The sequence below is a fragment of the Liolophura sinensis genome, chromosome 1, assembly GCF_032854445.1.
Source record: "Liolophura sinensis isolate JHLJ2023 chromosome 1, CUHK_Ljap_v2, whole genome shotgun sequence".
Classification (NCBI taxonomy): Eukaryota; Metazoa; Mollusca; class Polyplacophora; order Chitonida; family Chitonidae; genus Liolophura; species Liolophura sinensis.
The window spans coordinates 55,617,083-55,761,261 of NC_088295.1; the positions used below are offsets into that span (position 1 = coordinate 55,617,083).

General features: G+C 39.2%; 3 protein-coding genes and 1 long non-coding RNA gene across 4 annotated transcripts in view; 3 read left to right on the top strand and 1 right to left on the bottom strand.

Moving 5' to 3' along the window:
* The first annotated feature begins 4,408 nt into the window (after nucleotides 1-4,408).
* Nucleotides 4,409-6,817, top strand: LOC135466948 (uncharacterized). Its single transcript, XR_010444159.1, has 3 exons — nucleotides 4,409-4,470; nucleotides 5,712-5,784; nucleotides 6,624-6,817. It is a non-coding gene; the product is annotated as an uncharacterized LOC135466948 (long non-coding RNA).
* Nucleotides 6,818-9,330: 2,513 nt separating this feature from the next.
* LOC135482347 (chromatin assembly factor 1 subunit B-like) lies at nucleotides 9,331-21,025 on the bottom strand. Its single transcript, XM_064762281.1, has 13 exons — nucleotides 20,954-21,025; nucleotides 19,469-19,591; nucleotides 18,654-18,759; nucleotides 18,385-18,411; nucleotides 17,723-17,834; nucleotides 17,045-17,148; nucleotides 16,109-16,205; nucleotides 14,536-14,808; nucleotides 13,908-14,008; nucleotides 13,451-13,502; nucleotides 12,458-12,583; nucleotides 10,614-10,887; nucleotides 9,331-10,153 (listed from the first exon to the last, which is right to left on the bottom strand). The coding sequence occupies exons 2-13, from the start codon at nucleotides 19,589-19,591 to the stop codon at nucleotides 9,812-9,814; spliced, it is 1,737 nt and encodes a 578-aa protein (XP_064618351.1). The 5' UTR covers nucleotides 20,954-21,025; the 3' UTR covers nucleotides 9,331-9,811.
* Nucleotides 21,026-21,279: 254 nt separating this feature from the next.
* LOC135462189 (DNA polymerase theta-like) lies at nucleotides 21,280-67,213 on the top strand. Its single transcript, XM_064739588.1, has 29 exons — nucleotides 21,280-21,411; nucleotides 22,703-22,924; nucleotides 23,284-23,326; nucleotides 24,086-24,776; nucleotides 25,201-25,368; nucleotides 25,812-25,966; nucleotides 26,286-26,442; nucleotides 26,949-27,075; nucleotides 29,220-29,605; nucleotides 30,238-30,390; nucleotides 31,394-31,606; nucleotides 32,908-33,050; nucleotides 34,347-34,524; nucleotides 35,388-35,542; nucleotides 36,532-36,856; nucleotides 37,450-37,693; nucleotides 39,548-43,731; nucleotides 45,135-45,380; nucleotides 45,427-45,483; nucleotides 46,251-46,553; nucleotides 47,378-47,590; nucleotides 48,357-48,484; nucleotides 54,844-55,225; nucleotides 56,316-56,486; nucleotides 57,180-57,364; nucleotides 59,745-59,856; nucleotides 60,349-60,473; nucleotides 62,631-62,766; nucleotides 66,283-67,213. Exons 2-29 carry the CDS (start codon nucleotides 22,740-22,742, stop codon nucleotides 66,510-66,512), a joined length of 9,795 nt encoding a protein of 3,264 aa, XP_064595658.1. The 5' UTR covers nucleotides 21,280-21,411; nucleotides 22,703-22,739; the 3' UTR covers nucleotides 66,513-67,213.
* A 74,270-nt stretch (nucleotides 67,214-141,483) lies between these two features.
* LOC135482306 (uncharacterized) overlaps nucleotides 141,484-144,179 on the top strand; it is a 13,917-nt gene continuing 11,221 nt past the window's right edge. Inside the window, exon 1 of the mRNA XM_064762222.1 lies at nucleotides 141,484-141,631. Coding sequence (XP_064618292.1) covers nucleotides 141,626-141,631 — 6 coding nt within the window. The 5' untranslated portion in view covers nucleotides 141,484-141,625. The remainder of the gene's footprint in view (nucleotides 141,632-144,179) is intronic.

The following is a 144,179-nucleotide window of genomic DNA, read 5'->3' on the forward strand; positions in this document are numbered from 1 at the left end:
TTTGTTCGCCATCATGACCGAGTCTGTTCGACAATACTGTGATACTCATTTAGATGAGAGGTATTTTAAAACTATATTTGTATTTCATGTCAACAAAAATAATATCTAAAATATAACAAAACGACAGGCCGAGCATGTGGATAAGTACTTCCGTACTTCACGACTAAAATTTTCGAGTATACCCTATTTCACTTTCATTATCCCTTAACAACGGCTGTGAAGTGACATTTAAAACGTTCTCTTAATGGTTTGTCACACCTAAGACTTTAAAAGAGGAACTTGCAGCTTCCTCGCTTGGCGTTCAGCATGAAGGGGATAGTGGAACGACTGGTTGACCTGTATCAGTATAATAGAGCGGTGGAAATCTGTCCTGCAACAAGGAGGCACATTACATGCATTCTAAGAATTCTTTCGTCGTCATATGACTGAAAAATTGTTAAGTACGACGTTAAACCCCAAGCACTCAATCTCTCACTCTTAATGGCTTGATGAATGAATGAATGATCCGGACTGAACAGTGGAACTCATGTGGTCATACGGTGCTTGCATCGAAATACATGCAACCAGTCGCAAATATTACTTTCTGGCAACTTCGAACATCCAAAAATTTGATCTTACTAAAATGACATTTAATCCTCCGGAAAATTCCTTATAAGCAAAAAGTGTGTTGAAATTATACTATGTGTGAACATCGTAACATCCTGATGCTATGGTGGCTTGTGGTGGGCTCTTCATCTACATGTATATACCAAGGCAATTAACTCGCTAATTTTAAGAAAAGACAACAAATGATACGACCTAAGTTATTTCGGAAGAGGGGGCCTCCGTGGTGGTTAGCGTGCCAGCGCGGCGCAATGACTCAGGAGCCTCTCACCATTGCGGTCGCTGTGAGATTAAGTCCAGCTCAGGCCGGTTTCCTTTCCGGCCATACGTGGGGAGGTCTTCCAGCAAAATGCGGATGGTCATGCGTTTCCCCCGGGTTCAGCCCGATTTCCTCCAGCCATAATGCTTACTTTCCACTGTTGTGCAACATCACAAGAATAAAAGGTTATTAGCCCCACCTCCCTTGGCGTTCAGCACTGAAGGGTTAGAGCAAGGAAACAGAAAACTTGTTAAGCACGACGTAAAAACCCAAGAATTCAGTGATTCATTCTTTTTTAGCCTCCGACAGCATACAATGTAGTGTTGTCTTTTCATTTAAAATGGTAAATGTTAATTAATCTTTACTAATTTCAAACAGATGCGTACACACCATCCTGTGGTAAGACGGAAGCAAATTACCCACACCGTACGTGACAAAAGCATCCTGCTTTGTAGACGAGTCGGCTGGTTGCATGGTTAACAGCTAGAAGATCTTAATCCCTGAAGCGACAGTTAGCGCTCATCACAGCCTTGTATATATACGTAATGATGAATATTGCTTAATATGTAAACAATCGATACCTTATTAGACAAATCAGCTTATGCTGGATCCCTCAAGTCGTACGTGAGATGTTCAGCCAGCAACCTGGGACGGTCGTAGATTTCCTCCGAGTTCTTCCCGATTTCCTACCACAATGCTGACCGCCGTCGTAAAAGTGAAATGTTGTTGAGTATGGCCTAAAACAACAATCAAATAAATAAATAAATAAGTAAATACATGTATTAGACCAAGCCTTGTTTACTTGAACACCGGACAGCCCACGGACTCTCTTCCCTCCCAAACCTCAAGTAGTAAAATATATATCATTATAAACTTAATTCCAAATACATACAACACGCATTAAACCCGATTAAAACACCCTATACACTCTATCCGTGGACACATGGTGTCCCGCAAAATCTTCCCGGAAAGTGCGGTGTAGACAGGAATAATGACTTGATTTCTGGTGGAACAAGTGTTTAAGTGTTGTGATGAGTAAGGGGTGGGGGGGTGGAGTTGGTGGGGATGGTGGGGGGGGGAGAGGTTGAGGAGGTGTATAATTACTCATATAAACCAAGGCAGTTTTATTTATTATTTATTTTACAAGCCATTTGAGTCACTCAAACATCGGCGTATTACGTTTATACTGATGAAAATGATGATAATTCAGTGGCGGCACCAATTTGGCGGCATGAGCTTGCCCTGCCACAAGGTGACACAGTATAAGTACACACACCCAATGACTTCTCGTCGTCAAATGACTGAAAAATTGTTAAGTACGACGTTAAACCAGAAGCATTCATTCATTCATTCATTCAAATATATGACATTCTCAAAAGAATAAATGGCTAAAATAAAGTAAATGAACAGTACAGGCTTATGCCTCTACGTTGTTTTGCCTATATGTCAGCCTGTTGTCAGTGTAGTGACTACATGACTGGGTGTCATGTCTGGTGTCTCCTGCATCATGTATTACTGAAACTGCACTTTAAAAGAAACGGCAACACGAGACTAAATGTATATATACATCTATAAAGTATCCCACACGATTTTATATATATAACCAGAGAACGCAGATGTTTCTGCTTAGGTCACCGAGATCTGTTTAGCCTTTTAGCGTGGGGTATGTACATATGTACGTGGGGTACAAGTGACGCAACATCGTGTCTCTGTTTGCTTCAACGTGGCACAGTCTTGTAAGAATTCCAGATTAAAATTGTTACCAAGCACGTCTGAAAAAAAAAGATTGGTTGTGGGCGTTTAGTTCTGAATTATATTATTTGTTGTCTTTTGTTTATCTTTCTTCTTTGTCTTGACAGAGGGTACGCGGTCATCTATACATGAGGTTCCTGACGACGCCAAACTAAGCAAAAACAAACAAGTGGCATTCACCAATAATCCTGACGGTGCTACCACTTTGAGGAGTACGGAAGGGTGGTCGAAACTTGCAAGTGTTGAAACCTGCACTGTGAGCAGTATGAAAGTGTGATAGGAATTTGCAGTTGGTGAAACTTGTAATGTGAGCAGTATGGAAGTGTTGTCGAACCTTGCTGTTGGTGAAACCTGCACTGTGAGCAGTATGGAAGTGTGGTCGAAACTTGTGATTATTGAAACATGCACTGTGAGCAGTATGGACGTGTGGTCGAAACGTTTGATTGGTGAAACCTGCACTGTGAGCAGTATGGAAGTGTGGTCGAAACTTGTGGTTGTTGAAACCTGTACTGTGAACAATATGGAAGTGTGGTCGAAACATGTCATTGTTGAAACCTGCACTGTGAGCAGTATGGAAGTGTGGTCGAAACTTGCGATTGGTGCAACCTGCAATGTAAGCAGTATGGAAGTGTGGTCGAAACTTGCGGTTGGTGAGACCTGTACTGTAAGCAGTATGGAAGTGTAGTCGAAACTTGTGGTTGGTGAAACCTGTACTGTGAGCAGTATGGAAGTCTTGTCGAATTTGTGGTCGGTGAAACCTGTAATGTGAGCAGTATGGAAGTGTGGTCGAAACTTGTGGGTGATGAAACCTGCACTGTGAGCAGTGTGGAAGTGTGGTCGAAGCTTATGATTGGTGAAACCTGTACTGTGAGCAGTATGAAAGTGTGGTCGAAACTTGTGATTGGTGAAACCTGTACTGTGAGCAGTATGGAAGTGTGGTCGAAACTTGAGATTGGTGAAACCTGTACTGTAAGCAGTATGGAAGTGTTATCGAAACTTGTGGTTGGTGAAACCTGTACTGTGAGCAGTATGGAAGTCTTGTCAAAATTTGTGGTAGGTGAAACCTGTAATGTGAGCACTATGGAAGCGTGGTCGAAACTTGTGATTGTTGAAACCTGCATTGTGAGCAGTATGGAAGTGTGGTCGAAACTTGCGGTTGGTGAAACCTGTACTGTGAACAGTATGGAAGTTTGGTCGAAACTTGCGGTTGGTGAAACCTGTACTGTGAGCAGTATGGAAGTTTTGTCGAAACTTGCAGTTGGTGAAACCTGTACTTTGAGCAGTATGGAAGAGTGGTCGAAACTTATGATTGGTGAAACGTTTACTGTGAGCAGTATGGAAATATGGTCGAAACTTGTGGTTGGTGAAACCTGTACCGTACTGTGAGAGGTATGAAAGTGTGGTCGAAACTTGCAGTTCTTACAGGAAGGAAGGACAAATAAGTCGATACTTATCCACCCGCAAATGTCATAAACAGGTAAGTGTGTTAATTCTCACACCTCACCCTCACCCCAAGGTTCCAAAATTCTTTACAACACTCTCCTACAATGGATAAGAAGCTCGCAATTTGTCGGATTTATAAAGATTATAATTTAGCAGGAGGACATTATGTGATCAGACTGAGATTTCCAGGTATTTAATAATTAGAGGACCAATATCAGTGTATATATATACAGTGCGTTATGACTGAAATAGATCAAATATATCATGACACGTTGTATGACGGAGAAACGCCAGGTGCTTATCGTAGACAAATCATTCCAAGGACAGGACGTATAAGTACACGTATACATGTGCCGAGGTTTTGAGTCCGAGAGACAGACCCCCTGGACACTTTGTATACAGTTGTGACACAGGTAAGACACGCTTTTATCTCCGCCCTCAAGCGCGTTGTCCCGCGTGTATTCTATATGCGTATTTATTTATATATTTATATATATATATATATTTATAACTTTATGTTTACCTGTCTAAAATGCATATTCGTATACGCCATTCGGAATAAAATAGGGGATATTCGATATAAACAAGCCACAACTGTTATTATTCAGTATCTTTAAAACGATAAACTGTTTATCGATAACAACGAGACATCTGACGAAGGAATGAATGAATATGGTTTAACGCCACATCGGCAATATTTCAACCATAGTTTTATTTTTAATCAATGAAATTTATTGCAACTGATGTTTGAATGGAAATTTAGAAATACAACCCAACCAAATTCAAGTTTGTTATCAAGTAAATCGGTTACGGTATGGTCTGTGTTATTTATTTATTTATTTAGTTGATCGTTATATAATCAAGAATGTTTTTCTTACACGATGGTAATTACATGCATGGTGGGGGAAACCGGAGTGCCCGGGCCAAACCATTGACATTTGCCAAGTTACTGACAAAGTTTCACACATCTGAATTACAGATATGCACAACACATTGGTGTAAGACAAGGGGTCTTCAAAGAACGTTTGACTGCGTAAACGGCTACATGAGCACCATAGACCTCTATTGTAACCAAGGCCCCACTGACTTCAAATGCCATGTAACAGTTTTGTAGTTTGTTTCTCGAAAAGTGTTTGACAGACAAACAAGATTAAAACTGGCCTCTCATTTTTTTGTACTTGAGGAGTTTTTGAGTGAGTAAGTGAATGAGTTCTTGGGGTTTAACGTTTACAATCTTTCAGTCATATGACGACGAAGGAGTCCTCAGAGTGCATGTAATGTACCTCGTTGTTACAGGACGGATTTCTACCGCTCTATCATCGAGTGCTACTTCACTGTCATTGGACATGTTTATATGATCGGAAAACCTTGAAAAAAAAACCCCCACCAATAACAACAACAACAAAAATCAGGGAAATCAATAATAATAAAAAAAAATATATAAAAAAAAGATTGGGGAAAACAAAAGGGTTGACTGTCACTTTGATTTTTTCCATTTTGGACTTCTAAAAGACGGTTCGCCCGTAAGACACAAAATAAAATTGGTGTCGAATAAGTATAAAAAGGAAAATAATCACTTTCAACCTATATTGTCATCGAAAGCAACCTTCTTTTAAAGGTTTTTATACAGTGTTATGTTATTTGTTAATTTCAGACACTCAAGATGAAGCTCGCTGCCGTGTTTCTTGTCAGTGCTCTAATTCTGGCAACACTGGGTGGTTCAAACGGTACGTATGACATGACTGCTATTTGTACGAAGTTCATGCTAAATGTAATGGTGTTTATATGTACTTGCATGTATGCTTGGTATCTTATAACTTCGTTAACAGTTTTTCAGTTATATGACGACGAGGAGTCATTAGGTGTGTGTCTTCTTGTGGCAGGGCGAGTCCATGCCGCCAAAGTGCTGCTAGCACTGAAGTATCATGCTGAAAAAACCGGAGTCACATTATACTGACATCGGAGCAGCCCGTCCCGTTCGCTTGCTCTCTCACCTCGCAATGCTGAACCTGGAGCGATGCACCAACAAGTACCATACTGAAAGTCTTTCGTACCATTTGTCCTGGTTTGATCCCGGGTCTTCCGACTTTGAGACCACCGAAACGGTCTGTAAATCAGCTTTAAGTTTAAATGCGGCCATGTAGCAGCTAAATCCATCCTTCTGACTTCCGGCTCCTCATAATCACACCGAGCTCACGTTTGAGTTATATCTTTATGTCCCCGGGTACGTTATATAAGCACCTGAATCGTGCTTGAAGTCAAGCACTAGTAAGCCCAATTTGGTAAATCAACTGTATTGGCCAACAGCTTACATGGTTTTGTACGGCTATACGGACTGGGATAAAATTCATGTAAGGCGAAATCCAAATTTAGCACCAGATCGGGAGACTGGTGTGTTCCCGTGGTTATTGACATAATTTCGAAAAAAATTCATCATTGAGAAGAGATATTTTAGATTACAAGAACTGTATCCTATGTATAACTCCACACTGTTGGCTCTTGTAATACCTTGCAGCTAATTAATTAATAAAATGTACTATTTTGATTTTATCTTTTTCCCACGCAGCCTTCTGCCAGGAGCAGTGTTACGACAGCCAACATGGCAGCTCTCAATGCCGGGGTGAACACACGTGTATGTGTCATAACGGTATAGCTATGTGTGACGGTGTCATGGCCAGTCCCATCCCGCCCCATCACTGAGACCACCACACCTTATGGGGCAAGTTGTCACGCGAATCATCATGGCTGCATGTAAACCGAGACAGGTTCAAAGTTTTTACGGATTACGAATAAAACTGCTCATATCTGCACTTCATTGTTAATTTTTTTTAATCTATGGGTGTGGGGACACAATAAGTTGACAAGAATTCACAAAATTTGCAGTGCTGACTGACTTGTTTACCACCAAACTCAAGAATTTAATTGTAAAACCACAACGCAAACCAAGCTATGAGTGGAGTCGACCACTCGCCAATCAAGGCCCATTTAAACACGAAGACAACCCCGCAAACCACCCTATGAATGAAACCGACCACTCACCAATCAAGGCCCATTTAAACTGGAAGACCACCCCGCACTCACCAATCAAGGCCCATTTAAACAGGAAGACCACCCCGCAAACCACCCTATGAGCCAAAAGTTGCAACAGCTCAACCGAACCACCTTTCTCAAACTTTGTCATTTCGGGAAAAAAAGGAAGTCAGGGAAATATTGCTTTCCCAAGTAGCATTTCCACTATTGTTTGAAAACTGAACAAGTAAGAAAGCAACAAACATAATTCTTTGAAATAAGATTTTACTTGAGTGATTGATGACATTTGAATTTATTCCAAAAAAATGCTCTATACCACTTGATGAGGGTATATAAACCAGATTCAAGCACAATAACCAAGGTTCAGAGAAACGGGGAGGGAACTTAAAGGTTATGGTATAAAATGACCCAAAATTTCGCCCACGATTAACTCAAGTATTAGCATCTAAGTTATCCTTTGAGAGCATTTTTGTATTTCCGAACACGCCTTTTTATGTAGCAAACTTAAGGTGAAATGCAGTAATCAGCTTTCGGAACTGAATGTTATCTCTTTCCATGCACTTATCTCGCTTAAACTTGATCAGTCTGACTTTTTAATACTCCTAGCCTCTTCTATACGTCTCACAGGTTGACTAACTTGTCCTTGGCTTAACTCACACATCTGTTCACGCTGATAAGACCAGTCATTTCTTTAGCCCGGCTTTCCCAAGCTATTTAACATGATAAATCAACAGGGATAAGAAAATAAGGTGGTATATAAACAGAAAGAGGAAATGGAAAAAAAAGACTTTGTGGTGCATAATCTTATTAAAAAGTGTTAAAATGGTAAAAAAAAAACCCATTAAAACCCAGCCTAATTGTATGTCACATACATGACTTAAAATATTATCACTTATATCACTTAAAAAAATTACACTTCTGGGGTCAATCAAACAGTTTTTATCTCCATATATATACAATTTGTTAAGGCAATTATAAATTACGGGTACACTTTTAAACAACTGGCCCCTGATTTACAGTTCACGAAGGTTACAGAACATACTTAATGTACATTAAGAAATTAAAAAAATCCAGGAAGGCAGCCATGATTTTGCAGGAAGAAAGCTGGAAAAGATAACGATACACATTAAGCATAATCATTCAGCAATATATTGGACACGATCAGCATATGACATACAGAGTACTGAGAGGCCTGTAGTGGTTTACTGTCTCTGTATCACCTCAAACATGTCCAAATGCAACTATATGCTGCACCAGGTGTTTAGTAAAATTATATCCCACTCTTTTCTCCTCTAAACCCCCTTTTTAATTGCGGGGAAATATCGTAAATTACAAGCACACATATATGGGTAGTTCAGTCGTTGAGCTCACAGTATAACGCTCAAACTGAAGGAAAACTGCCTAAAAGTCCAAAATTTATAAAATTGGAAAACTTAAAATTATGTTTTTTCCAAATTAATGACATGATGACGACAGGGTTAAGAGAGTGTTTGCCAGATCTGAACCGTGTTAATTGTATAATTAGTCTGTCATGCCCACAAAATTATGCGGCACACAACACACTGGCACACGAACCCATGGACAGATGCAAATCGAGATGCTCCTGTGTAAGCCCGACTTGCAAATGTAATGCATAACTACAATGGAACAATGTGCATGTAACCGTTGTTGAGTGATTTCTGTAACGAGCAACATTGTAACAAGGATGGTTTCTATCTGTTTGCCCTCACTGTTTCAGGCCATTACTGAATAATCCTGTTGGTTTAAAGAAGAAAATTTAAATATCAACCAAATACCATTGAAAAGAGTATGCTTTTCCTTACAGGATGCCTGCCATAAAAAATTCTAATATGTACCTCAAGTTGATAAATTTTAAATAAAGTCAGCGACAAATTCTGCTGTCGGCGACTCCATTTTGCCTAAGTACTAGTCCTGAAGTCTTCTGTGTTACGAAGAGAATTGCCGTCGGAAACCGCCGAAGAACAGTTCATATATTGCCAGTGGAACTCTTCTTCCCAGAAGGTAGCGAACAGTACAGTTCGTTTTCCGCTTGATGATCAAAAAACCAGAATGTTGGACGTAGGTTCTGAGTTTACACGAACAAGCCGGCAGTTTTAACGACTCTCACTGGCTGAGGTGTTAAAGATGGACTCGGCGGTTTATGCCAGCTTTGCCGTTTTCAGGCTTTACGTGTATGACAAGGAAAAATCGCAAAATTATGCAGCAGGCACCACCAGATAGAAAAAAATGTGCTCTTTTCAGCCTATGGTGTGATGTTTTCAAGTTTTCTTCTCCTTTAATGGGTGTTCCTGAGCAGAACACTGCAATCTGCTTACTCCGTATAGAGGGGATGTTTTTTAAAACATTTAGAACTTATGGCTGCTGTATGCAATGAAATGATTCTCCTTTGTCATCCGTGAGGGGTCCCTGTGCTGCGAGGTACCACACGTTCTTCACGTCTATAATACAAGTCCACATTACATTGTATACGACTTTTGAAACCATCCTTAATTTTCTTGAAATTTTCCCTCAAGTTGTGAGATGGGAACCTGGTGTGTTGGACACAAGTCCAGACCTCAGCACTTCAGCAGGATGTAGGATCCTGCACTATTTTATAAATGACTGAACTCAAACTGGTTCACTGAGAAATTCAGTCAGTGAGTGGTCCTACTGGCCTCTCTTTTCAAGTCTTCATGAATATTCACACACTCAACAAACAACACATTATTTCGGTTTGAGCAATGACAGTGTTGTAAGCTGCACCCGTCTTGCACCCCCACTGTTATCAGTGGACCTAACCGTCATCATAGGCTTTACAGGCGGCGGTGGTGCCATAGCCTTAGCATCTGCATTATGCTGGGCAGCGCTCAAGTCAAACACAGGCTTTGCTGGAAACTTTTCAGAGTCTTTGTTGTCTGCCTCGGTATCTCCCAGACACGATTGCACCCTCTCGTCTGTGGGAGTTTTGGTTGGAGCAGAGTCACAGGACATTTCCAGAACAAGGTGCAAGTCTGAGCAGGAAGGATCAACCTCCATCTTTTCTTCTGCTTTGTCCCCTTCACTCACCTGCAAAGTAGATTTTTCAAATGTTAAAGAGTGTTTCAAATGTTAAAAATGTTTCAGAATTATACAAGAGTAGACACATTTCACCATATCTATCTATTTGATTACTGTTAAACGCCAGATTCCAAAATTCCTCGTTAACATTTACATGACGGTGGTCTGTTTAATGGGCAGAGAAAACCAGTATGCCTGGGCACAAACCACCAAACTTTGTCAACCTAATAAACTGAGCCCAGTGTGAAAAATTGTAACCTGTGGCTGGGCTCATTGTTAAAATTTTTCAAATCCCCATGCATGGTTTTCAAAACAGGTACAAGTGCTGTGATTTCTTCCAGCCTCTGCCTGTTGCCTGTTTTGGGTTTTTTCCCCACTCATAACACAGACACTGATATGGCCGATACATGGGTGAAATACTGTTGAGTACAGTGTAAACACTGTAATAAATAAACAAATTTTAACTCACACTGGGGCTTCTTTCTGGGGTGCGTAGCAATTTTTCAGTTTTTATTGGCTGTGAAGTACCGGGTGATGCGGTTGGCTGTGGTGTTGTCTCAGACACTGTCATTTGCTCAGGTGAAATGGAGGATTCGTTTGGTTGATCTGTTGAGGGGTAGAAGAGTTTAGTAGTGGGGACCACCTGACGGCTGTAGGGCACTCCTATTTCCCCCTCCTCAAACCTGACGATGGTGCAGTACCCGTCGGTAGAGGACACTATTAAACAATTGCCGTCTGAGGTCCTAAGGGAAAGAATTAATGTTTATTAATTTATTTGATTGGTGTCTTACGTCATACTCAAGAATATTTTACTTATACGATGGCTGCCAGCATTATGGCCAGAGGAAACCAAGGCAGAGCCCAGAGGAACCCAGGCAGAGCCCTGAGGAAGGTCACAACCCTCCGCAGGCAGGCAGACCTTCCAACATCAGCTTGTATTAGATTTACTTGAACTCACAGCGACCACAATAGTGAAACGCTAACCACCTATCAATGATAACATATATAAAACTACCCGTACGCATCGTTATAAGCTCCTGTTGTTTGTTCACAAAAAGAGTAGACATTTTGGTCTACTTCTATATTATGTCCAGTGACAAAGACAAAAACTTTTGTGCAAAGTAATGTCATGAGTATCAAGAGCTTCCTTGCAACAGGCTTCTTTCTTTGTCCGTGAAAGTATCAGCTGAACAATAATATGTCACAAGGGAGATAACCACCTGGCTGGAGAGAGTAACTAAACAGAAAACAGAAATAACATGACTCATCAGTATTTTTTATGTCCATTTTTTTAAGCAACACCCTTTGTTTTAAGTTGTACATTCCTAACTTTTTCCTAAATGACTTCCTCAATTATCTTCTGTCAAAAATTACCAATGACAGTCTGCAGAAGATCAGAATTAAAATAGAAAAGGATAAATTAATCAAGACTCAGCATTCAGTTCATTAGAAATTGGGGTGGAAGAGCAATGTTTTCTGACTTGCTCCCTAACTCTACCAATCAACTTTTGATCAGGAATTCTTACGAGGCCATGGGATGTACCATGTTAGAGTACCCAGACACACAATATTATGTCGCTTGTACCCCACCCACATATGGTTAAAAGGCAAGTCAGGGTTCAAGTGACATAGGCAGAAACAGATGCGTCCCTAAATCACTGAATTGACTTGCGCCTAATGGGTTAAAACTGATAACATGCCGGCATTTTCGATTGTTTCAACATGCATCATTTTTTTACATTTGAACATATCTTGGTCATGCAACATCTTAAAAATAAAAGTTTGTTTTTAACTTCCTTTTGGATAGGTTATCAATGAATAGATACATTTGGTCTAGTGTTGTCTTTTCTTTTAAATTAATTCATAGCTATTGGGTGACCCCCTGGTGGAGGTGAAGACATATTTATTTATTTGATTGGTGTTTACACCGTACTCAAGAATATTTATGGGGGGGGGGGGGAAACTGGGCAGAGCCCAGGGAAAACCCACAACCATCGGCAGACTGCTGGCAGACCTTCCCACGCATGGCCTGAGAAAAAGCCAGCAAGAGTGAAGACATAGACATATTGTGAATCTTCAACCATTTCAAAAGACATGAAGCAATTTTTTTCGGTGGAATTTATGCATACAATTATTATGAAAATGACAACAAAAAAATGATTTGTTTGTGTTACGAAAAAACAAAAGATACAAGGTTCATAAAACTGTGCAGATTATCTCTCTACAGGCCATATTTCTCGCAGAAGGTTTAAAAATATTGGTCGTAGTTTTGGTTGAAAAGATCAAAAACCTAGGGTGACAAAACTCAATTACCATGACAAGTCACTGAGTTGATGATAGTGAATGTTTCCCACAAAAGCAAACGGGTAAGACTGCTGTGTGTCATACAGCAACACGGAATCTTCTGTCCCCACGGCAAACACCATTCTGTACGGAAAACTGAGAACAAACATGCAGAAGAAACACCAGAATTAGTCACTGAGAATCCAGGAATGGCATTAAAGGGAATCATAAAATAAAGCAAAAATGTATGAAACATCAAATGTGAAACAGCATGAAATTAAGTTATTGGGTGTACTACATGTTGCTCAAGTATTTTGTCTATAGAATGCATGAACCTTTAAAAAATGACTTTTGAGAAAAAAAAATATCTTTTGAGAATAGATAAGATGGAGTGGCTTTAAGAAAACGTTGCAAGCAGTTAAGCAATTCATATCCTTACATCACTGAGAGATTTGCTTCATGAAGAATCGCATGTAAAGAAAACAAACTGTGGAGCAAAGTGATGGTCTCACAAAATTAAAAAATTCCCCAAAATGTCAAAAACATTAGCAAAAGGAATATTTCATCTTTACCACAATGTATGTATGTATGTATGTATGTATGTTTGAGGATTAATGTCTTAAATTGTACAATGTTCGGACGAGCAGTCATGATGTAATGTGTACACACATTGTGTCTTCTTGTGGCAATGTGAGTCAGGGTGAGTCCAAGCGGCCAATGTGCTGCCGCCCCTGAAGTATCTTGCAAAAGACACCAGACATGAAACCTCACCCAGTTGAATTATACTGACACAGGGCGAACTAGTCCTGTTTCCTTACTCTAACTTCTAGTGCTGAGTGCCAAGCGAGGCAGCAACATGTACCGTTTTTAACGTCTTTGGTATGACCCTACCCGCGTTTGATCCCGCTTTCTCCCAACTTCAAGGCCGACTCTCTAACCATTAGGCCAAGAGGAGAGGACACCTTCATCATAATGAACATTTTTATGAACAAGTTGACATGCATGTTGTCACTTCATACACACCTGAATAAGGTTTCATATTTCTCCCATTCCTTCAGGTTGTTGTTTTCCTTGTCTGTAAATGCAATCATTAGGATAAATTAATGACAAAGACCTAAATGTCTAACGAATGAAAGACATAACAGATCCTCTTTTTTTCATTAAATTTAACTAAAAATATTGAAACTGATGACCAAATTTTAAGTTTCAGTTTTGAAAGAGCCAGGAAAAATGAAAAAAGAAACGACACAAAACAAAACAAGAAAGAACCAATTATCAAACCAAAAGGCACAGTTTATTTGGTAATAATCAAATCATCATTAACTCGCTGATTGAACTGCGCACCTATACCAGGTATTCATTCACATGGTTTACATTGCAATAATGTCGGAAAATAAGTCACTGTAAAAAAAACTCTCTGGCGTCACATTCAAACATCTGCCACAAAATGGATATTTCTATGTGTGAGTTTGTAACATACCTTGTGAGTTAACCTTTGGGACTTTTCTCAGCTCATACAGTACAGGTGAAAATTTTACCACAATGGTCACCTTCTGTTGGCTGGGCAGGTGTAACACCGGTCTGTACAAAGGTAAAATAACACTTTACCAGACTAGAAGAAAGGGTTCATAAAGATTAAAAGCGTCAAGGTACCAGACATTAATACAGGCCTCTCCAGGACATTTTCATTTTTTCATTTTATTTCTTCACTTGATTGGTGTTAAAGACTGCATTCAAGAATTTTTCACTTATACAATGGCAGTAAAAATTTGAATGCCTGAGGTAAATCACTGCCCTTCGCACGCACCACGAGCTGGAATTAAGCATTTGTTTTGCTGAGCCTGAAAAGGCCTATAAGGACAATAATGAAACCTTACAAGATCATACAGTTGTTTATATGACCAATAATTCCATTCCGCACAAAATAATGGAGCGGGGGAGATGGACCAAAATTTGAGCATATTCTCTCCACCAAAAAAAGAACAAAATATTCTTCATGTTCAATAACATTATTTTCTTGATTGTACTGTGCTTAACTGTTACAAATCTTGTTAAAAATTCTGCTAATTTGATTATGAAGCAGTGCTCTCTAAAACTCTTTCACCTACTTTGAGAACCCCTGTCTTGTGAACACGTATGTGCAGTTCAAGAGTTTCTCCCCTTGTTCAAAACAGCCAGCAGGTGTCACTAGTAGTTCCCCGTCTGGTGAAAAATTAAGCCTTCTGAAGAATGATCTCATTGTGTCGTCATGGTAGATTCTGAAGGATTTGGGTTTACTGTCAGTGTTCGTATCTGATGCTGGGGCCAGATGTGCAGGCAGAGTCATCTTGGATATGTTGTTCACACAATTTTTACTGGCAATACTAAAAACGCGACAGGACCTGCAAAGCAAGTGCAAACTGTCATCTCAAATACAGAAAAATCACAATGAGTATCTAATGTCAAAAATTTCCTGTGCTAATTCACAACAGCTTTCCGTGATAATTTCTAATCCAATCTAGCGAGATACAAATATTGTAAGGTCATTCTATTTCGAATTTTGACATCTACAAGCCTTCTAAACAATTCTTAATGAATTTGATATTTTTATTTATATTTCGCCTTGTGTAATTCCCTGAAATGTCTTTGTCTTTCATAACACAAAGGAACACTTTACAGTTTTTGTTTCCAGGAGAAATTCATTTTGTTGCAATTTGTTATCTCAAGAGATGTTTTAAATTCACAGTCTTAAAAGGGTTTTTTAGCCAAAAGTTTTTTATCCAGTCTTTCCCACTGTGCGATTACAGGACTGTGTCTTCCCCAAAAGTTCCTTTCTTCAAAGCAAAAAAAGAAAAAAAAGAGACCAAAAACAAAAAAAAGTTCAGGTGAACACAATATACAACAAATGCACAATAAGAATACCAGCAGCATTGTGGGGGCATAACCCCTGAAAGAATCTTGATGGGTGCTGATGACAGGTATGTGGTTACCATGACAACAGTGCCAGTGGACAATTGTGTCCACCACAAATGAAAACTTTATGCGGAACACAGTTGAAGTTGTAGTCCCTACACAAAATCATTGCTATTTATATAGTATATGTAAGGGAAACAGCTACCAGGTTACCATGACATCTACAAAAACAGACAAATGTAAGTTGTGACACATCGTCCTCTATGTATCTATGTATCCACCAAAAATTGAAACTCTGCGTGGAAGATAGTTGGAGTTGTAGCCTGGACACGACATCCTATCTATTTATATAGTATATATCGAGGAAAATGTCTATCTGGTCGTCATGACAACCACGAGAATGGACAAATGAGAGTTGCGACACATCGTCATCTGTGTATCTACATGTATGCATTCACCAAAAATTAAAACCCTATATGGAAAACTGTTGGAGTTGTAGCCCGGACATGAAATCATATCTGTTTATATAGCATACATAGGCAAAATGGCAACCTGGTAGCCATGAAAACTGGGAAAATGGACAAATGTGAGTACCGACACATCATCTCTTTATGTATGCATTCACCAAAAATTAAAACTGTATGTAACAGACTGTTGGAGTTATAGCCCAGACATGAATATGGATGAATGGACAGATGGACAAAATCTGTATAACATAATACACACCACCAATAGGTAGAGGCGTATAAAAATGAAGTATGAGACATTTCAGGAAAATGGACAACCTACCTGTCTGAACTGAGAGAAGCTGCAAATTCCCCCAGGGGATCAATGGTAACACCTTGTACAAAGCTTTTGTGGTCATGAAACTTGGCTAGTTTTGTGTCTGAAAGGAAAATTACACGTATGCTACAGACTCAGGCTTCATATAATTTAGCTATGCAAAAGACACTTAACCATTATCTTACCTACTATATAGTGTCAAAAATTAATCAAGACTAAATTGTGCCCACAAAATCAAACATTTATGATCAATGATTTTATTACAATTTTTTTTGTCAAAGAACATATATTCCCCCCCAAAAATTTAAGAAAAACCATAATGTATTTACAGTTACCCTAATTCTTCAACCTTCTTCGCACATGAAAGAGCAACTTTCAGAGCAATATATGCACTTATAATTTAATTTTGGAGACAAAACTACATTTGTTGAATTCCCCAGATTCAGGGCTTCACAAAAAGCAAGAATAACAACTTCAGAATAAACACCTTACAAATATGCGAAAAGTCTGAAGAATTACAGCACCTATACACAGGCCATAGCCTATGGCAGAGGCTGGATAAAAACCTGCTACCATCAGGGGATAGCGGTGTGAACTAAGGCAGTCTAATCTACTTGACCAAGGGCCCTTCTCACAAACTGTGTTGAGTTTTAGTCCGACCCTGTAATCCAAATTAAACTCTCAAATGTCTAAACCACATCAACCAAATTTTGACTGCTGATTCAATGTTATAATAGTACAATTTCAGCCATCTCTGAGTATCCAGTTTTAAATATTTGTTTAGGGGTTATAGTTTGGAGTCCCAAATTGCTTCGATAAACACGCCCAGCAAGGTCTAAAGCAGAACAAATCTGGCTACAGCTACACCTTCCACAATTATCCAACTTACGATTTTATGATTCATTTGTTTGTCCTCAAATGACCTTAGTCTTGACCTCTCACCTTTTATTGTGTCCCACAGAATAGCGCTATTGTCCACAGAGCCAGAGATCAGGGATTTGCCGTCAGCTGACCAGCACAAGTCATACACCTCTTCAGGATGACCCCTGGCAGGAAAACACAAACACCCAATCATATGTCTGAATTAAGTCGCCATGCCAACACCCAATCACATGTCTGAATTAACTTGTCATGGCAATGCTATTAAAATGGAGGCTTTCCTTGAAAGATATTCATATCTGTTGTCTGGGTTTCTGTATAGGAAAATGACCATTACAACAAAAGAACAATACAATACTGCATTTGATCTAGAATGTCGTCCAAGACTGTTTTACTCTCTTCCCTGATTCTAGGAGTTCTGCTAATCTTACAAAGCTTTTTGGAAAATAAGGTGACATTTTCTTAAAAAAAACCTCTTTCAGCACGAATAATATTAAAGACTTTTATTTGCCTCTACAAATGCACTTTCCTGTGCAAATTTTTAGGTGAAATACAGCAAGTCATGTAATTGAAGTAATTTTTTTTTTTTTCACCTTGTGAGGCAAAAGCCGTCAGAATCTGAATCTGAGCACAGGAAAACAGTGTTTTTTACATTCAAAGAATCCAATTCATCCTAACTTCCATGCTTTTAAACACCACCAGGAGGCACGATAATTCCTACCCCCCTTCCCCAATTCTCACCTGAGGATCTTGACAGTTGACCATGTCTCCTTGTTATCCTCTTCATCCTCCTGGAAAATGTTACCTGCTGGGGGTGTTGAGTCGTTGAGCTTCCACAGGATGATCACCGAGTCTGCCAACAATAGTACAATCATTCACCATATTAACTTCTGCAGTCTCTCTGCTTTTACAGCAAGAGTAATTTCAGTGCTAAAAAAAAACTTTGAACGTGGAAATAATCATTCATCTGAAAATGTCTTCTCCACAAATTCAGAAGACCTCAATAAATAAATGAACATTTCAGCAACATTATCATTAATTTCCCAGCATCCACAGCGGATTCATCCCCCATTTATGACTTGTAATTATTAACACTATTAAACATACACAAACTGTCTAAAATAGAACTAATTACATTTCCCATGAAAACTGCAGTATTTCTATTAAAGTTTTTCATTTCCGTTCTGGTAAATAGTAAGTTTTACTACTTTCTCAACAAACTGTGCCTGTTTTTTGGCATATTACAGGAATGTCATTGGATGTGAGCATTGTTAATTTACGATTTCTGTAAAGTTCGCCTGTAAACCTGTCTCAACAATACAATTTATTGTCTTCTGCATTATGCTCTCATGAACACCTAAACTTATATGTTACTAATCAAATTTGTTCAGGATTAAACTCACCATCTCCAGCGGATGCCAATATATCTCCTGTGGGAGGCAAAAAGAAAAAATTTAAAGCTCAAGGCTATGCTTCAACTATTTCATTACAGAATTGAAATAATTTCTATTTCATGTCAGTGATTTTAGATTTCGTCTGTCACCAAAACTGAATGGAGATTTGAGATAGGCTTGAATGTTTTTGAAAAGTGTACAACTTTAACGGTACAAATCAAACTGCTTGCTGTTAATCGACAAACAAAACAATGTCACTCTGCTCCGTGAATACTGACCTGAAGGAGAAAATCTGACAACATTTACAGATCGAGAATGACGAGTGAGACTTGACAAGAATTCCACGTTTCCTTTGCCATCTTTGTCTGTTACCAAACTCCACATCTGTCAATTAAATGATTGAAAGTGAAAAATTTATGTTTTCAATGCAGGTGAAACGATAGCCCACAGTCCTTATTTTTCTACACTTGTCAGCTGAAGGTGGCTATGTGATGACTGCCACAAGGAGCACAAGGTTTGGGGTTTAATACTGTAAGCAGGGCAGGAAATTTGTACATTTCCTCATTTTTGTTGTTCATTTCGTTTGCATAGTTTACGTTCGTCTCAAACCAGTTGACTTGTCTTCCACATGTTACATGAATGCACGTCAAAGAAAATTCCATTCTTCATTCTGTATGTGTACACAAAATTCTTAAAGATCTCTAAATGTTTGCATGTACTGATATATAATTATTAAAATAAATAATAAACAAGGATAAATAATAAACAACATGAAAATCCAATATAAGCTGACACGCTTCCCTGTAATCATAACTCACAAAACCCTGTGACTCTCTCAACATTTCCACAGAACTTGAATAGGGCATATTACATTTATTTATTTATTTACTTGATTGATGTTTTATGCCGTACTCAAGAATATTTCATTTATATGACGGTGGCCATCATTAGGGTGGGAGGACACCGGGCAGAGCCTGCGGGAAACCCACGACCATCCGCAGGTTGCTGGCAGACCTTCCCAAGCACGTCCGGAGAGGAAGCCAACATGAGGGCATATTATATGCAGTGTGTAACATCTCCATATGAATCTTACCCGGACAGTTTTGTCCACTCCAGCCGAGGCCAAACGTTGGATACTTCTCTTCCCTGGCTGGAAGTCCAAGCTGTACACAGGCTCCCTGCCATGCCAGAAAATCTCAGGGGTGTTCACTTTCATCTGTAATTAAGATTAACATCATCAGTCTGACTGTATTAACATCTCATTAAAGTGAGGTCTAACAACTTTACAGAATCACTCGACCTCAGGCAGAAAGGAAATAAGAGGACTGATACACTGTTATTATTGTCTACTGTCGCGGTATCTGTGGTTAATCCTATATGACAACCTATAATCTAAACAGAAAAGAATCTGATCTGATGTGCGATCTGGAAAAAATATGGAGAAATAGCAGTCTCAAATCATCTGCCTTTCAGCATGATGGCAGAACTGAGTGATGTGAATCAGTAGTTCGGACACTGTCAAATTTCAGGCACAAAACGAGTTCGCTTACATACCTTTGCCTATAAAGCGCTTGTTCCACATTGTGCGTAACTGTTCAAGACAGCGGCAGTTGCTGAGGAGTGTGTGGCATGAAAGCTATATGAAAGCTACAATAAATCTATTCTAAAGCAAGTACGGACAAATGGTGGCAGTGCGGAAAGCAAGTGGAAAGCAGGTCTTTAGACTGGTGTCTTTTATTTGCACGAGACTTGTTTGATAACTAAGACAATCTGCCTTTTCTTCCTGGATATTCTTTGAGTACGAAATAAACATTGTTAGCATCGGGACTCTAATGATGCTAGCCAGTGTAAGAAAAGGAGTTGGAGTCCTTCGGGGCTACTCGTACAGTAGTTTATTTTTCTGAAGTTCTCAAGACACGATCGATGTTGTTGGTCAGAAGTAAAAATCTGTAACGGTTTTAAAACCTGGGCCAAAAAAAAATGGGTTCACGAGCAATGTCAAATTCGTTATTGGGCACAAAATCTGTCATGGAGCATGTGCACGACTATACGCTTTAGCACTTTATCCATTTACTACGCGAGTTGTACAAAATTCCGTTTGGACTCCAGACTGATTTTCGGGCAACGCGTGAACATAGTTTTACTTATGCATCAAATTTATGGTGGTCTGGGAGATGCAGTTGTTGTTCGGTACCATTACATAATTTTCGCCAAGTTGTCTAACTACTGTGTCAAGTCAAAAATTGTCAAAACACTGGCAGTCACAAGCTAGGTCAATATCAGAATAATACAAACCAACATATATGTTCATAGAAAGCAACGAATACCTATAGCTCCGTTCCATGAACTATATTTGAGCGCATACAATGCTACAAGTAAACAAAGCCCTGTAGTCACTGCTCTCTGTCATTTATAGATCATTATTAACAGGGCTTCGTCAAAACAGCAGCATTATTTCAACTTCAAGGCAGACAAAGATGACGTCGGAAAGACCTGCTTCACCTTACCTCGCAAAAAGTCACCCAGTCCTGCGTACATATTCATTGCTAACGACTGAACATTTTTGTAACATACAAACCTTTTTTTCTTAATGATTTGCCGATTTTCTACTACAACTTGAGTGTATAGAAAACAAAGTTGGCGCGAAATGTTTGGTCGGTAAGATGAAAAAGCCGAACACTAGTAACAGATGGAAGGCCAAACATTTCTATTTATAATATCTGTGATCATATCAATGTTCATACCACCTCATCTTTTTATAAAGATAAAATTTACATAAAAGCCGCAAAAATTGATCTTATTATCTTAGATGAAGCAGCTGTCTTACATTTCTTCTCAAAGTTTTCGCTTTCATGGCATGATTTTAGATTTCATGAAATTGTTTGTCCTTGACCTTTCCGCGATCATGACGGCGCTAATTTCGAATACAAAATGAAGCTTTCCATCGGCTGCTATTTTAAATTAATAGCACACGAGACGCAAAGGCCTTACCGTGAATGCCTGAAATGAACTATGTCACGCAAATTACCTGGAAATGTGCGTATGTGTTGTTTACTCTGTAGTTATGTTCAAGTTTTAGTCTAAACAACAACAACAACAACATCTACAACGACAACAATATCTTCTGCTGCTCATTCCTCTACCACTCTCAGGAACATGATGTGGGGAGTTGTAAAGCTATATACATCACCTCGCAGGGTTAGTTCATTAGTTCATTAAAGAATCTGCTCTTTACAACGACCATCAGAAAAGGGGGTTAGCGGCAAAGAAAGCTTATATGGACAACAATCTCGTGTACAACTCCCCAGGAGGCGTAGTCCCTGATACTGCATACGTGTGCGTAGGCCTACTTGGGAATCAGAATATTGTTAAAGCTATTAGAGTTACAGAGAAATTGCAAAACTGAATTGCCTCACAATTACATGCAGCAATTACAATTACTTGCAGCACCTCCGTGTTGTCCAGGTACACCGACTGGTGGTTGAGGAATATTTGGATACGCCATATTCATGGCTGCCCAACCCACAGTCAGAGACAAGTGTCCTAAACTAAATTGTGCGGAACAGATGGCGGCCCAAATAAGCACCTCACTAATACCTGGCTGGTCAAATTTACATTGTAAAATCTCCCCATCTAAATCGCCTCACATATGTGGCTGATTGATGATCTGGCTTTCACTTGTGGTGCAGTTATCTTCTAGTCACATATCCACAATATGACTGAAAACTTTCCGGTGTGGTGTTCAGTTATATATAATCATCCATGTAGTCTTCTAGTCTCACCAGTCAAATTTAACTTACTATGGACCTTTTTATTGACATAAAAGAACCATAAAGGGAAATACAACTTATCAATGAAATGAATCACCAGTTTATACAAAGGATGCAAAGGAAAACAGTAATGGGAAATATATTTCAGTTTATTTATGAGTAGGACTTTAGTTTTTATCCAGAAAAATAGCCGCAAAAAAAAAAACATAATGAATAAAAAGAAAAAGGTTGTGAAAGTAAAAGCAGTGTAAATGAGTGATGCATTGGTTGTATATTGAAACTCGGAGAAGTCAACCTGCAAGTTAACACTCTACATTTGAGGAAGCAATATTGTGGTTGTTTCTTAAATTTCCATATATTTTTATAAAAAAAGTGAAGGCATCTCCAAGCAATATTAACTCTTTAAAATCATGTGGATATCTTTATACTTTTGAGTTCTGATTACTGAACCCTTGTATACTCTGACCCTAGAACGTATGGTATAACCATTAAAATGTCAGTATATCATTATCATGAAATATAATTGTCACATTTCTGTATAATATATAATATTTCAGAGCGTTGTTTGGTCTGTGATGTGTCTGTGGTAAAAGGATGAAAAAGCTGACTGAGACATGGAAGCAAAAAAAGGCAACCAGTTCTCAGAGGTCTGGAAAGGTTGCTGGACCATCCCAGCATACAGCCACAACAACAAGCAGTGTTACTTCATCAGGTTGCCGATTCCTAGGGAGACTTCCTGTCACAAAAATTCAGCAGAAGACATCACTGGGAAATGTCACGTATGTCATGTGATTGTCCTTCACAGACGCTACTAAGGTTCTCTTAGATTAAGTGATGAGACAAACTGATAAGCAGAGGCAGTGTTTATTTTTCTGGTCTGAATATCTCAGCTCATAAGTACCAGCATGTGAAAGCATTTTGGCTTTTGTAAACCTTAGGGATTACATGCAGGTAATGTTTTATTCTCATTGTAGGTACCCAAATTATATTAAAATTTAAAGTCCAAGAAGCCCAAATTGTAGATTAAAATTTGAAAAATAATTTCTTTTTATTATTAGCTTTATGAAGAAAATGTTTGATATATATAGATGAGCCAAGTTTGTCTTGCTATGAACACCCTGGTTGAAATATTTTACAGGTCAGTACAGCATTCTGCAGGAGGAAAAGGAAATCAGGGAACTGTAAGTTTATGTCCAAAGTTTTCTTTACATTTCTTTACCAGCCTTTTGGATAAGTAAACATATGAGTACGTTGTTCATTATATGATCTAACCAATTGAGAGGAAAAAAAGAAATTCAATATTCCTGCCAGAATTACATATATATTGGCTAAAAAGAGCAGGCCAGGTGTCCCAAAATTTAGAAGAAGTAGGGTACATATACAATGACGAAATGTATGACTTTGTTAAATTTCTTGTTAGGTAGTGTAAGTAGATAGATGTAATGCTTTCATTATATCAGTGAGTAGAAAGCTGTCCTGGAAAAGCAGCCAGATATGAGGTTAAATAGAAGGTTTTGTCAAAGTATAGGGCGTGATTTTTTTTGCTGCATGTAGATGGTACAATAATAGCTGCCTTATGTTGAACCCACTGACATGAGTCTAATGTGAAAAATTTGTGCTTTATTTGAAATACTGTACAGGGATCAGACATGGCTGCAGGCCTACTTGAATATTTGCTGTAAGATGAGCTTAATGAACTAAGAAAAAGATTTTCAAAGAAAAGAATACTATAAAGTCTTTAGTTGGTTGTTTTTCGGTCCTAGCTGACTTAAATCGTTCAAATTGCAAGAATACAACTATTGCTAATTCAACAGGGTTTGTCAGGGTACCTCATGAATGTTGTTTGTTTACTCCAAATATACTGGTTTGCTCCTCCCATAAAATTGACAGCTGTCATATAAGTTAAAAATTTATATCAATTATAATTCTCTGTTTTTCAGCCTACATCTCCAGACTTGATGTCAGTTCCAGAGATGAATATGTCGCTAGGATCATCCTTCGGAGACATGGACGTGGATATGATGTCAGCTATTGATAGGATGGAGCAGGACCATGTGGCTAAAGCCAGTCAGCTGTTCAGAAATGTCCTCAGGTCACCTGTGTCTGCTTGCTCACCGGGCGTGAGGCAGAGCCCACGGTTACGCGCTCAGAGAGCAAACCGTGCCTCCAAAGAGAACAGATTTCCAGGAGTCAATGTCTGTCATCAGTCCAAGAGAGCCACACCTAGACGAAGATCTAAAGACACAGCTAAGACAGCTGCTCCTGTTACCCCGGTGTTAGCAGTGCCTGTTGAGAGCCCTCAGTATAAGTCTACACCACAGCAGCCTTCTCCTGCCTGCGGGTCTCAGCATCAGGACGCAGAATCTGAGCAGCAACTGGTCAGGACCCTCTTCAGACTTGACACGTCCTCACAGGCCCACTCCCCAGATGCAGACAAGGCTGGCAGTCCAAAGCTCCTGTGTTCTGACTCTGTCAGTACTGAGGCCTCTGTCGTAGACACGATTAACCTGGAAACAAACGTGCAGGAAGATCACAACAAAGCCAAAGATCAGACGAGTAGAGAAAAGTCTACAGACAAAACTGCTGATGGAGAACTTGCCACAGTCCAAACTATTGTGATATCTACCACAGGTAAGTTTTTTTTTTGTTGTACTCCAAGGACATCATAGATATAACATCCAATTACTGAATTCACAAAATGGTCAAAATTAGTAATTATTGTTATAACTTTAAAATCCTGCAACCATTTTCATATGAACTATGCTAATTTCTACACCTTTCTGTTTAATGAAGGCGACTTCAGATGTGATATTATTATTCATGTGAAATAATTCTGGTGCACACATAAAAAAACGTTTTGCATCAGCTTTTAAACACACCCTATTTAAAAACGTTTTTGCGCACTAAAAGTCAACTTTTAGAGGCAATTTTTGTGTGAGTTATTAATATAAAAATAAGAGGTTTTACTTCTTGTTACATGTGTAATTATACTATAGCATCAAAAGAATATCAAAAAACAAGTGTAGCTATGACTGTGATAATTTTGTTGTTGTAGGTGATTCTCCTTCCCCAGCCAGCAATATCCAGGTCACCCCTGGTGAAGACAGCCTGAGCCTCTCCTCCTGGGGCCTCCCTGAGGTTGTCCTACAGAGGTACACGGAGGCTGGTATCACTCGCATGTTTGATTGGCAGGCCAAATGCCTTATGACAGGAAATGTTCTGAGTATGCTTTCTCTGCTGTTATTCCACAACAGTATAAGATGCAGTTTCCATTTTTTTTTTCAGTTTGATTGATTATAGCGAAGCACATGTATTTTCATATGATTTTTAACGAGGTAATTAGCCTGATGTAGTAATTTAGTAAAACAATCGCTTGAAGTACTTGCGGTAAGCTATTACTGTTTGTACATCAGGACAGTTAGTTGTTGAAAATTTCAAGAAAATAAAACACTTTTTATTTGTTTAGCCCCTGGAATGTTGTATCTATTTGGAGAAAACATTTTATCAAGAATAAAAAATTGCTTAAATGTTGTAAAATTCAGAGTGAGTCACTGAAAATTAAGAAAAAAAAAATCAAGTATTTAACTGGATTTAAAGTTTAATCTGATAAATAATGTTAACATTAACACAGCTAATTGAGTAATTTTGTTCTATCTCTTTTCCCAGCTGGTGGTAACTTGGTTTATTCTGCTCCTACGAGTGCTGGTAAAACAATTGTGGCGGAGCTGCTGATTTTGAAGAGAGTTTTGGAGACAAAGAAGAAAGCTATTGTTATTCTACCATTTGTTTCTGTGTCCAGAGAGAAAATGTTCTATCTTCAGGTACTGGCAAAGAAATATTTCCAAATTCATGCATGTAACTGTTTTGGAGGCAAATTTCCAAAAGAATTAAAGCAAATGTATATGTAATATTTTTTGTAGCATATTTACCTGTAACCATTACTTTGAAAACTGTAAAATTTTGTGAATTTACTTATATGTTGCTCTTTTCTTCCTAACCTAACCTCAGGGGTCAAGTGTTAACATAAGACAAATCTTGTTTTTGTTTTGGCCTCAGAAGTATTAGAGATACATTTTTCTCTACCCATTTTCTTTTTGGATTGTTCGAAGGATTTATATTGTCATCTTTTTTCTGTGGCAGTATCTGTTCCAAGACGCAGGAATCAAAGTCGGTGGGTTTATGGGAAGTCATAGCCCTACTGGTGGCCTTCATGGTGTTGATATAGCTGTCTGTACTATAGAGAAAGCCAACAGTCTGGTGAACAGACTTCTCCAGGAAAATGCTCTTGATATTCTAGGTTAGAACATGGATAAGATTTCGTTAGAGGCTGATTCATTGTAGTTGAAAGAGCTGAAATTTGCTCAAAGGTTATGCTTGGTGTGACAAAATGCTTTTTTGCATATTATCAACTGCTTTTGTCCAATTCTCCTGATATGCAGCCAAGTATTTACAAGGGAGATAATTTGAGCCCCATCCAAGGGTAACAACACTTTGATCCATAACAATTTACTGGTACACGAAAGCTGTATTGATGTATTTTTTAACTGCAAGTTGGGCAGGCTGCTCTTTTATTTAGTTAGTTAAGATTTTTTTATTAGTTTAGATTATAATGGAGGTATAGTTATCTGAATTATACAGGAACAAACTTTTTACATCAATATTAAAGCCTGCTGTTTTCTTTTATTTATTTCAGTGTTTGATACTTGTTGATAAAAGAAACTTTTGAAGGTTTGATGATTATTGAGTTTATATTGCTGACTGGTATTTCCTGGTTTACGTTGTTAACTTGTATTTTCTGCTCAGGAATTGTGGTTGTGGATGAATTACACATGATCGGAGATTCTCATAGAGGCTACCTTCTGGAACTGCTGCTCACCAAAATCAACTTTGTCTCCAAGAAATTTACTGACAGCGGGACCAAACCACAGACGTAAAGCTATATTCAGATATTTTCATGTGAAGTGTGTTTTCTATGTTTTTAAAATGTCACTTTCATTTCAAATTTTTTTTCAAAATTAAAGGGTACACTTTTTCAATTAGGTGGTTGAGAGATATATCAAACCTAAATACATGTCCTTTTAACAGTTAAGATTCATGTGGAGATGTCAAAATACAGCCAGTAAATTTATCACAATCCACAAGAGCCAATTTCACAAACTGTATAAATTAAACTTCCATCGATTCTTTTGTAAATAGTGTCTTAAAGGAATACTGTCAAGAAAATAAATTATTTGTGCCTCCAAACTGTTTAAAAAGATCATATTGATAGTATTTGGGCCCCTGTAACCACAAACGGCCTGCTTGTAGTCGTTCTGATGCAACCGGCGACGAATACCGCTCGGCTGAATATGCATATTGTGAATTTCAAAGCGAGGCTGCTGAGCCCGTGACGTCACGGTAAGAAGACTCTGGCTCCATGCGTGCAGAAGTTCTATAATAGAAGGCTATAAACACGCGACCAAAAGGCATTTATTTCGACCCAAATTTGCTGTTGTTTGAGAAATTTTTGAAAGGTAGTTATGCCTGTGATCTGTGCAGCTTACGGATGCAACAGTCAGCTTGTCAAGGGAGGTGGAATTTCTTTCGTCAGTCATTTCTATTATCCTTGGCACTTCCTGACAGCAAAGGCATTCTACGTTAGTTGGCATAATATCACAGTTCTCACAATCACACCTGAAAATAAACAGATTTGATATTCAGAGAAGATCATACATATGTTGGTACAGATTCCTTGATACGATGAGAAGCGGATTCAAAGCTTCAGCTGTCGGCGTAACATATTTGCTGTTGTACAAATATGCACCTCGATAAATTTTTACTTACATATTCGGACATTTAGACCAAGTTTACGTGAATCTCAAAAGACTGATTTAATCGTAATATTTGACATGTGGGTTAACACAGACCTCTGAATCAAGGCATTACCTCAAAGCCGAGGATATTAGGGCACTAACCTGCTTGAGGCACCGGCAGGGACAAAGTGATAAATAACACAGGAAGGGAAAGAAAAGTGACAAACACCGGGCCATAATTTGAGAGCTACGGCTTATAGGCCTAGTAACCAGAAATTACAGTATGCTTATCGTTTTCTGTTTGTGAACTTCAACAAAACCTAGTTTTGCACTTAAAATGCTGTGATTTAAAGGTCTGTATTAACTCCCGTGATATTTTGAAAATGCCAGGATACCTGCGACCAATTTATTTGATAGGCTGTTGAAGCCGTACTCAAGAATATTTCATTTCTGCCACGGCGGCCAGCATAAGGCCATATAGTGCCAGCAAATCGGAAAATAGCAAGGAATTAACTGAGATAAAATGTAATCACCAGGTCAAATTGTCGGTCCGAAAATCTTCTGGTTTCTGACAGCTGTCGACGTGGTCAGACTCGCTGTCGGATGAGTGAGGGGAACGGTTTACTGGGCTGAATTCATGGGTTCCACGCGCTGAATCCGTTCGTATAGGATCATACATGTACGGGTCTATAGGTGGTATACACATTGGAATTTCTAGTATGTCCGTTTCACAGTCTGACATTATTTTATTTTGGTATTTTCGCGCCTAAGATCGTATGTGGTATGTGAAACAGTGTTGTTCAGTATGGGCCCGTTCTTACGGTGACGTCACTGGGATCACGTGACGGGCACCTCATTAACTCCACTCTGGCTGACGGCTCCCTAGCGTGAGAGCCGACTATCGCCGTGGGAAGCGAGTCCAGGGGTAAACAAACATCCAGGTTCGTTATAATGAGGGATTATGAGGTAATTATTAAATAAATACCGATGATCATAAGACCTTGACAGTATTCCTTTAAGTTTATGTAGACATTCACTGACGTGATTAATGCAGAAAGTTATGAAGAATTGACATGCTAAATTTTGTGATAATATTGCCAGATAGTTAAAATGTTTCTCATAGCTGGGATGTAGATGAAAGAAATGGATGATTTATGTTATTTTTCAGTATTTTTAAGAGATAAAAATTAAACTATTTTTGATTAATTTCTTCATTTCATGTTGAATCCACACAGCCTTCAACATATACATTTGTGTTATTTGTTTTTTGTTTTGTTTTCAGTTCCAACAGCTCTGCCAATGACCCTCAGAAAAATGCTGTTCAGATTATAGGGATGAGTGCCACACTGCCTAACCTAGACATGCTGGCAAACTGGCTGAAGGCAGACCTTTACAAGACTGATTTTAGGCCCGTCCCACTTACAGAATGTGTGAAGATAGGCTCCACGCTATACGACTCACAACTGAAGAAGCTACATGACATCAACCCTACCCTCAAGTTTAGGGGTGATGATGAAAACATTATACCCCTGTGTTTAGAAACAGTCCTGGATAAATGCTCTGTTCTGATTTTCTGTCCATCCAAAAACTGGTGTGAGAAATTGGCCGAATCTATTGCTCGGGAGTTCTATGAGCTTTTGAGAAATCCACAGCTTTTACAACAACAAGGTAGGTACAAAAACAGCTTTTACAACAACAAGGTAGGTACAAAAACAGGTATGTTCAGAATCCAAGTGCAGTTAATATGGTATACACAATGTATATCTTAGCAGAGATCAAAATATGTATGGGAAACACCTTATGTAGGTAATTTCTGTTAAATTCCCTAAGTATATTTCACCTGCAGCATTGTGTAAAATGAAAGTAAATCATATTTTACCCCGTTGAATGAAAGGTCATGATATTGTGGTCATACCCATCTATTTGTCTAATCATTATTGCAATAATAAAATTGATATATAATCATAACTTTGGATAAACACTTATGATATCTCAGGAATATTGGAATGTTTATTGAAATGTGAAATCATGTCCTTATTTGTTAAGTTGTTCTTCTTTTCAGGGCTTTCTGTTATACATTAACTCTGAACAATGTGGTAATAAACACATAACATTTGAGCTATCAGAATACAATGGCATTCTGAATCTAATTTGCTTCTTGTTTGCTCCCATGTTTGCTTGTCAGTGTGACAACGATATAAATGTATTGATGACGAACGCCACAGAACGACTCTGATACTGTAACATGTGATCTGTTCTCGCATACACCATTGTTACTGATTGCATGTGTGTACTTTCAGGAACAGGTTTTGTGAAGGCCTCTTCCCTAGTTCAGCTCCCCATAGACAGACAAGCTGTACAGGATGTAGTGGAACAACTCAGAAGGACCCCTATAGGGCTGGACCCTGTCCTAGGACGGCTTGTGGCTCATGGAGTCGGATATCATCATGCGGGTACTGCATATACTAACCTCCTCCTCCCCCACATATTAAATTATCCTGTTTCAGGTTTAGCAACTTTGTTACTAATTGGTTTTTAAAGGGAGATAAATTTGATGGATATGGGATCAAGGGAGACAACTTTGTGATTTTCACTTTTACTGTGCTGCCCAGCCCATGCTTGCCTTAGATAGTGATTTTAATAGTAAGACTTATGGTCATTGAAGGTCATGAATCATTTGTCATATGACAAGGAAGTAAATTGTAAAGCAACAAATGATCACAAAAGTCTTCCAGTCCTAATTTAGTGCCCTTACAAAAGGTTTCACGCCAGCCCTGATGGCTCAGTTGATAGAGCGTCCGCTTCTGAGGCAATAGATGCAGGGTCAATCCTCGGTCAGGTGACACCTAACACCTTAAAAGAGGAAGTTGTAACTTCCTCACTTGGTGTTCAGCTTTATGGGGAAGTGCAACGACTGGTTGACCCGTATAATGGCTTGGATTGGGTGGCTTACTTGCCTTTGGTAAGTCATCTCAGTGAAGCGACACCAGATAAAAGAGTGGTGGAAATCCACCCGGCATCAAGGAGGCACATTACATGCACTCTGAGGACTCCTTCGTCGACATATGACTGAAAAATTGTTAAGTATGACTTTAATTCCCATGCACTCACTCACTCAAAAGGTTTCACACATTCATCATTTCTATCCTTTTAAATCTGACTAAATGTCAAAGTACATGAAAAGAATGATTTCATTTCAAAAAATACTTAATGTTTCACATTGCCTTAAGTTAAAGACTGGCATCTATTCATTGGTCACTTCTGCTTTAAGGAATTTGATCTTTGTGAGTCATTCTGTATTTCTCTGATAGATGAGACTCAGTGCAAATATGTGGCAAAAGTGTTACCTTGATGACTGAGAATAGAAAAAGGCAGAAAAAATGAAAGAGAAAATTTGTGTGAAATAAAACAATGCTTTCATAATCTAATCTATAAGAGTCTGTGATCTAATTACAGGTTTAACCTTTGATGAGAGGGATATTGTAGAAGGTGGATTCCGCCAGGGGGTACTGAAGGTGTTAGTGGCCACCTCCACGCTATCCTCAGGAGTCAATCTGCCCGCTAGGAGGGTCATTATCCGCACACCCACATTCCATGGGGGCATCATTGATACTCTGAGCTATAAACAGATGGTGGGAAGAGCCGGCAGGAAAGGGGTTGATATTGCAGGTAATTGTTGTCTGATATAGCAGATAAAGGATGAGCTCATAGCTCAGGGATTCAGGGACCAACATACACCTCAGAAAAAAAATAGCATGTTTAGAAAGTCAGTTCATAGACCTTACAGCGCATGTGCTGCTCTCTACGTTCTCTATACATCATTGCCACCACTTGTCAATTTTGTACGAATATCTTGAATAACGACGAGGTCACTAGGATCATGGCGATGAAGCAGGAAGTGATGTCAGAAAACAAAAAAACTCAGCCTTTGTTTCCAATAATATTTTAAACACATTTTTGTCTAAAATATGCACAACTTGATTCAACCAACACCAGAAACAAATTTAACGATGATTGCTGATTGACTAGTTGTGTGGGAGGATACCAGTGGTGAGGTAAAGCCTAAACAAGTCTCTACGTGCGTCGCACAGGCTTCAGTGGTCATGCTTGTCTAGTAACGGCAGTGTTGTAATGGGAGTGTAGAGAGTGGTACAAGCACCATTAGGAGTATGGAGTCAGCTTCGATCTCTTCCATAATAGTTCGATACTGGAGGTGAGGAGATACTGTAGAACCAAGACAATGATATAGTTTGTAGAGGGGTGATATAAAACTTGATAGTACAAGTGAATAATATTATGCTTAAGAAATGGATATCTCTGAAAGTAACAGGAATGTAGCAGGTACACACTAAGGTAGCGGCTGAAGTTCCTTCAGATACTTGACAAAATACATCAGTTTGTTCAACCAGTCAAATTAAAGAGGGTAAAAGCCTTTATGTAATGTTCAGTGTTGAATGGTTTTAACATGCAGTGTTATGAAACTATAAATTAGTAAGTTAGTTATTGTGGTATTGTGTTATGCTGTGCCTTAAAATTACTCTAAAATGACAATGAAATAAATAGGTGAAATAAACAGACCTTTCACCCCTTATGTGGTTAAAGTGTCTGCCTAGAAGCTGGGAGACCCCAGGATCAAACCCTCGTCGGCCCATACCAAAGACTTTAAAAATGGTACTCGCTGCTGCCTCGCTTGACGCTCAGCACTCAGCACTCATAGTTTAGAGCAAGGAAAGATGGCTGTCAGTATAATATGATTGGGTAGTGTGTCATGTCTGGTATTTTCTGCGTGATACTTTAGTGGTGGCAGCACTTTGGCGGCATGGACTCGCCCTGCCAAAGGAAGACACATAATATGGACACACGCCTATTGACTCCTGGTCATTATGACTGAAAAATTAAGTACAACTTTAAACCCCAAGCACATATACATATACAAAAATTAAACAGACCTTTCTTGTACTTGCCTGTAGGTGAGAGCATTCTGGTGTGTAAACAGAGCGAGAGAAACAAGGCTGTAACCCTGGTCAAATCCGAACTGCCCCCTGTCAGGAGTTGTCTAATCAAACACCAAGGGGAACAACTCAGCTCTAGCATGAAGAGAGCTATTCTGGAGGTATGGTGAAAAAATTTCATAAAAACTGTTAGTTATTATTTTCATCATCTGCAATTGTGTTCTACTTGTATATATATTATTTACTGTGGAACTGCAGTGACTTGATTGGGAAGTTTTAGCTATGGGAATAGTTCTTGCTTGTGCCTTCAAATTATCTGTAATCTAGGAAGTGCAGTGAAAAGAACTCTGCCAGTTTCATTTCGTACCACATCCATTGAGAGTGAAGGATTTATGGTAGATAAAATGTTAGTGCTGGGGAATGTGTCAGACTAATACTTTTCTAAATATTTTACTGAAAGGTTATCGTTTCTTCCATTCCTAAAATTCAGCGGGAATGTGGAAAAGTGCATAAAATAGCTACATTTGGGTTCACCAATATGGCAATATTGTAATAGGAGTGAATAACAGTTAAAAGATTGGTTTGAAGTCAAACTATGAAGAGCTGAACTAAACTTGTACAAGTTAAAGTACCCATTCTTATGGGTGAGCTTGAAAAGAGCACGGTGGAAAATGATGTCAAAGTAGTAGTCTAGAAACAAAAAAATTGTCTTTTGGGCATGGCTTGATGTTAGAGTGAGCAAAGTAAACTGTCTGTCTTTAATCAGTCAGTTGTGATATAACACTTTTCAGGTGGCCTAATAGATCTTTGAACCTAATGGTGTTCTTCATTTAATTTAAAAGATTGATTGCTAAGAAATCCTTTACTGCATGTATCTGTATGATTTTGTTAGTGTACATTACTCATGGCTGAACTGAAAAGGCTTAAAATATCAGATAAAAAAACATTACTCAGCTCACTGATTTGAGTAGAAAAGAAGAGTGAGAACTGCATTTTAATCTGCCATCATAAATTCTGAACGTGACCGACTGTGCTCCTGGTGTCAGTGTTGTAATGCTCAGGTCACTGTAGTATTGTAGGGTACTCAGGTGGTAAAATTAACTGCCGATTTAGATGAAGATCAGGAGTGGAATTTCAGAGCAGCTCAGTAGATTTTCTGTTGTAACAGTTGGGTAGCTTTGATGGGTTTTCACAGTGATAATGTGTTTTTATGGTTGCAGTTGCTCCTTAAATTATCACGCAATCCCGACACGGAGGAGTCTTTGACAATATAACCATCTGAATAAAACATGATGTATTACATGCATGTACATGTAGTTTAGAATTACCCGAGCAGCCTACCAATGGTATCTTTTGTACATATATTACTTCATGTACATGCATGGTAATGTAACTTTCTGTTCAATTCTGTCAACCTTTTCCTACTAGTCACATTTTTTACTTGTCACCTCCCCCAGATCGTGGTCAGTGGGGTGGCCAGCAACCCTGAGGAGGTGAGCGCCTACGCGTCCTGTACTATGTTAGCTGCCTCACTCCAGGTGGAAGCTCAGCAGAACTCGGGCAATGTCATTGAGGCCTGTCTCAAGTTTCTCCAGGATAATGAGTTTGTGCAGCTTAAGAATGTCACTAATAACGGTATGTGATGTTATTGGTGTGGCAGATATTAAGGTCCCCTGTCAAACTTTAGTTGAAATTATACTGCCTCCATATCTTTGTGTAGAGAGTTCTTAAAACTTTTTATAAGCGGTTACACTGGATAGTGATTATACAACATCGTTTTATATTGACGGCTCGGTGATCTGAACTCTCAACCATGGATCTATATCACATGTCCATGAGAAATGGGATCTTGGATCCAGCTGTGCCAGCTTATGCATCAGTTGAGGGGATTGTCAGAGAGCATCTTAAACCTGTTAACTTACCTTACATTATTAAAGTGAAATAAATTAATGTATTTTGTGAATACATTTCTATTTCATGTTAAAAAACTTGTATATGTCACTAAGCAATGTGATTATATTGCACAGCTAAAATTCTCCTTGATGGAAATCTTATGAATACTTATATTTCTGACCCTCTGTGAGAGAGGGGTTTTACACCAATGTCTGCTGATTAAGTGTAAATTCCATCAGCAACAGTGTATAGCACCAATAAATAACTAAATAATAATAGAAATAATTAAATAACATATATAAGGTTGAATATAGTATTACATGCCATCTCGGCAGAATTTTGCTCAGATTTGCGTTCAGACTTTCTCACAATGGAAGACTCGAGCACGAGCTACACAGACGGCTCAAATGATAATAGAACTCATCATTTTTTTTCTGTGACGTTGCAGCGTGTGTACTCCATAGTGTTTTATGAGCACACATACACTGATAATTGTAAAGTGACAAAGGAAAGAACTAATCAGTTCACAGCTTTGGACTGTCTTGATACAGAAGGGAAGGAGTTTTATATTGATTCAGTACTCCTCTCTGTCTTCTCATTCTCAGATGGCAGCACTGTGGAGAAGTTTTACCCAACCCAGCTTGGCTCAGCAGTGCTGGCCTCAGCCCTGTCCCCTGATGAGGGACTGGTAGTTTTTGCTGAGTTACAGAGAGCCAGACAATGCTTCGTGCTGGAGAATGAACTCCACATCGTTTACCAGGTATCAATTTTTGTGTTTTAAACAGTGAAATATGTTTGATTTACAGGGTAGCTTTAAATTACAAATCTACAGTACCTACCATTTTGTATAATGTAAAGCACACACATACAAACAAACCTAAGCATACACACAAACGCACATGTACCTACCACTCGATAGAGTTGCTCGTCATCTGTGATACAGGTTCCATCCACTCGCCTTTGTTGAGCGGTAAAATGTTGCTGGTAGTACTAATTTATCTGAACAACCAAATTCTGAAACTTTTTCAGTGTCATAAGGTGAAATATATCCTCTAAATATAAACTTAAGGAAATAGAAAACCAAACCAACAACTATGCCTGAAATGAAAATATTTGTGCACAGAGTGATTACAGTGTTTAAAATGCCAAACAGACATGCTTGAGAAAGCATGATAAAGCATGATAAACACATCAGATTGTCTTGCGGAAAGTGTTAACAGGTTATCACTGATGGACCCGAGCTCTCTAATGTTTCCAGGCAAACCAAATGGGTTGGGCCAGGAAACAGCTGACATTGCTGTCGTCTGAGAGATTGAAAATTGAAGCAATATGATTGGCCTAACTTGAGACCTCAACTGAGACATGGCTGTCTTGTATACATAGGCTTATTACTTCAAAAGCTGATTTTAACTTTATTACCAGTCATAAAACCACACCAAACAGCAAACAGTATCTTTTTCTTTAGTAAGAAGTACAGTATTTCACCTAAAGTTTAGCATTTTTCAGGCAACACATTTCTTTTGATTCTGTTTCATTCATCCACCTTAAAGGGCCATTTAAAAGTTTTTTTTGTAAAGTTTGATTCATTTCTTATCTGATAAACTTAAGTTTTTGCATCAAAAGTGTAATTTTAAGGCCTTTATCTGCTTATTAAAGGTGCCTTTTTACAGGTCAAACTTTAGGTCAAACACCTTAAATGAAATCCTCGAGTTGTCTTTTCTTTTTACGTAATATCCCACCTTTCCTTAGGTGACCCCAGTGTATGCCTATGACCTGGGGGCGGGCATTGACTGGTACAACTTCCTCTGTATGTGGGAGAAGCTGACCCCAGGGATGAAGCGTGTGGCAGAGCTGGTAGGGGTGCAGGAGTCTTATCTGGCCAGGGCAATCCGAGGAAACGTGCAGGCGCGGACGGCCCGTCAGGCGCAGCAGGCAGCTGTACATCGCAGGTTCTACACCTGTCTGGTCCTGCATGACCTCGTGCATGAGATGCCGCTCAGTGACGTCTGCAAGAAGTACAACTGCAATCGTGGACAGCTGCAATCCCTGCAGCAGTCAGCTGCCACTTTCGCAGGTAAGCGTGGTGTAAATTGAAATAAATAATTCAAAAGCTCGTTAATTTGTAGAGGTTATTTGTGTGACATTGTGATAAAAACATTTAAAGATTTTTAGACTGGTTTTAAGCTTATGAATCAGTGATAGTAATCAGTAATAATAATCATTCAGTATTTTGCATTGATATTGAGTACAAATAGTATAAACACCAAGCAAGTCACAAATAATCTTTTACCAGTACTTCTTTTGAATAAATTATGACAGGGAGATATCTTATGCGAAGGCAGTCTCAGTGACAGTGAGGGATTTTCTTTCTATCCTGCACCTGCTGACTGTGCTGTTGCTTTACACCAGGAAGTTTGTCCAGGGGTCCTGGGGTCCTGGCGATGTGCTGTGGCCTCCTTCATTATCTGCATGGTTTCCTTCACCTATCAATTGCTTCTGCTTGTCAGTTTATATCCATTTATGTTTACTATGGACATGATGCAAGAAATACATTTCTAAAAGCTTTAATAGAACTTTACAGATACCTTTGTTTCATGTGTGAACATATACATAAGAGTTGTGTTTGGTTTTGGTTAAGATTCATGTATGGCTGCGATTTGTTCTTAGGCATGGTGACAGTGTTCTGTCGTCGCCTGGGCTGGCTGAACCTGGAGTTGATCCTGGGACAGTTTCAGAGCCGTCTCACGTTTGGAATCCAGAGGGAATTGTGCGACCTTGTCCGTGTGTCCGTCCTGAATGGACAGCGAGCCCGGGTCATGTTCAATGGTGGTTACCAAACAGTGGCTGCTCTGGCAAATGCTGATCCTGCTGACTTGGAACACTTGCTCAGGAATGCTTCTCCGTTTCAAAGGTACTAGAGTGGAATTTTCTCTTCTATGCAAGTGTGCAGTTCAAAACCGTACAGTGTGTTCAGTGTTTCTGCGACGGGGCACATTATTTACGTTAACGAGCTTTGGATAAATTTATGGGTTGCCACACCAGCCATATGTTTAGGTTCAAGTGATTGAAATGATTTGATGAAAATGACCCTTGAATGATATTACATAAAGAATTGTCAAGCATGGACTTTGGTGCATGTATCAGTTTTTGGAAGTTTACAAGTCAAACACTGTGTTAATAATTAACCACTGTTATGATAATACATTACCTGGTTAATGAACTGAAGAAGGTGTAAGGGTACCACTATTGGGGAGTAAAGATGAGAAACAACTGGATTGTTTAACTTTCAGATATGCGATAGACCTTACACAAGATCAAACAAAGAAACACGAAAAGGCTTGAATATAATTGAATAAATAATACAAGTGGCAATGATATACAAAAAAAAATACAAATAATTACAAAAATATATAGTTTTTTTACTGATGACAGCATCCAAATATGGCTGGAATATTCTCGCTTCCAAAGGCGAGTAAGCCCACATAAATATAGAATTCACAGTTAAGAGGAATTCCTCAATCGACAGATGACAGTCTGATAAGTGATAAGCTGTAGGTGGCACCGCATGCTGACGATGGTATATTCCCTGATTGCCTGTGTAGGTGTAACTTCTCAGGGCTGACGAGAAGAGTCTTTGATGCAGAGCTGGCAATATATGTTCCACTCCTCAGAAATATATACAATATCACTTTCAGGATAAACGGGGATGAAATGTACATACTCATACCATGAGACCATGAGCGACACAAGCTCCAAAATAATGTCTCAAAAAATAGAAAGTGGCGAAGCACAAGCTCACAAAGTGATACATACTGAAAACGGAGTACAAATGACAGATGTCGAATGGCGTAAAAGCCACTGTCTCCAAACCCAGCAAAATCCTTCACATTGGATGACTGCTCTCAAGTGGACTTGTGCAAATGACTGCTGTCAAGTGGACTTGTAAATGACTGCAAGCTTCACAACTCCGTCACCCATATTTATATGCTAATGTGAAGAAAATTCTGGATGGTTTGATAGTAAACATGTTCACAACACCGATACATATTTCCAAAATGTATACTCTATGTACAATGACACTAAACTCATAAACACTGAAGCCTCGAGAACACTTGACTAAATTACAGTGAAGGCTATACAGGCTAACATATTAAAGCAGAGGGAAAGATGTAGACACTGACCCCATAAACTCAAGTAAAAATTAAATAAAATATAATGAAATATTTAAAGACGGAGTTCGTAACAAAGGTGAAATTGGTAACATATATTTAATCTGCAATACTTTCTAAACGCTTGTTATTGTTAGCCTCCTAACTGTAGTTGGCATGTTTGCAAGTGTCATTAGGAGGTTTTGTCAATGTGTACAGTGTGTGTGGCATAGTCTGGTCAGGAAGAGTATCTCAAAAACTAACAATTACACTGGAACTGTTCATATCTGCTACATTCTTTTTTACTTCTATTGTCATCACCTGGTTAATTTTTGATGCCCATAGATTTTACTTTGAACTCTGGGTTTGAACGTTACAATGAGCAAATAAACTGCCCAGTGTATGTGGGTGGCTTTCTTGCTGACTGTGTTTCCATAAATACTGGGAGGATATTGTGGGCACGTGTACATGTTGATGAAGGTGGTGTTATATGATACACAGCTATATTCTAATCTTTAGAAACGATGTTTTACCAGCTGGAAGCTAACGTCAGTCATGTAATACCGTGTGTGCACAAAGTTAAGTGATGATACCATTTCGTTTTTTATTTTTTTCAGTAAGAAGCGTCAGGACGGAGAGAGTGAGTGGGAAGTTCAGCAGAGGCAGAAAGCTCGCTGTATCTGGCTGACAGGGAAGAAAGGTGTGACAGAGTATGAGGCCGCTCTGGCAATCATTGCTGAGGCTAAGGCATTAATGGAAGAGGACCTTGGGGGTGTGGGGGTACAGTGGAGTACTGCCCAGTCAGAAACACCTAGAAACAGTCGTAAAAGCCCCAAGCATTCCAACACCCTATATACCAGCCCAAAGTCTACCCAAAGTGAAAGTGTTGTTGTTGTTACACCCCCCGGCAGCAGGAAACTTCAGACTGAACTTGTAAGGAAGCCTAAGGTGATGGGTAATACTAGAGAGAAGCAAATGAACAAACCTGATGAATATTCAAATGTTTTGTCAAAAACTGCTCCGTTCTCTAAAAGTGCAGATGGTGGTGTAACACCCACAGATAGCAAAATATCCCATGGTGCTACAGTGAAGGATACAGGAGTATCCGATAGTAAGGGTGGTATCAGCAAGGAGAGCTTAACAGATGAAGTAGTAGAAAGTGTAACGCAAGACAAGAAGGTTACAGAAACAAAGCCAAGTGCAAAACAGGAAAAGAACATTGGTATGATTGAAGATGCCAGCTCAGAGGGATTGTTACAGCGAGCTGTCCATTCAGGTAGACAAAGCATTCCAACAGCAACAAGTAACAGCTCCTCAGTCATGACATCTGGCAGATCAGAAGGTGCACGGAAGCCGTCTCCACAAAGTGCAGTGAATCCGAATAATTCCAAAAGAAACTGTGATAATGTCGTATCTCTGATCGTAGCTGATGTTCACATCAGTCATTCTGGACGACAGCAGGCCAGGAATTTGCCAGACACTTTTGCTGGCGGTCATAGTTCAGAAAGTTGTGAAAGGACTTGTAAGAAAACCGTAGGTAAGAAACATGACGATGTGGTTCACCAGGATTTTGAGGCAGTATCTGTAAATACATACTCCGACAGTAGTGTTTTTTGCTCAGGTGTGTCAAATGATAAGTCAAGACTGTCCAACACCGACCATGCTGACTCAAGCACAGGGAGACTCAGACCTAATTTCACAAAGCTACTAGACAAATCATGTGTTGGTTCAGTCACTAAAAGCAATGTCCATGTAAAACATTCAGGTAAAAATACTGTTTCTACTGATGAGAAAAAAAATGGAGAAATACATATTAGTAAACAGTCTGGTAGAAGTAAAACAGTAGTTTCAGAGCCCAGAGAAACACCCATACATAAACATTCTGGTAAAGATAGAATCTGTGAAGTTACAGGGCCTACAGAAGTACAGGGCAGTAAACATTCTGGTAAAGATAGAATCTGTGAAGTTATAGGGCCTACAGAAGTACAGGGCAGTAAACATTATGGTAAAGATAGAATCTGTGAAGTTACAGGGCCTACAGAAGTACAGGACAGTAAACCTTCTGGTAAAGATAGAATCTGTGAAGTTACAGGGCCTACAGAAGTACAGGGCAGTAAACATTCTGGTAAAGATAGAATCTGTGAAGTTACAGGGCCTACAGAAGTACAGGGCAGTGAACATTATGGTAAAGATAGAATCTGTGAAGTTACAGGGCCTACAGAAGTACAGGGCAGTAAACATTATGGTAAAGATAGAATCTGTGAAGTTACAGGGCCTACAGAAGTACAGGGCAGTAAACATTCTAGCTGTAATCAAAGCTCTGAAGTTACAATTCCCAAAGAAATGCATTCTAGTAAATATTCAGGTAGAGATAGAATTTCAGAAGCTTCAGCGCCCATAGAAATCCTTGCCAGTAAACATTCTGGCAAAAACCAAATCTTTGAAGCTATGGAACTGAAGGAAAACCTTGTTAGTAAGCATTCCAGAACTAATAGCTTGTGTGGAATTTCAGAAGGCAGTCTGAAACGTAGTGAATCCAAATCATTAGGTAATGGAGGGTCTGATTTAGTTTCTGAACCAATACAGAACAGATATTTAGATACATGTGAGTCTAAATCAGGAAAGACAAAACTAAAAAGTCCAAAACTTGTTTGCACGGATTCCCCTGATCTTTACACACTTCCTGATGATTTTGGGGACAGTTTTGTGATGGACACCCAGACAGTCCAGCTGATCAATCAAGATTTGTCCAATTCAGATACTGATAATGTTGTTGCTCAATCAAGGACTAATGATAACAGTCAGGAAAATGAGGCTGATGTTAATCTAGACACTGCTGTCTATGATGATGTTGATGATGAGGATCGTGAACCCAAAGGTGTTCATCAATCCAAAGCTGTTCATAATGAATCAACAGATGTTCATGCTTCAGATGCAGCAGTTTGTGGTGAGAGGTTTAATGTAATTCGTAATTTTCCACAATCTATTCAATGTCAAAAATATTCTGGACATAAATCTCTTCATGCAAATATTAGAAATGTTCAAGAACCATCTAGTGCAGTGTACTCAGTAGAAAATTGTCCTAGCACTGGTATTTGTGATCAGGTTGCTCTAGTTCAAAAGCAGAGAACAAGTGTTCATAAATCAGTATCTCTGTCAGTAGCAGCCAGTATTCCTGATCTGGTTCGTGCACCTCAAGCTGCTGTTGACACCTCACCACAACTGTATTCTGAGCAGTTATACTCAGAGCAGTTGTATTCAGATGAAAGCTTCGATTGTGGACAAGAGGAAAACAATCAAACTGCTGTTCAACACAGTCAGGGTTTAGGAATGAAAGGTAATGGTGAACGTGATGCTAATGCTGAAGATTCTGAGCTGAACACTTCCTATTCACTACAGCCAGCTAGCAACTTTGAGCCTCATGGTAGCTATGTTGACAGGACATTGTTCGCTTCTGAGTCATACTGCAACTTGAACATAACTAACACCAACACCCGTACACAATTGAAGGTTACCAATAGTCCTGTTCTAAAAAGAGGAGGTGAAGCCAGCCCTTGTCAAACCAGCACCTACCAGAGGATGCAGGCAGACATGGAAGGCATTGATTTTGAGTCCTCATTCAGTGCCTTGGCTTCACCAGATTCTGTTCCACCAAGCACTGTGAAGAACAAGAATCCTGGGAACACTGAAGCTAGTGTTCGCCGTTTGGCTTCAGGTAGTGCAGACGCTTCTGGTATGGGCGATTCATTGACCATGTCTATGTTCGAGAGGGTTTTAGTTGATGATAACACAATTCTATGTGATAAAGCAGTGTCTGTTGCTAATGTGCAGCAAATGCCACAAAGCATTAATATGATGGCCACAAAAGCTCACACTGAAGAAAGTAACTCTTGTACCCAGAGGTCTCCTGCTAGACGAAAACGAAGAAGCAATGAAACAACCCCTACCTCAACAAACACCCCTAACAAAGTCAGCAAAAACACCCCGCAAAACACCAGTATATCCCCTCAGAATGTTAGTGGAGGCAGTGACTGTGTCCCTCCTACACCTCCAGATGAGAATGCCAGCAAAGTGGACTCTCCCAGGTTTCAGCTTAGCAAGACTCCTTCAAGAGCATCCCAAGGAAAGCAAAGGGGCAGCAAGTCAGCCGCACAAGAAAAATGGAGAGCATGCCTTTCGACCCCAAATCCGTCTACAAGATTGAGGAAGGCAGTGGATAATATTAGTCAGAAGCCAAAACTTCAGAGAAACCGACTGTTTTCTGACGTAACACCAGTTTCTGTGGTAAGTGACTCTGTGCAGTTATCGTGTGGAGTAAACCTTCAGAAGTCTGGATTGCCGGTAAAAAGTTGGGATGAGAATCCTGGAAATGTTAATCGGGGAGCAACTGTTGCTACCAGTAAAACACATAGTACTGGCTGTGCTGTGTTAGCCAAGGACCCGTTATACGGGACAGGTGCCAAGGGTTCAGTTGATACACCTGGCAAAACGTCTATTTTTGCTGTAGACAAGGATGATGTGTTTGCAGCTGAGGATGATGCTTCAGCTGCAGAAGCAGCTGTGGATGAGGATGAGGATGAAACTGTGTGGTCATTGAGGATGACCTGCAGCCAGTCATCGGCCATCCCCAGCACACAGGGCACCTTCACCATCATAGATGTGTGCGCAGACCAGAACCTGTTCAGCACCTTCCTGACAGAGTGGAGAAGTAAGGGCAGATTCTCCCTGTGCATAGCATGTGAACAGAAACCCCCACCCCCACTGACACCAGGGGTAGGGATTGGGGGCAGGTTCCTCAGAGGTAGGTCAGAATTAGTGATTACTGGTATAGATCTAGAGAGAGGCCTGGTTATTTTTGCTAGAGTTTTGACTGTGTACCATGAAATTTCAACTTAATTTTTCAGATTAAATTTGCCATAAAAGTATTCAAATGCCTGTTGAAGGATACATGAAGCGGTTGGAGTTTATTCCACGGTACACATTTTAGGGTATATGATCTGACAAATATCAGTACAAACAGGCTTCTCCGCTTTCTTCTAGGGCCATAAACAACACCTTTGTTAGACCACGGCAGTCAATCTAGAAATTAGGTAGCTGCAATCATGACGTCAATGGTCATAGCTGTCAAAATGACACTTATAAAGCCTGATCACGGGGAGCTAAGCTGGTCCCACATTACCAGTCAGTTCATCAATTTCAAAAAATTTCCAACTACTGATGTTAAATAAGCGTAATATAAAGAATTCTTAACTAATGTTAAATATGACACAAAAATGAGAAAAGTATATTCCATTTGTTTTTTTGTGGGACATAACTTTCTTCTTTTCCCTTAAAACCATAATCTTTGTCTTTTCATATCTACATGTGCTTTATAGAATGGTCTGAAGCCTCTTAAGAATGTAACCATATATTTATCCCTCAACCTGTACATGTATATCATCACATCGTAATGCTGGGTGCTGTCATGTAAGTTCTGCCGTACAGCATACTGCAACACCAATGAAATAAATAAATAAATTACATATGTGTGCTGATATTCGAAGGGTTTGTCAGTCTAGAGGGACAGGAAACTATATGTACCTGTAAATAAATAAGTAGTTAAAGTTGACATTTCATAAATTTAAATTTACTTCTGTGCTAACGTTATACAGAATTATCTCCTGGTGTGAGAGAGAGATGAGTCCAGGCCAAGCTGAAGTTTAAGTACTGTACAGTTACATGTATTTATGTGTAACCAAGACTGCAGGTTTTAACATAGGGGAAATTCTTCACTGTCAGCCAAGGTTGATTCTGTATCACTTCAAGTTTTGTGAAGGTTCACCCAGTGCATCCAAACTATGGCCTAGTTTATTTTGGTTTAACTGAAAAGCACCCTGGTTCATAATAAATTGTCATTTCTTTGGCTCAGTAGCGCAATAAAAATTATTTTTTGTTGCAATGACCTTGGTTGCATTGATTTAATCATCTTTGAAGAGATGCTGTCCGAAGTCCTGTCACAAAACAGTCGTGACATTCAAAGCTATATGGTTTAATATATTATCAAAGTTCTTTTTTTTGTGGGTAAGAAAATAAAACACTGGTGTTGTATTCAAGAACTAAGGCATATATGAAATAAATACATTAATAAAGTAAATGTGTTTTTGTTTGAATGAATGAAATTGACATTAAGAAAAAAGATCTTACCAGTTTCCTACCTGACTTTAGTTCAACCAGGTGCAGTTGCAGCCCCTCCCAGAGTTTCAGGTCTGGACGTAGGAGAGAGTGAGCTAGTGATTGTGGGGCTGGCAGTGTGCTGGGAGAACAGAGACTCCTACTACATTAGCTTGTGTGATAGTCAGGAGGAAGGTGAGTGTGTTTTAGTGCCTGGTGAGCAAGTGATTGTGAAGCTGGCAGTGTGCTGGGAGAACAGAGACTCCTACTACATTAGCTTGTGTGATAGTCAGGAGGACGGTGAGTGTGTTAGTGCCTGGTGAGCAAGTGATTGTGGGGCTGGCAGTGTGCTGGGAGAACAGAGACTCCTACTACATTAGCTTGTGTGATAGTCAGGAGGAAGGTGGGTATGTTAGTGTCTGGTGAGCAAGTGATTGTGAAGCTGGCAGTGTGCTGGGAGAACAGAGACTCCTACTACATTAGCTTGTGTGATAGTCAGGAGGAATGTGAGTATGTTAGTGTCTGGTGAGCAAGTGATTGTGAAGCTGGCAGTATGCTGGTTGAGCAGAGACTCCCACTACATCAACCAGTGTGATAGTCAGGAGGAAGGTGAGTATGTTAGTGTCTGGTGAGCTAGTGATTGTTTGGCTGGCAGTTTACTGAGAAAACAGGGACATTGGACCAAGCTTGTTTTTCAGTTCACTACTCTGTACTTGCTATCCATCCTTTAGATGGCCTTACATGAAGTTCATCTAGAGCTCACCAGCCTTCCAGCAATATGGTATGCACCGAGCATCTTGGACTTGCTCTACAGGGGAATGTGTATGTGTGTGTCATTTACTTGACAAAGGGCGTTGGTTCACTCCAGGAACATCATTTTCCTTTACCCACCTGTCTGACTGCCTTTTTATGAGGTGAAAAATTCTAAAGAGAGAATCAAATAAATAAATAAGTAAATAGACAAAATAACCTTAAGCAGTGGATATGGAAACAAATGTAACAGATTTGGTCATTACTGTGTTGCTTTGTTCTGTCATCAGTATAGGTTCCTTTGGTATTGGCTAAATATTTTATTGTTGTTTAGGAGGATGTTTATTAATGTTTTATGTGTCAAATGAGTGTATAACATGTGGTCTTTTGGTTGTAAACCTCTCATGTCTTCATGGACAGGTGATGCTGATGACAGCCTGGCTCCTCCCCCGATGGACAGCAGAATAACTGTAACTGACAGACTGACTGGAATCCGGTCTGTCCTTGACCTCTGTCAGGGGAAGCAACTCTCACACCCTTGTGTGGTGACCTTTGACATCAAGAATCAGTACAAGGTTTTGGCCCAAGGTTGTGGGGTCACACTGAAGGGAGAATTTCAGGACCCCAAAGTGGCATGCTGGTTACTGGACCCAGGGGCTAAAGAGAAACCCCTACACAGACTGGTGAACAATCTCCTGCCCTCTGAGGTCCACTTACTGGAAGGTTAGTGAGAGAAAATTCTGCTGAGGTCTTGAGCTGAAATTAATTTCACTTTTCAGTTCTTGTGCTGTTGGATAAATCAGTGACTAAATGAATGCGGAATATAAGTATTGTTTTAAGCTAATGACTGAATCGAAAGTGAGCATGATGACAATTTTCATTAAAAATATATTTCACAATTGACTAGTTGGGTCTTCTTCCAAGGGTACATAAGCAGATTATCCAAACTGCTGATGGTGGTGGGTTTCCGTTGGTTTCTGCCCAGTTTCTTCACACAATAATGCTGGCCTCCATTGTATAAGTGAAATATTCTTGAGTACGGTATAAAACATCAATCAAATAAATAAATAAATAAATTATCTATCAAAATTTCAACAAAATGAGATGCTACTATCTTGTTATGACTCCCCTTGATGAGTCATTATTTATGGCAGGACGAGTCATTAACTTTCTGGTGAATGACACCTTAAAAAATAATGCAGTCAGTGATGATGTGTCTGGACTCAATATTAGATGTGTGGAATTGCCCCTTTCCTTAAGAGGAATGTGCAGGTGTCTGGTGTGTTTTGAAGACCATATTGAGCACAATATGTGTCAAAGAAATATGTCATGGGAAAGTTTGTAAGCAATTTGCCAAAGATGGTTGTTTTTTTCCCTTGGAACACAAGTCTCCTCCACCCACGGAACTGACCACCATCACATGTGAAAAATTCTTGAATACTAGTACACCAATCAGTCAATCAGTGAAAATGAAATCCTTTCTCTGAAAATCTATAATCTATAAATTACCACAATCGCTCTCAGTACAGAGCTCTCTGTTATTGTAGGCCTTGGTGGTGGATTCAGGGCAGGTAGCCTGGGACTGACCCCGTGTAACCCTGGCAGTGGGCGTTGCCGTGCCACGGTGGAGTCTGTTCTCAATCTACACCTGATGGACCAGCTACTAGAGGGGCTGAGGGCTCAGAAGCTGTACAAATCTTTCCAGACCGTGGAGATGCCTTCTGTGATCACCCTTGCTAGGATGGAGCTCAATGGAATGGGTGTGTTCATTTTATAGATGTCACCCCCTCCAGAAGGGATTTCATTTCAGAATTTAAATAATTAACGATTTAATACCTGTAAATGTATATCCTCCATAGAAAGTTCACGCAAATTGAATGGAATTTAGTTTACAACGCTGGATCCAAATGATTGATTCATTTATTCAATCTATGTAATACCACAGGTTTGAAGCCTTCATGGTATAAGAGGTCTATGGTTTGAGCGGAGGCAGTCTACACCAGTCAACCAGCATGGCCTCCTGTTTTTGATTCAGGAGAGTGTTTAAAGTGTTGGCCAATCTTAAAGGAATGCGAACATTTTTTTGAAGTAATTTATCAAATTACATTTACATATAGGCTGAGAAATTTCCGTATAATTGTAAAAGCCCCATGTTGTCAGCTTGGTTGACCAGGACTTTATGGTTTTACATCATACTGACAGCTGCAAATGTCTTACATGTAACACAGTATACTGTAGCTTTATTCATTATATTTGATATTTAAAAAATTGTTCATGTCCGTAAAGAAGTCATCATGAAGGAAGAATTATGCCATTTATAACTACAGTGTATTTGTCACATGTTTGTTTATCAGTAGTTACATTGCCATAATTAATAATATGTGACTTTTGTTAAGATAGTTTCATTGGGCCTTGGATAATAGTGAAATAAGGGCTCTTGTTCTTATCTTCAGGTAATTAATAATATCAGACTTTTATAGAGATAGTTTAATTGGGTCTGTTTCACGATGCTGTTCCTGTTTTCAGGTTTCAGTGAGGAGGAGTGTGACAGCCAGATGAGTGTGATGCAAGCTAAGTTGTCAGCCATAGAACAGGAGGCGTATCGGTTAGCTGGCCACCCCTTCTCTCTTACCTCTACAGACGACATTGTACAGGTACCTGTAATGTTATAACTTGATTCCATGTTTTATTTATTAATTTATTTGATTGGTGTTTTACGCCGTACTCAAGAATATTTCACTTATACAAGATGGCCAGCATTATTGCAGGAAGAAACCAAGCAGAGCGCGGAGGAAGTTTTAATTGTTGCACATGGATGATGTCAGAGAAGCTAGGTATATATCTCCTGTTTAAGCTTGGCCTGTATATTGTGTGACCCCAAAAAAAACAACAAAACAGCAACTTTCTTTGGGGATGGACATGGAATTTGTGGATTCCCCTGTTCTCTATGCTTTTGAACCTGGAAAGCAATAATAGATCAACACTGCTCTTGTTACCATTTTAGCAGTCTTATCTTTGTGAGATTTTAGTAGTCTTATCTTGGTGCCATTTTAGCGGTCTTATCTTTGTGCGATTTTAGTAGTCTTATCTTGTTGCCATTTTAGCAGTCTTATCTTGTTGCCATTTTAGCGGTCTTACCTTGGTGCCGTTTTAGCAGTCTTATCTTGGTGCTATTTTAGGAGTCTTATCTTGACACATTGATCTACCACCAATATGTAAGCCTGTACATCACATGTGGAAGATCTGTTGTAAATACTTTGGAATATTTTTGACACCAAATTGGCGTTATTTCATGTACTTTTCTGCACTCCTGTTGGTTTTGGCAAGAAAATGATATCTCATCATCCAAATGTTCATAAAAACAGCTAAATCTTTGTGAAAGCTACCATCAACAGTATTAGTGATGCATTGATGTGTCACAATCATTAAACCCTACCATCTTTTAGCTTTTTATGCATAATGTGATGTAAACAACATGGCAAACCTGGCTTATTTTTTATTGATAGGCTGAGATAATTTGGAGGCGTGGCTATTGATTTCTTTTAGTTAGCATGGTTATTGAGGTGAAGCCTGGAGAAACTTGTGCCAAGTGATTATGGTTATGTTTGAATTAAGGCGAGGTGCTCCTAACTGTGATAGATACCCTAAGGGTGTCATTTCGCCCACATAACTACCTGTCTATCAAAAAGGATTAGTTATCTAAAGTAATGACATTGTGATAATAAGTAAAAGATTACCATTGTGTCTGGAGCAGACCAGCCAGTCTGACAGCAAATCAATCACCTTGACATACAGTACATTGTTTTATGATCAGATCTGGTATTCCATCAACCACGGCTTATCTAATTCAGGACTAAGACGTACCGTCAATAGTGATCTATATACATGTATACATAAAGTCAATAAAGAGAGAATGCATCATGGTTATTAAAAGCTGTAGGAGTAGATTGTACAGTTAGACTGTAAGCTCCAGTTTAGGGATTTGAAAGAATTACTTGGCTTGTAATCAGGCCATGCAAATTTAAATTGTTGTTTTTTTACGGGCACAATAAATATATTTTTAATACCCGAGATGGGCGTAAAAATAAGAATAAAAGATGATAATCAGTTATCACGGACATTTTTCTGAATAAAGATATTTACATGAAGATCATAGAAACATCAACACCTGATAAAATAAAGAGGTGGAGTTTGTGTTTTATTTTAATTCCATGTTTGGATTTTTAAGTGATTGCTCGCTCATAAAACACAAAATAAGTTTGGTGTTGACTTAGGGAAAGTTCAGATTTTGTTGTATTTTGGAGAGTATCCCGAAACAAATTTTATCAGTGACGATCATCTGCGTGGATGAAACTCATTTTATACATTCTTCATGACAACCTGACAACACTGAAAACTAATTCTTAGGCTCTCAACCCATGTACTTAAGCCACTTAAGAATGGTCTAATTAATGCTAATTATAACATTTATCGGGAAAAGATATCTGGGGATATGCTAATTGATAAATGGTAATTCTGAAGTTCCAGCTCCATGCTAAGACCTATTTAAGAACAGGTCAAAGGTCAACATTTGGGCTAAATTACCTTGAAACAAGGGTATTGGTGACAGTTGAGTGCAAGGATAAGACTTATTTTATAGATTCCTCAAGGCAACTTGATCACTAAAAAACATTTCTCAAGTCCCCAGGTCATGCACTAAGCCACATAAGAATGGCCGAAATAACGCTAATTACAACTTTTATCTGTCACCTAGCATACAAGGACATAAAGATGTGCTAATTATAAAATGGTAATTCTTAAGTTCTTAATTCCTAAGAATTAAGCGCCACGCGCAATGACCCAGGAGCCTCCATCCGATGCAGTCACTGAGTTCGAGTCCAGCTCATGTTGCCTCCTCTTCGGTCGTACAGTGTATGTGGGAAGGTACCTCAGCAGCCTGCAGGTGCTTGTGGGTTTTCCGCGGGCCTGGCTTCCTCCCACTATAATGCTGGTTGTTGTCGTTTAAGTGAAATATTCTTGTAAGACACTAATCATATCAAATAAACAAAAAATACCACATTTGTATTATAGCTTTCATGTTTCTCAAAGAATTCCTAAAATATTTTTTGCATTACTATAAATATAACCTTTATACACAGAACATAAACCAACCCACAGTGCCTTGCTCAGTTGCAGGAATTAAAAACACATCTTGTCAAGATTGACTGAAATTCGTTAGAATGACATTTGATTTGAAATAGCAATATTTATGTTGCTTGATGTGAAAATAGATCCTTGCTTAAAATTCTGCAAATTGAGGGAGCAAACTGAGCAACAGTATGCTTAGAAAAAAAATCATAAGAGACAACCTGGTAAAGGAGGAACTATGGTGGAGAATTTACAGTGTCAAAGATTCTGAATGATGCCAACGGCCAATGGTTTCCAAGAAAGCATCAGTGGAATAGCAGCTCTCTTATTGGTCAAAATTGCAGTAGTCTGTTCAGTGCTGACCCCATATTACCAGTGCAGCCAAATTCACCTGACCCCATGTCAGACCAGTGCAGAACAGAGGCGAAGTTTACAATGTATAGGACATTTATAGTTACTTATTTGGCTATCGCAAATTTCAATTTAATACTTATAATTTGTATATATTTTTCAAATTTTTTTTTTTTTTATCAGATTTTATAATGTGGAATTCTGTTTTTCCATGTACAGTTTTGGATGATTCCATCTTTCGTTTTGAGATCTTCATTGCTTTCTAATATTAACATGTCTTCTAGGATATAGCAGAGGTATATGAAACAATTCTTGACATGACAGGACTTGCCTACCCAAAAATCTCTTGAGATCAAACTGTGGTTAGTGCTCTGACATGCCCTATAAATCATTGATGGTGGTTGATACATTTTGTAATATTCTCCAGTTCTTTAAAACAAAAAATAAATACATATATATATATATATATATGTGTGTGTGCCTTGGTTCCAATATTACAATGAAATATTACAGGTGTCATCATGCAGCTACGTCGTCTGAGATCATTTAGAGTGATGTCCCTTTATTTGGGCTCTGTAATGATGACCAGTACTATACTTCACCTAAAGTTTAGCATTTTTCATGTGACACATTTTGCTCAGTTGTGATATAGTTTTTGTGAAGTTTGATTAATTTCTCATCACAAAAAGGTAAGTGTAGGCGTCAAAAGTATCATTTTAAAGCCTTTATGTGCAAATACCTTTTGGTGAAATATGGAACTGTAATAATATGACAGTCATTATGTGGCTTGCCATTTGGGTTTACAGCAGAGCTCTGTCAGCTTTATAGGTGCTGTCACTTTTCTGTGATGGTCAAAATAGACACAGCGTAGTCACGTTTTGCTGCTGGTGATACGTAATTCCACCTGGATGATTTATTTAGCAGGATTTGTCAGGTGGGATTAATCTGATGCTGCAGTGATTAACAGCGATATATTTGTACACCAAAACACGGGTACCTGCTGAGCTACATGTAATTGTTAATCAGATACGGATTTGTCAGGCGCAAATCCATACAGTGCATTCTAGGCTGATCTGTGTCGCATAGGAAAGGTTTCATCTGGCAACTTCCAGACACACAACAATGGGGAACAAATAGAACTGTGAATTCGTTATCCATGAACTTTTTTAAATTTAATAGAAACTATCATGGAAGCGTATGTCATTACTGTGTGTTTCCGTATTATTTACAATCAACTGGTCATATGGTTAATGGACTGGCTCAGATGTGTAAAGCACTGGCCTGCTGTGAATGTCAAGCCCTTGACAAATGAGGCTGTGCGTTTAAGTCAGTGTTTTGGCTCCGACTTATTCATTTTAAGTCAGAAGGTTTGTCAGCTACCTGGTGAAGGGTAGTGGTTCTTTCCACCATGGCTTTAAACATCTGGCCCCGGGGTCATGAATGGATTTTAGCATTAAGCCATTTAATTTGGTATGTTGCTTTCAGTACTTTAGCTGAAATTTATTGTACAATAACTTACCCAGAATTTGTGTTTTCAAGTACAATTTTGAGCTTGTAATAAAATCAGCAATTTTAAAGTGATTTGAAATTTTGACTTAAGCTTCATGATCGCAGGGTGAAATCAATAAAATAACTAAATTTTGTGAAAACAAAATGCTAACTTTATGGAAGACCACATCTCTTGAGACTTCCATGACCAAGAATGGAAAAGAATCCATGTCTTTAATAGTGACCTTAGAGATTTATAGACATTTTCATTAATCGGGCAGGTGATGACTCGCTATCAAGAATTGTTTTATTACCATCTTGGCATATGTTTCTGTGAAGTAAACTGCACGAATACATCTTTGAGCAAAGCAACACCCCTCCATTGCAACGTTCAACCTTCACAAATACTAAGGCATCAGCTTGCAGCAGAACAACATTGTTGCATTATAAACTTAAAAAAATCACATGTATGGACTGATCTGCTAAAAAAGAAAAAAATGTTTTCCAGTTTGTTATTATTTGTTAATACATATTTGCCATTTCTCTTTTGGCTTTTTAACCCTCCAACATATAATGTGGGCAATATAGCAGTCAAGTTGTCTGTCTGTCTGTCTGTCTGTCCATAGGTCTGTAATCATTACCTTGTCATCACATCTACAGTTTTAATTGGAGATTTATGGTCCTTGGTAGGCAAAACAAAGACTGTAAGGACATGCCTGTGCCATTTGGGTTGTATCACATAAATTATTTTCAGGGTTATTGCCCTTTAGACATGGAATGGGGACTACTGGATAGGGAATGTTTGTTAGATTTACTGGTGTTTCAATGTTGATGTCTAGCATGGAGGAGCCCAGTCCCTGGTTTCCATTTCTTGATCATTTGTGTGTGCTTTATACACGTACATGTAAACCATGTTGAGCTTTCTTTCATGTAGAATTGACGACATGTTTTCATTGATAGCGCTCATTACAATATACTAAGTGGATAGGCACTATAAAGCCCACCTTCCGCCATCTTCTTTAAGCCCATAACTCATAGTGCTTGCAGGTCATAACATTATTATACTGTCCGGTTGTTGAGTATAGTTCCTAAGGGGATTTGCCATCTTCTGATTTCTCTTACTAAAAAAAAGTTGTCGATATGGAAAGATTATTTTCATGAAATTACAGAAATTTAATGGCAATTTGTCTGGGGACCCTTTCAAAGTTGAAATTCCATATTTGAACCTTGAATATAATTCTTCCCACATTTGTTTGAAACCTTGAATGAGGAAGAAATCTTACTGAAACCTCATATGTGAACACAATGTTACAGTCAAGGGGGTTCTTCAGTATTACTTGTTAACCTTGTTGTGAATGTTAAAAGAAAAGGACACATTTATACAAACTTTACCTTAAATGAAAGAGTTATACAAACTGTGTGGAATTATGTTTTTTTTTAGATTTTTTAAAGTTGTTTGTAAGAGAGAAAAACGGTTTTAAACATCGGTATTTTCTACAAAATCCATCGATTCGAGGCACATTGATAGCCCCGGCATGTTTTAGGCTTGTCCAATCAGACACCTCCTTTCCTCCTCTTGAATATTCATAGTGACATCAAGGTGCTTAAGGTTTTACTCAACCACATGATTAACATGCTTTTCCAGTCTCAGCTGAATACGTATGTGTATCGTGATAATGGTGGATTTTAATATCTGTGAAAACCAACTCTAAAAAGGAAGAGTTTGGGATGTACAACATACCTACATGCGTGGCTGTTGTCTGCCAAACTGTGTAAGGAATACTCTGTCCTGAAGTGCTACTGGGCAAGGCCAAGCACAATGATGTATGTCATCTGTTCCAATGGTGGCGTGAAGGAGACTTCTGAGTCTTCAATGTTTAACTATTAAATACTCAAATAACAAACACCGCTGAGAGAAAATTTAGATATTTTATTGAACTTTAGGTGTAGCTCTTTCATTTAAGCTATAGATGTATAAATGTGTTCTTTTCTTTTAAGTCAAGGGGAACAGACTTGATTTACAAATGTATATTTCCACCTTTAACAGGTGCTGTACTTTGATCTGAGGTTGCCACCCAATGGGGACCCAAGCTCTGTTACATCCACGAAAACCCTGGGTCCTAACCGGAGACGAGGCATGGGTGTCCGGAAGGGTGGGCGGGGGAAAGGCCAACTTAGTACTGCCAAAGATGCCCTGGAGAAACTGAAGGCTTTCCACCCTCTGCCCGGACTATTGCTGGAATGGCGGAGAATTTCCAGCGCTGTTACAAAGGTTGTGTTTCCCCTACAGAAGGAGAAGGTTTACTGCAGCCGTGTGGACATGTACAGGATATTTGGGGAAAGCAGTTTTCACACAGCCACAGGCAGGGTGACCATGTCTGAACCCAACCTACAGAACATCCCCAAAGACTTTGAGATACAACTGCCAGGTATGGGATTTCTGCGTTGTACTGGTTGTTCTTTGACTTTTTGTTGTTGTGTAAAATAAAGACACTGAAGCTCTGATTGATTGAATGTATGTATGTATGTATGTATGTATGTATGTATGTATGTATGTGTATATGTGTGTGTGTGTGTAGGTGCGTGGGTGTGTGCGTGCGTGCGTGCTTGGGGTTTCTGACTGAATGTAAGTAGGTAATTAACATAGTGCTCATTGACAGGAGTTGTCCATGTCAATGCTCTTTAATGGCATTTGTTTTGTTACAATGTATGCGGACAGTTTGTATGTTGAAATGAATAAATGTACCCTAAATGACATAAAAAATTCTACCACAAAAGAGCATTCTTGGAAACAAATAAATGTCATGAGATATTACTTTCTAAAAAAAAGTTAAAAAACATACATTTTTCCACTAGGATATCATCCTACCTTCAAAACAATTCTCAAAACACTTTTCTAAATTCAATAGGGCTCCAAGAATCTGGAAAAATGAGCAACTTAGTCATGGATGAAATCTTTGGTCATTTAAGGTACACATTTATGTTTTTATCTCGAGCTGGGTAACTGTGACTTTGTGATGATCAAATTCCACAGGGGCCTCTGTGGCTCAGTCGGTTAGCGTGGGAGCGCAGCGTAATGACCCAGAAGCCTCTCACCAATGCGGTCGCTGTGAGTTCAAGACCAGCTCATGCTGGCTTCATCTCCGGCCGTACGTGGGAAGGTCTGGCAGCAACCTGCGGATGGTCGTGGGTTTCCCCCGGGCTCTGCCCGGTTTCCACCCACCATAATGCTGGCCGCCGTCGTATAAGTGAAATATTCTTGAGTACAGCTTAAAACACCAATCAAAAAAAAAAAAAAAAAATCAAATTCCACATGTAGTTGGGAACAAATTTGACCTCATTATACGTGATTCTGAGAGTTCTGAGATTTTCATTTTATAGAATGTTGTTTTGAGGTCTGTTTGGGAAGTAGAATCTATCCTGCTGCCCTAAAAGTAATATTTCATGACCTATATTTACCTTTAAAACTGAGTGTTTTTGATATAAAATTGACATATATATCTTATTGTTTCCCACCAGGTGTTATAGGTGAGAGTCCACCCTCAGGGCCTGTTGCTGTGAGAGTCATGGGTGTGAGACCCAGGGGAAGGAAGGGCAGTGTCTACCAGAGACAGACCTCCCGGATGACGGGGCACAATACAGGCACACCCTTCGCTGTCAGTATGAGGCATGCGTTTGTCCCATTCAAAGGTAAGCCACAGTAAAAGAGAGTGTCTTTGACCAGGTGCTGTGGTTCTAACCCTTTTGTTGATGTGGTTGTACATATACATGTATGCTTGGGGAGTTCATGATGGATCATCTCTGACAGTGAATCATAGTTGTTTGTAGATTGATAGATTGATAGATTGATTGGTTTTATTCGCCAGTATACTTTTAATATCATAGAGTAATGTTTAGAACAGCATTGGCTGTAGTAAATCTCTATGGAGTTCTTCTACCCCCAGGTTAGTTACAAATTGTGCAAATTAATATTAAAGACAGATTAAGGACAATTTCAGAGAATGCAAATGCCAGTAATTACAGAAATACAACAAGATAAAAGCTATGGGGAATAGTGTATTTTTAAAGGCTATTTTTAAGCAGATTAATTAAAAATTAGATACATAAAAAAACTAAATGGAAGTAAATAAATCTGTTGGATCAAATGATTTGCATAAATGATCGTTTTGTAGCCAGGTGTGAATGGTGAAGCTGAATGAAACTGATTATCATTGTTGTATCATCTCTATATCGGTGCATCTCAACCTTTATGGGTGCAACAACAGTAGTTGAAAGTGTCTGACAACAGTTGCAGATATATACACATGTCATGTGTGTGTGCATGTATGTGGAAATACTCATTTCCCCTTGATATCCTCTTTTTTTATCCCTGACTGTTTACAGGTGGGGTGTTGCTAGCAGCTGATTACTCACAACTGGAGCTGAGGATGCTGGCACACCTGTCTGGTGATGAGAGATTGACGCGCATCTTGAATGCTGACACTGACGTCTTCAAACTTATTGCATCTCAGTGGAAAGGATTGCCTGTGAAAAAGGTGTCAGCCGAGCAGCGTCAACAAGCCAAGCAGGTAAGGGGTCTTATTGTAACTGGTAAGATGAGAGGTTTGTTGTTGTCAAGGTGCAATATTGCTGTGGTATGTTCCTAAGAATCGTTGTGCAATCAAGAATGTTTCATGAGTACAGAAGTATAGCTAAAAGAGATGATTGGTGAGATGATTATGGGTGGAGGAAACTGACAGTGACAGTGGTGGAGGAGACGGGGCAATGGTTTATGGGTGGAGAAGAGGGGGCAGTGGTAAATGGGTGGAGGAAACAGAACAAAGTTTTAAGGGTAAAGGAAACAGGGCAGTGGTTTATGAGTGGAGGAAAGCGGGCAATGGTAAATGGGTGGAAGAAACAACAGAGTTTTAAGTGTAAATGAAACAGGGCATTAGTTTATGGCCCTTTTTATATCAGTCAGTCTTGTAATCTTCTTAAGAATTATTTATTTCATTATCCGATAAAGATTAAATGTAAGCTTAAGCTCTTTGTTTTATGTGTACATGTGTACTTATCAGTTAGGGCTAAGGCTGAAAACAGTGACACTAATGGAAACACTGACAAAACTAAAAGTTACCACACTGAAAAATACTGAGGAACTGTTTCACACACTGAAAAACAGTGACACTGAAAATAGGCATTCACTATAAAACAGTGACACACTGAAAATAGGCACACGCTGAAAACCAGTGACTCAGAAAATAGGCACATACTAAAAACTGTGACACACTGAAAATGGACACACATTGAAAAAACAGTGACACACAGAAAATAGGCACACACTAAAAACAGTCACACTGAAACACATTGTCACACAATGAGTACTATCAGTTACACTGGAAACAGATCACAATGACCTGTTAAAGGAGAGAAATAAAGAAATAGTAAGCATCATCTGGTGGACAATAAAAAATTTGATCTTAAAATACATGTGCTAATGTTTTCTTTACATCCTGATTTCTTTCACTATATTCTGTGTATAATAAAAGATTATCCGATTTACATGTAGTTCGATAATTCCTTGAATACTGGTATATAAAAAATGCCTCCTCATAATTGTACCAAAATATGGTTGACAAAGCCCACCTTTTGGTTTAAGCATTTAATTGCACTTTTCTCAGATAAAAAAATTTAAAAAAAATTAGTACACACACACATATATATATATGTACAGTTTTTCATTGTCCTTCTCGTGACCCTTGCGTTATTTTTTATTCCTCCTGTAAAATAATCCAGTGATTGTTGTTGAGAAAAGACAGAATTCCCATATGTGGTGACCTACCGGGTAATATTGGCACATATTGGCATTAAAACCCGCCAATGGAAGCGTGATTGGCACCTCAAGATTAGCATGCCACTTTTTGCCTTCACCATCAGCATGTGGCTGGCTCCTCGAGAAACCCTGCGGTTGCTAGCCTTGTGTTACAGACTCCTGGGCCGGCCTGCCGGCTGAGGTATTTGTTGCTCACTCAGCCTGACAGATACGACACCACACTTCTCATAGACTGACAGTTATGTAGTAACATGATAAACCTCATACGAACCTGAAGTCCTCACATTGTTGACAGGCCTAGGCAGAGAGAGTCAGCATTAAGTCATAAACAGCTTAGTTTCATCAGATCTAATATTCCAAACCATTGTGGCAGAAACAAAATATAGATTTGGTTAAATGGGAGTCTTGACCTTTTATTGAACCTTAAAATGAAAGTGCATTAATTATTAGTGGAAGATCAGTTACAAAAACTCCTAGTGATCAACATTACCCTTAGATTTAGTTTTGTGGTCTCAGTATTGAAAGAAGTACTCTCCTTAAATAAAGAATGCTATGTTTTTATCTGGTTTGCACACTATGCCTAAACATGAAACAAGGTGAAGGTCAAAAGAAGCCATTACAGACTAATAACTTACATTGTCTTTTTATTTAGCAATTGAATTAATTTTTTATTTCAGATTATGTGAATGATTACAATGCCATGAAGGCAATTGCTGAAAAAGTTGTCCTTCATTGCTGAAAAATGCCTTGAATTCGTCTTGAGACAGTTTTATACATTTTTCTCTCACAGATCAATAGTCCACAGACTGATTCCAAAATGCAATTGAAGCATCTAATACGCTTAATATATAACATGTATGGAACAGATAATACACAGTTTAAAAATTATGTTCCAATTTGGACAGGTTTACCTTAAAATAACAAGTATAAGTATTTCCATACAAAATAAGTAAATTATTATTAAGTATTTCCTTACAAAAATTAACATTTAAATCACATTTTTAAATTGACTTCAGTCAAAACTGACTGTAGTAGAGAACCTGCTCCAGAATAGTAAAGTTGCTTGTGGTCCATTTTAGCCTGGGAATCCCAATAGCTGTTTTCCACTGATATCAACCAACTTTCTGTTCCCATAGGTGTGCTATGGGATGCTATACGGGATCGGTCCCAAGGCTTTGGCAGAGCAGTTGGCTGTTGAAGAGGAGGAAGCTGCTGTCTTCATCGAAACCTTCAAATCTAAATACACAGGTCAGTGCACTCGTCCAGAATCACCTGTCCTGTATACCAGGAATTTAAAATGTAAAGTTAATTAACAAGGAAAAGTGATGGATGTGTGGTACGTGTACATACCTGTGTGGAGGCAACATTCATGCATTTGTTTTACTTGAAGTCTTGTGGTTTTAGATTATGTTTTGTTTGTTAATTTTTTTTTGTTGACATGTGCAGTGTAGAATGCAATTAATAATTTAAATCTGGCACGTCTCATTTGTGAATAATGTATCATAATATTATGTACAGCTCTACCAAGTACCTCTACCAACAATTTTAAATATAGTCTTATATAGTCTTCACTTGCTTGTTTTAACTTCAGGGTATGTGCCACATACATACATGATATATATATATATATATATATATATATATATATCAGAAATATATTTGTTGTCGCCAAAGTCTAATTATTTTTGGTGTGGGGTTAAAGAATTTACATTTAAAATGCCAGCCTCTGTTTGTTACAAGGTATGAGGACATTTATCCGAGAGACAATAAACAAGTGTCGTAAGAACGGCTATGTGGAGACTCTCCTGCACAGAAAGCGCTACCTCCCAGCTATCACAGACACCAATCCTCATGCCCGGGCTCATGTAAGGCTCAGTGTCATGTCTGATATGTGCATCTTGTTGATTTGTCCATAATGTTAGCATAATAAACAAGGATGAGAATTTTCAACAGATCAGTTGACTTCAGCTGTATTTTTTAAAGGGAAATCAGAATATTTAAAGTATGTTATGTAATCTTTGACCAGACTGACCAAAGCTAAACTTTTTACTAATGGATGTCAGCTATTAGACAAAGTTGAGGCTTGGCTGGAAAAAGTTTAGTTTGGGTGGAAAAGGAACTCTGAAAGAACTGAGAAGTTGCATACTAGTACTGTAATTCTTCAACCTTTTTGCATGTTTGCAAGGTGTTTATTCAAACATATTCTGAAGGGATTATTATCTGTGTTGACTCATAAGATTATACTTTTTGTGAAGCCCTGAAACTGGCCAATCTAACAATTTGTCTCCAAAATCAGATTAAAAATGGGCATAAACTGCATTGAAAGTTGATCTTTCATATGCGAAACGGTTGAGGAATTAGGTACCTACTTGCTGAAGTTTAAACCTTGGGAGTTGTTTTTGTCAACACCACGTCTCAATAATGTATTCTGTTCACCATTTGACCCTCTCTATTATTAAATAGCAACCAAGTCTGCCTTTTTTTATGCCTCTGTGCGAATGTACTGGGGTCCTCTGGATTTGCACCTGCCTGTGAGTGAGTGGGTGTGTTTGTGTGTTTGTGTGTCTCTCTGTTGTGTTATCTTATGAGCAATAATATCTCAAAATCTAATAACATCTAAGACTATTCAAATTTGGTACACACTGTTTTACCCTATCATCATGATGTGAGTCATTTTTGAAGATCATTTTTTTCAGTTTTACAGAGTTTACGTTTGTGGGCGTTTTCTCGGAATTCCCATGGTTGGGGACATGGGTGGGGGTGGGGTGCTATCTGTTATGTAAACACCTAGCTCTGCCGCTTGTTTAGCCTAGTTAAAAAGCTTTCACTGACCAGTGAGATATTGTATTCATACAGTATTTGTATACTGACATAATCTTGTCAGTCTGAACACAGGGTGTCCTATCAAAGGGCTACAATTATTACACTCACTCACTCATGGCCATACAAAATGTGAAACTTTGGCATGTGCCATGGCAGCCCACAAGGTGCTCTCTAGTTTATATTGAGGAAAGTTTTGATGTCTGTTCAAAACTGTTCTTCTCAAATTGCGTGATAGTGGAGGGTGACGTTTCATGAAACAGACCTTTCTGAACAGTCAATCAGGCACACGCAATTGACCAATCGTTGGCAGTATTGTTGCAAATAGGTCAACAGGATGTCACACACATTGGTTCCAGATGGTTAATCTTTCTGTGATGTCATGACGTCACAATTGCTTTTGCCGAGAATGGTCTGATAAGTAACGTCGTCATGAGAATGAGTGATGGGACATCGGATGTGTTGGATCCATTTATTAAAACATGAACATCAAAAATCTCTCTCACTTTCTAACGATGCCGGAGGAATTAATTTTCCTTTGAAAAGCTGTAAAGGAGAAGTGGTGGAAAATCTGGTGAAACGAATAGATTTTAACAGGGTTCTGTCGGTCACTCTTCCAGTTGCTTGAATTTCCTGAAACTATGTGTGAATTGTAACCTCACCTGGCTGTCTGTAAACTGGCCAATCAGGTAGACTTTACCTTTGAGCCAGTCACGCTCCATGTCCCAGTGTTGAGTGTTGGGAATAGTGGAGGTAAAAGCAAGCTACATGTAACTGTAACTGTTATTGATAATAATACTTTTGCAAAGACATCCTCTTGTTCAGGTTGATAATCTTGCCTAAAGACATGAAGGAAACAATTGCTGCCTCGCTTGGTGCTCAGCAGTTAGAGGTTAGAGCATGGAAACAGGACTGGTTAGCCCAGTGACAGTCCAGTGAGGCAGCGCTGTAAAAATACTGTCATAGAAACCACCCTGTTGCATGTACACAGAGATTAGCAGAATGCGATTATAATGTTGAGAGCGCACAAACTGTCAAAACGAAGCAGTCAGGCTATTTTGATAACTAACCAAACAGTGCTTTCTGTGATTTTTCTCCTGAAGTCACATAGTTTTTACATCGTCTGTCCCTGTATTTATGTATTGAACTAACAAACATTTAGTTGAACTGAAACTGAGTGTCATGTTTGGTGTTATATATAGGCTGAGAGGCAGGCTGTGAACACCACTGTACAGGGCTCTGCAGCTGATCTGGTGAAGACTGCCATGGTGAGGATAGAGGAGGCCTTGATGAGCAAGTTCCCAGACGCTGTCCACACACACAGGCATAGTTCCTCAGGTAACAGTAAATGTTACATAGTCCTCCTGAACATCAGGGATGTCCACCTCCCAGTCAATACAGTTCATATACAATACAGTGTCAAAACCTCTGCATTTTAAAAGCATAATTCTACAAGACTTCAGTGTATTAAAAGTGCTTTTCTCAGTTTCAGATGATCATGTAAAAGTTTTCTTGTAGCATGCACAGGGTGTGACATCACATAAGAACACATGGCGTTGCCCATAGTTGACAGATGGCCACAAATGATGCTGCACTTTCAAAAGCATCTTTCGTGTCTGCCTGATTCAGCGTCACATTAGGGATATTATCATGCCACATCAGGCAAGATTTTTATTTTGAGGATTCTTCAGTTATGGAGGTTAGATAGTGTTATTCATCGTAAAACCTATTGACCCATGGAGTTAGCTGTATGGTATAGAATATTATCATTTTAATATTTCCAACTAGTTTGCTTTGAAACTGCAGTAGCACTTTAAGATTTGAAAGTTTTATTGCGGCTTTACATTGCCCTCAGTGTACATGTAATGTAATGGGCAAACAACCAGTTGCTTTGCCGTCACACCCTGAAGATTGGTTCAGGGGTCGGGGAGGATGGAGATGGGTGGGTTGGTATCAGTTGCTTTGCTTTTTTTGATATATTGGCCACATGCAGTTTTCAGGATATTTGCAGCACAACTTGGCTTTATCAACATCAAAAAAGTGGATTTTTTTTCCCGCTTTCTTCTTTTTTAATTTTTTTTTTCTTTCCCAATGCCCCTTGGATCTGGAGTTAAAACACACTGTTCTTGTGTACTCTGTTGCTGTTATCTACAAAAACTGACAGATAAAAACAAAACATTGTGCAACCCAGGAAGAGCCCTTGCATGATGTCCAGAAGACCAAGATGTTGCCTCCTGCACTGAGGTGAAGGACTTCTACACTCGACTGTGATTCATAGGGCTTCTTAGACATTTTCTCTTAAGGAGAAAACAAAGCTCATTTATTTTTGCATGACCTTTCCTTCCATGCCCCGGGCTACTTCATACCTCTTCTTACTGTCACATTCAATTTTTAATGGCCAGCCACATACTGTAAACTTTGGTTTTATCTTAACATTTCCACACTTGACTCTGAATTCATTTGGTTTTGCTCAACTATAAACCAAATAATAAGAGAAATAATTTTTTTTAAGTTGACGAGAAAAGCGGGGAATGTTTTAATTTTTGACTCAGAAGTTTAGGCTTCATTTCATTAATTTTTTTTTCAGTTTCAGCTATGCTGTAATGATGAGTGGTTTCTAACATAATGACCCAGGAGTCCCTCACCAATGCGGTCGCTGTGAGTTCAAGTCCAGCTCATGCTGGCTTCCTCTCTGGCCGTAAGTGGGAAGGTGTACGAGCAACCTGCGGATGGTCGTGGGTTTCCCCCGGGCTCTGCCCGGTTTCCACCCACCTTAATGCTGGCCACCGTCGTATAAGTGAAATATTCTTGAGTACGGCGTAAAACACCAGTCAAATAAATAAATAAATAAATGTATTCCAGCTTAAGGAAAACTTCTTGTTTCTGTTTGTCAGTGCAAAGCATTCATTCGGCATACACTATGATATTTGTTATCATGAAGGCAGATAATGTGCTTTTGCGTTGAAGACAAGAAATTTATCGTTTGCATGTCAACAACTGTTCTGTACTACAAAGTATGTTTCACGGCTTCAGTGGCCTGATGGTTAGACTTCGTACTCGAAGTCGGCTGACCAGGAACAAACTCGGGTTGGGTCATACCAAAAACTTGAGAGGTACTTGAGAGGTTAGAGCAAGAAAACATGACTGGTTGTCACAGTCTCAGTATAATGTGACTGGGAAGTGTCTTGGGCATGATACTTCAACGACAGCAGCACTTTGCCGGCACAATCTGGCCTTGCTTCAAAACCCAAAGCATACATGCAAAGCATGTTCTAATTTACACAAATAAAGTAACCGCCCTGGTAAGACACAAAAAACTGAAGTGAAACATTGTCATAACAGTTGCGCCTGCTGCGTACTTGTAATTTATATGCAAGATATTGCAATTACTCAGGAAATTTCTCTAAAGGCTTTACAGCCATAAAAATAAACACTAACTTTGCACAAATTATGTGCTTTTTTATGGAGACATTTTCGACAACAATTCTCCATTGATCAGAATGCTTTTACGTGCCGTGACCGTGTTGTGAATCAATCTGTTACATAATACTGCCTGGAAATGTCAGCAGGTTTTCCAAGTGTGTGAGAATGGGTGGTTGCCAGAAAGGATGCGGCTATTGTAGCTTCGGGGATTGCTAATGGCAGCTTTTTTCCCTGTCAAGTATGCTAGAGTGAACAGTGGCCAGAAGGGTGTAGCTACAGTTGCTAGGTCAATGACCTCATTCACAGTCTGCGTCACAGCTAATACTTATATAAATGTCACTGTATTGGTTGTCATCATGTTTTCTGTTACTGCACACATCACAGTGGTGATTTGGAAAACTTTACATCACTACAGACTACATTAATATACATGTAGCCTAGGTTAATATAGGCTCTGTTATTAAACACTGGCTACACAAAGACAGACTGTTAACACAGGCTCTGCTAACATAGGCTCTGCTAATACAGGCATTGTTAAAACAGATTCTATTATTTCAGGCTCTGTGAACACAGGCTTTGTTAATACAGGTTCTGGTTATGCAGGGTCTGTTAACAGTTGCTCTGATAAAACAGGCTCTGTTAATACAGGCTGTATTAACCCAGGCTTTGTTAACACAGGTTCCATTAACAGAGGCTCTGTTAATAAAATCTCTGTTAATACAGTGTGTGTTAATAAAGGCTTTGTTAATACAGGTTCTGTTAATTCAGGCTGTGTTCATACACTCTCAATTAACAGTTGCCCAGTTAATACAGGCTTTGTTAACACTTGGTCCATTAATATAGGCGCCATTAACAGGTGCTGTCAATACATGTTCTATTAATTCAACCTCTGTTAATACACTCTCTGTTAACACAGGGTCGGTTTTTGCAGGCTCTGCTGTTATATAGTCTGTCAGTACAGGCTCTGTTCACACTGGCTCTGTTAATACAAGTTGTATTAATTCAGGCTCTGTTAATACAGGCTCTCTTAATACAGGCTGTGTTATCACTTGCTCATTAATACAGGTTCTGTTAATACATGTTATGTTAATACAGGCCGCCTTTACATTTATAACACAGGCTCTGTTAACACAGGTTTTGTTTTAAAAACAAGTGCTCAGTTACAAGTTCCTTTATTAAATAAATACAATTCCATGAATGCTTCCATCAGCATGTCATCTCTCATCATGTTGAATACAGAATAGAATGTGTGGTTTGAAAAAACAGAAACCGGATCACTTTGGATAGAATTCTTTAGCACTGATTGTGTTGTTTTCCTAGTTGAGTATGAAGGTTAACTCTCTGGTCGAAAGAAAAACATACCTCCGAGAACAATATCCCATTGCAATTTGAGACAAACAGATTGTGTTTATTGTTTTTTTCCACCTGTAGGTAAATGTGGGCTGTCAGGAAACGTTGGCGTTGCGGAGCTGTGCGGGGCCTACCTGACTCTACAGCTACACGATGAGCTGATTTACGAGGCCTCAGAGAAAAACCTCAAACAAATTGCCTCCCTGGTGAAACATCACATGGAGCAGGCCATTAGACTGTCAGTGAAACTTCCTGTCAAAGTTAAAGTGGGCAAGAGCTGGGGAAAACTGAACGACTATGAAATAGCTTGATTTATGGGAATGAGCGCAAAATCAGATCAGATCACCTCCAGTGGATCTCTCAGGTGAAACAAAAAACCATCCCAACAAATAACAGCTTTCTTTACACAATGGTACATATAGGTTCAGTTAGACGTGATCAGCATAAGCTATAATGAAAATTGTTACTCTCGTCAAGGGCATCCTGTTTTGCTTTTATTCAAGAGCAGTTTTTTTTTTATCAAATACTTGCAAGCTCAGCTTGTAATATTTCAGTTATTTGTATTACATGTATTTGGTTTTAAATACTATTGTTGTAAAGAGTATAGCTTCTTAACGAGAGCATTTGGTATTTACAACCTATTTATTTTGGCAGTAATTCTATAATAGTCCAATGAAATTATTAAGGGCTAATTTATATACAAAGAATCAATTTTCACGTGCAAATACTGTAAACAACAAATTATATGAAATCGGATATGTGTGAGGTGAAAAATTGTAAAATTAATTGTGAAAACATGAAACACTTTGTGTACAAAAATATCCAACCAATTGTAACAGAATTGATGGCGTTTTTCTGTTGATGTTTTACCATTGTTTTGCAGTATTAAGCCCCAACTTCCCCTTCATCCACTTGTATTCTAGAAAGCTGGCGTTTTCCATAGGATGGCTGGCTGACCGTAAATTGATACTTACGCCCCCTCTTTTTCAGGAAGTGTTTCTGCTTTCCCTGCATGGTAAATGTTTTCACCATATCTCTGTACAAATGTGATATGCTATACCGTATCAGAACTGAAGTTCATTAAATCATTAATATGTTGTTTTTTTTTATATTTATCAAGACATTTCAACATTACTACCTCAGGTTGGACTTTCTATCTGACACTAGTTGGAAAGCATGTTATTCAGTAAAATATCTGTATTGATTTTTTACTCTGACAGAAAGGAGTGAGGTGATTAGCATTTTAATTTAAAAAAAAAATAATTTGCAAGTACTTGCTGCATTTTTAATCCTGGACAGTGGTAACTATCATGTGATACACACCGTATACTCATTAGATGACTACTAGTATTTTTATTGAACTTGTCCAGTGTTGGTACAGGTTTAAAATTAAGGTGTCATTTTGATGTTATTTAAAATATTTTAAAGACTTCAGTAGACCCAGCACAAGATGAATATTGTTTCTTTATAAACACTGCCTGAATGTGTTGTTAATTTCAATTCGGGCTTTTTCATCTACTCTCAGGACCTTTATGAAAAGAATGGATCTGACATAAACATATGTTTAAATTATTTTTAGATACCAGTATATGGAAATTAGTCAGTATAATTTAAAGCTTGTAAATAAATTGTTTAGGTTGTCCTGCTTTATTAATAGAAAAAACACACACTGACTTTTAGTGTTACGTATTGATTGTGCTGTGAGTATTGTTGAAGTGGTAATTGAAATCCCTCATGTTTTAGGGATTGTAATTCATCGCTACTGTCCAAATTGATCTATTAGACTGACTTGTGAAATATTGTTTTCATAATCTGTGTTCTGGTTACATTCCTCAGTTCCCCCAGGGAATTCTGTTTTATAGATTTACTTATTTTGAAACATGAATTTTGTAAGATGAACTTGTAAATAGGCTTGTGTTCTTCAAATGTTTTTTTTTTTTATATTGTAAACCCAGCCTCTATAGATTTAAATATAATGTTCCTTTTGAATTGCAGAATTTGAGAATGGAATTGGATGATGGAAAATGGCATGAATTCGAGTCAACTAATTGACCTGGAATAAATTTTTTAAGACAAGCTTGCCAAATGTTGTATATAATCTTTATATTCATCATGTATCTTCTTTTTTGTGTAAATCCATTTCAGCTGTACTATTCATTTTGAAAGCAAGAATGAATTTGAATGATTCAGTAACTAAATATAGAGCCTCATGGATAATGACGTAAACCGTCATTTCTGTCCAATCATTTGCTGTAACGCCTCCCATTTCTCTGAAAATAATAATGATTAAATTTAGATTATTTATTTTTTAATCACATTGTAAATTACAGAACTAATGTTATGTACATGTATATGTACATATATGTCAGGTTTATTGTGCACGTCGTGGAATTTGTACTAGGGCAGACTTCACCAATTTTCAACGCCGTCTTTCATGAAGACTATACGTCGCCATACCGGCACGTCAAACGCAGATTTTTTTGTAAATGTATATGCTCTGTGATAATATACGTACTCATGAAGTATCTTTTATGTAAATCCATGATAATGCATTTCAGAATAGTTGGCAATATTGAAATATCGCCTTTCGTAGGCGTACGGTTACGTTACGGGTTCAATGTTATTTGATTTAATAAATATTGGTCTACCCGATGTCTGTACATTGTTACTGCCAATGCGTGGGTGGGGATTCCAGCGTGATCTCTGTGGTGTTTTTGCACAACTTTCAGGTGCGGCTGCATCGAGAGCGGTTTGTTGCATTCAGACGCCGCTGGACAGGGGCTTAATAATGTTAAATGTGACAAAAGTCGTGTGGCCAGCCACACAAAAGTGTTTTAAAAAGTTAAGCAAGGCTTATATCTTAATATTCTAATACAAACTGAACGTCACTTAAGTCTGAAATAAAGCTAAATGTAACTCCAGGCATGAAACACTACAGTTGTGAAAAAATGTATGGCCAGCGTAGGGTTTAATTTTCGAAATTACCACGTTTTATATTTGTATAAAGGGATTATACCTTAACCATCAATACCATAGCGAAGTATCCAGGTAATTTGTGTTTTTCAGGGTATAGTTGAACAGAATCTATAAGAATCTAAGCGAGGCACCTATATGGATCATTAATGGTGCGCTGTTGGTCTCAGATGTTTCTAGAATGCCGTCGATAATGAGAGATAATGAAAAGTGCATGTAATTTTAGCGATACGAGGTCATATACAAACCAGATCTTGGTTGTTTATCTTGTAATCGTTATAATAGACGTTATATGCGATTTATTGTCAGTTTCTCTGCTTATTGGCCCGAGAAACAAAATGCGTTGTATAACAACTAATTCTGAGGAAAGTCCTTCAAGAAGCATTGCCAATGGAACTTTTGATGTCTAATAAACAAGGCCAACATAATTCTTGAACAATGCCAATTGTTTTGACTTGATGAAAGATTTGAACAATTTATTCCTTCTAGATACAGGTCACATGTACTGAAATTGTTGTTTCCAGCACCCTACTTCGAATGCTCTGCTTACTTGAAGATCAACACTTTATGTTTTATACCCTGTCGGTATAAAGACTTACATAGGAGGTGACCTAATAAGGTTAGGAGACTTTGAAAATAGTACTTGTTGATTACTTCAGAGATTTCATCACATTGGCCACATGGACTCGCCCTGCCACAAGAAGACACATTATATGTACACACACCTAATACTAGTATTTCCTCGTCGCCACATGACTGAAAAAGTGTTAAGTACGACGTTAAACCTCAAGCATGCATACCTACATACATATGGGTGGGAAACGAATGTCTGCTTTGACTCCTAGTAATGCACGAGTCAAACTGTGAGGAGTGCGGAAATATGCCCAAAAATTGCAATCGCTGAAATACGCACTATGTGAAGTAAGGAAGTGCGAGTCTACAGTTGCTTTCATTTTTATGCCAATCATACATGTGTATGCAATAATGTTTTCAGAGTCTTCAGAACACGCCTACAGTTTGTCACAATGTCCTGTCACACACAGCCTTTGTGTCGTCCTATCTGAAATGGAGAGAGACCAGGAGAACGCCTGAAGTAGTGGTAATTTGAAGTCATTGATATGACCCAGCTATGAAGTAAGCCCACACAAACTGCCTGTTTACTAGTCGAGAGTGCCCACGATTGATAGCTAACGATTGTGTTCTATCCCGGGAGCAGATCCGTTTTCATTTAATACGGTTTATAGTGATTTGCAATTTGATATAGTTTATGCATATATTCATAGCAGTGTTTGGTTTGGGTTTAAATGCATTTAGCCTTTAATTGGATTGAAATTCAGTTACCACCTATAAATAATGAAAAAATATTATTTTAACTGATTGTAAAGAAAAGCTGGTCTATGATCATCTAGTCAACATGCCAGCACAACGAGGATCGTTGTAAATGGCGATTTGTTGAAAGACTTTACTCCATTCAGTATGGTAATACAAAGGTATGAATCCCATATTTGATTTGATTTATTTGATTGGTGTTTTACGCCGTACTCAAGAATATTTCACTTACACGACGGCGGTCAGCATTATGGTGGGTGGAAACCGGGCAGCCTGGGGGAAACCCACGACCTTGCGCAGGTTGCTGGAAGACCTTCCCACTTATGGCCGGAGAGGAAGCCAGCATGAGCTGGACTTGAACTCACAGCGACCGCATTGGTGAGAGACTCTTGTGTCATTACGCTGCGCTAGCGCTCTAACCAACTGAGCCACGGAGGCCCCACCATATTTGATGGATGTCTCTAATAATGCCCACCCAGCTGGTGTCCATTTGACCGAGTTAGCTATCCACGTGTCCTTCATAGGCAATTTTGTAACAAAACGTACATTCCACACGAAACTTTCTTCACGCCATATCACAAATCGCTGGTAATGCGATACGAAACTTTCTTTTCGCCCTGTCCGCATAGGGAGTAAAACCAGAGCAGCGACGACAGACAGCTGGCAAATAGTCGCACGTAACTAGTGAAATGCGGCCCTTTATCAATTTACCTCAGCCAGTGTGTAATTCTAACTGTTCATGTACTTGCATAAATAGTAGCAGTTTACACGCCCCTAGCACCATGGCTTACGAAGAATTAGAAGAATTAAGAAAAAATTGCGGTGATGTTAATTGCAATTTATCAGAGGTCACTGATCTAGAATTACTCAAAATGCTGTGTTGCCATCACATTTGATAAACAATCACATTAAAACAATGCAAGGGACCAGGTCTCTTGGGCGCTTAGTCCACCAGTAGAATCCTGATTTATGCAGGAATAAAATATAATTAAAGACGTAGGCCTATATGACATGCGAAAGGACCTGTAAGCCATGTCACGAACACAGGGTAATGCCGTACGAAACTTTCTTTACGCCATGTTACAAACTGAAGTCACGAATCTTCTGTTACGCCATTTCACATTAAAGCCATCTTTAATGGGCTTTTGGTGTATATAAAGCATGTGATTTGGGGCGTTTTTAGATAAGAATTCTGCTGAGGCTTCAATACCAAAGGCTGCACCCCTGAACGAGGACTGAGCCAGAGGACTTACAAGGAAATGGTTCGAAAATAAAAGCATAAAGAAATTGCACTTAAACATGACTGACTGTATTGAAGTGTTCCCCTTTTCTCCTAAAGCTTTCCAAGAAACCGATTGATAAGTCTAATACATGTGTTACATGATACATAAGCGTGTATGTGCATCTTGAATCTTTCACAGCACAACAAAGAACCATTATCTGTTTTCCTGCGGATATACCATTGACAGTTATGACTGTTTTATGATAGGTAAACAGCAAAGCATGATATACGATAGATTAAAGCTGGAGCGGATTGGCAACGAAGCTCCATTAGGAACTACTGGTAAGACTTTACAATGATCTGCAATGTCAGATATTCCTGTGTAGGTTACAAGTTCATTTATGGGTTATGCGATGTCATATACATGTATGTTTCAATCCCTGATGCCGTTGTCCTAACGGGTGAATGACTAACTAGCCAGATTGATCGATGTTGTTGGCCTTAATGCGTATCTTTCTGTTAAGGAGTGTTCTAGACCTTTTCATGCACTGGAATGTGTTCTCTGGTTTGCAAAGCACAAAGCATTTCGGATGATATATATATGTAGATAGAAGAGATCAAAATATGATGTTACTCTGTCACAACTAATATCCATGGGTTGCTGACAAAATGTTTGAGTGCTAAGACGCTAACAATGGTCAGACGCTCGAGATAAAGTTCAGAGAAGACTTTTCATTAATGTGGACCCCACCGAAACAACACTTGTTTGTAAACAGTGGTTACACAACATATGGACAAGTGTAAGAAGATTCGTGTGGCGAACCATCATTTTGGATACGATGGCGAGCTCTATGCTTGATTTTGGGCGGATTTTGATATTATTTCGTCTGTTATTTATTTATTTATTTATTTATTTGGTTGGTGTTCTACGACGGCGGTCAGAATTATGGTGGGAAGAAACCGGAGGAGGGTTAACTTTTCCTCTGTTATGCCGACGCTTTGCAGGTACAATTATAGTCTGAAAGGAATCGACTTTTTAGCAGCTTTCAACAAGTTATGTCAGGATTATATTCTGGGGTTCCACATTGAAACATAAAAGGCATGTAAGAACCTCTTTAATTGACTTTGGCTTCTTTTTTAATAGATCTTGTGCAAATATCGATTGTTATTATTATTTTAAGCTCATTGGTTTTCCCTTTCCAACTGTAATGGCGGCTCGGGTCCAAGCTGAACTGATCATCGTTTTCTTGCGTTGTATGGGTATTGAATTATCCATTCGCCCACAGCTTACACCTGACTTACTTTAGGAAAGGTTCCCTCTGAAATTCATCACATATCCGTGTAAGAAAATATCTAGGGCGTTGTTCAGTTCATGATTCTAGTCTCTATTTGAAGTGGCTATAGTGAAGTTTCCACGGTATTATCCAAAATCTTACAGTTACAGTCCTGTAAGCCTACTTCTTGTTGTGGATTGTTTTCTGAAGGTCGTCTTACAACATTTTACGTACCAGTACAGATATACAATCCCACGGTTCTTTTCAAGAAAAGTTTAAACAATCAGTCGAAGAGGTCACGAGAGATTATGTGTAACGAATCGTTGGAGTCAACACGCTTAACTATGGAAAACGGAAGATCACTTTAAGTTTTTTGACAGACTTCTCTCCAGCTACACCACACTATTTCAAAAGTAATACATGGAATTAAAGATAATTTGGAAGCAGTTTAAGCGATTTCGGATCTATATAACTAAGTTACTTAGCGTTAGAAGGAAACAGTACAGCCATATTGTGGAGGCCAGTCGTCTTAAATGATTAATCTGTTACACTGTCAGCGACATCACGTGATGTTTTGCGTGATGTTGTTGGTACCATTGTTTTCTAATGTTATAGTAAGAAAAAAAAATGTTTGGCCATAATTTGTTGACAAAAATGTATACGGAAACCCCTACGGAGTAACTTGGCGAATAAATCTGTTGATCAGTACACTAACATTGTGATAGATATTGTCAATGTCTCTGTTTTTTTGCTTCGTTTTGTAACATGATATTTCGACTTAAATGTATATTGCTCTCGATATGAAATGAGGAGAGGTCTTCAAAAAGAGAACAGTTTATTATTATTATTATTCTGCCAGCTTGTCACAGTTGGAGCGCTATATCAAATTTGTGTATGTTATCAATAATGAAAAACGAAAAAAATATGCCATCACGAAAAAAAGCACATTGTCTTGTAAAAGTAGTTATGTGATAGCCTTGTAATTCCTGCAATTCAAAGTCAATTTGTCCTTGAGCTGACAGACCACATATTGACTGAACGATTGATGGATTTATTGTTTAACGCTATATTCAAGAAGTTTGCATCTGTGCGATGGCGGGCAGCTATAGAGGTGGAAAAACCCGGAAAATCAGGTGTAAACCATTGACCTTTGACAAGCTACTGATGAAGTTTTCCCACGTATGCACGCCATATTAGTTGAGGCCGGAGGCGTGTTGAACGAACAATCATACCAGCATCGTCGACCGCTGGCTACAATTAACATCAAACATTAGATTTTTCTTTAAAAATTGTGAACTTACAGCATTTGTTGCGATGACAAGTAATTTGGAATTTAAAAAAATGGAGGTCACGGAAATACTTTTTCTCGAAAGAACATTAAAATGCAGTCATATATGTCCTTTTACTGATATAAGCTATTCAAAATTATACCTAATGTCACTCAAGGTATAAATTTTCGCTTCACGTCTAACTCTCAAAATATGTTAAACTTTGGAACTATATAAACGTTATCGGAGGATGAATAATATATCAGAAGTGTTGGTCACCGAACAACTTTTTTGTCAAAACGTGAGTGCAAAATGCCTTTGTATCAAGCGCATAATGGTATTCCTGCAGAAGTGCAAAGTGGGAAAGTCATTTTAGTGAACGTTCCATTGCAGCGTCAGCAGTGCAACGTCAAAGTGAGCAGGCAAATACATCACCGGGCGCGATTTAAACTGGCACGAGGTGCGTTAATAAGGCCCCACGAACCGTGAGAGACATGGAATGTTGGCATGCAACTCTCTTATGACAAACTAGATGGTTTCCTCTGCTATGACTCCACCGTCAGTTTTCGATGCAAACAGCATTTCGAATATATCAGCGAACATACTCAATCGTGCGACTGAGCAGTGCTGCAGCCTTGTAGACAAGGGCTTTCTGAGACAGATCGGGCGTTAGTAAGCCCCGGTAAGAGACAGAGCATTCTGACCAAAACAAAACACCAACCTGTGAAATCAGGCAATCCAACCTGTGTTCGGTATAACGTCTTGTATACTACTGTATGCATGAATAGCCTACAGCATCCCAGCCTGACTTATATAATTCTGGATATGGAACCATACACCACGATCGATACAATCAGTCTTAATTGTACAACAGTCTTCTTTCGTGCTATAGAATTTCACTAATCAGCGTATCGCCGCCCCTTAGACACACTGACTGGCTTTCCAGACGGCAAGCAGGAAAACCTAGTGGACTATTTATCTCTATGTTCTCTATATGTATATCTTATTCTATGTATGATGCTAAAATTGTGGATGGAAGACGAGACGATTGATATCTGCATCAAACGGCGTGGAGACAACGTACCTGGCAAAATGCCAACAGTTGTTGTGATTGTTCCCGTTATCTTGAATATATATGTGTGCATGTGGCATGCGCAATCCATCACTGAAGATACTGAAGATACATTAAATATGTACCAAACAGTGTTAGACGATTTAAAGACGACATTATAGAGAGTAAAACCACATTAGAGATAACAGTGTGATAATTTCCATACGGCCCCTTGTCATTTCATATCAGTTTCATTCTGAGTGTTCATGAAAATTCTTAAATTGTAGCTAATTACAGAATTAGTTTAAAAAATGCTGTGATGTTACTAAATATTTGAGAGGTCACCGATCTAGAATGACTCAAAAATACTGTATTGTAAAGACGTTTAATATACAAATACACTAAAACAACGCAAATTGACCGACACACAAAGTCTTACAAATAACATTATAGGGCGGTGCAAGGAATCATCATACATTTATCGCACTAGAAAAGGGGGGTCATAGATTAACTTGTTAAAGACTGAAGATATGAAAGCCACTGAATTACGTGTACTTCTTTATATTACCTAGGACGCTGTAGGATCGAATATATAAATGTCAAAGATCAAATATGGAGGGAGAGGTCGTGGGTTGAGTCATTAAGACTCAATCACTAGGACACACATCTGTACGTCGTAACTGGGAAAGTAACCTGCTAAAGGTCGGTTGTTTTCTCTGGGCACCACGTTTCCTCTACTCATTAAACTGACAAAATCTTCCACATTCGACCGCAGAGGAAGCCAGCATGACCTGGACTTGTACTCCCAGCGATCGCATTGGTGGGAAGCTCCACTCGATCAGTCTAAGTACACCTGTGGCGTAAAACAAGTGACTAGATCAAATAAAAGAAAAGATGGCGGAAAAAAAGCAGGACAGCGATATGGAGTTTGGTCGCTGGGTACACCCTTGGTCACAATGGGTCACACTGTCGGCAACAACAACAACAGCAGGTGCGAGCGTTTATTTTCCGAGCTCCGGTTGCCATATTCCACCATCTCATTATGTTTCTTAATGCGAGTCCCGTGTCAATCGCCCCCGGGGAAATTTCCATCAAACATGGTTATTAGTTGACCCCGGTAATACTAAACCGTTTTCTAGGCCGCCTGCAGCGATGTCTAATGTTTCGTATTTGACTGTACGTTATGAAAGCCAAGCTGGTGAGCGAAGCACTTAGCGACAGCCCTGGAACGTCAGTTGTGCTTGGGGGGAAATTACCTCTTTACATGTGGCAATTATCCGGTCACTTGATTGAAAATAAGCCCATGTCAAATGACACACTTCGCCGAACAAATTCTGCAGACCGACTGGATATAAAACCCTAAATTGTGTCAAATTTGTATACTTGCCATTACCTGTCGATGCTTATTTTTGACATCTCTGGTCCAGGTCTTCCGTGTCAAACGGACTCATTACCTCCATTGCCCTGCTGTAGATCTGTCAGGATGAACGATTGTCAATGAGTTATTTGACTTTTGGGGCCATTCTATCGTGCACAAATAGTTCAAAATTGCATCTCGTAGGCGGGTGGGAGGTTCAGTTCTAAGCAATCTTCCTCGCTTGGAGCGCGGAAGATTGCGTGACTAGGTGGACCTTCATTTATGTCGTGACACAGCAACATCTGCCACTGGGTGGGGGCCTCATATGGTCGGTCGTAACAGCACTGCTAGATTTTTGACAGAGTGGGCTGTGATAGAACAGCAGGGCCTTTTGACGAAGAAGGGCATCATATATTCCCAAGTGACAGAAAAGCTGGATCTTGTAACGGTGAGGAACCTCATATATTCGGTCATGGGATGGGGTAAGGTCTCATTTATTCGGTAATGAGAGAACAGCTGGATCTTGGGACGGGATGGGGTCTCATATAGCCGGCTGTGACAGAACAACATGATCTTGTCACTGGGTGGTTCGTGATAGAACAGCAGTATCTTGTGACGGTAGGGTCTCATATAATCGGCTGTGAAAGAACAACGACATCATCTGATCGCTTTAGGCATTATATAGTATGTCGTGACAGAAGGATGTTGTGACGGGGTGAGGCATAGTATATTCGGCTACGAAAGAACACAGGATTTTGTGACTGGGTGGGACTGGATAGATTCGGCTGTGACAGAACAGTTAACAGGTTCTTGTGATTAGTTGGGGCCTTATGTGGTCGGTCTTGACTAAACAAGATTTTTTGTCCGGGTGGGGCCTCATATGTAGTCGATCCAGAAAAGAAGGGTCTTTGGACTGGGTGAGGCCTAATATATCGTCGTTCGGAAATGAACAGAAATAATAGTGAAAGCGACGCTGAACTCATAACGAAGGAATGCTTAGAAATAATTCCCATCACGGTTACATTAGCTAATAACGTATTAAATGATACAAGACTTGATCAAACCGCCTTGCTCATTTCACTGATTAAGGAACCAAGTGCTACGAATAATGAATGAATAATGCATGCATGACTAAGGACCAGTAAAAAGTTGACTAATTCATTAACTGCAAAAATAATGTAATATACAAAGTCAAGAGAGTAGGGCACCTTTTCCCGCGCAATGATGACTCGGGCCCGAGCCAGATTGATCGTTGTTCTCTTTTAATACATTCTTTTCTGCCGATGTGGCGATAAAAGTTCTCTTTTAATACATTCTTTTTCTGCCGATGTGGCGATAAAAGTTCTCTTCTAATACGTTCTTTTCTGCCGATGTGGCGATAAAAGCTCTTCTCTAATACATTCTTTTCTGCCGATGTGGCGATAAAAGCTCTCTTCTACTACATTCTTTTCGGCCGATGTGGCGATAAAAGTTCTCTTCTACAACATTCTTTTCTGCCGATGTGGCGATAAAAGTTCTCTTCTAATACGTTCTTTTCTGCCGATGTGGCGATAAAAGCTCTTCTCTAATACATTCTTTTCTGCCGATGTGGCGATAAAAGCTCTCTTCTACTACATTCTTTTCGGCCGATGTGGCGATAAAAGTTCTCTTCTACAACATTCTTTTCTGCCGATGTGGCGATAAAAGTTCTCTTCTAATACATTTTTTTTCTGCCCATGTGCCGATAAAAATTTTCATGTACTACATTCTTTTTTGCCGATGTGGCGATAAACCATAATTATTTATTCATTCATTCATTCATTCGTTCCCTCCGCGTAGACCTAAAAGACTATTGATTCTGCTGATTCTTTTAAAAGTTATGAATTACGCATATTTCACTCAATGGGGGTCATTTTTACGTATGTTGTCTTTCCGACATCAAAAGTAACTTTTGCGTGAAGCATTTCTGTTAGAAGGACTGCTAAACTAATGTTATTATTGAAGCATAAATTTGGGAGTTGTACTTTTTTTTCTGTTTGACAGTCCGAAATTGGATTTTAAGTTTTCAACACATACATGTTGGATCCCTTCAAGTGAAGTGTTTCCAGTGGTTTACCGTCCCAGTTGGAAGAATTTCACTTCATCCGATTTTAGTATTGGGAATAATGACAAAATTGCAAAAAGGTACGTGGCACACCTGGCGCCGCAATTCTCTCTTTAAATCCCGTTATTAGGACTGTTAAGAATCTTATAGGGCATTAACCCCTCCCCCACGTCGGGGACAGCCCAAGTGTTATGATGCTTTCAGGTGTTACTATTTAATTATACAACACAGGGGGATACGTATGACGTTTGACTGTTAGTAAGACTGCTTCGTAATAACAGATCGATGTACGATCTCAAAGGGGGCTCTAGTTACCATGTGTACAAAGTCTATACACTGACAGCATTCTGTTGAAACACACAATCCATCAGCACCTCCATAGGTGCAACCAAACTTATTAGTTCCATCGAGCGGCTTACATATTGAGTGCTGTGCTGGACAAGTGGCCAAGTTATTAACACTGGTGTCTTGTATCTGCCAGACAATCTTTACACTTACGGGGCTCTCGCATCATTACGACCTCCAAGCGAACATAACATAATGCCATTCTTGACATTTTATGGTCTACAATATATGTAAATGTATTCTTATTTTGAACGGGTTAAATGTGGAGCAAGTTGGTAAATGTGGATTAATTATGTTGGCAAAATGTTAATTAGCACGCTGTCTATTTTACGGCGAGAAATGACGCAAATCTTAAATGTCAGTCGTCGACCTACAGATTTGAAATCTCATGTTTAATTTTGAGCAAACACATGAAGTGCATGCCTTTATAAAAAGTGCTTGTAAAATCCATTTAGTTTGACACGACAACTCCATGGCCTTCCATGGCAACACTCCTCCTTGGAGGTACGACGCTCTTCCGTGGTGCCACGACGATCTCCAAAGGCAAAACAATACTTTTCTAAGGCAACACAACACTCATCCAAGGTGACCAGATACTCTTCCAATTGTCAGTATAAAAACTGATTAACATCGATCTAACACCCCTTATGTCCATGATAATTGTGTGACAATAATATTAAAAGTTGGTTTGATGAAATGGGTATAGGTGCTCTCAATGCTATCTCAATTATTATAGCATTGTAGCATCGCTACTGTTACAGAAAATTATTTATAAGAAAACATATAACATATCTATTAACTGAACGGACTGGTCTTCGATACCGAACACAAGCTTTTATCGCTTGCATACCTCTGGTCAGGTTCATATTATGTGGAGAAAACCGGAGTACTACCGCCCAACGACCACAACCGCAACAAACATTCTAATGTAAAACCAGAGCTAAAGCAATGGACCCAGGACTTCACATAAAGAACAGTGGATTTGTTTTGGAAGGCTGAGTATGTGCTTTCACAGATAGAATCGGCTGATTTAATCGTACACAGTTGGTCTTTCAACTCGAATGCTCAAGGGCTTTGCCAAAGGCACTCAGAAAGAACACAACAGAACACGTTGGGATCTAAAGGTTTTCTCCCACAAGCGGTCTGCCATTAAAAAAAGTTATGTCACTGTTGCCAGACAACGTCAGCTGGTTTCCGAATGCTAAGATACAACGCTATCTCATTGCCACATGCTGTTGTTCTCTAAGCGAGCAATTAGACATTTTGTAATTTCAAATACGTCAGAAAGTGCTGAGAAATGGCTACAACGTAAACGGTTACCGCCCAGAAACGTTGAAAACTTTGTTTACACTTACAAGATAAAGTGGTATTCAAAATCAGACAGATGTTTCAATACCCAGAATGCTGTCTTAAAGCTTGAAGACCATTCAACGAACCTCATCAGGACTGAAGATAAATGATCGCCTTCCAGCCACAACTTGATATCAGAACTATAAACGTTAAAACTTTGTTAACATTTGTTATCCTATTAATACATTTATCGCTTGATGTAGTTTGGTGAAGCCGATATCTCAGAAAGTTTTCCATACAATGTTAAAGTTTATCTAACCCGTATTGTTGATCACTAAGGTCGAAAGTATGTAGGTGAGATACTACTTCCAGTGTGTGTTTTGCATTGCCTGACGAAATAGAAATGAAAACATCCATGCATTTGTGCAAAGTTACGTTTCCTAAACAGAAAAAACCTTATGTCTTGCTGGTCAGCTGGCGTAAAATTAGATGTAGGCATAATGTTGCTCAAGTATATAGCTTCAGTCTTAAGAGGCCTTTTAATCGGGTTTCAAAGCAATCTGGACGGAAGTTTTATTATGAGTCCGAACGGCTAGCAATAAATCTGACAGGCCTGCACGTTGCTACTTTATGCGCATGACATGAACGTTTAGAACAAAATTCTAACTGAGGTAAATTGACAGGTGGCAAAATTTTGCCACACAGTCGTCACTGTTGTGGTTTACTCTCTATGATGTAAATCTGATCTTATTCTATCCTATTATATTATCTTACAGATTTATTTACTATTTAGTTAATATTTCTTACAAATTTTTGGGGAACTCATGTTCCAGGCTATTTTGGAAATGTGTCTTTTAACTTATTTTTTTATTTGATTAATTGTCGACCGTGAACGTCCCTTCATGGTTTACGTGTGGACTTGACACTTAAGAAAACTTTCTCTCTAAGGAACGAGTTCACAAGGATACAGAATGTGTACAGTCATCAGGGATTACGTGAGGCTCTCAGACTTTATTCCACTGGAGAGTATTCCAGTAGTTCTGAAAGCAGCGCTTTGTCTTCCCATCAAACTTTTTACCGAGCAATCAACAAGATCTCTTCAAGCCTTTAACTGTTATGAAATCCAAGTATTCTCAGCATGAATGTAGCTTTACTGTTATAGTCGATGTATTGTACAGCCGCATACAGTCCATTCAGTAGGTCTGTACTTGGCCAAGGTAACAATACAGATAAATACCTGCACCATGCCAACACCAATTGAATGGTGTAGGCTTAACCTTCACAGTCTGCCATTATGTCTTTAGGCCTCTTCGACAATGTGCGGCATCACTGGTTTCGAAGAACACTTCTGCAACCTCATATATTTGACGTCATAACTTGAAATCCACTTATCTTAGGCAGCTGTCCGTCAACGTGTGGTTATCCAAAGTCATTGGATGTTTATTCTTTGTGGAGACAATACGAACACCAAGCATCCATATACATATGTAGCAGTACAGGCCAACCAGTAGTTCACCCCGATGATAAGAGTGGATCCTGGCGGGAAAATAGACTGAATGTCACTCTCAGACTGTGAATTTTTAAGATTCATCTGTTCACAGAGGCTTGGTGGAATTAATAAGTGATCGATGATAGGCTTTCCTGTAGTCTTACATGATGTTGTTTGGAGACTACTTGCGTTTTACATGGGTCAGTTCACCGGTAACTCGCCAGGAAAGTCAATTTCATTTCCCCCAAAGAAACTCCGTTAAAAGAAACAAATGAAAGAGGCGGCTAGCGTGTAAGTCAACATGCTCTGTGTATGTCCTTGAAAGACAGCCAAATAAAGAAATAAATCCTTATGTTGAATGGTAAGAGAAGTAGAACATAGATCGCCAATTAGAAATTCTGAAGGATAAGTCGCAAATGTACGCTCGTATTTACGACTGAATAAGACAATTTGCGAGCGAAAATTGTTCGTCAATCTAGGATTGAAAGTATGATAAGTCGTGGGGGATCTTGGTGAATGTTGACGAGTCTTAAGCCAGCAGTCACGAAGCGGTCGGAATGGTCGCAGATGTTTTTGTGCATGCGCAAATACCACATCTGCTACGATCAACTTAAATTCTGACCAATCCTAATCGATCGGACTTTGTCAAAGCAGTTAGGTACAACATACGTACGAGCACCGCTAGCAATCTTCATGGGCTGTACGCACAGTTTTATCACATAGTGCATTAGATTTCATGTAATCACGCGACTACCGATGATATATTGAAGTCCTGCAAGACTCGCAACGATTTCTTGGGTATCAGTAGGGGTAAATCCGCTGCAATTGACAACTGTCAAAAGATTGTGACGCTTCGCAGATGTCGTAAGTTGTTGTATCTCTGGTGTTTCTGAGACCTTTTGGCGACACATACAGGGCCCATATTTATTAAGCAACTTAAGAAATTGCAAGCCCTTATAAGCCGAACTCGGAACAGGAAAGAGCTCAAAACTGTGGTTAGTACATTGTTCTGCAGTAAAGAATCAGTGTACAAATTTTAAAGTTTCTATAGCAAAACATTTATTTGTAATTGTGTTTGAATATCTGCCTTATGTCATAAGACGTTTCATAACTACATGCCCAGGGCCCGTATTTATCAAACGTCTTAATGCTTAGGTAAAACATTCAAACACAGCTGCAACTAAAATGTTTTACTCTAGAAATTTTAGACTTTGTACACAGATTCTTTCCTGGAGAACAATGTACCAACCACAATTTGAGCTCTTTCCTGCTTTGAGTTTGTCTTTCTAAGGACTTGCAATTTGTGATTTATGTCTTAAGTTGCGTGATAAATACGTACCCTGGTCTCTCGCGTCAGAGGCAGATGCTCTTACCGTCATCACGTTGGGGCTCTTTCAGTGAAGGTGTGATGTACGGCGGAGTGTTGTACACAACTCATGTCACCGGTAAATGTCTCGTGACATTAAATCCATAGCCCCGTGGGTACCATGTAATAACGTAAATCACGTGGACATGCATTGCTGTGCCTACATGTGGAATAAGTAGGCCTTTGACGTTTTGCTATAAGACTGATTCACTTCGAAAGCTAGACTACACTATTTGTGAACTAGGTGAGGAAACATTGCATGGTCCCAAAGGGGCCTGTTTATTACTGTATTAACAAAGTCTACATTTACAGCAATCTGCAGAAAAACAAACACATCATCATCGCCCTAAGAACAGCCCTCCTTATTAATTTGTACAACTGCTTTCAACTCAGGTCGGGTGATACCAAAGACTTTAAAACTGGCACATGCTGATGCCGCGTTTGGTGCTCAGGAAACAGGACTGGATAGTCCGTTGTCATCATAATGAGACTTGGTAATGTGGTGTCATGTCTTCTGACTTCTGCAAGATGCTTTCAGTGAAGACAGAGTATATGTACACGTTCCTAATGACTATGGCTGAAAAATTGTTACGTACGCCGTAAAAATCCAAGCGCTCACATACACGCTCACACTAAAATAACGACAATACTGTAACAATTCTTCACCATTCTTGACGCATGCATCTATAGCTGTTGTTTTTCTGATTAACTCACTGCCCTCACTATTTTTCAGACTGCAGTATATGTATATATTCTTAATTTTCTTTAATAGTTAAATTTAATTATTTATTAATTTGATTTAACTTGTGCCATGTGTGCTCAAGAATTTTTGCATTTACACACTGGTGGTCAGTTTTCTGATGGGAGAAACTGGAGTGCGTGGAGTAAACCACTGACCTTTGGCAAGTTACTGACGATATTTCGCACACATTCACACCATAATGGAGGCAGGTGGTGTTGATCGAATGCTTATTGTCAGCAGTCCCACGAACACAAGTCGACAAGTATAAATTAGGGTCAGTTTTTTATTTTATTTTTTTATTCCTATCTGTACTTTTTGGTAAATACAGATAGGAAATTTATGGCGATTTTCTCTCCGTATGACAAGTGTACTTTATGAGTCATTGGGTTTTAAACAGTGTTTGTGTATTAATTGCTTGGAAAGGGTGCTAATATCCACAGTTGCCATAGCAGCTCGACCCAGACACTGTACAGGGATATTCCGTGCGCTCCGTCATCGTGGGTTACGTGTACTTCGCAATGTTTATCTTGTTGTCCTGAAGCACTGCTTTAGCATTACATGAAAATATTTACCGAGCAATCAACAAGATCTTTTCAGACCGGACACTTTTATGAAACCCTAGCGCGCTCAGCATGGCTGCACCTTTATTCTGGTTAGCTGACACATTTCACAGGGCCATACTCGGTTGTTCTGTGGTAAAATGCACCTCTGCATATTTGTATCTTCATTCAATAATGCTAACTCCACCTGAGCTGTACAAAACATCGCTGTCTTAGAAAATGGTGTTAAGTACCATAATTCCTTTGAAATCTCCGCGTTAGCTTAGGAGCACACATCTGCTCCTCCTACTGCAGGCACTATAATTTGAGGTTTGAGTTTTGCACCGCATGTGTCCTCAACTGGTATTTATACAAAGTCATCTACCCTTGAATTCGACAAATCTGGAAATATAGAAATTCAAAGAAAATATAAATTAACATGGCGGCCTCTTGTCTTAACCTTCTATAATGTCACTTTTTAGACAGCTTGTCTTTGACCATGAAACTGAAACGTCATAATAAGTGAAATATTCTTTTATACGACTCGAACAGCATACCGGATGAAGAAAATACATACATACGTTTGCGTGTTACCTTATCCCGTTGTCTTCTGCTTTAAGACGAAGCATGGTAGCTTATTTGTCAGACTTGTCTCCAAACCACAGTGACCTCGTTTTCAATTTCCAGTCGCCTTTTGACACCTCCGCTGTGTTAATGATGGTGAAACCTTTTATGGTAAGCGTCTAAAGAGCCGACTATCTGGCGGTTAATAAAGACTAGACAGTGACCTCCATAAGTGTTGTCATTGTCCTTTACAGTTGGCTGTCATTTGCAGACTTGGACGGCGTCTCTGGTTTAATCTGCCGGAAAATTAATACGCTTTACCTTGGCTTACTTTTCAAAACAATTCCGTATGAAACGTTCTTTAATAAAGTGGTCCATGAAAACAGTGGTTTGGCAACCACTATAGAAACACGGTGCCTGGGTGATGGGACGTGAATCCACAGTATGGACAAGCGCTAATGGCTAGTTAATATTGTTCCTTTAAGCAGGCGTATATTCAAGGAAGCAGTAATGGTGGAAACAATGAGTGGGTCTGACTAATGGATTTACCGAGCAATCAACAAGATCTTTTCAGACCGGACACTTTTATGAAATCCTAGTGCGCTCAGCATGGCTGCACCTTTACTCTGGTTAGTTGATACATTTCACAGGGCCATACTCGGTCGTTTTGTGGTAAAATGCACCTCTGCATATTTGTATCTTCATTCAATAATGCTAACTCCATCTGAGCTGTACAAAACATTGCTGCCTGAGAAAATGGTGTTAAGTACAATAATTCCGTTGAAATCTCCACGTTAGCTTAGGAGTACACATCTGCTCCTCCTACTGCAGGCACTATGACTGAAAAAGGTTGATGACTGAAGAAGGTTGTTTTGTTCTCAGGTCCTATCAGGCTTCATAACGGAAATGAGAGTTCAACTGATTTTGGTACTGACAAATTCATACGCTAAAAAATTATCCGATTATATTTAGTGTATGTGTATTCAGTGCATTTTACAGATACATGTATAACCAAATTGCTCAGTGTGATTGCAAATTTGTCAATGTGATTGAACAAGTTTCCCTGCACCAAATAAATACTGTCGGATCGGATTTGAACCCTCTCATACACAATAAGCTTGTTAGCCAAACATGATTAGGTATGTAATGCAAGGCTAGAAAAATACCACAGGGTAGTTTTATGTCGGCATTAAATCAAGGTCAATACGATTCGTGGGTCAAATTAATTCACAGCTAGGAAAAGTTATATGTAGTTATTGTCCGAAAGGTAACCTTAATGTCTCGATGCTGAAATGGTTCAATCTTCTCCATATTCACGAAAACAGTCTCCTCAACGAAGACGGTGTGATAAGTCGCATATGGTCACATATAACCAGCGAAATACGGTGTCTTGTCAATTTACCTCGATTATGGTTTTATTTAAATTGTTCATGTAAATACTTTAACAGAAGCTAATTACCCGTCCCCTAGCGTCATGGCTTAAGAAGAATTAGGTAAAAAAAGATGGAGTGATGTTAACCGCAATATATTAGACGTCACTAGAAAAATGGTCCTAAACTAAGTCTACAGAAGTGTAAAGAGTAGAAGTGAATAGGGAGTTTGGAGTTCGAACTCTTTTATCGTTAAACGTGAAAAAAGTCCTGCTGTACCATGTGACCTGTCAGAAATGATGGGCAACTATTTTTAATTACACATACCATAACATTGGCGTATAAAAAAGTTTCGCAAAAATCTATTAGTCAAGGAACGAGTGCTGAGGAGCTGAGGCAAAGGGGTGCCATTGGTGCCTCTGGAACACGACGACGAGACATGTGGTCAGAAAATTATTGTCATCAAATGTTTGCCCATAATTTGTGGCAACTCATATGGTACATTAAGACTTCTTTTTTTACCTTTGAAGACAAATAAGTTCAATTTCTAACTTTTTTGTGACCGGAAGCTTCATGGAAACTATTACAGGAGTTTTGACCTTTTTCTTTCCGCTCTAAGGAAACTGTCCACGTGTTTCAAATTTGTTTTGCAGTAAGTGAGAACGTGGATTACGGGGAGCAGCTTTGATGGCTTAACCCCTTCAATGGATTTAATCACTTGAATGGCTTAACCCCTTTGTTGATGGCTTAACCGCTTTGTCCATGGTTTAACCACTTCATGCTGAACTATGTCTACATCATTCAACATGCATGGAAAAACATGACAGCCTATCCCCTGAAGTCATACAAAGTCATCCGATCTGATGATAAAAGCGGGAATATTATACACCGCTGTACTACAGTGTTTGCGGAATGGAATATAACCAAAGATTCTGGCGTTTCGATCGATATTCTACAGATTGCAGATCGTTTTTGTGATATACATCCAACATTATGGTATATATGACTGTCTTTGGATCTTAGTTCACAGTGGCCTTTGGTTTGTGGTGTTACATATACCTTGTGGCTATTACAGCACTTATGACATCCCAGCCACGGTCAGAATTGGAAGCACTGAATACAATTACTACAGTATTCCCTAGTGACCGTTTCGTAGCGTGTTCTTTTTCAACACAAGCTCGTGAATAGTTTGGAGCTGAGGGATCATAGAGAAACCATACGTGTTGAAATTGGCACCAGAATGTCTCAGCGAACGGTCCCACAGCTGATAGTGAAAGCACAGGGTATGTGAACAACCCTGCGGTGGAAAGCCTCCCCCAGATTCCAACCACAAACGCTTGGAAATAGACACAAACCCACAACGTTCACATAAGGAAATACACTCATATCTTCTCAGTTATGGGGTAATATAAATCCTCAGGGCTTGTGCTACATGCAGAGATTATTTTTGGTAACTGTCTTGTATATGTTATATGTATTATATATATATATATACATATATTATTGCTGCTCTTATATAATATAATATATATATTGCTGCTCTTCGTGGAATACAAATGAATAAAATACACAGATTTCCTGGTGAATAGAGCTGTGAACAGAGATAAAAGTTATTTCTGTATAAAGCATTACTTCAAGAGATTCAACATTAAAGCCTTTGGTGGACGAAAAAAGCTATTCATCATTGTGTGTAGATCAATGTTTCAACCCGACACCCGTTGTGAGATTGACGCTAAGAGGTTATAATGCTTACCTTTCATTGGCTAAGACACAAACGGTAATGTTATTCAGCGCCTGTTTGGCACGGGGAATGTGTTTATTCCTCCGCCTTCACTATTAGTGGCGCACTGGTGACAATAACCAATCACCTTGCTCATGTTGCCATTTTAGCAGTCTAACACTCGCTGAAGGCCACTTATCTTCAACTAATTTTCACACATGGGAAAGTTGGGGCCTCCGTGGCTCAGTCGGCCAGCGCGTTAGCGCAGCGTAATAACCCAGGAGTCTCCCACCAATGCGGTCCCTGTGAGTTCAAGTCCAGCTCATGTACGGTCGTACGTGGAAAGGTCTTGCAGCAACCGGCGGATGGTCGTGGGTTTCCCCCGGGCTCCGTCCGGTTTCCTCCCACCATAATGCTGGCCGCCGTTGTATAAGTGAAATATTCTTGATTGTGGCATAAAAAAACTAATCAAATAAATTCATAAATCACATTTGAAAGTTCGTCAGTAACTTGCCAAACGTCAAGGTTTACCTCCAGCACTGCAGTTTCCTCTACCCATAAACAAACAGATATCGTAAAGGAGAAAAGTTATGAGTATAGATAAATAAAAAAAAAACATGAACCAATATTCAAGACCCGAACGAGGATTTTAAAGTATGCCTCAGGCTTGGAGGAAAAAAGTCACTATATCTGCAAACACACGTATTGAGGAAGTAACTTATTGTATGACTAACGGCCACAGTTGTCAGCCAGTGTAATTCATTAATTCTGATTCCATTGCAATTAATACACTAATACATTGTGTTTTTGTTTTTTGGTTATAGGTATCTCTGACTGAGCATATTCTCTATTGACCCCAGCCCCATGGAATCAGCGTACATATGACACCATGTAGGATTAATGGTCCATTAGCGAAGAAATCTTTACGAGTGAACGGTACATATACGTAACTGCGGTGGCGAGTTAAGCCGGGGGTTCTGACTGGAACAGTCTGAACATACATCTCAAAGTCGCCAGCACACGGACGTCCACGCCTCTGCTACAACTTCTACACGATTCCAGGTTTCTGTCCGCCGTGTTCTGAAAATCCCTTCTGTCTAGCTGGAGATATATTTACCTCTTTCTTTGGCTCTGACAAAATCCAGTCTACATTGACATAAGGCTATTATTGGAACGGGGCTGTACATGGCTTATTCTTTCTGATCCGGAGTTATAGAATAAAAATTTGGAATCAAACAGCTTTCAATGTTACCAGCTTAAATGAGATCTATTCTAGCGTTCCCGGCTGCAGAATTTAATCAGACGACACAAATCCATATGCAATTCCATATACATCTTACAAAAACAGTTTAAAAGTAGCGTTATGGGCGTGCTTGTATTTCCGAACCAGATTTAACGCTGGAATTAGGGTTAGTAAAATTATTCAAATAAGCTTTGAACCCTTGCCGTGGGGAACTATATAAACATTCTCCACAACTTCGTGTATACTTTCATAATATAATCGAAAAATCGTGGGATTTTCGCCTGGAAAAGAAATTTATAAACTACTATTAAATATATATGCGCTCCGCCGACTGGGGATAACATTTTCTGTTTTGTTTGGATTGTTTCAACATAATAAAGAGCCACCTGTGGTGTGTATGTCCATGTGTTGCTAACATATGCCCTGTACGATCAGGGGCCCATTTTACAACGTTAACAATGTCAAGCCCATTTGTCATCAAAACGTTTGTTTTCAGTCACTGTGTGTTGGTATTGAAGTTGGGCCCGGCGAAAGGTACGAGTGTTTCGTTAAAAGGCACCAGAAGGTGTTGGGAAAACAACACATTAGTACACAGTTTAAAGGCACTTTACGTGAAAGCCCGGATACTCGAGGTTTACAAGACCCTCGATAGTAGCTATAGAAATGTACCCCAGGGGTAAGAAAATCTTTAACTGCTCTATCGAACCGAAAATTTTCCTTAGGTCAAGCCTGGATATTAACTTTCCACACAGGGTGTTACGGGAAAGGTAATTTCCAGATTAACGCGTATATAACCTAATTGACACAGTTTCATCAGTCCAGAGGTTCTAACCTTTATGACAACAACAACAAATTGGCAGTGTGCCATGTCAGATATGACCCCCAGCACTGTGTGTTATCACCAAGGGAAGCTCATTTCCCTGATCAACTGATGACTATCGCTATACTATCGGATCGCCCTGGAGTCGATACTGCTGCGGTGAATAAATAGCCACGGATTTCACATTTTTTGAGTTGAACTATTCCAGATTCAGTACTCATTGCAAGTAATCCTAGACGCATTGGGAGAACACCATTCGATATTCCAATGCGTGGAAACAAAAATTACTAGACACCAGAAATGACATTATCGCTACAGCAACGACTTCAGTTCTGTTTGGCACAAAACCCCGGAATGCTGTTTATTAAAAGCTTTAAGTCAATGGAATTTGCTCCCATACCTTATCCAAGTAAAATAAGTAAATGAATGAATGGGTGAACGAGTGATACTCGGAATCCAGGAGTGATTGATCCGTCAACCAGTCAGTCAGGCGTCGCTAATATTGATGGGCATATCAGATGCAGTTTAGGTGCCTTTATAAAGAGGCACAAATTGACGCTGATTGCCTGTTTAATTACACTACCGTAAAGTGAAAGACAGCTCCTGACTGATGTTTATGTCCACTTAAAGACAACCATTCAAAGTATCTTAAAAGTAATTATCGAGAGCAAGTTGACGTCACGTTTACTCTAGTTCTCTAACGTCGAAGGTATTTTCCTTATCATAGTCCAACCAGTAGCCTATTGCAGATTAAAGTTGTGAACTTCGGCGAAGAAGGACCAAGTGATAAATAGCTTTCTCGGAAACTGGAAGGATATTTCTTCCACTGCTTGAACTGTTCATACAGTAGGCATACTATATCATTTATACAGGTTACGAGTAGCCTGCAGATGCACGGTCGAGGTATTCCGGGTTCAGGTCGTAGCCTCCAGAGGGGTTGTGCGGATGATTTTGAACCCCAGTAAATGACACAAATGGAAATAAATCTAAGCACCACTGAGGCTAATCCAGACATTCGACTGTCGCTAGCACCGAAAGACTCCAACTCCTTTTCTTATACCGGCCTAGCGTCGTTGGAGTCTCGACGCTTACAATGTTAATTTAGTACTCCACGAAGGCCCAGGCCGATTCTCTTTGTTATCGGCGAATGCCGCCATGTTGAGCAGATACGCACAAGTCCTGCTTCTTAGTGGAGCAGTGGGACGATGGTGGCATTCGCCGTATACCGTGGAAACCTATAATAAATTTATTCTGAAGCGAATAGGGGCATATGGTGGCGGTGCGGTGGATGCGGAAAACAGGAATCATTATCATTTTTAGGTATCTTATATTTATGTATACTTTGCGTCAGAACTAGTGGTTTAGAAAATGTTCATGACCTAGGCCAGTGGCTTATTTCATTAACTATAAGGCTGACTGCTGAGATTTCACGAAGCCTCATCTCTAATTCAATTTTTACACCTTAGTCTACTCAGTGGGAGGCTTATTTGCTCTATTACATGCTAAGAAAGGCCATAAACTAAAACGAGCATACAAGAGAAAATTCCTTTCTTAAATGGTTTAAGTCAGTCCCCTAAGTAAAATGCATTTTAACATGTTTGATTGTGATATCAATTGGATTCAAAAGTACCGAATACATAATAAAACAATTAAAGACAACATATATTAAAATCATCATAAGGGAATATGTTGAAGTTGTGTAATTTTGAAACAATGGAAATCGATATAAAAGACAATAACGTAGATAGTGATGGTATTGGTATTAAGCTAATTTCGATTCAGTTCGGTGCTACAAATCCTTTCACGATTAATTTTATTCTTCATTATATTTGTGTGCATTCTGGTTCTGGACTGGGTCGTAGTTATCCAGTGTTATTAATTAAATAATTAATTTGGTTTGGGATGGGCAATTCCAAACATACACATAGCATCAGTGGCCAGGAATGGCAAATCAACCGATAGTGTAATCAAGATGCGATCAAATATTAAAACCTAGATTCTTAACAACATCAACCTGGTCATCAATAATGAATAAAAATGGTTGAATCTTGCCCTATGCCAACACGTTGTTTTGTATCAACGTTGTTTTAGTGCTATTCGCTGGAGGAGTAAATACACTTCTAGTCATTCAGTTTGGTTTACCGTGGAAAACAAACGCAAGTAATCCTCCTATATATATATATATATATATATATATATATATATATATATGGGAATATTTATGGGAATATTTAAAAGCAATCTATGCGTTTGTCCAGTTTTCAGTCACCTGGTCGAATTCGACGAGTTGAAGCTTAAGAGAGATGTAGCCATTTGCATAGTCATCGCCGGGATTTTTCTATAATAGGGGTCCACTGTCCCAGTCAAAGCAGTCCAGAGGCCTTCTAGACCCCGGAAACTATTAGACTCTTTGTATGCCTGGAGACTGTGTCCTGACGGCATAAGTTTATGCCCGCGAATAAAAAGGCATTTACAGTATCTGAATGGTGTTTTACGCCATACTCAGCATTATGGTGAAAGGAAATGCTACAAGACTTGAAGTTTAAAACAACCTCGTGATCCTGGGACCTAGTTTTGCAGATATCTTGTTTTGGCGATTTCTGGTCCCAAAAACCATGACGAAGTCAGAATAAACTGCATACGTCTCTTTTTTTTATTACTTCTTTAATCATCAAGATTAAAACCTTTTGCAAAGCGTATCGTATCGTGCCGGTCTCGCTGTCCGCTAGTTGACGATGTCCAGCAAAGCCATCACACTGACGTCAAAAAGTGGAGATCTCCTTGAAATGGAGGAAGTGAAGAAATATATACCCTACATTCGGTCTCCAATACTTAATTCAATAAACTGTCGACAACGCTCGTCTGGTGACCTGGGCACACCAACTTTTGTTGAAGGCCACTTACGTCTTCCACGTATGTGGCGTGCAAGACTGTACGTTACATAACGTGGGAAAATGTTTCAGTGACTTTCCAAAGGTCGCTGGTTTACCACGGGCTCCTCTCCACCCAAAAACTGATCTTGAATGTAGCGATGGAGTGAACAACAATCAAACAAATAAATAATATGTTGGTACTAGTATTACCACATCGTCTCAGCATACTGTCATATGGAATTGTGTATTTCCACCGGTTTATGATGTTCAGTGGCAGTGTTATGTGAAAAATACATATTGATACTTTTAATCCTGAAATTAACAATAATATTGAACTACAACTTTAGGCTTTCCAGAGTGAAGCGCTAGGAAGTGTTTGTATTCTGACATCATAAAACTGGTCATTAAAAACACAGAGGCTGTATAATAGACATTCTGGAAGGGACAGATGGCAATGCCTAAGTGCAATGACAGAACTGAATCCAAACCGAAATATGAACGCCATTCTAGAGATTTAGAATTCGTCGTCCCCTCAAATAGAACAAAATTATTGAGATATTTGTGTTTTTATTAATTTTACTGGATAGGCCGTCTTACGACGTAACATTCCATTTCTTGGATTCTCGCCCGGTATTCACCAAACAGTATGTTGAAGCAGGTGCCAAGGAATTTATGCCGCCAGTCTTGGTTTACATGTACTTACATGTCAAGTATGTAGCCAGTATAAAGTGGGTGTGTTTCTTTTGATTACTGACGAGGTCACCGTAGGCCTAATTTGTTGGAAGTTGGACAAAGTCGATAGCATAAATCCTGGAAATGTTAGGCTTGGCACTCCCACGCATAACTCTGTAGGTCGAACTATAGCTGTCACTCTACGCTGAAAACACTGTAGGCCAAAGCATACAACCTGTGGAAACACCATTCGATTAACAGCTACAGCTTTGTACGATACTGTATAGTACGTATGCATCAACGTTAGCAGTCAGTGATCAGGGATTCGCTTTGTGAATTATTGGCAAATATTGGATTTACCCTAGCGAATAAGGTCTCAAGGGATCGTCTTGGAGAGATTTACCATTGTTAGTTCAACAGAACCGGTAAGATATACCGTTTCTTTGCTATTGTTGTTAGACAGTTATGTGTTAGACGAAGGAATATACTTTTGTAACACAAACAGCACAGTGTCTCCAGCATATATGTAGCTCGATTGTGTTGTGAAAATATTCAGCATAGTTTTTTTTCCAAAGAATGCTTTGGGCAACTGAAGAGAAAACTTCTTGCATCAAACCAAGTCGTTTGAATCTGTGCAAGGACAATCTGGAGGACTTTTCAGGTATAGCCATAACCCGCAAATACAAAATGCCAGGTATAGACCTACAGACATGTTAACAAGTCCACTGTCACGGGATGTTATATTCTGTCTGAGTTGTGAAGTTGCAAGGGCTCAGTGATGAATGATGATCTATCATCATGAGATGAATGCGTTTTTCTGCTTGTCATTTATGTATTTATGTATTTATTTATTTAATTGGTGTTTTACGCAGTACTCAAGAATATTTCACTTATATGACAGCAGCCATTTCTCCTATTTAATCCTGATGTTAACAATTGTGTCGAATCACTGCTTTCCAGAAAAGAATCATGTGAAGTGCTTGGAAGTGTTCACTTTCTAACATTATAGGAGTTTTCAGCAACAAGGTGCAGGCTATACAACGGTAGGCCTAACCCACTGACATTGTGCGAATGGCAGACGGGAAAGGCAAAGTTGATGACGGAGTCACGTATCAATCTGAAACTAAGGCCACTCTAGAGGCTAGATTTAGTCCATCCCTTAAATTGAACAAAATGAATGAGATATTCATGTTTTTATTTGTTTATTGGATAGTTGTCTCACACCGTACTCAAAAATATTTCATTTCTGGAATCCCTGCCAGGCATCTGCCAAACATGTTGACGTAAAGCCTGGGAGAAACCAGCGGGTGCCAGGGAATTTATATCTTATTCACGCGGGCTTGGGTAAAAATAATTACAATGTGCTAGTTTCTATTTAATGACATGTAAAGTAGTAGCCAGGTTAAAGTGGGTGTGTTTCTTTTGATTACTGACGAGGTCAACGTAAGCCTGATTTGTTGGAAGTTGGACAAAGTCGATAGCATTAACCCTTGAAATGTTAGGCTTGGCACTCCCACGCATGACTTTATAGGTCAAATTATAGCTGACCGCTGTACGCTGAAAAAACTGCCAAAGAATGCAAGTTGTCGAAACACCATTCGGTTAGCAAGTATAGTTTTATACCATTTATGTGTATAGTACGTGAGCATCAACGTTAGCAGTCGGTGGCCATTAATTGGATATCGAATTAAATATTTGATTTACCTCCATCGAATAAGGTCTCAAGAGATCGTCTTGGAGAGATTTACCATTGTTATTTTCACAGAACTAGTAAGAGCTACTGTTTCTTTACTGTTGATATTGGATAGATATGTTTTATACGAAAGCCTATGCAAAACACATAGCTCTGCGATCTTCAGCATTTTATTACAAAAAGTACTCCAGCACATCCGTTAATAACGTTGATGATGGTTTGATATTCCTGAATTCATGCGTAAAACTTGGAATTGCTCCTGTCAGAGATATATTGAGGATGGCAAAGGAGTTAGAAAATGTTCTCATAAGCACACACATAAGCCATGTAATGCGCAGATACACCCAATTTCGTGGAGCTGTCACAAATGTCCATACGAAAACACACTGTTGGGTTTGAACGAACGTTGTTGGATGAAAAACGTTCTTCCAGAACCAAAAGAACTTAGATAAACCAAAACCGAGTCACGGGCATTTGGTGCCTTCGCTCTATCGCTCTATCAAGGGGCAGCAGTGAATCCACATGTTGTTCCAATATCCGAGTGGGAATGAACGTGGGTGCCAGGATGGGTGTCCGCGCCATGGGTATGTGGAACGGTTGTGGCAAGCCTAAATTCCAGTATACCATGAGATTTGATCTTCCTCTTTTCCTTAAAGACATACCCATGCAAGCGGTCTTTTGTACACTCTACTGGCTAAGCTTGGCCCATAGCGATACATAATGCGGTGGGCGTAAATATATATATACACACACCACAAAACAATAACATAATAAAACATTAAAATATTTAACAAGTCTTTGCTGTCTAACAGAACAACTTCCAGGAAGGGGAACCATAATCTGTATTGATGATCCATCCCTAATACCGTATCGATTCTTCACACAATACACCAACCATTGCGGCAACAACTGGATTAGTATTGATTCCCCGTGGACACATACAGATATTGGTACAGTAACTTATGTAGTGTACATATACAGATATCCAAAACAGACTCCAAATAGCGCGGTATGGTCAGTGTGGCCTAAACACCCCGGAACAGTTACCCAAGGTACAGATCTAAATATCGTAGATTTTTTCAGAATATAAGTGTTTTTTCTTTAAATCGAAGTGTTTTTTTCTTCTGGGGCGTCTTTCTTTTCTTAAAGAAACGTTTCCTGTGAAAAGTAATTCATCATTTATCAGTACATTTTATACCAAAGATACAATTTTCTTCTTTTAAAATCTTACGAATTAAATATACTGTTTCTACATTCAGGTGTTTTAGGAAGACAACTGAAAATTAGTCTTCATTTATGTTAATAATGGGGCGGTCAGAAATATATAGACACTTATTTTAATAGTGGCACTCTAAAAATAGAAGACGTAGCAATGAGATAAGCTGATATACCGTCATTAAGAAAGAATTTTACTGGGTATACTTGTTATCTAAATGCAAAGATACGTATGAAAGAGAACTGAACAAATGGATTCATTTCATCTACTGGTCATGCTCCTATATGACAAATAGAAGAGATAGTAATCGTTCAATCAGGACGGATCATCTGTACGACACAGTTTGGCAACCCAGAAAGTGTTTTATGAGTCGATCAATAAAATTATTTCATAATATGTACGAAGTGTGAATGAAAACCACGTTAAAACGGATTGGTACAGAATGATCATTACAATGACTAAATACTTGATATTGGCCGCTTGTGTACATATGATCTCTTTTTGTATAACTCGCTTAAGGAATTCTGCCATGTAACGGTTACTTTGTCATATGGTATACCTAATGTTCGAGCGTCGAGTGTCCTCGAAGTCCTTGCAATCCCCGAGTGGACTGACCGCAGCCACAAACAACCAATCAGACATGAGCTATTTCTATAACCCGAGAATGAAGGTGGCTCACAAGTGACACGGTACTGTGTTTCCGCTTTCTCTAATTAAAAAATCTCTTTCTCAGATTAAAAGTTGATTTACCAACCACTCCACAGCAAGATGGATGTGGCCCTTTATTTCTGTTTACATCTTTCTTCCAAAAAACCTAAGGTTAACTTATTTGTTGCCCTCTCCAGAAAGTTTGCCAGACAAAGTTGAATGAAAAATAACGTTAACTGTACTTATAAAACATCCACACAAACATGGAGTTCATCTTCCGGCAGTTGCTATGTGAATAAGGTAAACCGATTTATTACCAAGATCTCATTACGGTCGTTATTGCCAAATCAGAGTTCCCAGAAACTCTTTCCCAGTCTTTTCCCCGGCCGAGACTCATCAATCTTCCTCCTTATTGGACAGCTCCTGAGGGATCCACCAATCATGTTTCTCCTCCCAACTCGCCGTCTTGTAAACTTCACAGTGCATCCATGAGCCTTTTTCTCCTGAACGTTGCTGGTGTTAAGGTCAGCACTGACCCTAGCCGGACTGAGGTCTCAGAATCAGGCGTTCATTGGTCAGTATAAATGACCAGCAACCAGGAAGTAGCTTTTCTGTAAGGATGAAACTATTCCACACGCAATCACCAGAAATTATGTTCTAAAAAGAATAGTAGTTTTAGTTTAGTTCATGGTGTCTTTTCTTAGCATTACTTGGGCATTTGCCAAGCTTGACTGCTTACTGAGATCGATCGGATTTATCAAAAGGAATATCCGAGTGATGGTTTGAGAAATTTCCCAAGGCAGATTGGACAAAGATTATTTCGCGGTATATTCCCAAGGTTGTAGCCCATCCTCTGGGCTTTATCGCTGTTGTGGAAAAGAAGTGGCCGTGTTTGAAACAAAGCTGCTACTGCTGCCATTTACTTGATTGTTGTTTTAGTTCACACTGAATAGAATGTATCTCTCATACGATGGTGGTCAATATTACGGCTAGTGGAAAACTTGGGGGAAAATAATAGCACTTCGGCGATTTACTGACGAACATTCCCACATGTGCTATACAGATATGTACATCATTTTGCATTTGGTATTTAGCGAATGTAAGACTGCCAAAAAAAATCAATAAAAAATAAAAAACAAATAAAATAAAAAAAAGTAAGAAGACACAAGCGTTGTCAACCACTCGATGTCATCAAGACCTAACAAAAAGTTAGGTCGGGGGAATCCACAAAGTCTCTGCCCTAGGCCGGTTTTGAACCCAAAGTTCGTGTGTCCCAGCGATTGAAAGGCAAGCACCTTTAATCACAAGACCATGGCCCGCTCTCGCTCTTTCAGGTTTTGTAGAATACACAGACTAATGTTGTGGTATGAAAAAGGACGTGTAAGTGTCGCCCGAGAATTTCAAAACATCCAATGACAGGTGTTCCATAGTGATACTCATAAAGAACGTTCTGATGACGTCATCGATTTTCTTTTGGCTCTATGACGTCACACCTAATGGTCACTCAGGGACGTATTACACATTAAGGCAAGGGATGCTGGCGAGAAGTGACAGGCCCTATACCTCATTTACTAATGTTATTTATGTTACGTTATGAACATGACATCCTTCACTTTAACTTTTACCTGTAATTATATATTGACTTTCTTGAATTTCTCATCAATAACGTCAGCGGTACGCTATCTGTCAACGGTAGTTAGGTTGTCTAAAGAGTAAATATCACGACGATGTTTAAAATTAAACCAAACTAAAAGTCGTGTTTCTTTGATAACTCATTGTCAATGAACCTTCTGAATTAATGCCAAGGGGTAAATAAATTGAATTGATTTCGTCGAAATTAATGATTAATAATAATTCAGATCCAGTCTCATTAAATTATATAAGTTCAACATTTCCTCCGTCTTTCCAGCTGACTGCTTCTCTTAACATGGCTCCATTCTTATTTCATACTTCTTATACTTTCTTATTTTTTTTTTTTGGTGGTATTGGCGGTCAATTTTATGAGTGGAGCAGAATAAACCACCGTCACTTTGGTAAGTTACTGACAAACTTTCGCACGTAACGCGCACATATTGTTGCAAGAAAAGTGATTTCAATGACATAAGTGTAGTTGACGGCATTTTTGCACTAAGGCCTTACGTACAATGAGAGCGGAAGGAACTTCAAGGCCTGGATTCTATAATGTTTATTCGGTATATTTATACATATATGTTTTTGATGTACTCTTAAAAATGGGCCCTTGTAGTGAGTATATGGTTTGGAAAGTGTGATTCTGGATAAAGCTTGGCACTCGAACGTTAAAATTAACGTATAGCATTTGAATACCAAGCTATAAATGTCCCATTATACACGTATACTTGAGCCACCATCTGCATTTCTTGCATTGCTAGCGTGTGTGTTTTTTATCCCAGCCTTAATTCTACGGCTGTTCTTACGATTTCTTCATTATGAAACATCTAGAAAAATTGTTTGCGAATTATCCTGGATCATCACAGCATCTTGGATTAGATCTAGATTAGATCTAGAGTCATCTAGATCTTTTACTGACAGACTTGAATCCGTATTTCACGATTCCTTGTAGGATGGATTGTGTTTTCAGAGAACTTTTGTTGGGAATTTATGTTCACAAATTTGATCCAGAAGAAATGTAGATAACTATTATCCGATCTATTCTTCTACTCGAGGGGTTATAAAACATTATTTTGTGTGGGTTGAAATGGTGCTGTATTAATACAAATGGTTATTCTTTTCCTTTACATACACATGTCCTTCACATACATGTTTTATACGTTAATATAAAGGCCGTAAATTTGCATACACTACCACAGTTAAAAGTTTTTTTTAAAGCAATAAACAAAATTAACTCGTCAAATTTTAATTTTATTTCATAAATATTAGCATCATCAACTACACTGGAATAATTAGATTGCTATTTTTATTTCTTGATCAACACAGTTTGCTCTAAAGACCCATAGTATGATTGTTATGCGAGAACCTTTTGATTTATTTATCTGACTGTAACTCAAGGCCACGTATACTCAAAGATTTTAGCACAGACTAGCAGCTTTGATGTGCCTGTCTGTGGCGCGGTCAAACTTTACCAGCCTGTCGTGCTTTCAGTTATGACATCCAAACTTTTAACATCGCCCAATGACTTAACGAAGGACCTTGGTGCAAGACAGCATGGACTTTTTGCAGGTTGTTGCGACTTATGCAACTTTATGCTTATTCTGGACCTCCGGTCATTTTTATGCGTGTAGGAAACGGGGCTGTCCAGGATAAACCACCAACCTGTCAAGTTATTGTGAGGTAGAGACTTGCACGCCATATTGATGATAGATAAGTGATCTACAAATTCAAAAATGAATGCATTTAATCCAACTGAAATATGCTTTATATGCAAACAGTTTCTGGCCAACAGATTTCCAAATGTTGCTTTTACACAAAATAGTTCTGTAATTGGACAGAGTCTAAACACGTTTAGACACGTTTTGAAAACGCTTACAGACCTAAAAAAAGAGGATGCATTCAAAACCTCAAATCCTCCAATAATTTATTTCATACGTGTATCTTAAAACACAGGGTTTTGCTGCACGCGGTTGTATGCGGTGTATTAACGCTAATCAAGAAGATTCCAGCTATCACTCAGTGATATAGTGTGGAAGACTCAGATGGTTTCAAGTCACAATCAGAGGAAACTACATGCAGGGTCAAAGCATTTCTATAAATCAGACAGGACAAAAGAATGTGCATGCTCGGCTGCTTGACCTTTGAAAATAGAAGTCTCGACCTCGTCGACTATGGAATCTCCGATGGTCAAGGTTGAAGTAACGATGGGGAAAAACTCGCTCGCCATTTAGCATTCCCGAAACCTTGATCCTTATGCTCGGTCAGGTTATCAACCTTCTCCGTTCAGTCCTGCCGATGTACCCGGATGTAACTATGCTTCAGGAGCTTTCATCTTCAAATATTCATTTTAATGACTGGATTGGGAACATGTTTTCAGAGTCTCTTAATAAGTGGCTTGTATTAAAGGTCAGCTAATTGTACTTTGACGGGCAATAAATTCCATAGAAAATGGTAATGTGCCGTAAAAATTAAAATAACAGGATAGACGAAAATGAAAAATTAGAATTTATATGATCTTCAGTGCTCGGAAAAACCTAAGTAACAACGATGTTTTCATCAAATTACGTTAAGAACCGTTACGTTTCGGAGAAAAATTAATCCCGTTATCGTGTGTTTTTTTGTAAAGTGCACATTACGTACTCCTTCTAAAAGGTTTATCTGAATTTTTTTTGGTGTTCTGGACTAAAGTTCCACTAAGATGGGATTTTATTGCCATTAGCTGCTGGATTTTTTTGTTTTCTCCTTTATCATGAAGCCACAGCACTGCTATTTATTTGTTTGGTTTATTGGCCTAGACGTCTGTCAAAACTTTTGAGCTGCCAATTTTTTCTTTCAAATTGAATATCATACCGGTATCCCTCTGGTTTAAGAGATATGTTTTCACCAAATACAAAAAAAGCATGCAAAAGCGTAAGCTCACGTTTTTTCACTTGAAATCTCATCCCTGGTGTTTCATACAGGTGTTTTTTTAAACAACAGTCAGAATCGACGTGTGAAATTATACATAGAGTAATTTAGCGGAAGGCTGGATGAACACGTAATAAAGATAAGAATACATCACGAACCACTGCAGCGTACTGCAGAAGTTTTTGTGTTACAGTAGAATATTTTCCAATCCATATTAGACTATTGATTTTCACGAACAATGAATAAGGGATAAGATTTCCCCATGGTATAGAAAACCCAGAAGAACTGATAATAAGACTCATTGTACAGGAATTTTATACACGTCTGTTATAACGACAGTAACGATCAGCATGGGCAATTGGAACAGGATCAAGATTGGTCATTGTTTAACTCCACGCCGTAATAAACGTTCGACGATAAAGACACTTTTTGTTGCGTTTTATTAATATCTGGGCTACACACATTGCCATGAATACGTTACTGGGTTATTGGACACTTCGCAGTTCATCAAAGCCTAAGTTTGTGATCAGAGCCTTTAACTAAGTTTATTTGTTGCCCAGCACACTTTGAGGAAGGACAGACGAGATATAGGCGTTTGCTCCTCGTTACAAATGTATAATATCGAAAAATTTGGCGCCATGAATGTTGGCGAATCCCGGTTTTGATATGCAATTTTCTCTCTTTTGACTTCTCAAAGTCGCCCAATTTATCTTGCTGATCTCTAGTTTGGAAATTTTGGTTATTTATAGTTAATGTTAACTCAATAAATGTTCAAAATTAATGGGTTTTATCAGGCAACATCAGAATGTCCCTCTAACCTATTGCCGCACAATCGAGCGAAATCATATAATAACTCTAATTATACTCGTGATGGATGCAAAATGATCTACATAAAGAGAAAAGAGCCATGTAATAAGGGTGTCATGGGCGACTACAAACCTTCCTTTGTTTCATTAAATCCAGTATGATATCAAACGGAATTACAACTGATTTAGCTATTTTTCAATGATTCGTTATTCTGAGATTTGCATTTATAATGCTCTAATGGCGAAAAGATGCTAAGAAACTAATACACAGTTTTCGAGTTACGTCATTACGACAACACAGTGAAGTCCTATTGCAAAATGACGTCGTCACTTTACGGCACAGTAGGGCTAACTGCCTATCTTATAACATGGCACTGATCGTGTTTAGATCAAAGTACCGGGATAACATCATTATTTTTGCAATATTGGGAACCCAAATCCATCCAAAAACATGATTCAGAAGATCAGTCTAATGCTTTTTAATTAGTACTCTATATTCTATATACCACCCCATGTTAAAATTACCAGATTGGCCCTACTGTGCCGTAAATCGAGGACGTTATATCACAAAGGGACGTCACTCTGTTGTCGTAACGTCATATCTCGAAACCTGTGTATTACTAAATTAGCCATTAACAAACCATAACAAACCATTTGACAAACCATTTTATTCAGATTTGTGCATAAAATGCTCCAGTGGCGAAGAGATACAAACAGATTCATGATGGCATCTCTCAACCATCCTTACACTTAATAATGCTGTATTTCCAGGTAAATTCTTGAATTCTTGAGTAAGTCGACTATTGACCAGATTATGCAAAATCTGTAAACTGTCAATGTAATGTGTAACAGTATGTAAAGATGTCTTTCTTTCGTGTGGCAATATAGACTCTGACAAGGAATTAGCGTCCTTTAAGGTACATTCATCGACCGTTTAAGGGGATACAGAATCTTTTCTGATTGGTTGATTTGAGTTTATGCCCAGCCTAAGATGAATTTTAGGTATGGGAGATTTATTCAAGCGTGACCAAAGCTGGTAGGTTTAACCCAGGAAACCCTATCTCTACTGTTAGCCAATCAGCGCCGATTCTGTACCATTTGAAAGGAAATTTCCTTTAGTTTCGTGTTCTGATATACATTAATTCTAAGAGTTTACCGACCAAGTATAAGAGAAAAATATTTGCTGTTTATAGAATATCATAGTTCTAGTTGGGTACAAAGATGAATATTTCTGAAACATTCTGCGTTAAATGTTCTGAAACATTTATATGTTAAAACGAATAGTAAGAATACGTAACTGGTTAAGTGAAGGACATCATTCAATGTCATTTGTAAACATACCTAACTAACTATATACACAAGCTTTAAGACAATTGGTACCTATTACAGCAACTGTTTTCTCAAGTTATATTTTTTTAGTGTGATTCATTTAATTATTGATTTGATTGGTAGTTCACGTCGCACTCAAGAATATTTTACTTATACGACGCCGACCAGCATTATGGTTGGAAGAAACGGGGCAAGGCCCGGGGAAAGGCCTCACGACCAACACCAGGTTGCTGGAAGACCTTCCCACATACGGCCGAAGAGGAAGCCAGCATGAGCATTGGTGAGAGGTTCCTCTGTTATTTTTTCAATGTGAGTAAGTGTATTTACATAAAAGTATTTATGGCATACGCGGTTTAATATGTATGTATTAAAAGAAAATTTTTCAGTCATATGACGATAAGGAGTCGTTAGGTGTGTGTACATACACTGTGTGTTATTGTAAACAGTTTAAAGAGAAAAAAATATCTGAGCTAATCACTTTCTAAAAACAGATTTGAGCAAGCTAAATGAAACCTAAACACACGTTCATCGATATCGATATAATGTCGGATAATATGTGGACCAGCGTGGTGTGATGGATGGAAACAAAGCCATACCCGTGGGTTCGCCAGTACTTTGTGTATTAAACACACGCTTAATAGGAACTGAAATAAAGCGCCATTTTTCATACCACAGACGTACACAAAAGCATGGAATATACTACACTGCGAGGGAATATGGGCTTGCCATTTGACGCCAAATGATATCCTTCGCAATCACAAAACCCTACGCCACAACATGCATTAATAGATTCCACACCCATTAGGAACAAATCCCGCCGGGAAACCCACTTTTAATTAACAGCTGCATGTTGGCACAGCTATATTTCATCTGGCAGAATGGTGTATTCGATCGAAGTGCATGAACAGCCGGACCGTTCATTTAGTTCTTGGACATAGACCGTTTTCCTCCCTCGTTCTCTTTTGATCTTTGAAGAACAGCGATGAGTGTCTTTCTTCAAAGCCGAATACTGCTCACCTCAGTTGACCACATTTCAGGCGAGGCTGTGTGTGACATGGCCACAATTTAACCAGTGTAGCTCTGTAAGTTTTCTCTATACTGCTTGACAAAATGGTCATGTTGAATGTCCTGAGTGAATATATCTGTCCACATTGTGAGAAGTATTGGGACTGTGGCGTGTAACAATCCAAACCTACCTTGCCAAACGGAAAAAGACCAGCGTACAAAGATAAATTACCAATCACCTATTTCATTTATATTGATGCACGTCTTAAAATCATTGTAACGAGTTTGCCCTTACTTAATACGAAAGGGAAGGAGCAATCAACAATCTTTCAATGATACGAGAAATCGAGGCTTTCAAACAGGCATTTATACACAAATAGTCAACCATCATGTTTTGGGTCAATAATCCAAAGACCAATTTCCAAAAGATCGTTTTACACACTCTTCAAAGAACCAAATAAGCATATAAAGTAAGAAACCAGGAGGGTTTATAGAAAATAGAAGCAGTCAACACTTTTAAATGACGCCAGAAAGACACTAGGAATGTTCCAGGTGCACGCCTTAAATCAGAATAAAAATCTTGTATCATGTTGATATGAAGTTGTTTTTAATTAGAATATGTTTATCAGATTGGCAAATATCAGACTGGCATATATCCATCATGGCGGTTATATTCAACAGGATGTATATAAAACTTCTACAACCCCGTTTTAATCGGAACTGGACACACTTCTTAAGCAAGGCGTCAGAGATTCAAAATATTCCGTCTAAATTTACTTAAAAGAGCATTGTATTGTAAAACTGAGACACTCAGAGTGAATGCGTTTCATGGTTGACACAGTACTTGTCCTAGTAATAACTTGATTGAAATCGTCTGACAACACACCATATCTAATAACAGAAAGAGCTTAGCTTGAAAAGTTTGTCAATCTGTTTCAATAAAATCTTCATTGTATTGAATTTAGGTGTTTTGTTCACTAAATGTATGTTATGATATCAGACAAAAATGAACGTGACAAGTGTATTAATCTGCCCTCGAACCCAATCAATATATTTATTTATCGGACCACTTTAAAACTAGATAGCCGTGATTAGTGACGGGGCGATTTAAGTTAGAACCACAAGACAATCATTTCAAGAAACTGTTATCATAGGGAATATAAAACAAATACTGAAAAATAAATCATACAGGTTAGATGTGTAATTTATATATTGAAAAGTCTAAGAGAAAATCAGCCGTAAGTTTTCAATGGTGTGCAGGAGTGCAGTTTTAAACTTAAATTCCCACGCACATAGTCCATGATAAATATTTGGGTCAAACGCAAATATGTATCTCCGTCGCGTGGTAGGACGTGTTCAAAGGGAGATTGATTTCTGCACGGGCCTTAATTCATCTATACCTGTGTCGCAAGTGTTTGCTTTGTACAATGAGTTACATTCAGCCAAGCTATTAAAGGTACCAAATCGTCTGAAGTGGTTGTTTGATCATAATGAAAAAAATCAGATATATTGTTAAGCGATTTTTCTGTGCTGCTTCCCAAGTCTGCACAAGTGTCTGTGACAGCCGGCTCTGTTGACTCTGTTCACGATTACTGTTTAGCTTTGCAAACACAAACCTCATCCGCTTGATTCCTCCAACAAAAGAAACCTCTTGGGGATCTAGTAAAGCCCTTTCTTTTGATACAATTGGTAACTAAATGACTCCTATTTTCAACGACTTTTCAACCAACGAACTCAGCTATGAACGTTTGTTGTGCCGCGATGAAACATTCAAGGAGCGTAAAAAAACACCATTATGGCCATTGGTTGGTATCGTTAATGGTACTTATTACACAAACCATGTCTTTGAGAGTCGTTTTTTATCGACGTTTGTGTTCGATGTACATTCAGTTGCTTGCCTTTGTTAATTACAATCACGGCACATTGGTAATCAGTTTTCCGATCAAAATCCGCCTGACCGAAAAAGGCTGAAGAGTACGGATGTAGGCATAAATAGACTTTTGAGCAACTACACGTGTATTTCATGGGAAGCGTAATTTCAAAACGTGCGAGGTAGGATACATCCTGTCACGTACAGCGAACTTGAACGGGAGGAAAAGGAAGCAGAAAGAACAAAATAAAATAGGAATAAACGAAAGCTTCAGCTTTGACAATATTTCAGTAGTTAAAAACAAAATGAGATTTAAATGTTAGCAGACTATATATTTCCGTAGTTTAATTCGTGCGTTTCTATACTAATCAGTAATTTAGAAAAGGATACCGGTAATACGTTTGAAATAAAATTAGTCAGATATTCTTCTCCCTTCCCTTTCATGATGTTGCCTCGGTTGTGAGTCTTCCTACTGAATGTACTTTCACAGAAGGGACTAAATGTGTGTTCTCAGTTCCCGACAAGATAATCAGACGGGACAAAATGTGTGTTCTCAGTTCCTGACAAGATAATGAGAAGGCACTAAATGTGTGTTCTCATTTTGCAAACAAAATAGTCAGATGCCACTGAATGTGTGTTCTCAGTTTGCGACAAAATAGTCAGAAGGGATTAAGTGTGTTCTCAGTTTGCGCTTTGTGCTTTCACAGGACAAAATGTGTGTTCTCAGTTCCCGACAAGATCATCAGAAGGAACTAAATGTGTGTTATCAGTTTGCAAACAAAATAGTCAGTTGCGACTAAATGTGTGTTCTCAGTTTGCGACAAAATAGTCAGAAGGGACTAAGTGTGTTATCAGTTTGCGACAAGATTGTTAGAGGCGGGTAATGATTCCTGTTAACGATGTTCAGTTTAATGGTATAAAAGCCGATTCTCTCCTCAGACAACAGTTTCAACCATGAAGGTAGGTAAATGTAACCCTCTCTATTGTGTGCATTACATACCCTCTTCACTGTAGACGAGGTGCCACCTAACTATTTGATTAGTGTTTTTCGCTTGCGTCATGATGGTCGGTATTATGGGAAACCGGAGTGCCTGATGATAAACTATCAATCTTTGACAAGTTACTGACGAAAGATCTCACTTCTGGCATACATATATACACACACGACATATTGGTGGAAGACAAGTTATCTGCAACGAACGAGTGCACAAATGTGCTACATGAGCGCCATCGACCCCTTAGCCCCATGAACAGCTAGAGCGGGGGAATCAATTGTCTACTGTACGGTCTACTGTGAGATTTCATCTTAATGTTCTCATCATCAGGAGTTTTTGACCGACTTAAAAATTGCCTGTGCAAGTGTTATAGGTCGTTACAGTCCGCAATTGCAATTTGTCGACTTCTGCAAATTGTTTGAAATCAAGTTTTCGATCGACTAGTTCGACTGGTCGAAGTTGACGAGTCGATACTCTCCATCGCACAGCGTGAACCTGGCTTATAAGATTGACAGACACACTGAGGTTGGTCTCAGCATAGCGAATTGCTTCCTTGAAGGCAGCTGTATGTTGTTTATCGCTATAAGCTGGCCGCGGGAGCTATTTGATACTTCTTACCTGTACGTTATTATTGCACGATTAGCAAACTTGAAGAACTACAAAATGTTCCATAAATTTGAACTGTTATCGTTGGCTTGTCCTGTACTGTAGCTTTTCTGTATTTGCGGCCAAGGCAATTTAAAGAACACCTTATCTGTTGAAAAAATTTGGAAATTTGCAATCTTCAGTCACGGTTATTTGTTTGAATTGCCGTTTATATTTGACGGCAATATGCAAATTAGCTTAGTTAATTAAAGTTTGATCTAATTAGAACCTTAAAACAGGCATACCTTCATACAAATGTTACTTGAGAATATAGAAATCTACACCTCTTGGAAAGGGCAAATGTCTGTCATAATTCACGTTTAATAAGAGTCTGGGAAATAAACCCAGTAATTTCAAATTCCTGTGTCAAGTCCAGCTGGGAACATCTGCCAGAAGCCTGTGGAAGGCCGTGGGTTTCCCCCGGGCTCCCACCATAAGTATGGACACCATCTTACAAGTGAAATATTCCTGAGTACCGCTTAAAACACTAATCAGTTAAACAAATAAAATACTTTCGGTGTATATTTAGTAAAACTACGTTTGTTTCATGACCTGTTATCAAACCCTGAACCCTTTTGTTATTTTAACCTGGTTTTTCCTGCCCTGTCTATGTGACCAACTTAAAGCGGTTGTACGTTTGAAAATAGACGTAACTATGTTTGATATCACTTCAAAGCAAAGAAGGCTGATAATCATCAAAAACAAACAACGTGGACCTCTGTAGAAACTGCTTGTACTTCCTATTTTATTCTGTTAGTTTTCGTGAATGTTTAAGACGTTTACACATTTACCTGTCAATCTATTATACATAATACATTACACTGTAAAAAATAAAAAGTAAATGCATACAGCTTAAAAATTCAATATTTTGGCGGAGGAGGTGGAGCTTTACAAAATACTAAGGGAATGTTCTAATTCAGCACTTTTTTAAAGTCATAGTTTCACTTCAAGATGGCGGTTGAGCTAAAATTTGCACAGTATATAACATTGTACCATTTTCGTCATTATTTTTTTTTTATTTGATTGGTATTTTACACTGTACTCAAGAATATTTCACTTATACGACGACAACCAGCATTATGGTGCGAGGAAACTTGGCAGAACCTGGGGGAAACCCTCGACCATCTGCAGGTTTCTGTCGGGCCTTTCTACGTACGACCCGAGAAGAAGCCAGCAGGACCTGGGTTTGAACTCACATCGACCACATTTAACTCTATATAAGTTTGCTTACAAAGGTGAAACTATGTTTGACTCTTTAAACAGAAATCGGAACGAAAAACGTCCATTGGACTAACAAGAGTTTGGAAATGGATAATCAATTTTGCCGCGTAACCGAAGGGCTTCCCCTTATTACGCTATCGGGTGTGTTCGTAAATCCAACTGTTATGAAACAAAAAAAAGGGTGCCCTAAGACCTAATGCTACCTGAGATGTGTAGTTATATTAATTGGGATGTGGGTTACGTTTTTTGACTTGAAGAGTACTTTTGTGTAGAGGCTACAAAACTATGAGGAAAGCCACATAATGATTTGGAGCCCTTAGGCTTTGCACTCTCAAAAGTTTTGTGTCAGTGTCATCTTGAAAAGCTTCGTTTTGTTCACCAACGCCAATGATGTATTCCTTTTTCTTCTCAGTGGAAATCTGTGATCTGAGCTATCTCTGTGGTAATTCCACGGCAGGCTATAATATTGAGTATTCCTGGTTTGCGACATTATCCCTTGTTCGACTTCCAACGACATTTAGTCGGCGGCCTAAAGGAAATCAAAGCTAAATCGCTCATCTTATCTCGTATAGTTATTCAGTGACCCACTTAGTGCCAGGCCCTTGAGCCACAAAACAGACTGTGATATGAATGGAAACCATCTTATTCATATTTATCTCGTTTCGCAGTTTCATTGTGCGGCAAGTTTAAACTGTACCTTTTCCTCAAAATGGCTGTTGTCGACATTAGAGTCTCTGAAGACGTCATGTGGAGATAGGTTAAAAAAAATTTCTCTTCTGATAAAATGACCATATTGTGTGGACCTATTCCCAGTGCCAGAACGCCACAAGTCAATACCTTCTTAGCGGGTAAGCCAATGTCCTGCTGGAATAATAGTTGGTGAAGTCATAAACGAGTATTGTGTGGACATTGTGGAATACTTCTTTGTCGGAAGAAGTTCTCATCGCCTATCATTTTTCTGAAATTGTATTGAGACCGAACTCAATCTGAAGAAAAAATGTAACTTATAAAGAAAACTATATCCTTCAAATCATTTTCAGAATCTTTGATCATCATTTACCGATACCCATGGGGAATAACTTGTTTCACATGCCTGATATTCCGCATTCAGATTTTAATGCAGAGTGAAACCTAAATTTCAAAGGTTTCTTTCATTATAAACCTAACTAGAATTGCTCTGGCAACTGTCACTTAATTTGTTATGGATTAACGCTGGCGGCATCCCGGGAAGGTTTCCAATAAAGCAAAATAACTTAAAGAAAAGTGCCGTATTCAGGCTTCCGTCATCAACAGCGTTGTTATATTACCCGAATGTATCCGTACAATATCTGCTTAATATTTACAACGGCGTAGCGAAGAATATTATACAGACAAGCCTTTCCCACGTCACTGGAAACTGCATATTGACCGGTTCGTATTGCAAGTATCATTAATTTTCTATCAAATTTCATTTACGTTCGGGGGATTGTCAGATCAATTCTATTCATCTCCGTGGAAATCTCAAACTTTGGGCACAATTGTTTCTTTCCAATATACGGTTTGAATTATGAACTTCATGATCAAGAATTTTTCTCTGAAACGATGGTCGTCAGCTTTTTAGTCAGGAGACCGTAGTGCCCAGGGAAAACCACTGCCATTTGGCAAGTTACCTACGAACATTCACACGCCAAACGTACGTATATGCATGCAAACGTTATATTGGTGGAAGGTATATAGCAAGTTACCTACGAACATTCACACACCAAACGTACATATATGCACGCAAACGTTATATTGGTAGAAGGTATATGGCCACCAGCGATCTATTGAGTTCGAAAACAGTCACACAAGGATCAGCGATTGCTTACTGTCACCAAGGCAACCTCAAATGGCATATTATAGTTGCCTCACACCAAAATACATTGGATATAGACAGACAAATCAGTTCAACACAGACGCCCAATGTCCAAAATGTCCAACAGTGGGTGCCATATAATATATGTGACGTTTCTCGTATAATCTCCGGGCTTACAATTACAGTGGTTGGCCTGTGTTGACCTGCTGGGAATCAAATTTGATTACATGCATTGTTCCATTACAAGATAAATGTACCATTACTAATCAATGGTTTAAAATGCCAATTACATCGTAATACCCGGTTGGAGTAGACTCTCGCTTGTGGCTAAGAATGGGCTTCCAAACTTATAATCAACCGTAACCGGGATATGTAAAACTTAATGTCGGGGATTTCAAGCTCCATTGCATGCAGTACCCTACAAGCGGCTTGACACTCGACCCTCAGAATGGGGCGGTGTTCACTCGATGTCGTATTGTCTCGTCAAATTCGACAAGTGGAATGAATGTACGATAAGTGTTTTTCCTAAGTTGCGTCCCATACGTCGAATGCTACAATCGTCAGAAATAGCGCATGTTCTATGTTCATAAGACTAGAAGACAAATTCAACGTTTTGACTCGACCATCGCACCTTGTGAACGTGGGATGGGGATCTCAGTAGGTATACACTTCATTTGAAAAAGAATGCATTTGTCTCCATGTAGATAAGCAACTCTTTAAACAATGAATTATATCAAAGTGCAATTAGTTTAACGCGATCAAGTAGGATGATGTCCTAAGATGAGGTTCTTACTGTCGATAAAATCATGATTGCTCGACAGGGAAATGAGTTTCACTCACTGATCTTTTTCCACGTGGGCGTTCTTGCAGAACCCACATCCGGGGTTGTTAACCCGTATGTATGGTCTTATACCCTTTTTTTTTTATCTCTGTACAGCGAGGCATCCCCTAGGCGATGAATTGAGACCCATGGCGATTGCAGAGCGCTTGGGACTTTGCCAGATAATCTCCTGGAGCCAAGGGAATGTTTGCGTCCCAATTTGCCGAATTACACTTGTTGGTAATCGTTACTGACATGAATGTTTTCTAGCCGATTATAAGATCAATAGCTCTTGGAAGGCTGAACCCTACCGATCTAGCAGTCGAGACGTCTCTGTATATACCGGTTACTAATGACTCTCCACTGTATCGCCATCACGGAGTGCCATGACCTCGCTCTCACTCTGTACCAGTTACCCTGGACTTTTGCCACTTCGTTTGACTTGATGGTTGTGCGAGGTTTTATAGGAATTCAACAAATACCACTGCTTGTATCGCTATGATCTTGTTTATATCCGAGGATCTCATTGTTCTAGAATACTAAAACAAGAGTACAGCAATCCTAATCAGCCAACACATGTGGCCCTGGGTAGAATTCATGCCTCTATAACTGTTTTTAAGGTAATCCCTGCACTCAATTCCAGAGAGCTGGAAATTGGTAGTTCCTCCGCGGATATTTCCACTTTTATAGCAATGTTTGTATAAGCTGCATATGTTTGTAACATTGTACTTTGTACGAAAGTCACGTTTTCCATAACTTTAATAAACTCGCTTAGATCACCTATACAGGTTAATATTATCCACTGCTTAACCGACTTCTTGTAAGCGGTTAAAAACCCATAATATACTATCGATTCTTCTTCGCATTAACTATATATATATATATATATATATATATATATATATATATATATATATATATATATATATATATATATATATATATATATATATATATATATATATATATACATATATACATCTGAATATAGACGCGTCATATGCGTGCCAAATGATAGACAATTAAGAAATAATAATAATAATGGAATGTTAATAGGTACAAATAGAGAACTACTTAAATATGTAGTTCTTATGATGACCAAAAACAACGCGTCCAAATTTGGCCATTTAGGATTTCTCGCCTTGTTGCACGCAGGCCCATGATTAAGTGTATGATAAGAAAGAGAACAATTTTACAGAGCTGCCTCTTTCGGCTAGAAAAACCAGTTTAATGTGTAATTTGACCTGAACTTGGTGACACCATGTTTACAAGTACGGGTAATCCAGCTGGACTAAAAATATGAAGGCATTTTGCTTGCAATTGCTTAACATGGGCCACTGTCTTCTGCTGTTCATAATTTGGCAAGTTAAATTTTAACATTCACCCCTAGGGTAATAACATACTCTTATTGGGACCCGATGTCACATTATTCTTTCTTCGTAAACTAATACGTTTGTTATTCCAGAGTGTATTTGAAACTCTTTCGAAAATATCAGTCTGATTTGTTCCCGGAGAATTGTCGGTATAGTGTGTCGCGAATTGTCACTGGAGGTATCTCTCTTGGAGCAATCATACTGTTGGCAATACGTTTGTCCTTGGATGGAAGATGGCTGGAAAACCACAGTAGTCTCCTAACCGAATTGCTTTTGTCAGTCCCATGGCATGATGTGCTTCAGAGGGTCAGTCCGGTCCGATTAAGTCAGCGATTGTGGATGAGACGTGAATATTATACCAAATTCCAAATCTGGACAGATTGCACAGACAAGTGAATTAATCAATCAGTCGGCTAAGTTAGTTGATAATAGTATCGATAGTTATCCACTGGCTAACGTGGTCGCAGCAATGATCTCGCCATAATTGATCCGGATCGTCCATTGTGGTGTACGGTTGCTATACGAATGTCGGTTTTGACCCTAGATACGCGAGATTTTTCCGCGCCAACAGTACGTCTGTGTGTTTGTGTCACCGGTTAAACTCTTTGTTTTCAGAGATTCATTCCAATGTACAATTATGCCAAAGCTTTGTGTATACCCAACATCCAGGCGGGGGATGGGGTGGCAAGGAGTCCAATTTCCGTCAACAAGCACAACAACAACAGTTGGAAAATAGCTGCATTGTGTAAACAATTATAACGTTATGAACCAAATTCCACCTTGGGATATGTACCATTAGTACACAGCGTTTGATTCGATAAATCAGACTGGGGCATCTTTCACAAATTTCTTGAAGTCGATTTTCTCAAAACTTGTGACGTGCGTTGTGTAAGTTTGAAGAACGGCATTAATTCATATGAAGAACCTAAATTTCATTGGACATCCCTGGCTTCCACTGATATAACATACATCCTGAGGTCGCCATATGTCTGAGATTTGCGCATTAGATGTGGGCAAGTTCCTCAGATATTTACCAAAGACCAATGTTTTATTCCATACACTCCGGTTATTTTTGACCATAATAACTGCCGTCTTATATAAGTATGGATGTTCTTGAGTATAATAGTGTTTACAAACCAAATAAAAGCAAATTCATAATTATTTCCATGCCAGGTAGGACGCACATAAGATCAAACGTTTACTGGATTCGAACTCCTCAATCCATGGAGATTGTTATATTATAATGTATAATTATCAAAATCTTTGGAAGTTATTCTTGATGTAACAGGTGTATGAATACATATTTACATATATTTTACCCTTGAGAACAGGGCCCTGGATATGATTTTATGTCATTATACTTCTATGTCTACGTATGAAAATCTCCATATATATTTTAACTTGGGTTGAAGGTATATATGTTACAGCAAGCTGATCTCTGATGTTTGGAATGTTGCAGATTTTCCCATAAAGCCCTGGGAACCGATAGACCACTGTTACGCAGTGCTACCTTCAGAACACTTGTTATACTATAGACCAAGATTGTTAAATAATTCACTCTGTCATGCCGAAAATTTTATTCTTTACTTAAAGCTTGCAATTTCTGATGATTCCTTGTTCATGGAAGGGCTTTTATAAACTTATCTCACTGCCTTATACACTATACATTATGATCAATTGGCAAGGGGCTTTAGTAATGCATAGTAGACGGTGTTGGAGGTCTCGTGGGTCCACAGTGAAACAAAAGAAGTCTGTGCCGAACAGATCGGTCCTAGGCATTGGTTTTGCACGTAGCTATCTCATTAGTCTTAGATCGCAAGCCACGTTTGAAGGGCAGCGCCGAAGCCGACTACTCAGCACTTAAACTAGCACGCAACATTACCCGCTCCAACCCTCCAAGGCTTCTCAGACAATGGTACAGTCAGTTCTAGCCTAGCCGTTGTTGGTAGCCTCGCGTAGCGTGCTGTCGACTAACGCGTGCTGCCGTATACGAATACTACTGGCGCTTCGAAGTCCCCGCAAGCAGCCAACCTATCATTAAGTTGACTTTCGCCTACCAGTTTCCAGAAGGCATAGACTTAAGGCGGATTTGGTCGTATGGTTTTCAGATAGCCTTGGATTTTACTCGCACAGTTGGCTCCAGATCAGCAGCTTCTACAGCCTGACTAGATTCTCATGAGAGACTCGGCTTGTTGAAAAGGTAAGAAGGTCTCTTTGTAACATTTATTTTCGGGATTCACTCTGTTGGGGATACACTTTACGGGTCATGTTGTTTACCAACGGGAACAAGCCTTTCAGGAGGAGATAAGAAATGTGTCTGCGAATTTTGGGACATGGATATTGGGTGTACTATCTTATAAAGAAATATAGCGTGTTACAGAAAAGTATGTAGTTGGGCACTTTATTGGGAAAATTTTCCTTACAAATCCCAAAACGCCGTTAAAAACAAAAATCATTTTAATCCTTTCTAACCCTTTGGAAATTCCTGATAGAAATTGATCTTGGAAGGTAAACAGCAGAATTTCCACGCGGGATAAACCTCGGTATAGGATAGATAACTCAGTACCTAAAATGGTACCTTATTCAACCTCGGTCGCAGCTGATGTATTATATTGTAATGCTATTTTACCCAGCAGAAGTAATATTGATGGATCACCTTGTCATATTTCAGTGAAACAGCCGTGGCTTCTTCGGTGCTTTCTTCAACAAAATTGCTCGCTATCCGCTGGGGAGTTTACTCCAAGGCTTTACATCTTGCAAGCATCATTTGCCGTTTCTCTTATTTGTTGTCAGGCCTATTTACCCTGCCGTTAAATCCGTCAGTTAGCTTGTGAGCCATGTAATTAAGAATTACTTAACTGATAAAAGTGCCTCAAAGCCACCTAATGCAAATAGTTAGGATTTCTACTGCGACCTTTACTTACCAAATTACTCATAATTTAATCAATTTATAGACGAACTGGTTGAACAAATTCTCCTCAGTCTGACCTTGATTGTAGCGTGGCCTGCTGAGTGAAATCTTCTGGATTTTCCTGCTTTAAGACGTAATTTTCTGGGATTCCTGTTAATAACAATCACACGGGTATGATAGGAAAACCAACAAGGATGCTGTCGTTAACCATAGTTTGTTATACATTTGTTACCAAGGCCTAAATAACGCTCTCACATCGGTGTGAAGTTAAGGCACGTTCCTACCCAAACGCTTCCGAGCTATTTAAGTGCTAGGAAAGACCACTGTAGAAACTGTTTAACACATCTAAGCCTGTTAGCTCAAGGCATTAACCCAACATTACCCAATGAAGAGTCCTTTTCTGTCGTGAGCTAAAATAATTGTTCACAAGGATGGCTGTTGACTACCGTTATATCTGTACTCCAGCGAGTTAACCCTTCGCTACATCAGCGCCCAATTAAGGCTTGGCCTGAGAGACGGAGATTGTTTGATTTACGCAGATATGTGTCCCTTGGGTAAGAATTTAAAAGCATCCAGAATTAGTTCATGGAACGGTGATGATGAAGCGACGTCGAGGGAGGTGCGATTACAAGACAGAAAAGCCGAGCGCGGACAAATGTTTCCCAAATGACCTGTTTTAATGGCACTTCCCCTCACGTCACAACTATCCCCCGGGGGGTAGTACGTCCTAGGCAGCCAGCGTGTATGAACTGCTCTCACAGTTATAGGTGCAATAGAGGTAGTCAGAGGATGCAACCTCGTTCGATACTGGTTTATTCTGCATATATTGGCTTTAGTATGGTACACACACTTAGAAACATACTCATGCTTGATGATGCCAACCGCCCATTGCGTATTGCCTTGATATTTTTTTTCCATACGTGCACGTTGCCTGTTTCGTGTTGCATTCTCAGACTTTGCAATACATATAGGCAACTGTAGCCGTATGAAGCATTTACCCATCTGCATTAGTTCACTGTCGATGACTGTTCTGGCTATACAGGGAATTCAATTATTTGCATTTCGTGCACTTGATCTGATGTCATCGGAGGAATGCATTCTGCAAATCAGCTCGTGTGTCATATACCCCAACTTCATTTATTCATTTTCTTTATTTGATTGGTGTTTTACGTCATACCTGTGAATGTTTAATTTATTCGACGGTGGCCCGCATTACCGTGGGAGGAAACCGGGTAGAGTGGTGTGGTGTGGATCCCACGACCATCCGAAGCTTGCTGGCAAACAACAACCGCATCTAGGTTACATAGTGATAAAATGCTACCATCTATTTGCAACCACCTGTTACTTGAGTTATTAATGAAGCACACAACAGCGAACGCTCTTCTGTTAGCTTGAATAATGCGCTTGGAGAATTTTGGTTGGAATTTAATCGTCCACCACTTAATATCGCTATCAAACTAGTGTAGCATTATACACGCTTCGTGTAAGAACCACGAGTAATATATTACCCGCATAACATCACACAGTCTCCTGTTACATTCCATATCTTACTTTCTTGCAATTACCAGCGGTATTGTTCACTTTTTGAAATGATTATTCCTCAAACAAGTCTCATTCCTATTAAATGAGGCTTAAGAGTTATTTGTTCTTCTATACTTGCTACCCTTTGGGCCTTGGGGTTTAAAGATCTTCATTCAGTTTCGCTTCCTCATATCACCTCAATTCGCGGTTGAGTGCTTCCCCAGAGCAGTATCCGATAGTTGTGGCAAGGTCAGAGCCTGTTACATAGACGCATTGAGTCTGGAATGTTTTTCTTATCGGTTGCAATTGACGGCGCCTTCTTTTATACGGTTGACTACAAGGAACGCTATCCTTTCGTATATGGTTGATCATGCGATGATTGGAATGGAAACAGTATTTATTCATCCACGAACAAAAGTATCCCTTACATGAACATTCCACACAGTGACTAAATGCTATCGGAAAACTGTACTTATCGCCGTTACATCACACATGATATATTCCTAGTGCCTTTATTCGTCATTTATAAGACGACAATCGGCTTTATGGGCGAAGGAAACATCAGTGCCTGGAGTTATCCATTGGCTTTTGGCCAGGAACTAATCTGCTCTCATTCTTCGCAAGGGGCCATTGGTCGAGTGCCCGTGGGTCCCTTTGGGCAGTCTTTTGTTTGTTGGAGACTACTTGTCTATATTTCGATATTTCACCAATATGACGTGCAAGGTTGTATTTCAGGCGTGAGAAAGTTCGTCAGCAACTTGCCAAAGCTGGATTGTTTGTCCAGGGCATTCCAGATTCCTTCACCAATAAACCTGACCGCCATCGTATATGTGAAATTTGTTTAGTTCTACACAAACAACAATGCATGGAATAAATAAATAAAAATATTTTCTCGATTGATTCGATGGATGGTTGAGGCTGGAATTAAAGTTACACCTCGTATATCCCAGCGATTGAAGGGCCAGCGTCTTAACCTATCACCCACGACCAATCGCAACAGGCACTGTATAATGTGTTGGTTGTAGTCTGCTAATAAAAGCCACTGCAAAGAAAGAGTATCTGTTATGTACTAACTCAGACGAATGGGATTGGCACGATTCCATATAGGAAGCAAGCTGTTTGGAGCGAAGAACTGAAGTACAAAGCCAAATGGTCTTATCTAGATTGAATCCTTCTTCCTAGACAGGAAAATCCAGTCAGGATAGAGGTAATGAGCTTCAGTTCGTGTACGACGGCCTTGAACCATGAAAAATGTGAATTTGTCTCGGTAAGGAACAACGAGCGGAGAGCTTCAGTTTGGGACCATCTTGGTGACCAGATTGCAAAAGGCACAATTGTTCTTTTACATCCGTGTTGTTTGTATCAAACCAATGCACGGGCAATCATAATCGTCGAAATATACACTAATTTAACAGTAAACAATTCTGTGAGTGGACAGTTTCAATCTTTTGACATCCTATGTTTTTAACATGGTTTTCCTGTCTTTACCGCTGGTCATTGGACAAACGAGAGGCCTGAGTGTAAGGCCACACGAAATTATCATTTAGAAATTATTATTAGAGAGATGTCGCAGCTATAGCAAATTCTCGTTCTGATGTTGAGGGAAACAATTCTCAACCCACATCCTTCAACGCGCATGCATATATCACTCCTGTTGATAGCATCATCATTTGAATAAAAAAAAGCGAGTGCCCCGTTAGGAATGTCACAGGCTTCCCAAGGGAAGCCATTGCGTTGAAAGGTTGGTAATCTCAGATGACTGAGCAGAAAGACAACAACCTTCACCATCATGGTCTGCTCCTCCGCCAAACGCCAAGTGGAAATCTGATAACCTCATTATGTGTTTGTGTCATATGACATAACTTGATCATTTTATTTGCACGCAGGCCTCACCTCAGTTCTTGCGTCTGGTTGATTCCTGTGATCTGATCCCGAACCGCTTCACCGTCTTTGTGACAATCGGCTTTCCCAAGAAATCAATGATCAGATGTCAACCAAAACAAAAAAAAAAAAAAAAAAAAAGACCGATATTTGCTCTGGCCTTTGGCACACCGCCACACAGCCAACAGAAACAGTAAAAAACAATAATAAATCGGCTGAATCAGATATAACAACACAATGACAAATGTTTCAGCTATATTAGATACCTGCGTTGGCGAAACGGAAAACAGACGATAAATGATAAATGTCGATTGGAAATTGGAGACAGTTCCGTTTGCTTTTGTTGGCATAACTGATAACATACCTCTTGTATGTGCTCTGCCCTTGATGTTTATATAAACAATAGGTCTAACATGAACTCATTTTCATAGATCATAATGGGAAATGATATATTGCTGTCGGCAAAATGTGAAAGTGGAAAGAAGAATATCGTGACCTCCGTTATGAAACAATATCAACTACAATTTATGGATACATATTTGACAAAGCATTAATGATATAGTTGCCAGTTGGATTTGACAAAACCGACTCTTTCGGAAAACAGTTATCCTGCTCCGGGGCTATTTTCCCGAAAAACGCTGCCAACATATCGTTAATTATTATGAAATCGAATCGTTATTGTAAATTGGCGTCTAGGCGACACAGGTATTCTAGAGATTTCTACAGGAAAATATTGTTTTAAAACAGGACAACGTACAAATTAAAAGCATGACAAAGGAATTCAGTCAATCTCAGTGTAATCAAAAGTCGTTACCTGTAGCCTTGCTTGTGCTTCTGTATTCAAAGTCAAGCCTTGGGATATCAAAGTGATATTACCTTGTACGGTCGTGTACCGCATCAAGAATGACGATCGTATTTGGAACAGTTTATAGGCATCTGCACTAGTTCGGCCTACAGGCTCTGACATTAGTCCCGTGCGCAAATCCATCTCGTCCTGGATCACTTGCGGAATCGCTGTATGCAGTTTGTAAAGGTGCATCCCGGCTTCAACCCCTCATAATTAAAACTACTAGACCACTTGTCAGTGTCATTATCAGACGAAGGTTCATAATGGCTTTTGCTGATGGCACATCATTGTAAATATGGCGAATCGCCATTGTCATGTAGCTGTTGCTGATGACATGTCATTACCAAAGACTAGCGAAGCAACTTCACCATTACCTTGTAGCTATTACATCATTGTTATATCACTATTGACAAGAGTTCACCGTTAAAATGTAGCTATTGTAGATAGCACGTGATTGCCACATACTACTGAAGAAGATTTGCCATAACTATGTAACTATTGCAGATGGCATGGCATTGTCATATAGCTACTGAAGCTACACACCAATGCCATGTAGCTATTACTGATGACACGTCATCAGCGAAAGGCTATTAAGGAAGGGTTACTTTTACCATTTTGCTATTGCTGGTGGCACATTATCGCCATATGGCTGTTGATGAAAATTCACCATGCCATGTAACTATTGCGGACAGGCACGTCATTGTCACAGCCTATTGAAAAATGGTTATCATTTTGCTATTGCTGGTAGCTGGTATTGTCATATGGCTATTGATGAAAACTACTGATGGGACTTCTGAAGAAGGTTTACCATCACCATGTAGATATTGCAGATAGCACATTTTTGTCATCTGACTATTCAAGAACGTTCACAGAGTACCTTTTGCTGGTCGTTCATTATTGTCATGTGGCTATTTAATAAGTTTTTTTTTTGATTGGTCTTTTACGCCGTACTCAAGAATATTTCATTTATACGACGGCGGCCAGCATTATGGTGGGCGGATATTTAATAAGTTCATAATTACCATGTAGCTATTGCGGACGGCACATCATTGCCATGTGGCTATTTATGAAGATTTGCCATTACCATGTAACTATTGCGGACGGCACGCCCTTGCCATGTGGCTATTTATGAAAGTTTGCCATTACCATGTAACTATTGCGGGCGGCACGTCATTGTCATATGGCTATTTATGAAGATTTGCCATTACCATGTAACTATTACTGATGGGTTATAGATGCCAAATGACAGTTGAAGAAGTGTCAGCATATCGATCGGATATCGATCAACACAAAAACTGAGCCCTAAGATTTTTCTGTCATTTTTGTTGGTAACATATATGCCGCGAAATAAAAAAGGGGTTTCGCAAACAGGTAAATAATTCCTCTACAAAAACGATATATATATATATATATATATATATATATATATATATATATATATATATATATATGCATCCTTCTCATAAATCTCACTGTTGTGGTTTGGAGAGACATTAGATTAACTGAAACAAAAAAACACACAGAAATTGTGAGCTGGAACCTAGGCCTATGTATTCTATCGTAATGTATCGCGGCGATAATTGATACTATTGAGTAATTGATAAAATGTTTATCACATGATAAATAACAGTATTCCATAAAAATTGTCTATAATTCTCTCAAAAAAACTAATGAGGAATTTTCATTATCTGCTTCATTGACAGTTGACAGCTATCGGTAAGGGCATTTAATTGTTCAACGAGAGAAAGCCTTCCTCAAAGCTTGCTAAGTCAAAGTTTACGATTATGCAAGGCCATGCAGAGTTATGTTTCCACCATTAAGAGCTTTAGTGTGAATAAACTATGATGCGAAGTCAGTGTCTTTCAAAGCGCTGTGGGTAACTGTACCCAAAACAATTTTCATTTGTTCTTGTTTATTTCTTTAAATTTTTGGCGCGCAATAAAAAGCAATTTCTGTAGGATAAAATACGTTTTGGATCACATCTTTCAGTTTCTTCATACAAATTTTTTTATTTGCTTACGGAACATATGAAATTAGTAATTTGCTGCAAAATCATCTCTGATGATCAGTGTAATAAGGAATCATTGTAATAAGCTCGATGGACTTAATTTAAGCATTTCTCGATACAGCTTGTTATTGCCTTTCATTTAAGGCTCACATTATTTTGTATTTCAAGTACACTTTAATAAAACCTCACATTTCCTCTGTCTTGTCAAAATGCCGTGTTAATACATTTTAAACGGTTAATAACGGTTGATATTTGACTGCCGACGATAAGAAATGATTGACTAATCACCGGTAATTAGCGGTTTTACTTCGCACAGAACGCAACAGTTTCTCATTGTACCACCAAGTGGTCTTTACCTACTGTGAAAGGCCCAGGTGTTTCATTTCACAGTGACGCCTCAGATGGCAAACATGTCAGTTTGCCATGAATCCTGTTTTGATGGTAACCCGTGAACACCTGTAATTAATGTTAATTGCTTGCCAGCGAAGGTGAAATGCAGATGGGCAGCAGAAAGTTTTCATTTCACCTTAGCCAGATGTGGTCATTAATCACTGACCTCAGACTCCTGATCAAACAGTGCACCAGTCTGACACTAGCAATGCCATACTGCACAATGATACTAATCAAACGAGTACTTAACCAGTACCACGCGTCATATGGAACGTTAGTAGACAGGTGTTATAGTGGGGATTTCCTCTATGGCGCTGTTGGTCGGAATTACTGACATAGTTCGTATTCAAGCCCATGTGTAATTGACTACAGTGTATCACTAAATTCTCCCCTGCTACATAGCCTTACCATGTGCGGTATTATGGCAAATGCGAGATGTGACACAGTTCCTGTTTTACAAAAACACGTTTTATATTAATTAGATAGATGTTCTAAATGTTCTCAGTCTCCCTCGGTATTCTCAAAAGGTGGAGTTTCTACATCTGCGTGATGGTGGTAAAGATACTTGGGCATGGTCTATTTCATAAGCCGCTGTCATTAGGTAAGTTTTTAGCGATTTTGCGATTTTATCGGTATAGTTCAAATCAAGGTTCTGTTGTGTGTCAGTACACAAGTGAATATGTGCACGAAAAACGGCATCAATGACAAGAATCAACCAATACCGACTTTGTTAGTTGAGGTATAGCTGTACATATAGGGTAAGATGAAGAATGGTTAACCAAGAGTCTTATGCGTGGTCCCACCGAACTAGTGCTCTGAGTGGTCCTACTGGACTTGTGCTCTGCGTGGTCCCACCAGACTTGTGCTCTGCGTGGTTTTCTGGACTTGTACTCTGCGTGGTCCCACTGGATTTGTGCTCTGCGTGGTCCCACTGGAGTTGTGCTTTGCGTGGTCCCACTGGACTTGTGCTCTCCGTGGTCCCACTGGACTGGTGCTATGCGTTGTCCCACTGGACTTGTGCTCTGGTTTGGAGGTTTAGTTACCTTTACATAGCTTTTCACCCCACAGCAGTAATTAGTTCGTGTATGAGAGACCGAAAGGATGTGTAAGGCCCATCGGTGTGAGGCACATCAGCCAGTGCTTGAAGTCGCAGGTGATGGGTGGAAACTCTTGGAAGTTTCTAGACACAACATCCCCTGATAAGAGTAATTCGTGTATGAGAGATTGATTAAGTTGCACAAAGAAATCCACGTAGCACTAATAATACATCGTTTTCTGCTGTAATGGAGGGTTTTTTTTGGGTGTGGAGAGGGGTTGGTGTGTAATGGCGTTTTCCGACCCATCGGGGTGATGCACGCCAGCCAGTGCTTGAAGTCCGAGGTAGTAACAAGAGGTTATAATACAAATGGCGGGTGGGAGATCTTGGAAGTTGTTGGACACACCAACCCTTGATAAGAGTAATTCAGTACATTGAGTGGGGATAAATTTTTCTTTTTCTACCTTAACGCTGCAGTGCTTGATTTATAAGCAAACACACACATTGAAAAGGTTGACGTACTACAGTACTTGAAAGAAGAAAAGAGTACATAGCTTTTGACCGCTTTGGTAAAGGCGCAAGGAGTTTTGCCAGTTCTCCATTGTGCGAGAATTATTCTTGGCAACATTGTTCAACGAACTATGGGCGAATAACTAGTGGACCGATGAAACCTACGACACGCCAATCCACTCCTTGAGGACTCAAGGCATTCATGCCACCCTGCACCATCCAGCATTATATCCCGTTTTGTTCATCTCCTTGGAATTGACGTACAGACAATACCGCGTCTCTATCTCTTTTCTCCATGCGGGTGACTTATAGTATTCACACAACCAAACAACTCTTGGGAGATGCAGAAGGTGGGCGCTTAATTATGAATCACCAGTACAACTGTCCTGTTGGAATAGCTGATGTGTGAGCGCAATGATTGTCGCGTATATACCTCACGCTATGGGTTGTAATGAGGCACCATTTCTTGCGTAACCGAGACTGGGGACCAAGCTGGACTTTCGGTAATTCTCTCGCGTTAAATGTGTATTAGGTTACCAATTTGCCCATAAGAAGTCATCACAAAGGCAGGGATAAACAATACCTTAATAACCGCAGTCTTAGGTTTTTTGAACTTGTCAGCCGTCGTATAAGCGAAATATTCTTGAGTACAGAGTAAAACATCAATAAAATAAATTAATGGTTTGAAGTTCAGATATCCGAAAGCAAACTACCACAATAGGAAACAACCGGAACGATCTTGTCGATAGTCGTGGACAACATGTTCATACGGCTTCATTGCCCACTGCTTGTTGCATTATAGATTAGCGTTACCTGATGAGTATGAACAGCGTGGAAGGTGATAAGAAATCACACGAACTTTGCCCACACACAAAAAGCCGCATGTCATGATGTCAAAGTTTCAACTGAATACCTTTTAAATGCAGTACTGATAGACTCATTTTTATCTTCACAGCTTTTAAGTGTGACGTAGGAGTTTAACACTGGCCAAGCGAGGCTGTGATCACTTGCCAATTGTCATCAGCGAAAGACCTTATCTTCCGCAGACGTAGAGGAATGTATTCAAAGAATGCTTTTTAAAGAATCGGAATGTCAAAGTCATGAAAGCGGCAGCTTCATTTACGCATTTTCCTGAGACATGGCCTTCATATCGACAACAAGACGATATTCCGATGAGAAAATGAACTGAATGGGTATTACTGCCTTGTCACATTGATGAAAGACGTCATATTTCAAGGCCATTTCAAGGGTGATGACACATTTTTTGAGCTGGAAAGTAAATTAGCAACATTTGCTGCGTCTACATGTATATTTGTGAGGAAGAATGTTCTTCGTCGGTACCATAATATTCGAAGTTACCGAAAACAAAAAGTGTTAAGCGCCATTCTGTAATGTGGAAGGCATCTTGTATGTCCAGTAATAAGGGAGCATACATAATATGAACTGCAAATTGTGTGTATTTGTAACTGTATCATAAGAATTGACACAAGTCTTAATTGCCTTTTCCCGCCATCTGTCGCGGTATAAATTCCATGTAACTTGTGACCATGTTTTGTCTGCCAGGCAAAACTACAAGATCCGGATTCTTGATCACTAACAGATACCGCATGGGTCGTGTGACTTTAGTCTCTTGATGGAAATACATCATATAGTTAGCTAAAAGTGCTATTATTATAGTAGTTGAGTTAGTTAGAAAGGTAGAAATCTATTTTAAATCAGACTCTCACTTGTCTATTTTTTAAATACATTATAAATAGCGACGTAATGAACAAAAAGTCTTCGCATGGGTTGTGGATAAAGAGCAAAGTGCTCGTTTATAGACAGGGGGTAAAATGAGAAATAAATTGTCCTTTCTTGGCATGCCCACGCCAATTGTCACGACCGTTTTAGCTGGCATTATAGTTTATCGTAAATAATCTCTTTCACTGCATCGTACCATTGTGGAGCGACGTCAAGTGTAACGAATTAAATGTCACGTGACTTCCTGCTATTTTCCAACTCGCCTAGTAAGTCCAAATCACTGTCTTTCAGAGTGTTATTAATGAGTTTATGCCTAATTTTAATTTGGTTATCCGATGGCTGAATCCAGAATCAGTACTGATTCTTATTAAAGATCATCCTCATCCCGATGTTGTTTTTCCCCCAAAACATACTCCACGCGCTCTATAGGCGGGTTATTTCTGATACCTAGCCTTAAATCGAACTATTGATCATCTATTGATCCGCGTGGGATGGTGTTACTAAGGAGTGGAGATGTTGAACGTGAAGCGAGAGAGGGATATAGTGCGTAGGCTTCTCGTGCCTACTAAAGTAAGTAGCTTGCTTTATTCCTTAACAGCATCCGACTGACACACGCAAGTCAGCCGGACCGTTATAAAATCGGCCAATCCCTTGTCCACATGCATTAATGGCAAGGGTTGGAATGAAACCACCCGGGTGGTCTTTTTTTAATGCCGTAGATTGTAGGAGGTGTTATGCCTGTTGACAACATCAGCCAATAATCCGTTAGACTGCTACAAGAACACCGCTGATGGTGAGAAGTTGTAATCCGCTATAGGAAGCTATGGAAGAACGCGCAGTCTGTATACTATAGTGAACACCTGGACGGTCGCGGTGAACGTATATATCTGAACTGTATCACTGTATGCTTGTGACAGACTATTCCGAACAGGGCCTTTTTTATCCGGGACCTAATTTAAACAGGTGAGTTCATTAGAAAGTCATTTTCTTTCTCTTAAATGATCGAAATATAGGAAAGTAAAGTATCTCTGCGGTTATAGGTAATGAGGTTTTGCAGAGACGTAATCAATTCTTTCGTTCATTGTTATACGTGTAATACCAGGACTCAATGAATGAATAATGACGTTAGAAGCGAAATCCATTGACTTCAGGCAACACTGTGAGCATCTCAAATGTTTGTTCATGTGTATCATTTATATTAATGTAAAACGTCAGAATGAATAAGACTTCTAATAGGATTATTAGGATTTGTGAATAATGAAAATAATATATAACAACCGAAGATGAACAGGTGAAAGGAAGACGGTTTTCGACATATCAACAAGTTCTCCTACAGTTTACTGTATTGCATCTGGAGTACCATTTTTACCTTTCGCTTGAGTAGTGTAGCAAATGTTCACTGTGAAATTCAGCATTCCGCTAAATTAGTACCCTACGGCACTACAGCTTTTAAAAATTATTCGATAAAAATAGCCATTGCTGAAGTTAAAAAAAAGAAAATAAGAAAAAAAACTCTAGACAGTTTCATACAGAGACAGTCGCGCTTTCAATTGTTTTCTTAAACCTTCTTGGAAATTTTGGATAACAGATAATAGATACAGTTGTTTCTAAAATAATAGCCGCTCGCAGTTATAGCAATAATCTATCTCATATTCCTGATAAATTATCCACTTGAAATGAAACGTTGTTCTTTTGTCGGAAAACCGCTCGTGAAGCAAAGGCCGCACAGGATTATCTCCCTTGGTCAACAAACTAACCACAAGCTACATGGATTGCACTGCATTGAGGTCACAGTTTGTTTAAAACTTGGATCATCGGACAGAAAAAAAAACACTCTTGATTGATGAAATGTAATATTGCTCAAGGACTTTATTTGAAGTGATTTCAGAAACAATATATTTATAATATACCTTCAGATAAAGATTATAATTCTAATATTCTTATATAATTCTGTTAATAATAATTATAATAAAGTCTGCAAATGTTTACGAAATATCAAAGCAGAACCCCAAGAGAGGTATAAATATCACGTGGTTTTTAATCAGCAACCAACTTCAGAAAGAACATTCTCATATAAGACGCTGCTGCTGTAATTATACTCCTTGTGTCACCATATGGACATAACCTTACGTACTCGTTTTATCTGCCATTCCCCTCCGTTGTTGTCGGTGGGAAGGTCTGCCAGCAACCTGCGGATGGTCGTGGGTTTCCCCCGGGTTTTGCCCGGTTTCCTCCCACCATAGTGCTGGCCGCTGTCGTATAAGTGAAATATTCTTGAGTACGGCGTTAAACACCAATCAAATAAAGAAATAAATAATATCCGTTGTTGTCGAAGCAAAAGCGCGCACGTTCGATGTATACTACAGCGAGGAGAGTAAACCTAGAACAATGACGGCCGTGCGATAGTTGGCATATTGTCACCGCTTCTTGTCAGTTTAGCTCAGGGCTTTATTCCAACTATTCATGTAAATGCTCAATAATTAGCAACTTACAGACTCTCTAATACCACAGCTAATACCACAGAATTAAGTAAAAAATGAAATGTGTTAATAGCTATTAATTAGACACCAGTGGTCTAGAATTGTTCAAAATTTTTGTCATCACACTTAGTAACCAATAACATGAAAACAGGCTAAAGGGACAAGACCTCGCGGACCACTTACTCCTGCAGAATCCCGGTTTATACAAGCTTATCTCGCTCTCAACGTGAGACCTCCTGCGTTGAAGTTTTATGGGGTGTGGTTGTTTTCACTAGTGTCATATGTACAGAATTAGCCATAACTTTACGTAAAAACTTCTGTAAACTAACTTAACGATGATCGTGATGACTGGCGACAAGAGTTTAGTATTCTGATACTACATCTTATTTCCTCTAGCACTTTGATGTTGGTACTCTTTGTACTTCTGCCCTATTTTCCACTTTATACATCTTCGTAGTTCCTTTTTGGTTTGTGCTGAACGACGTTTTTGGACAGTTTGGTTGACCGCTGGTATACAAATGTTTATTCATAGATTCATGGCCTAAAAAAACATGGTACGTGATGATTGACCCGGAGTCAGTATATTGTGATTTGGTGGGGTGTCATGTCTGGTGTCTTTCACATGGTGTTTTACAGTGAGGCAGCATGATAAGTATGTCATGAACTGGTAAAAGCTTTGAGGGCTGCATTGAAAGCGACTTGTGGCGAATGACCAAATCTACATATTAGAGTGTGGGTTCAGGTCCAGCTCATGCTGGCTCCCTCTCCGACCGTACGTGGGAAGGTCCTCCAGCAACGTGCGGTTGGTCGTGCATTTCTCCCGGGCTCTTCCCGGTTTCCTCCCACCATAATGCTGGCCGCCGTCGTATAAGTGAAATATTCTTGAGTACGGCGTAAAACACCAATCAGATAAATAAATAAACTTATTAGTTACAAGAACCATCACATATCGTTAGAGATCTGCTTACGCAAGACCGCAGAGTGCACGCACGCAGGAATTAGATTTGAACTCTCAGTCGATCTGGTTAATACTTTGAGGGCTACATTGAGAGCGAATTATGGTGAGTGACCAAATCTACTTATTAGACAGCAGATGAAATCCAAATGAAACAACTACCATTAACTAAATGCTTTTGTAAACTATGGCCAGTCGCCTTGCGCTTGTTTAAAAGGGCTTTATGTTTCAAGAATACAAAAAAGCTACAACACAGAGTATAAACCAAGTAAGCGGCGACATCTGTGTGATGGTTGGCAAATGGTCACACGTAACCGAAGAGGCCTTACTGATAAATACGGTTAGAATCAGATTTCTATAAAAGGAGGTTAATGCAAAACCCAGACAAATGTCAAACAAGTGGCTAAAAGTGAATTTTGCATATAAAAAGCCTACAGAATGTAGAGTACTGGAAAACAGAAACACTTTAATGTGGTAAAAATGATCTATTTATCAATTATTATGGTTCCGTATATGTAAATGAAAGAAGCGATGAAGTGTTCAATGGTACACGTTGTGATTTTATTCGTTTAACATTTCTTTTAGTCTGGATACATTGTAAACCTCAGGATCCATACATTTCTCGTCTGGTATTTCACCAGATCAAGCCATCAAATTTATATTTTATCTAGTAGCTATTGTGTGTACTACGTACCAATGCAAAGACGTGAGTACAAGCATATCGATCACAAATAGATTCTTTTACGTTAGACCTACATAACTTCTAAAAGGTTTTGTTAATGGCCCTTATTCATGAGGTATTTTCATCAAGTTAAAATGTAAAAATGTGAACGCCGAGCCACGAGTAAACCACGAAGCCACCAGTAAACCCGTTCCTAACATGTGAACGCCCAGCCACAAGTAAACCACGAAGCCACCAGTAAACCCGTTCCTAAAATGTAAACGTTAACCCACGAGCAAAACACGAAGCCATCAGTAAAGCCGCTCCGAACGTGTGAACATCGAACCACGAGTAAACCACGAAGCTACCAGTAAACCCTTTCCTAACGTGTGAACGCCGAGCCACGAGGAAACCACGAAACCACCCGTAAACCCGTTCCTAAAATGTGAACGCCGAGCCACGAACAAACCACGAAGCCACCAGTTAACCCGTCCCTTACGTGTGAACGTCGAGCCACCACCAAACCATGAGGCCACCAGTAAACCCGTCCCTTACGTGTGAACGCCGAGCCTCGACCAAACCATCAAGCCACCAGTAAACCCGTTCCTAACATGTGAACGCCGAGCCACGACCAAACCATCAAGCCACCAGTAAACCCGTTCCTAACATGTGAACGCCGAGCCACGAGCAAACCATGAAGCCACCAGTAAACCCGTTCCTAACATGTGAACGCCGAGCCACGAACAAACCACGAAGCCACCAGTAAACCCGTTCCTAACATGTGAACGCTGAGCCACGAACAAACCACGAAGCCACCAGTTAACCCGTCCCTTACGTGTGAACGTCGAGCCACCACCAAACCATGAGGCCACCAGTAAACCCGTCCCTTACGTGTGAACGCCGAGCCTCGACCAAACCATGAGGCCACCAGTAAACCCATTCCATACGTGTTAACGCCGAGGCACGACCAAACCATGAAGCCACCAGTAAACCGGTTCCTAAAATGTGAACGCCGTGCCACGAGCAAATAACGAAGCCATGAGTAAACCGGTCCCTAATGTGTGAACGCACGGGAGGTTAGAGTAAGCAAGGACTGGTTGGCCCTGTGTCAGTGTAATGTGGCTGAGAGGGGTGTCATGTCTGGTGTCTACGTATGATACTTCAGTAGGGATAGGGCTTCGGCCGTTTGGATTCGGCCTGCCTCAAGTAGACACAGTTTTTGATGCACCCATACTGAAGGACGGCTCGATGTCATATGACTGAATAATTAAGTACGACGTAAAAACTCAAACATACATACATTGTCTTCTGGCAGATCGTGGATCGCATATGCAACACAAAATGTAAAACGGTCAGAACGTTATTTGCTTTTGTACTTGACGGCTTGTAGTCCACTCGTCTTTGTCTCAACCCATTTGCTCTTCCCGCCAATATGCATGCTGTATCTTAGGTCTTTCTTTAGATGCTAAAATCTGGAAAAACCTATAAGCTTGACTGAAAGAAAATCATTTTTAAATGATTTTTTTTTAAAAAGTTTTAGTGAAAGGTGTACTTGTGAAAAGCTCACTTTGATATTGTGGGCAAACATTGCAAAAGAAAAATCGGTAACTGTAAAAAGCTCTGTGCAGTTTTTGTTTTAATTTGTTTACAAGAATGTTGCAGTGTAATAGCAAGCACTGTCCTCTAGGTAAAATACGGTGTGAACTCATTCACTGAAATTGCTTCCGGTGGCAATTAGCCTATTGTTTTAAGTGCCATGAAGCTTTATTCAAACAATAATTTTGTTTTTTTTTGCAAAGGTTAGCCTTTACACATATTTACTTGTGAGATCTTTTTAAAATGTAGCAGCTGTTTTTCAGGAAGACTAACTGCGCTTGTAACAGTTAAGAAAAAATTGGCACACGCCTGAATTATACTCTCTAGTGTCGAAACAAAGGTTTTCTCTTGCAACTGAACGGAAAGAGTGAAGCAATTATAGGGAGAAACATTAGGCTATCTATGGTGACATGCGGGAAACGTGGCCACTTAGAATCCCATGCTGTTAATGAGACCAATTTTTTTCTCTGTTTACAGCTGTTAAAATGTGTGTTCCAGAGACGGCAAGGCAAAAAGTGCCACCATACCAGTATCAAAGACTTTCACCGGGTCATAATTTTGCACAAATTAAAGGAGACTCGAAGCTAGATAGTGTTTGTCTTATTGGGCTTTGATGTGTGTTGTTGTTCTATGTCGATTTTAGACTCAGTTGGAGAAGTGGTTCAAGGCCTAGTAATTTCAATTAACTGTGACAGTCTTTACTCTGCAGTTTTTTCGATTGGTCATAAAAAAATCCCATCTATATAGGGATACTATATTCTAGACTGAGACATTCTACCAATACTGTTAGATGCAATTGCCTGCGGCAAGGGTTTTATGTAGGGCGTTTGCGTGCAGAATTTGAATCTCACAACGGTGCTGCAAGATGATGTCTTCAAAACTGTTCAAAATGAGCTATAACAAGGCTTGTTTTGAACTGACACAAACATTGGCGATTATTTGTATATTTGCACGAAATCTGTCAGAAAACTTCCGAGCTACTTATGATTTTCAAGATCAGTTTCATGTTTTTTTCGAGAAGATTTTATCCCTCAGTTATAAGATACACATCTTAGTTAAGCACGATTACGACTCCTTTATGTGGCCGTAGATACCGAGTTTAAAAATAGTGAGAATTTGAGATCAGAACATCTGTTACATTACTACAGCTTGACGTAATCACCCAATGAGAGGCAAAGGAATAAAAGTTCTCTTTTATCCCTCTTTATAATCCAGACGTTATATTATCCTGAACACGAAGTAGGTTAAAAACAAGTTTAAAAAAATCAAGACACCACTGACACAATTGTAAGCAACGTACTTTGTGAATAATCTTTAATGGCCTCAAACCACGTGCTTCCGGAGTAGACTTGATTAACATACGGCAGTTATAATAATGAGACGTACTAGACGCCTGTGTTTATCTGATGTAATGTTAAACTATTCATATTATGTGTTCCAAAGTAAATCGGAAAAGCATGTATAAAAATTCTGGGTCAGGAAGCTAGAAGAGATTTCCAGGCAAAAGGTTGAGTTTCAAGTGAAACGACCTCATCGAGATCGGTGTGACTGCGGCGGGTCGACTTCCGGCGTATGTGACTTCTTTATCCGTGCGCATTTCAGTGCTGAACTCTTTCTATAAATTAAGACACCATGCTAGTCTCATTGTGTGTTTAGAAACCGCGATGCCTAATATACGCATGATGTAAATTCGTTTCATAGTTATTTCTGTATTGCACACAACGCCCATTTTTCTTAACGGACGGTTTATAATTAGGAAATTGTTAAGAAGCATTTCACACAAGCGCTTCACAAAAATATCCACATAGCAATCATATATATATATATATATATATATATATATATATATATATATATATATATACATATATACACACCCATACACACACGCACAGACACATACTTATATACATACATACATACGCACATACATATATATATATGTATATATATATGTACATACACGCATACGTACATTTATTTATTTATTTGATCGGTATTTATGGTGGGTGGAAACCGGGCACAGTCCGGGGGAAACCCACGACCATCCGCAGGTTGCTGACAGACCTTCCCACATACGGCTGGAGAGGAAGCCAGCATGAGCTGGACTTGAACGCACAGCGACCACATTGGTGGAAGACTCCTGGGTCATTACGCTGCGCTAGCGCACTAACCAACTGAGCCACAGAGGCCCCAATACATACATACATACATACATACATACAACCATGTCGTATATATAACTTGTGCTTGCTCCAGTAAATTATTGCTGAATCGGATATAACAGAATCGGAAAAGCCTGTGTATAAAAAGCCCGGATCGGGGATTCTAAAAGAGGCTTCGAGGAAAAAAACTTTAAACTACTGAGAGAAAGGGCAGAATTCCATACGGAATCTTTCTTTCCATTCGGAATTCTGTGAAGTAGACTTTCATCTCAAAATCACACTTTCCTGATGCGTAAATTAGTGTGATGGGTTTTCTCGCGTATTCTTGCAGCTCGCGCTTAATGTAGTGTTAGGTCACAATTGCTGATTCTCTCATTATCAGCTGTGCCTCTATGTCTCCGCACCCTGTAACCGGAGCTACTTGTACTAGAGGAACGTGGAAGTTGTCACGCCCTTGGCTCATTTATTAGACTTAATGCACGTCACAGACCTTGTCAGACAAAACAACCTACTGTCAAACAACAAAAACATCCAGGATCTTGAGTCCCCTCTGTAGGTCCTAAGCGCCACCCACTTTCCGCACGTAGGTCTACATAAAAATTCCGCGTCTGTCCCTGCTGAAACTGAAGTCATTTTGTTGTGTGAAAAAGTGTCCAGTGTTTGGGAAGTCACAAAGTACCTATTTCACGTAGAATTTTGTTTCGAATTCTGGTGATCTACAAAAAGGTAAGTTATATTTACGTCAGTAGAAAAACCGCTTAGATCAGCATTTCAACACGTCCGATAGGCAATTTTGGCAATACTTTCGGATTGTATCTATCGGAATATCTTCGCTTTAGATGGGCTGGCGAAGAATTGATGTGCAAGCACATTTGACGAAATGGACCTGGATTGTTTAATTCTGTATTATATGTATGCTGTGATCAGAATACCACTAGTTAATAAGGTGCACAAACAATGGATAATCAGTCCGAAAGTGAAGAATCTATCTCTCGTTCATACAATTAAATAATCAGTTAACCAGTTATATCTGTTAAGTACATTCCCGTGGAGGGACCAGTATGATATTCGATGGCGTTTGGCATCATACCAATCACTCATTTGTGAATGATTGTGACCTGTTCGCCTCCTTTGGAGTGTGACTGGAGTGTGAAATCCTTTTTAGATTGCTTTCATTGTGTTTTTATTATTCTTTCTTGGATATAGCAAGATATACCTAAGGACGATTTGTATGGTGTGTGCCTTGTGTGACATTTGTTAGATTCTGGATGTTGTGTCACCATCTCAATCAACGTCGCAGTTTATCACTACAAAACTTATTGAGTCAAGGAAATACTATGAAACACCTTCGCTTTAAATTATATTCAACGTATTGTATTAAATTACCAAAGGGTTCAAATCAAAGCAAAGCTGAGATACATATTTACCATATATTGCAGTTTGCTACACCTTTTGCATATCGACTTAAAATATGCCCTGAGGCATTTCTTGTATCTTTTAGCATTTCTGAGAATGTTGGCTCCTTTTCTTTTCGTTGATCTGTTTAATTTCTTGATGTATACACTTTCTTTGCTCTTTAATGATTTAAGCGTGGTTTTGGATATTGGTCATGTGGTTTTATGAACTGGAAAGTCCGATTGGTTTACGATTGGTATACTAATGTCTGTTTCGTAGCATAGACTCAATATAAGTACACATGTTACTTCTGCCCCTTTCAGTTAAATCTACCCATAAATCAGCAGGCTTTGGGATAGTTTAGTATTTCCGAAAGAAAAGGGGGTATAAAAGCGGCCAACAATAATTCTACATCGCAAACTATAAAATGCTCTAAATCAAATGTTGTGCACATATTCATATCTCAGTTCTCATATCACAGATTCATATCTCAGTTCTCATATCACAGATTCATATCTCTGTTCTCATATCACAGATTCATATCTCAGTGTTCATAAGTTCATGCATACACTGAATCATATATTCCTATAGAAAAATCGAAGTCCCGCATTGAATGCATTCACGAGATTCCTCAATATTTATACATGTATTACTTCTTCCTGTTTCACATAACACCAAAGGGAGGAACTTCTCGATTGCTTAATTTGTGGGGTGCGGTCTGGAGCTAACCTCTCCTGGTGTCTTACGTCAAAAGTCATAGAACCCTTTGAAGTGGAAGGGAGGTGACATCGAATGTGAATTTTGTTAGGATGACGACCAAATAAAAAAAGGATCCGTCGTTCTGTGTTAGTACCTTCCCTAACCGTATAGACAAGCTGTCCCCCGTGTACAGCACACTACTTAGCCCTTAATACCCTTACCCCAGTGCTTCCTCCCACGTTCATGTGCGTCTTGCACTGAGCTAGGACGTGACAAGGATCTGCTTCGCCAGGCACTGATTACCCAGTTCTCCACACTAAGTGTACTCAAAATGGGGGCGTTAGGGGCAGCAATAAACCACAAAATTACCGCTCCGTATTTACGCTGGCCAACGCACAAAAAGCGGGTGAATACATAGTCTTTATTAGAAGCCTGGACATGAGTGTGCTTAACTCGGGTTGAGACTTTGCTCTCGTTATATCTATAACAACTCCCCAATTGGGCTTGGCACATGGCCTGGTAGATTACTTCATTGACCTCCCATCTTCATGCACCATACAAACCTTAGCGTCCTATTGAGGTCAAAGATTGGCAGAGGAAAATTACAAGTCAACAATATTTTCTTCTCCCCCCCTCCCCCCAACAAAAAACAAACATTTTTTTTTCATAATTCCGTATTGGGTCGTAGATCACGTATCTGTGTCCGGTATGAAAGTACTAAAAGATAAATCCAGATGAATTGCAAAATCGACGTTTGATTTGTTGCTGGAAACTGGCTAGTCGGCGTCTGCTTATATAGGCCATAACGAAGGAGCGGTAGCTAGGCAATCAGGTGCAAGCTAATCAATCTGTGGTTGAAATACGAGGCAGCGGATGCCGGGATAACCATCAATCCTAATAAAACCACACAAATGTCTAGTCTACAGTTGTATAGGACTTGGATTATCCATGGTTTTGCGTACAGAGACACCGGGCTAGCCTTTACGAGCGCTCACAATTTATTTTATAAATGGGGAAAATTATAGAGAATTATTGGTCTTTAATTGACTCTTTAATGTCGTCTGTCCTAAACGATCTATCAGTCCCCATGTGAGATGTCTGCATGCGTGAACCACAGGCCAAACTGCGTCCTGTCTGAACTAGGCAGCTATCCAAACGCAACATTTTTGACAATGTCTGTAAAATCTGTAGCCGTAAATATACATTTACGTATGGCAAGGCTACATTCACGTGGCGAAAGCTTAGTCAGATCTCTTCTGGAAATCTTTTATTCTATTTTTGGACTGATGAAATTACTTTTGGACTGATGAAATTACTAAATACGAGAATTTACAAACTTGCATACCAAAAAAAGAATATACTGGGTAAAATATATGCGCATACTTTTTATCATTTGGAAGATGAATGTATATGAACTGGTTTAGATGCCAACTTCTATTCTCTCCTCTAAGTTTTCATGATGAGGTCGATGTCAATACTGCGTTGTGTTACTTGTGCGCAGTGCAGACATTCACGAAGCACGGTATGGGTTTAGAGCGAGCTTCCAGAAGCTACAATGTATCATTCGGTCCTACACGGAAGAAAATTCTCTCGTTTCTTTGCCAATGGGAGTCATGTTTTACTTTCTGTTTCCTGGAGCCTGGCGTTTCTCCAGTCTTCCATTCAGGAAGTGGCTGTCGTTCCGACACAATGCAAAATCAACAGAAGTGCTGATGTATTTCCATTAATCGGTGTATTCGATTCTTCTTGAGCCCGGCGGATAAACCTGAAGGTTTTGGTGTCTAGAAAACCGGACATTCCTCCAGTGCTCATTTCTTTCTATTGATTTGCTTGAACGGAAGCTATTCCCGAGATTCCCCGTGGTCTAAAGACCTGTTGTGAGCACCAAAGACGTTTACTAGTGTCCTGCAACTGGCTTATTGTCGGACACGTTACTGACCATTGTTCCGTTGAGTAGTACATTCATTATCCAGATGTCTCAGTACATACGTGCAACATGGCATGTCGTCACGCATTCGTTCGATAACTCATCCCACTTGGGTGCATGACGGCACATGTTATACGGGGAACAGTGCAACCTGTTACGTAGGCCTTGAAGTACACGTGTTACTTTGGCACGCAAGATCTTTTCACTGTATTTTCTCTTGGGGCGGAAAGATAATTTTGTCTGAGGCGAGAATTGTAAAAATCAGTCAACATCGTGTTTGCGTGCAGCTGTACTCGTTCGTTTCCAAAGACGTATTTTTCTACAAATATTCTCAGTGTTTTGGGGACGAACAAAACAACCGTTAGATTCTATTTGTAGAAGGGGGACGAAGGTGCGCAAAACAACGGTTTTCGGCAGGAAAAGACAGAGATATCCCAGTTGTGTCGGCTGGAGTGTTATCTTCATGTTTATTAGTGAAAAATGGACTAATTAAAAGCTCTTGGGGCCCAAGGGCTTTTTGTTCCAGCTCGTATCATTTGAGAATGTCAGAAATAGGACGGATACTGTCATATTGACGAGGGAGTTGTTTTACTGTTCCCAGGAAAGGCTGTCATATTGTCCGCGAGGGACACCTATATAAAATGGCCATTCTATAGACCGCTGGTTTTTGTGGCATAGCTTAACAGGCAAACGTACAACAGCCGCTCATTAGTGTCCATTATCGATGACTTTTCTTAGCCATGACCGCGATCGAAGATAATTAATGTGGGTTTAATGGCCATTAACACCAGTCGTAAGGAGATGTAGTCCTTCCCAAGCCTGTCATTAATCATTTCTTATAGTTGTCAACTCATTGTGTAAATTTGTTACGGAAGAAACACATTGGCGACTACTTAACTTTATAATGCTTAATTCGGTCGAGGCTACTCGATTTAGCAGAAAGAACAAAAAAAATTCATCACAATCCGTGATTTATTTGCACCCAGGACAGTTACATCATACACTCTGGTTACCCTTAAACTGCTGTGTGGATAACGACGGATTGGTCAATGGCTTTTCTGATCTCTAATTGGCTCATTATTGTTATTGCCAATAGGATCTTTATGAAATAATTCTTGATTATTTATATGACACTGCTTGGTCTGTTGGCCTTCCAGCAACCTGCGGACGGTTGTTTGTTTCCCCCGGGCCCTGTCCGGTTTCCTCCTACCATAATGCTGGCCGCCGTCGTATAAGTGAAATATTCTACAGTACGGCGTAAAACACAATGCAGTCAAATAAATAAAAAAATAAACTGTTATGCATGCAATGCCGTAATACACAAGTATACATTTATCAAGAAGAAATCGTCCCCAGACATTGTTTCAAGATGCTGTCAACCGAGCCAAAGCATTGTTTTAATATATTAGACCTTTGTGAGAAATCAGAGATTCAAATTTTCATTCATAAACCTAAATAGGACCTTCAATTCACAAGACCCATTTCCAGTACCATAAGTACTTACACTGATTCGTGTTTTTAAAGAAGACTGATAGCTTGCCCATCGGAAGTAGTTGGAGCTTTCATTTGAGGTAAGAATTTCCTTTCGTGTTTAGTGACTGAAGTCAGACAAAGCTACGAAAATTGAAATTCCCACCTAAACTTCGATGTTTGAAAATGTATTTATAATGCAGAACAATCATCCAATCATCCAATACAGAATGACATATTAAAGAGGAGCTGATTTAACGGATGCTTTGAAAATGAGATAAGTTAAAAAATACTTTCTGGATTCAGTTCCAAGGTTGTACTATAGGGTGAATAGGGAGAATAGAAAACTGAGGCAGAAATGTTACTTAAACACAGTCTTAACCGTTTGTATGAATTCTCCGTGTGTGTCGTTTTGCTGGAAAATTAATTGATTTTAATACATACCTGTGTTGACAATCGCAAGATAGTAAATCTTTCAACAGTAATCCCGTTCGTATCTCATCTCCATTGCGCAGAAGTGTGCACGCTGTAATTCAGAACACATGTTCGTACGCACAGTGATCGTTTGGTTTCCTTGAGTTGTCACCCCAAGCCTTACTTTGGCTTAGTGTCAACAGGTAAAATGAGTCAACCAAGTCAAAGTGTAACTTATCCTGAACTCGAACTTCAGTGAGGTCACGTGCCTGAATCCAGCTCTCGCAGTGTGAACAGCGGATTTCAGAAGTTTGTCAGGTAACTGGCCAAGGTCTGAGATTTTTTACACTCAGAAACCCGACGACCGCGTCAAACACAATAAATAAATAAATAAATAAATTTTGATCTCCAATAAGCATTGTAAAACTCAATGCAAACTCCACCTCGATGATGATACCAGTTGATTGCCGGAATTAGGACGGACATACTTTTTATTTATTTATTTCATTTGATTGGTGTTTTACGCCGTACTCAAGAATATTTCACTTATACGACGGCGGCCAGCATTATGGTGGGTGGAAACCGGGCACAGCCCGGGGGAAACCCACGACCATCCGTAGGTTGCTGACAGACCTTCTCACGTACGGCCGGAGAGGGACATACTTTTTCAGTGCAGTATTAATTACACTACATGTCAATGAAACAAATCAGCTGAATTTATCGGATAAGTGCATATCCCGTTACACAAACCTGCTATACTTACATGACAGCACTCAATTTTTGGTGGGGGGGGGGGGGGGGGGTTGAGTAATGAACTGTGTATAAGTCTGTGTGAAAATATAGATACGTTGGATACAAAGGGTGTAGAAAATAATGGCGAAATTATACATAAGTAATATAAAAAAGCGCTGAACCCGCCGGAGGAATTATTTGAACTGTGGACAATTGACGCCCACCAGCCTCTCAATAATGTTTCCACGACGGGGAAACTGGCGCTCTGCCCACGCATGGAAAACCTCGGCAGAGGCCAGGCTCCAACGGGTGAGAATCACCTAGGGCTGTATCGCCAATGTAAAGAAGATGCGATCGTGGACTGCTCATGCAGAAAAGCTTTGACGACCTATTATCTTACTTACACTATATTCCTTGCGCCCTGATGAAGCATAATGTTGAGTTTCTTCAGCCTCTGACTCTACTTGGTGCATTAGGACGGTTCTAAGGATCGCTTGACTGCATTATGGAGGTATGTAGCCAGAAATGGCAGAGTCGTAAAATTCCAAGGTTCCAAAGGTCGCATGTATCAAAGGTTCTTTTAACAGAACCTACTTTGGAATATAATATACTCATTGCTATACGGTTAAAACTGATTGGAGCGTTATACTGTTCTATTCTCAGCACAAATTGGTTTCTGCTGTCGATGTACGCAGTGGATTGCGATTTTGATCTCCTATGATTTGTGATCTGAGTGGTGTCAGTCGCGGAATGTTATATATAGGCTGTCTAAAGATCCTTGATTTGTGGAGATACCATAGGCATTTAATGACGTTCTTACCATGGGCCTCCAGAAAGCTGGTAGAAGAGCATTGAAACAATTCTTTGAAAACATACCCGTGCTCAGAATTTTTTGCATGAAAGCTTGGGTAATGTGAACGGAAAGAAAACTCAGCTATGCCAAAGAGCATGTTAGAAAAACTGGAGACTGTATACAGTTGTAGGGTAAAGTCTGTTGCGAAACTATTTTCAGCGCAGTGCTTTCCATCAATGAAGTATTAAATCACAACGCTTTTGTCTCTTGTAGGTTTTATATTAGCTGCTTTCCAATACAGTTACTCCCAGTTTCAATGTTTACATTTAATTTCAAGGCAGCATTACCCCAACACCGTTGATTATCATGTGAAATTTGTCGTATCATTATCAGATGCCATTTTTCTGACCTCTTGTGGGCTTTAAACTGACTTTTATCCAATACAGTTACTCCTACTTTTAATGTTTATACTGAATTTCAAGACGGCATTACCCCAACACCGTTGATTAATATGTGCTTGGTGATATTTTACTTTGGCGTATCATTATCAGATGCCATTTTCCTGACTTCTTGTGGGCGTTAAACTGACTTTTATCCAATACAGTTACTACTACGTTTAATGTTTATACTGAATTTCAAGACGGCATTACCCCAACACCGTTGATTAATATGTACTTAGTGATATATTAATGGCGTATCATTATCAGATGCCATTTTTGTGACCAGTTTGAATCTTGCATTAGGGATGGGGTTGCTTATTTTATTGAGGAAACTGGGGGGGGGGTTGTTTTTTTTTTAGAATTTGGCCTTGGGAATCGTTTTTGAAATACAAATATTGATATTTAGCTTACCATATGCATTTCGCTTACCATATGCATGTAACCACTTAACCCACTTACGTCGCCATTTGGAGCTGTTACACGTCCTTACTTGCTTAGTACAGTTTTTGCATGAGTGAGTGGGCGTATGTGAAATAAGTTTGTGGAGAGGTGAAGGGGATCTTCTAGAAACTCTAGAAATGTATTCATCAGTTGACGTTTCTTTGAATTTTTGCCGGCAACATGGTTTGCCCTTACTAAGGTTCACTGTCTCTCTTTCTGATATCTGTTTGTGGTTGCTAATTCCTTATTGTTGTCATGCATTTGAATATTGTGGGATTTTGGTAGGTGTTCATATTCATGCATCGTTCTATGTGCTGGAAATACTTTTCATGGCTCCAAATAAATAGATAAAAACTCATTCCGATAAAATACATGTATCTTTACCATTATACGACAGAAAACTTTTTACGGTCTCCATCGTTATATTTCGCCTAAATAGAGGGAAATAGAGCAAAGCAGAACATAGCAGCTTGTGCTTTTTTTTCCGAAACACAAATGGCATAGAATAAAAAAGACAACCGCATTGAGAGTAAAACTAGAGCAATGAGGACAGTATGATGGTTTCCTCAGCTGAAGCTTTATTGTATCTGATCATGTAAATGTCTAAATAGTATCAACACGAACCCCCTACAACCAAAGCTTAAGAAACACAGGTAAAAACAAGGTACATTGATTTTAATAACGATGAAAATGCAAAACAATGCAAAGGGACCAAATCTCGGGGATGCTTAATTCACCAGCCGAAACCAGTCCCCTTTCTCAGCGCTGTGTGAGGTATACATGTGCATTGCATTCAAACGCTGATTATAATGACTTTCCAAACAAGCCCATAACTTTGTTCTTAGATAGACAGCTCATAGATAACACTAACAACGTATGAAAGATGCAGGTGGGTTGAAATCAAATCTGCAATAAGATAGGAAATGCCTTGAGGACATACTTTACTGGTTATTTGTGACCAGATTCTAGTCATGGCTGAAAATGTCGTCACTGTGTTTTTTTTTTACAGCATCACCGTCTCCAGTGATGCCGTTTTTACTGTGGAACTTGAAACGTGTTCAAAGGCGCCAGGCGTTTTTTTCATTCGTTCACTTAACAGACCTTGGCTTGATAATAAACGTGTCATTTGGCGTGGTTTAACCGTTGAAGCTTAGCCTAGCTGTTCATGTAACCAAAAATACCAGCGACCGCTTTCAAGGATCCGTCCGAAATTAAACCAGTTGATGTATACAGAGAACGTGCTGGGAATACCACTTTTATCAGCATGTCCTTTCGCAGCTGAACGATGACGAAACAGTCTCTCAACCCTAGGAGAGACGCTTTGAAGATACCGGATCATTCAAAGCCCCTGTGGATTGCCCAAGAAGATGTAAGGTTTATGAGTC

Bases quoted from the DNA above. Each gene is read 5' to 3' on its own strand.
- LOC135482347 (XM_064762281.1), bottom strand. From the start codon at position 19,591: ATGAAAGTGAACACCCCTGAGATTTTCTGGCATGGCAGGGAGCCTGTG. The intron at 17,835-18,384 runs GTGAGTTTAATC...TATTGTTGGCAG, and splicing joins ATTGGCATCCGCTGGAGATG to ACTCGGTGATCATCCTGTGG. The intron at 17,149-17,722 runs GTGAGAATTGGG...TTTTCCTGCCAG, and splicing joins TCAACTGTCAAGATCCTCAG to GGGTCATCCTGAAGAGGTGT.
- LOC135462189 (XM_064739588.1), top strand. From the start codon at position 22,740: ATGAAAAAGCTGACTGAGACATGGAAGCAAAAAAAGGCAACCAGTTCT. The intron at 25,967-26,285 runs GTACTGGCAAAG...TTTCTGTGGCAG, and splicing joins AGAAAATGTTCTATCTTCAG to TATCTGTTCCAAGACGCAGG. The intron at 26,443-26,948 runs GTTAGAACATGG...TTTTCTGCTCAG, and splicing joins AAATGCTCTTGATATTCTAG to GAATTGTGGTTGTGGATGAA.